General features: G+C 41.1%; 8 protein-coding genes across 12 annotated transcripts; 1 reads left to right on the forward strand and 7 right to left on the reverse strand.

Moving 5' to 3' along the window:
• Nucleotides 1–14,473: 14,473 nt before the first annotated feature.
• Nucleotides 14,474–26,279, reverse strand: exoc3l2a (exocyst complex component 3-like 2a). The gene is made up of 13 exons (XM_034607396.1): nt 26,064–26,279; nt 22,952–23,512; nt 21,832–22,049; nt 20,612–21,362; nt 20,402–20,516; nt 20,208–20,318; nt 20,016–20,116; nt 19,309–19,419; nt 19,060–19,195; nt 18,213–18,335; nt 17,947–18,102; nt 16,841–16,962; nt 14,474–15,332 (listed from the first exon to the last, which is right to left on the reverse strand). The coding sequence occupies exons 2-13, from the start codon at nt 23,485–23,487 to the stop codon at nt 15,017–15,019; spliced, it is 2,796 nt and encodes a 931-aa protein (XP_034463287.1). The 5' UTR covers nt 23,488–23,512; nt 26,064–26,279; the 3' UTR covers nt 14,474–15,016.
• Nucleotides 26,280–29,812: 3,533 nt separating this feature from the next.
• ppp1r14aa (protein phosphatase 1, regulatory (inhibitor) subunit 14Aa) lies at nt 29,813–37,423 on the reverse strand. Its single transcript, XM_034607399.1, has 4 exons — nt 37,061–37,423; nt 34,230–34,310; nt 33,904–33,936; nt 29,813–31,059 (listed from the first exon to the last, which is right to left on the reverse strand). The coding sequence occupies exons 1-4, from the start codon at nt 37,262–37,264 to the stop codon at nt 30,883–30,885; spliced, it is 495 nt and encodes a 164-aa protein (XP_034463290.1). The 5' UTR covers nt 37,265–37,423; the 3' UTR covers nt 29,813–30,882.
• Nucleotides 37,424–40,406: 2,983 nt separating this feature from the next.
• Nucleotides 40,407–45,186, reverse strand: dlb (deltaB). The gene is made up of 7 exons (XM_034607398.1): nt 44,937–45,186; nt 44,611–44,850; nt 44,404–44,461; nt 44,029–44,286; nt 42,512–42,873; nt 41,928–42,144; nt 40,407–41,533 (listed from the first exon to the last, which is right to left on the reverse strand). Exons 1-7 carry the CDS (start codon nt 44,985–44,987, stop codon nt 40,818–40,820), a joined length of 1,902 nt encoding a protein of 633 aa, XP_034463289.1. The 5' UTR covers nt 44,988–45,186; the 3' UTR covers nt 40,407–40,817.
• Nucleotides 45,187–60,070: 14,884 nt separating this feature from the next.
• zgc:153990 (uncharacterized protein LOC768125 homolog) lies at nt 60,071–63,814 on the reverse strand. Of its 3 annotated transcripts, none has more exons than XM_034607402.1 (5): nt 63,502–63,814; nt 62,614–62,835; nt 61,950–62,379; nt 61,640–61,695; nt 60,071–61,540 (listed from the first exon to the last, which is right to left on the reverse strand). In XM_034607402.1, the coding sequence occupies exons 2-5, from the start codon at nt 62,747–62,749 to the stop codon at nt 61,098–61,100; spliced, it is 1,065 nt and encodes a 354-aa protein (XP_034463293.1). In that variant the 5' UTR covers nt 62,750–62,835; nt 63,502–63,814; the 3' UTR covers nt 60,071–61,097. The 3 variants fall into 3 exon arrangements, with proteins under 3 accessions (XP_034463293.1, XP_034463291.1, XP_034463292.1); XM_034607400.1 differs by having other exon boundaries at nt 61,640–61,693; nt 61,942–62,379; XM_034607401.1 differs by lacking the exon at nt 63,502–63,814 and adding an exon at nt 63,405–63,499 and having other exon boundaries at nt 61,640–61,693; nt 61,942–62,379.
• Nucleotides 63,815–65,511: 1,697 nt separating this feature from the next.
• capns1a (calpain, small subunit 1 a) lies at nt 65,512–70,259 on the reverse strand. Its single transcript, XM_034607403.1, has 11 exons — nt 70,115–70,259; nt 69,164–69,220; nt 69,036–69,072; nt 68,848–68,940; nt 68,618–68,675; nt 68,393–68,457; nt 67,490–67,558; nt 66,871–66,949; nt 66,338–66,454; nt 66,139–66,197; nt 65,512–66,003 (listed from the first exon to the last, which is right to left on the reverse strand). Exons 2-11 carry the CDS (start codon nt 69,208–69,210, stop codon nt 65,977–65,979), a joined length of 651 nt encoding a protein of 216 aa, XP_034463294.1. The 5' UTR covers nt 69,211–69,220; nt 70,115–70,259; the 3' UTR covers nt 65,512–65,976.
• Nucleotides 70,260–79,047: 8,788 nt separating this feature from the next.
• nova1 (NOVA alternative splicing regulator 1) lies at nt 79,048–103,523 on the reverse strand. 2 transcript variants are annotated; one of them, XM_034607413.1, is made up of 4 exons: nt 102,895–103,523; nt 95,528–95,671; nt 87,422–87,588; nt 79,048–87,057 (listed from the first exon to the last, which is right to left on the reverse strand). In XM_034607413.1, the coding sequence occupies exons 1-4, from the start codon at nt 103,064–103,066 to the stop codon at nt 86,038–86,040; spliced, it is 1,503 nt and encodes a 500-aa protein (XP_034463304.1). In that variant the 5' UTR covers nt 103,067–103,523; the 3' UTR covers nt 79,048–86,037. The 2 variants fall into 2 exon arrangements, with proteins under 2 accessions (XP_034463304.1, XP_034463305.1); XM_034607414.1 differs by lacking the exon at nt 102,895–103,523 and adding an exon at nt 98,319–98,782.
• A 3,672-nt stretch (nt 103,524–107,195) lies between these two features.
• kptn (kaptin (actin binding protein)) lies at nt 107,196–116,919 on the reverse strand. Its single transcript, XM_034607415.1, has 12 exons — nt 116,474–116,919; nt 114,673–114,755; nt 114,488–114,572; nt 114,345–114,399; nt 113,085–113,163; nt 112,669–112,742; nt 111,476–111,582; nt 109,115–109,219; nt 108,966–109,029; nt 108,725–108,860; nt 108,186–108,350; nt 107,196–107,677 (listed from the first exon to the last, which is right to left on the reverse strand). Exons 1-12 carry the CDS (start codon nt 116,661–116,663, stop codon nt 107,513–107,515), a joined length of 1,308 nt encoding a protein of 435 aa, XP_034463306.1. The 5' UTR covers nt 116,664–116,919; the 3' UTR covers nt 107,196–107,512.
• Nucleotides 116,920–127,286: 10,367 nt separating this feature from the next.
• On the forward strand, nt 127,287–129,815 carry crx (cone-rod homeobox). 2 transcript variants are annotated; one of them, XM_034607416.1, is made up of 3 exons: nt 127,287–127,736; nt 128,768–128,928; nt 129,158–129,815. In XM_034607416.1, exons 1-3 carry the CDS (start codon nt 127,640–127,642, stop codon nt 129,788–129,790), a joined length of 891 nt encoding a protein of 296 aa, XP_034463307.1. In that variant the 5' UTR covers nt 127,287–127,639; the 3' UTR covers nt 129,791–129,815. The 2 variants fall into 2 exon arrangements, with proteins under 2 accessions (XP_034463307.1, XP_034463308.1); XM_034607417.1 differs by having other exon boundaries at nt 128,777–128,928.
• The last annotated feature ends 4,139 nt before the right edge of the window (nt 129,816–133,954 follow it).

Raw genomic sequence — 133,954 nt, forward strand, 5'->3', positions numbered from 1 at the left:
AGTCGCCAACGTGCTGATCATAGTGGGAAATGTTGGGTGTCTTTATAAATTCTAAGGTCTCGACCTTAATATGTTATGATTTGGTGCTTAAAATTAAACTGAATTGAATACATTGTTATTCATTCGTTTTTTGCCATGTATTTTGTGAAGCTCTTTGTAGCCTTGTTTAGATAAGTGCTATACAAATAAAATTATTATTATTATTAATTATGTTGCATTTGCCCAGTTTTATTTCAGTTTCGTTTTCTTTCTTGTGTTACTACATATTGCAAAACAGAAAAGTGTTAACAATCACAGGGTAACCAAAATATTTTACATAAGAAAAAGAGAGCACTGGGCTGTTGGGGCGAAGCATCAGCGTCCAGATGGATGATCGGATCACGGTGGATCAACGCCCCAGTTTCCCAATATTACTGTTTTATTTTGGAAACCAAATCTTCATACTTCCGGTCTTATCCGTCTGTCCCCATGTCACTTGACGCAGTTGAGATGCGCCACATCAGAGATGTGCTGACATGTCCAACACAACACAGCCCACTGCCGGTGTTAGCAGCGCAGGTTTGTGCGTAAATTATAATAAACTCTCCAAAGATGGCCGAAGTACAGAGTTTCACCGTCCACGTCTCTGATTCATCCCAGTGTTTTCTGCCTTTATATGATCCGGTGCTCCCGGTGGATGGTGAGGCACTGCTCTGCACAGAGAGGAGTGTAGTCTGCACTGTGGGTGCCAAGGTGAAGCTAATTATTTAAAAAGACAGAGGTGTCCAATACAGAGTATCTCTGTAATTCAATCTCCTGGAACATGACTTAAACCGTGAGAAAATGTTGAAATTAGTATAAGATGTAAGATATTATTGGAACTTTATCAGTTTAGAGCAAACATTGCTAACCCAGCCTTCATCCTCTATGAGCTTTATACCCATCCTCTTCTCAACACACGGAAAACTGCATGTAGCCAATCCCCTCTTTTTCAACCTCTGACATTATGATATTTCCGTTGACCCATTTGTTTCCACTCTGTCCAAGTATTTCTGCCTGTGTGGACTCACAATGGCCAATCTTGACTTCAAGGGGGTCAGGTCTGGGATCTGGCAGAGAGAAGAGAAATGGACATATCATCACCTCAGGGTGCTGCTGTGATAGGTAATGGGTGGTTGGTTCTGAATTTGCAAAATCGTATTACCTCCACTAAGGAAGAGGTGTGATTTTCCATGGCAATTTCTTAGTTTGTCTGATCTCCATGAAATTTTGTGGAGGGGTGCTATATGATCCAAGAAGAACCCATTCAAGTTTGCAGTGGATCTCCAGTTAAACTGGCAGATCCAGGAATTGTTGTTCTTTAGCGGATATGGACTCTCCAAACACCCTTACTGTGTAAACTCCATCTTGGGGTCTTCTAATGTGATGATCAGAGGCTGAAGGTGTACACCTGATAATACCCCAACAACTGGCAATCTGTCTAAGTTGCTGTCAGACAAATTCTCCTTTAGGCTCCATCTAACAGTTAAAAAGGATTTTTCTCTCTCCACAGTCTTCAAAGTGTTCGCTCGTTGTGGGAACTGTGGGGTTGTAAGGTATGTTGTGATTTGGTGCTATACAAATATAATTGAATTGACAAACTAGTCAGTCTTGTTTACAGTACACGGAGGCCTTCTGTTGATGCTCATGGACCTTAAATACTTCTTGGTCTTCCTTTATGTGTTCTACACGTTCACTCCCCTCACATTCCCAAGAATCCCTACTCTCTCATTTCCACTGCTCCTCTAATAAGTACTGTGATCTTCTGCTCAGTCTGTCTGACAGATCCCTTCACACCCTCCTCCAGACTTCCTTTAGTTTAGGAGGCAGTAACACCACCTTGTCTGATTAGATGGTGTAGTCCAGCTCCAACTGGTGCTTTCTGTCATCACCAACAGTCCACATGAGCAGGAGTGTGCCAATGATAGCCTCAGATAAGGTGATAATGCTAGCTTGCTGATGTTGAGCTGGTATAATGTTTACCAGGTTAGTTTTGCGTGTTAAGAATTTCAAGCTGAGGCTGGTGAGAATGCCATTAGTTTTGCAGCATTGGAAAAAATTACAATTTGTCCTACTGATGGTGCTAGAGGACAAGAAAAGTTAAAGGATCTACAGCGTTGTAGATTTGACGAAAAGAATGTAGGATCTGCTTATTTCATACAATTATCAGGTGGCAGCAGTGAATGCCTAAAATCATGCACACACGTCGCTGGGGTCAGACGTGCTGGTTTGAGTTTTTCCTGAAACTGCTGATATCTTCACACACGCAGCCTCTGGAGTTTTTACTCAGAATGATGAGAAGAACCAAAAACCTCCAGTGAGCAGCAGCTCTGTGTTGATGAGGGAGGTCAGAGGAGAATCGTCAGACTGGTTGGAGCTCACAGAAAAGCTTCGGTAACTCAGAAAAAAACCCTCTTCAAAAACAATGGTGAGATGAAAATCATTGAAATGGATGATCTACAACAGCAGAGACCACGTCAGGTTCCTCTCCTGTCAGCCAAGAAGAGCAATATGAGGCTGCAGTGACACATACTCACCAACAGGGACAGATCCAATCCACGGACCCAACTTGTCTTGTGTCAACAGATCATATCACTCAGTCATGGCTTATACACACATTGTTGCTGACTATGTGCATCCCACAGTTTGTCATCTTCTAATGGCTTCTTCAGGCAGGTTAATGCTCCATGTCACAAAGCAAACTGGTTCCATGAACATGACAGTGACCTTCAGTGACACCCTCAGTCACCGGATGTGAATCCAGTAGAACCTTGGAATGTAATAGAACAGAAGACTGGCAGCATGAATATGCAGCTGAAAAATCTGCAGAAATGATGAGATGTAGTGATAATATGATGTAACCTTTCCCAATAACAGACCACCATTTAGGTTCAGACCAAAATATTTCAACAATGAATCCCTGTTGGTTGCAATGAGATGACTCATTTTGACTTTCACTGTATTTTATCACAGAGCTGTGACTGAATAATAGAAAATAAGGAAAATGAAAAGTGTCAACTTAGTTATCATAAACCTATTTGGTCTTGACAGTCATCAGTTATCCGTCATTGTGCATCCAACTGAGCTGAAATTATTGTTGGTGGAAACATCTCAAGTAAAAAAAAGAGTAGCCCAGCTTATCAACAAGGCCAAAACTGAGCTGCTTTTTTATTTATTTAAGATTACCAAAGTTGTTGCAATCCATACAGTCTGTGTACACAAGCTGTTGATATATTTCAATTGCACCTGTAGACAAACCAGGGGAACACCAAGGTCAGCAGGGTTCATCCTCTGGGGGATCAAATCTCACGACAAACTAGAATGGCACTCAGTACAGTCCACACCACTGCCGAGGCCCAACAGTCCCCTTAGATTTACTCAAGCTGCACCAAATTGTACACACTTATAGATATCAGTTCCCTAAAATATCTGATTTTCATCATCATGATCCATGAATTATTCTCTGAGAAAACTGTGGGAAATAAACCTGGATCCGCCCCCTGATCCAGATCAGCACAAAAATGTAACGGGTTCTTCCCTGACCCATACCACAATTTACCACCGAGTTTTGTGGTAATCTTTTCAGTTGCTTTGTGTAGCCTGGCTCACAATCAAACATACAAAACAACCAACAAACAAACAGAGAGGGGTGACAACATAACCTCCTTGGTGAAGGTAACAATTCAGTAAATGTTGAGATAAGTGTCCATCTGGACACTGTCATCCCTAAAGAAAGGAGCTAAAAATCATGGTTCTTCATCACAGTGATGCAAAACTTCCTGACAATACAGTATTTCCATCAATATTCTCGCTCATTCATTTGTAGCGTTCCATACAAAGTCCTGGAACAGCCTCCACTTCTACTGTTGAACCACACACTCCTCTGCCCGACTCAACAGCCATGTGAAAAGACATGTCCAGACCTCTGATGTGGAAATTCAGAGCTATCAATTGATCCATTATAAGGGCAATAATATTTCATCAGCTGACCACTAGAAGAGTAGTCAAGGAATATAATTCTTTAAATTATTGATTTAACATTTGCCTGCCTAAACACTATAAAACCACTGTTTGCCTCTGGGGTTATTACTTGAAAGAAAATGTGACACAAATAAGAGCTGGAGTTGAGACCATTGAAAAAAATCTCTTAAACTTCCCATTAAGTCTGAGCACTTTGGAAGTGTGCATTCATAACAGATGACTTCCTGTTAGTGCAGCTTTGGTGTGAATAGATTTGGAAACACTTCATATGTGGCTGAAAGATTCATCATATAACCTAGTTTGCTGTAGAAGTGCTCAGCATCTGAGTGCATGTGCAAGTAGGAAGCCCTCAGATTTATAAATGATGAACACAAATAACTGGGGCAGAATTTACAAGTTATCACAACAACTGAACTATACACGTATTTCACATTTAATTAATTTAATCACATTCTATTTTTATTAATATTTTTATTTGTCACATTTCAACACATTCCTTGGCCTTCTGTAAAGGACTATTATGTTTGAAAGATGCTGTGTACATTTTAAAGTTGCCCTGCCTATTCACTTGAGCGTGTTTACAAGTGGGGTCATGTAATACTTCACAAAAACCACTAGATGGAAGCAATCTGCAACTAATGTCACTGACCATGAGCCGTCTGAACGGCTGAGAGTAAATATACATGCAAATATCTTCAATTCAATTTTATTTTTATAATCACAACATACATTATCCCAAGGCATGTTCACCAGTGTTGTTTCTGTGCTGTGATGGATTCTAAATCCTGACTTAAAGTATTAAACCCTGATCTGTGCAAATAATCACATAACTGGTTAGCAACAGCTTTTTCAAGGATTTGATAGGGGCCTATAATTAGCTAAAACATCTGGGTAAGCTTTTTATGCAGATGTTTAATTACTGCAAGCCTGTGGTACATACATAGCCTAGCTCTTACTGGAGATATATTTATCTGATTTAATACGAAACCGTTAATTAACAGTAAAACTTCGTTAAAAAGTCTAGTTGGAAAAGGACCTAATAGACAAGTTGATGAAGATACATATAAACAGACAGTGTAGTCTTGCTACGTTGTTATGCTATAGCTCCGCAGGCCTCTAGGTTTCACCACTGAGCTTTCGGGGTGTGTTTCAGTCATGCAGGTGCCACGATGCCCTCAGCTGATATTTGTGATGCACACCAGTCAGCGTTAACGACCTGATGTGTAACACAAACAGGAGAAAGCACATAGTGCTCATGCAGTAAACTGAAGAACGTGAAAAAAGATGAGTGGGTTCAAGTGTCAAAGGTGTGAGGGGGCAGGTTTGCAGAGCACCGTCAGCAGGAGGCCAGGGAGGATGTGGAGTCAAACTTGGATTCTCGAGGGGGGTTCACTGAAGGGTGACAGAGGCTGCTGAGGCCTAAGGTCATTTTCAAAACACATTTTTGTTGGTGATCGCTTTTATATCATTTAAACTCATTGGGGCTGCAAGAAGAATGTTAATATTGTTACAGTCAGATAGATAACCCCCTTTATTCCTTTCTGGTCATATGAGGATGGGAAAAAAAGACAAGGCTTTGATCCCAGTCTCCCCCATCCCCCCTGCCGAAGTGTCCTTAGACAAGATCCTGAACCCCAAATTGCCCCTGACGGCTGTGAGGCTAGTGTGTGATTGATGTGTGACAGAGAAAGTGCTGCACATACATATACTGTATGAATGTGTGTGTGAATGGGGGAATGAAAAAATGAGAATGAGAAGAACCTGTACTGTAAAGCGCTTTCAGTGGTAATCAGGACTAGAAAAGTGCTGTATAAATACTGAAATTTGTTATGAACATTAAGGAGTAGACTGAAACTATTGTAAAAATAAATATTGCATCAGAAATAGCAGAATGGCAGAAATATAATTATTTTAATGTCTCCTAGCAAATCCTAGTTTTTCTCACACTAACACAATCAGCTACTTCTGAGAGAGTGATGAAAAACCCTGTGATGTCCATGTTTTAATTCCCCATTGTAACCCATGATTAGCACTATCTTTCTCCCATCCTTTCTACAATCTGATTTAATGGAACGCAAGAAGTCAGTGAGGATCAGAGCTCCTTTCCATTCCCCTCTAAGAATTTCAGTCCAATGCTCTTAAGAGCCAAAAGTGAAAAATAATCATTGATGAAAGTGAAGAATGAGACACATGAGTGGATTTAGTGTTTTCTGTCCCTTAATGTGATCATAGACTTGCACAGTGATGTTGAGATAACAAAAACCAAATGCATTTATATATATATATATATATACATTAGTATGTTTCTCTACAAATATTTCCATCTGTAGTGAAAGGTGTATATTATGCACATATTCTCAGTATTTTTATTTAATTTGATTCTTTCTTTATTTTATTCTATCTGATTCTGTAACAAGTGAATTTCCCCGATGTGGGATCAATAATGTTTCTTATTTTATCTTTTTTCATTTGAATCAAAAATGTATTTTAAATATAGAGTTTATAAAGAGATGAGGTGATTGTATTTGTGTGCAGTTTAAAATGCATCCATGATGATAATGATAATTGGTATTTGGGAAATTTAGCACAATAGACAGGTTGCCCTGCAGGTCAGCATAACCTCCAAACAATGTGGACCGGCAATCAAATCCAATGAAGTGAATCTCTGGCTCCCTGTGGATTCTGGTGCAAGGGTCACACTTGTGTTTAGCCTTTCTCTCACCTCCCTCAGAGATCAGCTAAGTGCTCTTTTGGTGTCTAATGTTGTGAGTTTACTCTAAATCCTAGACCAGATTTGGGTTTCCTGCAACACCTCTTCCTGATGGGGTACAGAACACAACCTGCTTACGTAAAGAGGCCGATGGGAGAAGGCACGGGGAGCCAAAGGTGAGACCCTGTAGCCATATTTCACAAGAGGAACCATTGTTCAGCTGCAGACTTATTCCTTGCCATGCAGAGTAGTTTCCTCTCTCGCAAATGGCCTGGGCCAGTAAATTTGTTGTTCACAGTAGGGAACAGACAGCTTACTGGCAGGTAGGAGAGCTCATGACTATAAAGAAAGCGGGAAAAAAAGATTCATGAACACCGGAAATGCTTTTGGTCAAACAGTGCATCTCCTTTGTTCAGTGGCAGAAACACAGACACACACAAATATGTTGACATCAAGGAACAATTTCAAGTGTAGGACGAGACACTGCAAGGGATTTCACCAAATACATACAATTTTTATTTCACTTCACTTTGTCTGTGTCTTTTTCACATTTTCTAAAAGTTAGTTTTTTTCTCATAGTCTGAGACAGAAATCTACACTTCAGTGTCTTTCACATGCACCAAATTTAGCAGTTTTATTCAAATCTACATTCTGAAGGTTATTAAAGAGGGGTTTGTTCATATATCGTTACTACAAACATGGCAAAATGTCATTTTCTTTAATGCTGTTGACAGTATCCAAAATCTGTAAAAACATTTGGCTCTAATCCATCCAAAAAAGAAACAATCATTTTTAGAAGCTTCATACAATTTCCAGATAGTTCTCTATGTAAATTATTGCATTTACAGCAGATAATGCCACATTTACAAATTTAAAAGAAAATCTTGTAAAAGAAAAATTTGTGTCTTGATGTCAACTGAAGGTATTTCATTGTGATATGCGTTGGTTAAAAAATTTAGCATTCTACAGAAAGTAGCATTTCGCCCAAAGACAAGTAACTGATTGCTGTAATGATTGATTGATTCATGAATTTATTCCTAAAAACGTCCTAATAGATTTGTGCAAACGGCACAAGACGGATGATTTAAAGTTTTAGTTTTTGACACCTGATGGCATGACCATGCTCAGGTATATCAAAACAGCAGCTCCTGCATCGTCCTCCTCAGGAGCTGCACTGAGCATGGTTGTGTTTGGAGTTAGAACAACAGAAATCCCTCCCAGTGAGTAAAGGTGAGGCCTCTAGGACAGACCGTGGACTTCCCTCACAAACACTCAGCCTCTGAGGATGTCCGTTTGTCCACCCTGTTTTCCATGAAAAGATCTGACAGCACAGTCACCAACTGTCATCCCCACTCTCTTCTTTCTGTTGCCTCCCATCTATTTTTAGCCACTTGTTTTTGTCAAGTTATTGTGGGACTTGCAGCGACTCTATGAGAACACATGACACTCCACTGGGGCTCATCTACAGTGTTTGAATCTGCTGCTCATTTTGATTAAAATATTATAATTGAATAACACTAAAATTCAAATAGTAAATTAAAAGTGGCTGTATATCATATCAGCCATGCAAACAACTCTGAGAGGCAGCACTGATAAAGTCAACATGACAGTGTTAAGATTCGGATGCCTGAGCGGGTACAGTTTGGCAGGTTAACTACTTAGTGGTGCAAAGTAACTACGTACATTTCATTTAAGTACTGTACTTATGTACAATATTGAGAATTATTTTTACTCAAGTTATTCTATTTACTTTATATCTCTTCTCTATCTTTTTACCCCACTCGATTTATTTGAAAGCTTTAGTCACTTTAACACAACCAAATTTCTAATTTTAAATACAGGTAATTACATTTTCATGTATTGTTTTAGATTCAACCAACCAGCAGTAAATAAAAAAAATACCTGATTCAAATGTTAAAGTGATACAAACATTAGTGCATCAATAATTATTATCAGATAATAATGTACATTAATATATTAAACATTAGTTGAACATACATTATAGCAAAAGGAGCCATTCTGAATAATGAGTACTTTTACTTTTGGTACTTAAATTTTATTTTGTGATCATAACCTGTACTTTTCCTATTTTCCTATCGCAAGACTTTGTGATGGAGCCTTCTGCTCCAGCTCTGTAAACTGTGTGTATTTCCTGAGGATCTTCTCTTTCTGAGGAAACATGCACTGAAGTGTGCGTCTGTTTTGGACACAAAATGATATTATCATCACAGTTTTCAATATAATTCACCAAAAGGTATCCACTTGCTGTTGATACAAAATTTAACAGTGTCAGTTCTGTCAGGCTTCATGTCAGAGGATCAGCAGAGTCAGCAGCCTTCATCTACACAGACTGATGACACGACTGTGCACATACCATTGATTGACGAAGACCAACCATCACAGCCCTCAACATGACGTGAGCATGGCTAATGAGGCAAACTGATGGTTTTCTAAGAGCGTCATGGTCTGGAGGTTTTCCATCTTGTTTACTGCTGTATCACTGTTTGATTGTCACTGACGCTGAGTGTCCTGCTGTAATAAGGCCAGGTCTGAGAGGCCAGGGGATGTCCTCACATAAATACAGACATTCAGGAGCAACAAAGTCACCCCCTCTGTTTTTCTCACTATTATATAGATGTCAAAATAGTTTAAACAAAGGAAAACAAATAACTCTGCAGGTTGGGATGTTTACAGTGTAAGTGGCATCAGGCCAGCACAGACCTGAGCAAAAATATTTATATCAGTGCATCCACCCACAACTGTTATCACAAATCAAATACATCAGAATTTAGAGGAATATAACCTGACGCGTGCGCATGTTTTGTTGGCCCATTTTAAGACAGAGAAATGATTCAAGATATTGTCAAAGTTTATTTTAGATTGCAGTCCCCTGTTTAAACAAAGGTGAACTTCCTCTGCTCCGTCTGTGGCCAAGGCCTGAGAACGCTGATTTAATGTCACGGCTGATAACAAACAGGGTGGCGTGTCTGCTCCATCTGACCCGGAGTGTGAGCGGGCACCAGCAGGCAGGGCCGTGCACCTCCCTCATCGCTAAATAAAGATGCACTCGATGGATATGCTGGGATAACATAAATCAGGATATCCCATCAGGAGTGACAAAGAGCGCCATTGTTTTGGTTCAAGTGGGCAGCCATCCTGACAGACAGCGTACACTGGACATGGGAGAGGACAGGAGGTTCTCCCTGTTCACTCTTGCCCTGATCGGTCATGTCAGAACAGGCCGTTTATGTGTGTCTACGCAATGTGTTGACTGTCAGGACCACACCTCAACTAAACCCGGACAAAGTGTGAGAGGCCAAGCTGCCAGCTCACCGACCGACACATAGTTTGACAAAGTGATGATTTCCACTGAATCAAGGTTAGGCTTCTAATGACATTTTCCACCATGACTGTACATGATCCAGTAACTAGGCTATATCACCTTAGATGTCCCCTCAACTCACACTGATGTTGCCAGAACAGGATGCACCTTTTAAATAGAACGAGCCGCAAACCTACAGTGCAGTCTTACATTCCCCTTTGTTAGAGCCATTTGTAAAATAGTTGTAAATGTATTTTTTGACATGTTTGATGTGCTAAAGATAAATAGTTCCATAACTAAATTGCAGCTTATGCAGTCAACGCTGGCTTCTGATTGGTTGAATGCTATATAATATGATGCTTGTACTTTTATATAATTTTGTTGTAGCTACAGAGCTTGATACCCTTACTGTACTTACTATGCTTGTGTATTTTGAAATGAAGTACCTGGACTACAAAGTTTTCTTGAAGTACACGTTAGCGATTTGCTTGGACTAGTGGACATTCTCAAGAAATAGACAGAGCCACACTAACACCCGTGATGATTTAAAATCTTCCTGTCATCCAATGTTTTTTTTATCCTTTTTTTTACTGTTTTGATTTAGTCCTTCTTGTGTTGCATGTATTTGCTGATTGTGAACGTCTCCTGTTCTCAGGTCTCTCTTCTTAAATTGAAATCAAACTGCCCGATTAAATGATGATTAAATAAATGTGAGAGAAGAAGCCTCTGTTGCATAATTTGAGCACATTTGGATCATTTATTTTTTTCCTCAAGAGTCTATTTTTATATATGTACAAATCGTCATTACCTACTGAATAAAGTAAGTGATGAGAGTTCATTGTAACTGTGTGAAGGAGAATGACTGTAAAGAAGTATGAATAAAAGTATAGTGAGTAATCCTTTAAAAGTGTATTTTGACAGTTTGGAGTTCGCTTCTTGACTAGACTTATATGAGAGGATTGACGCCAGCGTCAAAACTGTGACTTGAATATTTGTTTAATTTGTACAAGTTGACAAGTTGTGGTTTGACGTGGGAGTTACCTGTGTAGGAAAACCTTTTTTTTCCCCACACACTTCCTGACAAACACACAGTGAAGGCAAAATTCTTCAGGAAGTCGCTGGGCTAGACCAAGAAATATTTTCAGCACATACCTCCCTCTTAGACTACAGGTTTTCATTGTTGCATGACTTTTTGTTTACACATTAAATAGTTAGGCCGTAATAAGGTAATAAGGTTCTAGTAGGAAGAGGATTGTCTCACCTTTGACCTGAGTCGGGATGTTTCCTCCTGTTTACCAGTCTTCATGGTAAGATGAATTTTTAATTTCTGCAGCTTCAGGTAACTTCACAGGTACAGAAATGATCAATGCTCTCACGTGATCTCATCTGCATGACAGCAAATAAGTGCCAAGTGTTTGCTGCTTGTTACCAGTTTCACACCTTTCCATGTATTTCAGTTCAGAGCCACTTGCACCAAAGCTGCACCTTGTAGATACTAAAGCCTCTCCACTTCTTTGTGAGTGGTTTATGAGAATGTGCTACATTTTCAGTGGAAGTTGTGTCCACACTACTGCCATGGAATGAATGAGGGTAAAGGGCGGGAGCCATTTTGAAAACTCACCTGGTGGTGCATTCGAGGATGCTGCGACATCCAAGCATTTAGCATAGAATATTCTACGTTCCAAATTTTGGGCCGGAATAAAAGAGGTACTTGGAACATGCACAGGGATAGTTGTTTAAAGCCGTGTAAACCATGGTAGCCCAGGTTTTATTGACTTTTATGTATTGTCATTAATGCGTCCACCTTTGCTTTAAAGCTGGTGGAGCAGATCTGCCGAGACTAAACAAAACCAAGCACTTAAACCTGGTGTGTAAGAAATGCCACTCTTAGCTACCACATAATGTCTTAATTGAGTACTTTTAAATATTCGACATTCTGTATGACGAGCAAACACCCCAAAGAGAGAGCAACCATGAAAAGTGCATGACAGTGTGAACAAAGACAGGGCTCGGCTTGCTTCCGAAAACAAACAGCGAATACAACCAGCTGGATTTTCCATTGCAGAGCTGTGTTAATGAGAGGAAGCAGGGGAGTGCTTCCCAGGGATTGCATTGTGATACTGTGGACGTTCCACCTTCAGCAGCTTGATCGAGGGAAACCTCCAGGAGTTTGGCCATGGTTCCTACTTGCACTCCTCAGTCAGAGATGGTAATCCCCGCCTGGGAATACCTGGAAAACAGCCATGCAGCAGCCGCCTCCAGCCTGCTATATGAGAGGATGTCTGACAATCCTCTCCATGTACATATGACTCAGAAGCCACACGGCCAAACTTAACATTTACTCAATGCCAACTACACTTATTGGTCTTCCTGTTCTGTCCCACAAATTCGTGGAACGTACTGTATTAAAAATAAAAACAAGAGCGCGGTGCACTCCCAGGTCAAAGATATCTGAGGGCTATTGTTGGTACCAGGTAAACAGATGAAGAAATACTGAAGAGGGTTTCTTTTCTTTTTTACACATATATGTTTCCTTCCCTTGTTGTGGCAAGAGTGCATGCTGATCGTTTTTAGCCATAAATCAGTAACGTCAAAAACAGGAAAGCTCTGCAGGACGGAACATGACAGACAGCTCATCTCTGACTAACTGACCATCATGACTTTCAAATAATCTGGAGAAAAAATGAGACACAAATAGTCCACATACACACATCTGCAATATAATCTCTTATATACACAATTTACTCTCACTAAAAAAATAAGCATGACTACCCATGCAAAAATGAATCAATATGTACAGTATCTACTAAAGTTTTAGTCTTTTTTGTCAAGAAGATAAAACCACAGTTAAAGTAGTTAATGTGGTCATATAACTAAGATTTTGATAGAATAGAAAATAATAGAAGAGAATATCCTATCATTTCATAAAAATGTTCAGATCCTTAATATTGTCCAACTGTCTATTCTATTTTCATTATAATGCATGTGGGAGCACAGTGGTGCATGGATGGAGGGATGGGTAAGATGGATGGATTGATAGGATGGATAAATGGATGGACGGATGGATGGATGAATGTCCAAATTGTACATTTTCATCATCAATTGAAAAAAAATTGAAAATGAAAGTATAAATATGAGAGAAAAATACATTAGTTGTTCCCCTCCACTCCAAACTGTGTTACTTTGACTTCATGTGACTGTGCAGAGCGATGTATGTGCCAGAGACAGAAAGTTTATCTGGGTTCACCTTAAATGTCGGTGGATGTACTGGCAGGATTTATGACTCCGTCCCCAACTTGGTCGCCTTCATTGATCCAAATAGAAACTTGTGCAAGTTCGAGTTTCACCAAGCACAGACTTTTGTGTTCAGTAGATTCCTGAAAATAATCAATATTTGCCCAGGCAGTGAGTGAGTGATGTGTGATAGAGAAAGTGCTGCAAGTAGATGCCTTGTATGAATGTGTGCGTGATTGGCAAAAAGAACCATGTACTGTAGAGCACTTTGAGTGGTCATCCAGACCAGAAAACCACCATATAATTACAAACCATTTACCATTCATAGATTCTGGATTTTTAAATAAAGAAGAAGAAGAAATTATAACTCTAAAGACATTGTGTTACCATGTCCATATGGTGATTTTTTTGTGATACAAGAAATATCTCAAGTGAAATAATCACTCAACTCCATGGCTGGTCCAACCGCCAGTGGAAAATTCCCAGTAGGTGACAACGAACCTCTTGAGTTATTTTGACATTTCAAAGCGACCAGCAGGTCATATAGTTTCCGATATAGACCCACAGACTCAGTGTGTACAGTGGCCCCAGCGGAGGCTGGCGGATTTTGTTTTGAGAAGCCCACGAGCAGCTCGGACTTGAAAAAGCTCAGTGGCTGCTGCACCTTCACTCTGAGCAGCAGAGCGGAAGTCCCCTCCTAGTGCATAACGTAAACTTGGCTCCAATAAAAGCATCCGTTGGCACCTCAGTGGACAACAGGAAATCTTTGTTTATCGAAAAACATCCCGTTGTTGACCTCGGGGTGCGTGACCCCTCTGGAGTGCCATGTAGTAGCCATGGTGGAGCCCGATATTTCAGGATCTCAAGTTTACTGAACAAAGCTTCCGTATCCTTAAGATAAACAACAAAGGCATAAAGTATGTGTGTGTATATATACTGACAGCATCAGTCCTGCGTCAGACCCTCTGGCCCATGTCTGTTTGGTATGTATTGTTTAACATAGCTCCAGACTTATTGTCGGACATGCCCACGTTCAAGGACAAAACACCTAAAGTTAGAACTACAATAAAACAAATCCATTCTGAGACCTGACAGAGCTTTGACAAGATGCAGACAAACACGTTTCCTTTTTCTTTTTCAGATGAAACTCAGTATACAGTATTAACACAGTATTAACAGTCCCAATAATAGAGCTGCTGAGTCTGTTTAATCCACCCAGTCAATGGGTTTTTATTATGGTTCCAGCAACAGATCCATTTCATTCACAGTGACAGTTCGACACATATACATTTCCATGCACTATTTCCTCACATACATATGTACTATATACCAGAGAATGGGTATATATGTTTGAGTAAATACACGTTAAATAGCAAACATCCTACATCATATTGCATTGCATCTGCTAGCAGTTGTTTCTGCAGTAGTTTGCAGGAATGAAAGGCGAAGTGGAGAGGTTACATTTTGAGGTTATTTTATGTCACTTATTTTATTTCTGTATTTGTTTGGATCAAAATGAAACAACTGCAAATGATAATGAGCTATAACGTTTCACTATTCCATTAAAAATGCACAAGTGTCAGTAAGTAAGTGAGCGTGTACAGTACAGGCAGTACCTGAGGTCAAGTTTCTTAAATGGCTGTTAACAATATTTGGTACAGTTTTTGGTCAAGGTGCATGCACATCTCATCATCTCATCAGAATCGTCACAGCCCATCTGTGACTGCTCTCCTAACACAACACACCAACAGCTAGTCTTCTCTGTGAAGCTTATTTGTGTCTTCCACATTCTCGGAGGGTTGAGGTGCTGCGTTCCTCACACTTATCCTGCGGTTTCGCCTCAGACGGTGCTCAGAGAACCAGTTGGAGACGGTCATGGCGAGCCGGAGGAGACCCAAGCTGATGCAGTGCACCTCTGAGGTGATGGGGATGTCAGAGAAGAGGGCGTGGTCACGGCACATGAGGGCACTCCTGCACTCAAAGTCTTTGACGATGTTGAGGATCTCCTGGCGCTCCGCCTGCCGCATCATCCCCCGTACGTTCAACAGGGTGGAGACGTGCTTCTTCCTGTGCAGAGGAAGGATATGAGGAGGAGGAGGGGAAGGGAGGTAGACGAGTGTTAATGAAATCTCAGTCTGTTAGCTGTCATCAAATGATTATGAGAAACAGTCACATCTGTCTGAGTCATAGCATCTGTTCCTGGAACTGAATATTTGGTGTCCCTTTCCAAATCAGAACCATTTATAAAAAGTTGTAACGACATTCAAGGTCCAGTGTTTCGGGATATCTGTCAGCAGATGGGATGATAACATTGATAGTAATGTTTTCAATTGTTTCATGTACTGAAACTAAGAATCGTGCTAGGATCCACAGGGGAAGGATATCATAGGAAAAAAAAAATCTCAGCCAGCTCTTATTTGTGGCTTATAACTAATATACAAAGCATTAATAAATGACTCATAAGGCATTGATAAACCCATTATTTATAATATATTTACTCTATATAAAAGGTGGCTTCTTAGCTAGTCGCACAAAAGGAGTTTGTTTTTTGTTTTTTGAGGCATAAATTGAGAAGTCTGCCTGCCTGTCTGTCTGCCTGTCTGCCTGTTTTCCTGTCTGCCTGTCTGCCTGTCTGCCTGTCTGTCAGTCTGTATTTCTTGACAGCAGCTCATAGTTGATTTCCTTTCCGAAGTGTTTCTCTAGCAAACTGACAGACAGAGATTCCTCCATTTATTTCACAATGTAAACTGCACTTCCTGTTATCATAGTAACCGTATTTGAGACGCAACCCTAAAGGTCACACTCCAGCTTGACGGACACGGCCCTGGGTTAGATGACTGAATACGGAGGAAAGAGTGGAAGGAGGTTGGAAGGACTGACATGCATTCCCAGGTGTAGTCACAGTCTATGAATGGACTGTGCTGGAGTTAAATGAAGCACCCAGAAACCTCAAGGAAGAGCGGCAGCCTCTGATCTCCTAAAATACCAGCAGGGGATGCCATAAAGTAAACAAAAGGGATGAGTCAAGCGGTGAGTTAGCATGTCTCCATGTCTGCACTACTGTGTTTTGCTCTTCTCTTCCACACCTCTCTCTCTTTGATTCACGCGTTTTTACAAGTGTGGCACCAGTCTGTCTCCTGCAGGGTGGCAGGAACAGGAAGTACTCGGCAGCAGCTTCCTGTCTGCTCCGCAGAGGGCTATGCGTCACACACGGCCGTAGGTTGCCAACCGTCACCTGAGTCTTAATCTGTGCACAAACAGCCCCCGCTCCCCCATCCTCCCCGAGGCCTCTCAGCCTCATCCATTCTCAAAACAGACCCTCGCTCCTCTCCGAAAATAGCAAAGTTAATGTAGATATGTTTCCGTGCTCCTTTTCCTTGTTTTGATCCATTGTGACACACACACAAAAAAACATCCACAGTTTTACAGTTTCTCTGGTTTGGCTACGAGCCAACAACAGCAATCTGAATGTGTAGCCGTAAGCATAAAAGAGTATATGACCTTTTGGGGTTCAGAGACACTTCCTGGTTGCAACAGAAACATTCCAACACTGCTAATTTATTTAAGAGCCTAACCGTATATCTGGAAACTCTTTCACCAGGACAGCCACCTCCATCTGGATGGAGGGAGTGTCCTCCAGGAGAATGATGTCAGCCAGGTGGCAGATGATGCTGTCCAACCAAGATGAGCTTGAATCCTGAAGCAGAGAGAAGACAAACAAACTTAGGTTAAAAAAAAGTGAAAGAGTTTATTACCATTTTTTGAAATGATGGAATTGATATTTTCACTTGACTTCCTTTTGGAAATTTGCCTGACTAAATGTAAAGTTCACTGCACTTGTTATTTGTTATCCCTGTTTATCCAGATGGCTTCTTCTGCCAATTATAAATCTGTTTTGAAGAGGAGGAAACACGGATTAATACCTCCGAAGGTGAGAGGCCAAACATTTAGGTGATATCCTGAGAGAATAACAAAACTCCACCTCTGTTTTTCCAGGTCCTCTTTTTCCGTCAAACACTCAGGAAAAAGAAAGCAGAATTCTTTGACTTGGCATTCACTAAAAATAACGTCTATTTCGGACAGCCATTAAAAAAACTAAACTACCCCCAACGCCAAGTTCCCAGTTTCCACAGATACTTCATCTCACTCCTCCGCGAAAAAGGCCATCAAGGCCATCCCTGAGCCGCATCAAAGCCGGCCAGCTGACAGGAACAGGAAGTTCCTCCTGAGCACAGCGGCTTCCTGTTGTCAGCCGAGGTGACGGACACTTGTTTGAACTCACACACACAAAGGGGGCAAATGCCACACTGACAGGCCAAGTTGTTTTATACCTTCCCCCCTCCCCCCCCTGGCAAGTGCTAACGTAAGCCTGGTACATCCATCTCCATCTCAATGACGGCAGCCATTTTTTAGAGCTCACTCCTGTATCAACACTGTCTGAATTATTCCTGACCTAGGAAGTTTGAGGGTCAGGCTCCATTTACAGCCACCCCACTCTGCATTCGCCTTCGCCAGCTCTGTTCACTGTTTTGAACAATCAGCATTTTGGAATCACTTATCATAGGTGGGGTCCCCGAAAAGGAATCATTTTTTATGTTGTGGATGCAGAGCAAGTCAGGTTTATGGCATCACCTGATTCAGTTATAATAAATATAATGTTTCGTGTGAGGACCAGACTCACCAGATCTTTAAAGAGTCCTTTCAGCTGTTTGGCCTCATCTTGCAGACGGAAAGCCATCCTCTTCCTCATCTTGGAGGATGTGCAGATTACCCGTCCACGCATGATGGCTCGGACATACTCTACCAGGACCCGCCGGTGCACCTCACCCACCAGCGTCTGTCAGTCAATCATAACATTAGTCCCTCACTGGCTACATATGACCTTCAAGCAAATACTGCATTTATGTCTACATGTTAAACTTCATCATGTGATCACACAGGTGTTACCTGATATGGTGGAGAGTCCATCCGTCTGAATTTCTTAAAGTGTTGTTTAATGCTGGCTTCAATGGCTTCAAATGCCTCTGTGTTATTCAGCCATTTTCTCTTCATCAGTTTGTCAAAGAAAGGCTGCAACGACAGACCAAGATCTGATTAGTTAGATTAAAGTACATATAATGAAGTACTCTACTCGAGTGCAATTTTGAGGTACTTGTGCTTACATGTATTGTTCCAGCACTATACACTTGTGCCCCACTACATTTTCAGGGGAAAATATTATACTTTTTACTGCACTAAATTTACTGCAGATACTAGTTATTTGTCAAACTTAAGTTTTGCATATAAAACATATGACTTTCTGGTAAAATATGGTGACATTTTCCGATAAATATTATGTTAGCAGTTTCAAGCTGCAATTTAGTTTTTAATCGTTCAATTTTATAAATTAAATATCAAATATGCATCAATAAAACACGAACATCATCCATCTGTACAATTTCTCTATATTTCTCTATACTCTTTTTTGTATCACTTATAATGAATTATATTTAGCTACACACTGTGGAATTGCTACTTTTACTTGAGTAAAAGATTCGTAGATTTCTTCACTTGCCCTGATATAGAGTAACAAAGGCTGACATACTCATTTATTAATATGAAAATATATCTCACTATGCAAATACACAACTGAATAAAATGTTAGGGGACCACTGAGCAGTCTGCTGTCTGCTAGTCTAACACGCATCGGTACAGGAAAAGGTGACAATAGAAATTATCTGCACAGTCATGGGGGTCTAGTTAAAGGGAAACAAGCTTTACGGACTGAGATGAGACTTGATCATGTCTTACTGACCCTGATGTGCTCAAACAGTCGATCAGTCAGCACCCTCACTGACTGGTTGATGATCCTGTCCAGAGACGAGTTGGCTCTCTGCGCTGACTCCTCGCCGCCCTGTGGGTCACACTGCCTGCAGCGCTCCACAAATGATCTGGAGAACATAAAGGAGGTATGAAGCAGTGGGTTCAGCTACTGTGGTGCTCCCCGCACCAAAGAATAAAATTACATCTATTGAAAAATATTTTTTTATAATTGTTTGTCTACCTGAGAGGAGGGCAGCAGTTGACTAGAGCTATGGTCCTGGAAACATATCCGTCCCCTCGGTCTCCAAATTCCGCCTGAGTGTCATGAAACATCTCCACCTTCCTGTGGAAACTAACACAAGCAGGTTGTATGAAAATGTTAACACAAAACAATAATTATCCTGTCCTTTAAATACACTGTGGCAATCAAGATATCCTCAGGCTATATACAAAAATTCAAGCTCAATCAATTCAATTCAATTTTATCTGTATAGCGCCACAAATCAAGGCACTTTATATAATTAGGTCTGATAATATTGCAGAAAGGAACCATATATAAAGTTAAAAGTAACGGCCCCATTACATAACCTTGTGGAACTCCATGACTAACTTTTGTATGTCATAGACGTGAACACATTGTAATCCTCAAGTATGACTTAAACCAGCCTAGTGCTGGTCCTTGTATCCCTGCATGTTGTTCTCCGTTACAAAATCTTGTGATCTATAGTATAAAAAAAATGAAGTTCTGTGTTGACAAAATAGAGAATACTATTCCATTATCATTATTACTCTACTATATACCTGGTGAAGTTTATTTAGTTTTTGCCATCTGAAAATCATGCAAGTTAAATCATGTTTGCTACTTTCACAAAGTTGAGTTATAACTTAACTCTCAGTCTTTGGTTGAATGTTTCTCTGATTTGATACTTTTTGTTCGCATGTACTCACTTGTAGAGGAAGTCAGCCAATCCAGTCAGACTACAGCGAGCCACTCTTGCCCCAAGAAACTGGTTCACAGATGTGGATCTGTCCAAATCCACTTTTAGCCTCTGAAATTGATAAGAAAGCAGTGTCTTAGAAAAATTATTAAAATCATTCCAAGATTTCTTTTCACAGCAAAAATGGCATATGACGATGTACCTGGATGACAGAGCGTGCAAGGTGTGACTGATACTCCTCTATGTGCAGAGTCTGGGCCCATCGCCGCTCCTCTTCATCCAGAACCTGAATAAGCTCTGTTGTCACCTTGTCCTGAAAATCACAGCAAGAAAATTAAAACCTCTCAGTTGCTCAGATTTTCCAAGAAACAGAGAAGCAAAACCAAGATGTCATACCCTGACAATACTGATACAGTCCTGCTCCAGTCTGTCCACTGTGTCTTGGGGCAGAATTGCTTCCAGAGGGCTGTAGTTGATAGGTGTGGTTGTGCCAATGGTTCCTAAGACATCCCTGGTGGAAAGCGGTGAAATATTACTTAGTACTTCAGCTTTCTGGCTATTATTTCATGGGAGCACCCAGGTTCACTGACTAATTAGGTACCCTACCTGTTGTAGATGTTGTAGAACCAGTCCAGCAGGGAGTAGACATCTGTTATCTGCAGCGGCCCACTGGTGATAGTGCGAAGACGTTTGGCCACAGCTCGATGGTAGCTCTCCAAGTACACCTGGAAGGCAGAAAACTCCTCTGGGTAGATGGACACTGCATTCCTCCTCGCTGCATCAAGGTCATCCACCATTCTGCTCCTCAGACGCTCCAGGTACGAGGCCAGTTGTCCTGCCTGCGTATCCACCTGATGCGGCAGGCTCCAGTCTGCAGCCTCCGCCACAGCCTGTCTCCACTTCATCTTCAATCGCCGGGGACGCTGGCTGGTGTGGATCTGAGGGGTGTCTTGCTCAGGCTTTGTCTCCCCTCTTAGAGCCCACGTAGCATCCGCATGCTCCTCCTGTTGAATCACCAGCACCACAAGCCCAAGGTTTGGACCAGCGCTGGGCTGGCGGAGGGACTCCCGCACTACGTCCCACATTTCCCTCTGCAGGGCCTCATACAGGAGCTCCACGTCTTTCACCTTCCGCCGGCTCGAGTCCAGCGTTGCGTTGGAGCTGAGGGAGTCATCGATGGATGAGGATGAGAAGGGGATCATGCTGAGGGGATTGCTGGGACATAGCGTGGGAGTAAGGGTGGGAGTAGATGGGGTCGGCAGAAGAGACAGCAGCTCACACTCTCGCTCCAACTCCTGCATGTGTGTGTCGGCCAGTAGAAGGTCCCTGTGGTTGACCAACTGTAGGATCTCCAGCACTGTGGAGACCAAGAAGAGGAAAATAAATCTGTTTATTTGCAATCTTCAGAAAATGCAGGATTAACCAAACATCCCAACTGTGTTCATTCATCATTATTAAGTAGCTGCGCGTGTGCCTGACTGACAAATTGGGTTATTTGTTGCTCATTCTGCACACTGTTCTATTCAGAGAGAGGCTCCCTGTGGAGTCCGTGAACAGTAGCCTGGTTGAACATCTATCTAGAGGAACCTGGAATAGGAGGAAGTGTGCTCATTTCCTGATTTCACAGTCTGCTGGTGATTGAACCCAGTGACTCTGGGATCTGGGGACCTCTCAAACTCATCAGAGAGTTTACTCGGATTGTCAAGTACAACTTAGACTAAACCAGGTAGAGAAAAGTTTCTCAAATATGAGGGAAGCTACTCATAAAAAATGATTCTCTGAGGTCTTAATATGTATGTAGACGTATGTGATCAGGGTTTTATTACCTGAGAGGGGCTCTCTGGTTTTAACCACCGGCTCCTCCTCCATCGTTTCCTCCTCGTCCTCTTGGGAGGCCTTGTCTGACATGGATTCCCTCTTCAGCTTGCCCAAATTGACCATCCTGAGGAAGGAGGGCCGCCTGGAAGCCTCCGCCTCGATGTCTGTGCTCAGGTCCCCACAGGGCAGGCTCTCTCTGCGCTCCTCCTTACGTCGACCTGTGAAGCTGCACAACATCCACAGCAGCAGCAAAGAACGTGAATGACTGTGGCTGCAAGGGCTTGAATATGACTCACATTGATTGTATGCAGTACAGTACACAGCATGAATGGTATTAAGGAGACTTGGGGTTTGTATTGTAGTGTGCGTGCCCAGTAGCAGCTACAATCACACATCAGCCCTGACTGCCTCTGTTAAAAATAGCTCAATTCAGTAAGCAAGTACACATGTCACTGGAAAACAAAGGAGGTTCCGTAGATCAGCAGGTTGTTATGGCACATTGCATAACTCCACATAAAATAAACACACTATATGCAGTGCTATTACTGACAAGCAAAGGTAACGTGATTTGCCATTTTTCTGTGTCATCTCCAGGATTCAGAGACTAATCTCTCTGAGAACTCAGCTGTTCAAAAGGCCTTGACTCTGATTTGTCACAGTTTTTTTTCTAGGGAATCCTTTGAATTAATTTGACCCCTGTTAATGTTATGGAATGTTATTTGCTTTTAATACCTGAAAATGTGTTTTGAATAAAGAAGATATCAATGTTATCTTTAATACAAACTCAATCCAAATTTAGTTTTGCTTAATTTATGGAGGGCTTGTTGCATCCATCAAATGGTGCCACTCTCCTTTTAATAAAAACACACTGAATCCTTTCTCTTTTAAATCTAAAAAATCATGTGGTTCATTGGGTTTACACATCATGTGATGTATATTTATACGGTAGGGGTAAACATTATACACTACATTAACCAAAGATATCTTACTTTAAAAAAACTCCCCTTTCCTTCTTGTACTCCACAATACCTGAAGCATTTCAACAAAACCTTTTACTCTTCATATTAGAAATCCAAATAGAGATTCAATTAGATTCATTTAGTCTCCTTCCTCCCCACCCCTGCTTACCGGAGTAGGGTCATAATTCCCTCTGAGCCTCTGCGCAGCCCTTTCTTTTTCTCCCTCTCTGGCGGGAGTGTATTCGAGTCTCCAGGGCTGTAGTGTGGGTAGTTGTTCCCCCACACGTTGCGTCCCGATATGCGGAGCCCCTTCCCCAGTTTTCCAAGGGTTTTGAGGGGTGACACTCCACAGATCCGCTCCAGGGTCCCCCTGAGAGGTTTCCCTTTCGGGTTCCCTGCCCCGTGCCTCTCTGAGTTCAACTCATTCTCCTCCTCTTCTCCATCACGGGAGGTCCTGAGCTGGTGGTTTCCCGTGACCTTCCCCATGATAAGACCCATGTCACCTCCATTCCTCGCATCCTCATCCAGGTCCACGTCCTCAAAGGGGTTCAGGTTTTTGTTCAGATCCTTCAGGTCATTCAGATCCTTCAGATCATTGAGTTCCCTGAGGTCTAAGTCCAGCCGAGGCAGAATCAGTTCACCGTTCACTCTGGGGAACTCGTGGCAGCTCTTGGACCTTCCCGGGAGCTTCTTCAGAATGGGCATGGTTGCAAATTAGATTCTTGAAAAACTGAAAGACAGGAACAATGTGTGAGTCTCAGAATGGCAGAAAGGATTATGCTTTATGTAGCACAATCATTTATTATGAATGAGTCTCCCAGAACAGATCAAACAAGTGAAAATGTGATTGTCTCATTAACTTTAATATGATTTAGTGTATTTGAAATTTCTACATATTTGACACTATCTGGTGCTTCATTTCTAATTGGGATAAAACATGACTTGTAGCAGTCTACTTCAATATTGATAGTTATTCAATATTGAGAAGTAATAACAAGGATATTTATATTCTATTGTCTTGAGAAAACACTAAGTTTTGTGACTGAAAAATCAAATCATGAAACGTGGGAAACTGTGTGTCAGTCACCAGACAGTTTATATAAGCAGAATCAAAAACATCCTTTCACATGCTGGTTATGTGATGCTCTTCAATAAGCAAATAGGAAATATGTATTCATAATATTGCTGCATCTACGTGTGCGGCACTGCGGCCTTACATAAATATAACAGCACTCATCAACAAACACTCATGTGGACCTGGTCAGGAAAGGTTGACCTGCAGCTTGTTGAGACTAACCAACATATGATTGACAGGAGTGTATACAGTATAGGATTCACTGTGATGGGACTATTTTAGACAGTTTTCTGATTTATCTCTTTTATTTATCATTCAGACCTTTTGCTTAAATGTAATAAAGATCTGGTCCCTTGGTTGAAATGTATTGATTTTATTTTCTGCTGCGAGTTTAGAGAATCAGTCTAATATAAAACTAAATCATGTCTTTTCTGTCATATTGAGTTTCTCTTTTTGTCAGAACACTGTACTGATTTCTGTTTTTAGTCAAAAAGGATAATTGGTCATGTTGTTATTAAGTTGAAGACACAATGTAAAAGAGGTTGGTATGTTGGTTTATTTACTGGAGGCTGTCAAACCAGCCTGTTGTTTTTAGTGCACAGTAATGAAATAAAACTGAATTACATCAAAATTATATTGTTATTGACCTGTAACATTGGGTTTACAGTGTCACATCAGGTGGGGCTGATACAGGAGGTGGAGCCCTTGTTCTGTGTAATTCTTAAAGTTCAGGCTTCAGCAAAGTTACGCAAATTAATTCGATATTTTCAAAAGTGAGTCATATTATAAAATTCCATCTTTGTGTCACTATCCTTCCTATTCAGCTCAGCAAGGAAACTCTGTCTGTGGAAACATAATATTTTATGGGATTTTTTTATTAAAAAACACTGTAACCTAGGGAGATAACCAGAATATTTGGATAACTCAGGGGCTGAAGCCGCATAAGCTTTAACTGCAACTGCAAACTTTGAATGTTTCTTTTTCTCTCTTGTATCCAATGACATCTAATTTGGAAGAAATCTTTTCACACTGTTTCAGCGTACAGAAGGGTGATGTTAGTATTGTTTTAACAAACTCCAACATTGCTGTTTGACACTTTTTTCCCCCAAAGCAGAAGCATTAAAATAAGCCATCAGTATATGGTTTGTATTTATATAGCTTTTCTAGTTTTGATGACCACTCAAAGCACTATACAGTACAGTCGTGTCATTCACCCAAACACACATTAATACAGTTCATCTAAATGCGGCACTTTATCACACATCACTCACACACTGCCAGCAAAGCTGCATATTTGGGGTTCAGTGTCTTGCCCAAGGACACTTCGGCACTCACCATGGAGGAGCCAGGGATCAAACCAGCGACACTCTGATTAGTGGACGCTCTATCTCCTGAACCACAGCCCCTGTGTCTCAAACACTTTCCACTGTTGTTATCACACAATCTCTGTCCAAGTTGCTCACCTCTCAGCACTTCAGTTATACACGTACACCTGGAAACTCTATTATGAAATCAATATCATCTGTAGACATTTTTTCTTGTGAACATAAAGTTACAATTATCGGATCTCAAGCTGACTTCTATGCTGAAATCATGGCTGTAATTAATGTCTTTGGGTCATAAAGAGAACATAAACTCTATCGAGATCCATTTGGTCAGCTTTTGTGCAATTTGCTCTGGTATCATGCATGTTTAATTTTATTTTTTAATGTCTGAACATAGTCTTCAAACATCGTATGTGATGCTGAAACAATTTCATAACCTACCTATTCCTCTACCTATCTACTGTTTATTGGCCTCTCCCAGAGGTGGGGGCCAGGCAAACACTTGTAAAGAGGTTTAAAGCCTCGAAAGGAAAACTGTCTTGTGAAAACAAAAGGTGAAATGAAGACCTCAGATATTAATAAAGGATTTTGATGGATATGCAATAGTTGTATCTGTTCTGCTGTGAACTTAAGTCTAGATTAGAGCCTCCGTCACTACAATATCACAAAAGGCAGAGAGAGTCATCACACAAGACAATCAGGTTTTTTATACATTCCATACCAGAGTAAGTGCCAGTTTCCAACCTTCAGTATGTCAACAACACAAAAGGATGAGCAGCTATCATTGATTAGGCAACAACTAGTAAAACCTCAACAGAGAAACACAACAATATGGACACTGATAGGAATCAGGTCTGTGAGTACAGAGGATGAGGACCTACCTGGTATGATGGCTTTGCAGTGTTTTAGTACAATCTCATCCTGGAGTGTGTGGCTGTGCGTGCTGCCAGGCTGTGAAGTGTGTGGATGTGTGTGTGCGACTGACAAGTGTGAGAGCGTGTCTGAAAGTACTCGGTGGCTCAAGAGAGCAATGTGGCTGCCTGTGGTTTCCTGACGGGCCCTATTGTGGTGGAAGGTGATATGTTTTCCTGAGGAAAGGCCCGTCCCGTCCTTTCGCCCCCCTCCTAAGCCAAAGACCCTCTGTCCCCACCCCTACACCCGCACCCCAGGGACCTTTCTAATTACAGTAATTACATTAACTGTACAGCGGAGGAAGATAGAGTTGGACAGAGCATTCCTCTGCAGTGCTTTATGATTTTTAGCTCTACACACTTGTGTGTTTGCGTGCATGTGATCTTGTACGTGTGTGTGCGTGCCCTGACTGATTTCTAGTATATTGAAGCACAGAATGAGGATGATTCAGCGTCAACGGCCTTGAGTCCAAATTCCATTCATACACCATCTGCAGAGTATTCTTCCTCAGAGGAAGACCTTAAGTGGACAGATCTGAACTGAAGTGAGAATCAACACTCTGCCGCTGCCACATTGTCTTTGGTCAAATGCAGCTTCAAGGTCACTGCAGCCACGGCACGGCTCTAATGTCACACAAAGACCAGAGCTGTAAGATGAAACAGTTGAAGGATATATGCTGTATGTGTGTGTGTGTGTGTGTGTGCGTGCGTGCGTGCGTGCGTGCGTGCGTGCGTGCGTGTGTTTGCATGTGTGTGTGTGTGTGTGTGTGTGTGAGTGTGTGCGTGCGTGCGTGCGTGTGTGTGTGAGTGTGTGTGTGCGTGCGTGCGTGTGTGTGTGTGTGTGCGTGCGTGCGTGCGTGCGTGTGTGTGTGTGTGTGTGTGTGTGTGTGTGTGTGTGTGTGCGTGTGTGTGTGCGTGTGTGTGAGTGTATGCGTGTGTGTGAGTGTGTGTGTGTGTGTGTGTTGCACTTAAAAAAGTAACCAAGCAAAGCAACATGTCAACAAGGTGGGACACCTCAAATGTTCTGTGCTCATTGTGGCTCCCTACTGCCACACAGTGTACACTTTGGGGTAGGACAGGATATAAAGTCTAGTACAGACATGACCTCATTGGACAGTTACCAATGAATGAATCGGTTAACTCATTAAATATCTATGCATCATGTGCTGTGTGTCTCATTCAGTCATCAAGCTTCTGTAAACTCACCGGCCCTCAGTTCCACCCCTTGAATATCACGTCCTATTTCCCTATGGTTCTTAACCTGCATTTTTATACATGTGTGCTGAGAACAATGTTGGACTTAAATGTGTCAAACTTATAGTAACACAATATTTTTTTCTTTCTAACGTTTAAAATAAGTTCAATTTATTACATTTTTTTTTTTATCTTTAGATTTAGCTGCAGATGGTTTTAAGGGTAAGAAAAACAGAAACATGTATGTGGTTAAATGGTCTGTATTTCTATGGTGCTTATAGATCGCTCTTTACACCACAAGTCACATTCACCCATACAGTGCTACTACAGGTGCATCTCAATAAATTAGAATATCATGGAAAAGTTCATTTATTTCGATAACTCAATTCAAAAAGTGAAACTCATTATATAGATTCATTACACACAGAGTGAAATATTTCAAGCGTTTATTTCTTTTAATTTTGATGATTATGGCTTACAGCTAATGAAAACCCAAAATTCAGTATCTCAGAAAATTTGAATATTACATAAGACCAATAAAACGAACGATTTTTAATACAGAAATGTCAGCCTACTGAAAGTATGTTCATATATATATGCAATCAATGCTTGGTCGGAGCTCCTTTTGCATGAATTACTGCATCAATGCGGCGTGGCATGGAGGCGATCAGCCTGTGGCACTGCTGAGGTGTTATGGAAGCCCAGGTTACTTTGATAGCGGCCTTCAGCTCGTCTGCATTGTTGGGTCTGGTGTCTCTCATCTTCCTCTTGACAATACCCCATAGATTCTCTATGGGGTTCAGGTCAGGCGATTTTGCTGGCCAATCAAGCATGGTGATACCATGGCCATTAAACCAGGTATTGGTACTTTTGGCAGTGTGGGCAGGTGCCAAGTCCTGCTGGAAAATGAAATCAGCATCTCCATAAATCTTGTCAGCGGAGGGAAGCATGAAGTGCTCTAAAATGTCCTGGTAGACGGCTGCGTTGACTTTGGACTTGATAAAACACAGTGGACCAACACCAGCAGAAGACATGGCTCCCCAAATCATCACTGACTGGAAACTTCACACTGGACTTCAAGCAACTTGGATTCTGTGCCCCTCCACTCTTCCTCCAGACTCTGGGACCTTGATTTCCAAATGAAATGCAAAATTTACTTTCATCTGAAAAGAGGACTTTGGACCACTGAGCAACAGTCCAGTCCTATTTCTCCTTAGCCCAGGTAAGACGCTTCTGACGTTGTCTCTGGTTCGGGAGTGGCTTGACACGAGGAGTGGCTTGACACGAGGAATGTGACAGTTGTAGCCCATGTCCTGGATACGTCTGTGCGTGGTGGCTCTTGATGCACTGACTCCAGCCTCCGTCCACTCCTTGTGAATCTCCCCCAAATTCTTGAATGGCCGTTGCTTCACAATCCTCTCAAGGCTGCGGTTATCCCTGTTGCTTGAGCACCTTTTTCTACCACACTTTTGCCTTCCACTCAACTTTCTATGAATATGCTTGGATACAGCACTCTGTGAACAGCCAGTGTCTTTAGCAATGACCTTTTGTGGCTTACCCTCCTTGTGGAGGGTGTCAGTGACTGTCTTCTGGACAACTGTCAAGTCAGCAGTCTTCCCCATGATTGTGTATCCTACTGAAGCAGCCTTAGAGACCATTTAAAGGCTCAGGAAACCTTTGCAGGTGTTTTGAGTTAATTAGCTGATTAGAGTGGGACATCGTGAGTCTACAATATTGAACTTTTTCACAATATTCAAATTTTCTGAGATACAGAATTTTGGGTTTTCATTAGCTGTAAGCCAGAATCATCAAAATTAAAAGAAATAAATGCTTGAAATATTTCACTCTGTGTGTAATGAATCTATATAATATATGGGTTTCACTTTTTGAATTGAATTATCGAAATAAACAAACTTTTCCATAATATTCTAATTTATTGATATGCACCTGTATATGCTGCGACTTTCTATCACACACCATTCATTCAGGAGCTATTTCAGGTTCGGTAACTTGCCCAAGGACACTTCAGAAAGCAGACTGGAGCAGCCAGGGATCAAACCGCCAACCTTCTGGTTAGTGGACAACCCGCTCTATCTCCTGAGTCACAGCAGCCCTTATATTTAATTCACATATTAAGATTTCATGGGACCTCCACAGATGAGTATCACTTTAAATATTTACCATTCACTGTATAAGTATATACGAACAAGGTCCCATATATTTATACCGTCAACAAGAATGTAAATGTATATATATATATATATATATATATACGTTCTTCGAGTATGCTTGAGTATAGAGAGGAATAATGTGCGAAACAAATGTATGTATGTCATTAGTCTTGAGGAGGAATTATACAGCTGTACTTACTAAACTGGTATTTCTGGTATATAGTCTGCCAAACTGGTATATAGTCTGCCAAACTGGTATATAGTCTGCCAAACTGGTATATAGTCTGCCAAACTGTGACAACCCACAAATATTATTCACAGAAGTAGAATACAGCAAGAAAAAAAACACACCCATAGTGAAAGAAATGGTTTAATTAGAAACTCAAAGCTCTTTACAGAATCAAAGTTAAGTGAAAAACTGAAAATGAAGTAATAACTCCAGTCAATTGAATGACAGTAAAGTATCATTAAAAACTACAGTGTAAACAGGATTACTGCCAGTGTTACATTTTACTGTAAAGTAGATGTATAAGTAGAATCCATGTCTCTTTCCTGTAACACGACAATAAATAACTTTTATAATTTAACATAAGTCATATATGCATCTAATTGAGCTGTGTTAAAGTTGTGTAACGTGTGTTCAGTGGAAGGTGGAACATACTGTTAGTGTGCCACAGTGCAGCTCAGTGTTACATTGTTACATACAGTGATATAAAATGATGCGTGATGTTAAATATGTATCAGGAGGTTATGTGAAAAAGAAGAGCTGTACATTCTCTTTTTCGATCCCTCGTCCCTTCATCTACTCTCAGTCGAGTAAACGTGTGAGTCGCATGTTTCAGTGCTGGAAATAAATCCTGGTCTTCAGGGAAATACTGTCAGAGGAGAGATGTATGATGTGAATAATTGATATTTTTCTTCCTGTATGATTACTGACTTATTATCCACACATGGGAAATGTGCAATCTGTTTTTTAAATAAATGCTTAAAGGAATTGTTACATCTGCTTTCTTACCAAGACTTTAATGAAAAGGTTGATACTGCTCGAATATCTGTTCATTAAATATAAGGCTGCAGTTAGCTTAGCATAAGGACTGACGAGAGGTCTGGAGAGAGGAAAGAAAACTGCAGCTCCAAGTTCACTAATTGTTCAATCCTCACAACAATGAAGAGTAAGAACTGCCACCTGTGGGTTTACTAGATGTATGGGCCAGACTATTGCTTGGCTGAGAGCGGGAACATCCTGGATTTGTGTTATCAATGAGAGGATGCTAGAAGACCAGTGAGTACATTACTTGCATGCACAATAACAAAACGGGGATCTGCACGTAAACACAATGGGACATAGTGCTGCTAATCTCCTCAGGGGACCTTTATTGGTGGTATTGATCTTCTCATCTGTGTGTGTTTTGGTCGGGGTCTTGTCAGAGGGTCTGGTTTTGGCCTCGAGTTTGGTGGTAGTCTTGCTGTGAGTTGTTGAAGTGGTAGGGCTCGTGGCGGTAGTGGCTGTGACAGATGACCGGATGCTCGATGCCTTCGCTCTGCAGCTCGTCCTGCTTCTGAACGCCCTCCAGCTTTCCCACCAGCTCCTGGATGAAAGTCTGCAGAAGATCACAAGTGTCACAGGGAGCAGAGGCAACAGCTTTCCAATAAGCCTATTCAGCAGATACTCTGTGTATAACTACGATTCATGTTGAGTAAATAAGATAAACACTGAGTGTGTCCTACAATTGTGATATAGTCCTTTATAACCATGAACGCTCACACTAGTTTATTTTGAGTCGATCTCCGTCCTGCTGAAACTCGCTAAAAATAGTCCCCACAAAGCTTAACTATTTACTCCTGCATGGGCAATTGTTTGCTAAAATCCAAATGTATTAGTATAGCCCACATTCACAAATCACAATTTGGCTCATAGGGCTTAAAAATCTGTACTAGTTGCCACATCCCCTGTGCTTAGCACCTGACTAAAGTGAGGAAAAACTGCCAAAAAATAATAAACACAGAAACCTCAGGACAGACAGATGCCTCGTGGAGCAGAGCACGTCAACAAAAAAACGATAAATACAACATTCATGAGAAAAAACTGTGTCTAACATAAATGTTGTATTGAGTTGTATTAATGTTTAAAATATCTATACAGAAGAAAATGTCTGACAGAAATGAAGGAAGAGGCCGAGCCTGGCTTATTTAGGAAATTATTTTTAACAGTTTTGGCCAATGATGCCTTTTTTCTCTCTTTCTTCTCTTTCACCACCAGTCTCAATTCAACACATCTACAGATTATCCTCTGGAGTTTAGCTTCAATTTAAATATATTCTTTAACTTCAACTAAGACAGTTCAGTTTGTACTTACTAAACGTTACTGAATAAACAACTGGCAAAGGCTTTCATAAACATGATACAATACTGTAGATTGACGGTTTCTGCAATATGCATGTTAGATGTGGACATGCTCCAACGCATCTATGGCTTTTATAACATATGTATGAATGGAGAATTTTGACCATTAAACACAAGGTAAATTTCTATAGAAATGAAGAAGCTGTGTTTTTTTTTAAAAAAAGCATGTTGTTGCAGAGGAGGCACATGGACATTTTCCGAGGAGGTATTTCAGTTTCGTGCTAATACTTTATATGGAAACATCTGGAAGCATCTGTATCACTGGCCACTGACTGTAAGCCCTGTGTCACTCTTGTCTGTTTACATCACTAATTAAACCACGATTAAATGTCTAAAGCAACATTCATAGAGCCGTTATCAGAGCAGTTACAATGTGGAAGTAATGTTAAGTTATTTTCCACCCTGTTTTTTTGAAGGACTTTGAGTGATATTATGTCCATAGATGGAAGAAGGCCTAGGAGAGCAGCTGGCTCCCAGGAGGGGGCCCTAGGGCCCAGTAGAGGAAGTTCCCACTCTATTTTGTGTTGTGATCTAACTGTTGTAAATGCTCATAATTCCTTATGAACACAGTCAAAATAAAGTCACAGTGTATCAGTGTATGTATACACCACACAACACTTTCTAAACATCCCCTTTGGTTCACATCTATTAGTGCTGACTGTGTTTCATGGTGAGATTTTTTTGCTTGATAAAAAATGCAGCATGCAGATGAGGTGTGTTATGTCAACAGTATGAGAAGAAATGGCCAAAACAATCAGCCAAATACTGACAAATATTTGTTCCGCCCTGGAATCGCTTGCTTTTGTTTTCCTTCGAGAGACATTCATCTGGGGTAATAAAGTTAAGCGTTGTCTTGGCTGTGGCCGTTCATGTTGACACTAATTTATCGTCTGTTCATGTCTTTAGGAGCAAACTTAAGTCACATGATGTAGATTTCTCTCAAAGGACAAGCTCAGAGTTGAACAAGTCTGTCTTAGAAAAATTCTCATATTCCCATATGAACACTGAAACAAGTTTTATTGTCTGTAATATTAATGTATCCATTTTCTAATGGCCTTCCAATGTAAGTAAAGGGAGACATTTGCCTTCAGCCAGAGAGACTTTACACTATTTTCTATTTTAAGCCAAACCAAGATATTTTCCTAAACCTAACCAAGTAGTAGTTTTGTTGCCTAAAGTGTGACTGAAAACTGTGGCCAGAAATTCCTGAAGTCAAACTTTTCTCACCAACAACCCACAGTCCTCACGCTGCAAAAGTACAATTCAAAGTTTATCTGAAGTGAAAATAAGGCTACAGTTATTTGATGCTCAGCACAGAAACTGTTAAGATGCCAACTTAGGTTGATTAACTCTGTTTCCTGACGCCTCATTTACTTCTGATAAACTCTGGAATAAACTTTGAAACAGAACAAACAGTTTCAGTGTTTATATAGAAAGAGTGGGTTACATTACTTTGGAATCTAGTCAGCTACTGAAAACTACTTATATGGCAGTTAAAACTATTAAAACTGCACTTCTTGTGCTGCATGTGTCTGAAGCTGAAGTGACGGGCGGAGGCCATTTTTGAGGTGACAGCTCAACTGACTATCTGTTCTTTTTCCCTGCCACAGGGTGGAGCACTTGTCAACAAAACCCCATGTTACAGGCACATTTCTCATTAATAAACATCAGTGGTTCTCATGAAAAAAATGCACTTGCCATAAAGCTAACCAACATATGATACATTAATAAGCCTTGACAAATTAAATTGATCTGGGCTGATTATAGTAACTTATTATTGAAATTATTATGTAATTATGATGTAATCTATTGCTACCCAAACCTGCATACCTGTGTGTGAGTGCTGTTTTACAACAGACTTCAGAATGTGCACCCATACTTTAATGATGCACCTTATCAGAGTGTCTGAGATAGCAGCCTCCCTGCTAACCTAACCCTAACCCTGTGTGATGAGGAGTCAGGTGCTGCAGCTTCAGCTTCCCCCTCTGTGTGTGTATACTATACATGCAGGTAAACATTTGTGTCTTGGCTTGGAAACGTACCTCTGTGTTGTTACTGCACTTTTGAAGAAGCTCCTGTTCAAAAAAAGGAGACGAAAGAAATCAGCAACACAAATACATATTTATCTATCAATATTCTACAATAAAACACATATTGTCACTTCAGCAGTAAGTGCCGTATAAAATAACACTTTCAAACATGATTGAGTGACTCTCTGAACAAAAATTGGTGCTGAAACCTGAAAAACCCCAATGCTAGATCTCTGTGACTGAAGACTTAACATTTAACAATGTTGGATCATTGAGAAGATCTTCCATCACACAATCAGCACCGTCTCATACTTTTTGAATGACCTGGTTCATTTTACCTGTAACTTTTTCACTCTGTCCTCGACGTTCGGCAGATCGATCAACTCGTCAATGTTTACCTCCTCTGGTATGTCACCCTCCTGAATTAAACACAAGATCAACACACACGTCAGCATAAAAGAAGGATGCTCTGAACACACATTTCCCCACTGCCACTTGAGTCTTTAAAAATTCCTCATGAAGTTTCCCCATTTATTCCCACATATTCAAGAACGTGACTATTGCGGCATGTTATACTTTTACTAACTGAAATATTTAAACCCACAGGAGCTGCATCGACACATGAAATGGAAAATTATAGATGTTAAATGTATCATATAGGTTTCAAGTATATTTCAGCATATTTCAATATTATTTAAGCAAATATTCAAGTTGGAGTTGTGGGTAATGAAGGTGCCAGGTCCTGTAACAATAGAATTGTTGTTACTAGTTCATGTCATAAGTCCTACGAGACAAATTGTGATTAGTGAATATGGGCTATACAAATAAAATGTGATTGATTGATTGATGTTGGGGGACCGTTTTGTGTGGTACACAGACCAAGAGTGATGAGAGCTAGTCAGAGCTGAATTTACTGTGAAGACTGACAGAGTTAAATAAAGTCACAAGTAAAGTGAAACAAGACAAGTGCTTACATCGCCCATGAAACAGGTCTTGACAGGGAGGCATGTGTGATATACATAAAAAGAATATCACTGGTTCTGCTGCCCTCATGTGTCTGAGACTCTGAGAAGGTTAGTGCAGCTTTATAAGTCATTCAGATCCCCAGAGATCACAAAGTCACACAAATCCTGTGAATATCCGGAAACTTAGAGATGCTTGACAAGATGAATAAATAACTAAATAAAAGCACAAAGAGAAACTAAGCATGTGTCTCATGCTGAACCTGTGTAAGCAGGTTAGAAAAGTACTTCCTCATACATTTACCAAAAATAATGTCCTCTTTGGTTTCAGCCTGCCCCCTCTTCATGTCAATCATTTGTGTTGTTAGGCTCTGGGGGCTGAATAGCAACAATGTTGACGCAGTACAGTAACAGGGGCCTGCTATGTGTGGACAAACAGCCATTGTCCCAGCTGAGTGAAGGGACAGTCTCACCCAGCCTTCCACACCACTGCACTGCTCTGCCTGTGGAATCAGGCATTGGCCCATAAGATTGTAACTGAAAAAATTATCATTCAATCAATCAAATTTAGTTTGTATTGCCCATATTCACAAATCACAATTTGCCTCATAGGGTTTAACAAGGTGCACAATCCTCAGCCCGTAACCCACTAGAGAGAGGACAAAACTACAAAACACCCTTCTACCAGGGGAACAACGCAGAGAGCTCAGAGAGCCACATGTGAGGGATCCCTCTCCCAGGACGGACAGAATGTGCGTGGAGCAGAGCACATCGACAAAATACCAGCATTTACCAAATTCATGAGAAATGAGGTATTCATACAAGAGAAAATGTCCGACAGAGATGAGGGGAGTCATGTAAGACAGAGCAGTAATGGGTGGGACTTTTTAGTTTCACAACATGACTCTTGTATGGCACACAGTAGAGTCCCTGAAGGCCCAACAGTCCCCTTATGACACCACATTGAAATTCACCAGATCCTGATTTTTATTTAGATCAGCAACAAATTGCACACACTCATAACTATCCAGTTTAATGGAATATTGAAAAACTTTGTATCTTGCAATGTTAAAAAAAGGGATAAAAAAAATGTCTGGATCTGCCCCCCGATGAGGATTCACACTGAAAGTTGAATGGGTTCATGTTAGGCCCACAACCAATCCATCCACTATTCGTGGAAAATAGTCCATTTGATTTTGTGTAATCTTGACAGACAGGGGTAAAAGCCTAACCTCCTTCACAGAGGTAATAATTATGCAAGTCTGAGTCATTATTTTATGTACTTGTGTACAACAAAAACGACAGATTAATAAAACAATGAGGAATATATTCTAAATAGACCATTAGCTTCTTCATATAAAATAAATGTTTTGAGTAAGAGGTCGATGTGAATAAATCACTGGCTGATGAAAGTTGTTTAGTCCTTATTTCTCACAGAGCTGCCTTATTCCTTAGTCCAAAAAGGAACTCTTCTCCCCCATGTCTCCCCCCTGAGAGATCCCACTCCCCCAGCAGCTGCCTCAGCAGCCACATGCACAGTGTCCACCTCCTCCAGGGACATATACATGCTGCTCTCATCCGCCATAACCTTCTCCTTGTCCCTTTTCCTCATCATTCACACTCGTCTCAGTTCCACACTGTCCATGTAAGGCAGAAACCCCCAAAGACAGACACATGGACCCAGAGAAGAAGGGGACAGCTGTGGAGTGCACCATCCCAGGCCTTGTAAGGAGAAGCACCTCTGCTCTGCGGTAAACACCTCATATATCACAGGAGGCCTCAGCTTCAACACTGTCATCTCACTGTGGCACAAACAACTTTCAATTCACTGTCTTTTCTCATGAATTTTGTAAATGTTATTTTGTTGATGTGCTCTGCTCCTCCTGGGAGAGGGATCCCTCACATGTGGCTCTCGGAGCTCTCTGCGTTGTTCCCCTGGTAGAAGGGTGTTTTGTAGTTTGTCCTCTCTCTAGTGGGTTAAGGGCTGAGGATTGTGCACCTTGTTAAACCCTATGAGGCAAAATATGATTTGTGAATATGGGCTACACAAACAATATTTGATTGATTGAATTATCCTTTTTTCAGTGACAGTCTTATGGGCCACCTCCTGCCTGACTCTTTGAACCTATTCTGATGACTGTTATTTGCTGATTAGATGATACTACACCAGCAGCCTCAGCAGCCCCCTCCTGCCCGCGGACACGCACCTGACCCGCGTACAGCCGATCCAGGCTCTCGTCGATCCACTTCTCCAGGTCCAGCCGCCTCTGTAGCTCCTTCCTGTTGTACTTCACCGTGACCCGTGCGTGTCTCTTCGGGATATTACACCTCTGGTCCTGGTGCGACTCCGGGTCCGATGGCGATACTTCGTCACCCGTCAAAGGCGTCGTGCCGGTCCGGTCCTCTGCCATGTCTGCTGGGGACTGGTCTGACTGGTTCCTCGTGTCTTTCAGTCAGGAGGGGAGAGAACTGGGAGGCGACGACAGCTCAGACAGGCTGACTGACTACTGCTGCTGCTGTTTGTTCACAGAGCATCACCACAAATACTGAGGAACTATTTATACATCAGATCACATTATCTCCATAAATCATGTAACAAATTTAAATATAATAATATCATTATTATAATTAGTAGTATTAGTAGTAGTAGTACTATTCTTGTTGTTAGTATTATTATTATTATTATTATTATTATTATTATTAGTAGTAGTAGTAGTAGTAGTATTACTATTATTAACTGTTGTTGCTATCATAAAAATATTACATCTACAAATATTTCTCTCTTATTCGTTATAATAACCAGTCTGACAGCTGAAATATAATGGTTACACGACTATTTTCACCCCTTATTTCTAACTCATCTGTAAACCTAAAGTTTATTCAACCACAACAATTATTATTATTATCATTATTATTATTATTATTATTATTATTATTATTATTATTGCTGTTACTAGTATTATGTGTTGCTATCATTGATATCATCATTATATTTATAGGCTAAATATCACTCTTATTATTTTCATTGTAACAACCATTCTGACAGAACTGTTAAACAACTATTCTTGGTCTTCCCTTCTCTCTCTCCACTCTTTTCCATCCACCCCTCCTCTCTTCTCCATTTTTCTCAGCTCACCCCACCGGTGGAGGCAGATGGCCGCCAACATTGAGTCTGGTGTCTGGAGGTTTCTTAAACATTCCTCTCCGCAGTCACCAAAGAGGGAACTTTTGTGTTTCTCTATAATATTCTAAGGTCTCGACCTTCGACCTGACTGTGTAAAGTACTTTGAGATACACAAATAAAATTGAATTGAACAGAAATTGTGTCTCTGGTGCTCTGTTGTGGGACTATCTATTCTCTATCATTTTGTCAACCTAACTATGTAAAGTGCCTTGAGATAATGTATGTTGTGATTTGGCACTATGCTAACAAATTCCAATGCCATGTACATTATGTGCAGCCTATATCTGACACCACAACTTTCCATCTTCATGTGAGCACTGGCAGACTGTAAGGGAAATGTAACATTTTGACCACAATATGATCATGTTAATTTCCCCTTTGATTGATCATGATTGAATCTCATACAATGTAACCTTGATCATGCTGTATCCTGTACAACTGAATGAATCTTGGCCTGATTGCTTTAACTAAGGCATTGTTGCCTTGATGTCATCAGAAGATCCTGACCTTTGACTTTGTAACAAACCCAACCAGAGTGGGAGGGATGAGCCAAATGTATAAAGACAAAGAACTGTTTCCCATCGGGGTGCATATTACAAACTAACCTTTGTCGTATGCACCATGCTCTGAGCATTAAAGTGTGACAATACTGTAAGAGAATTGTGTCTCGTTCCTCGTTGTTAAGGTGGGATTGCAGAAATTGCCACGACACAGACTCTGACAGCTTTTAAATAATAAGCGTCCCTATTTCTAACTCATCTGTAAACCAGAGGAAAGAAAGAAACAAGAGAAGTCAGTGTCAGGGCAGGAAATCACAGCAGATTATGTGGGTGTGTCAGCTCAGTGCTCAGCTGCATCAGATCAGTTGATAATGTGACCGAACCTAAACTGTTTGTGAGACAGAACATCAACACATGCCAACAGCACCCAGTGACCTCAGCACCAAGTACACAACTTGACTTCCTGAGAAACCTTTAAGTCACAGTTGGAAGAGGGTTTGTATCTCCTCCTGAGAAATGCTTTTAGTAGAAGAACTAGGATATACAACTTTTTACTTTGGTCAGTTATTATTGTCGGCAGATAAATGTTTTTTATTATTTCCAGCTTTACTCCAGATTTCTAATTCATCTCAACAGGAAGTTTCCTGACATCACTAAGATTAGGGATTCTCAAAGTGGGGACTGGTGACCACTGAGGATCCCTGAGGGGTTCCAGGGGGTCCCTGACTCATAGGGAAATTAGTTTATTATTTTCACTATAATTTCATCCATAAGTAACATATTGAGAGAATGCATGACGGTTGTGGTCCTGCATTTCATACACTACCTGAAATAAAAAACATAACATCTTGCTGAGATCTAGTTTGTTTGAGTATGAGGGGTCCTTGAAGCACGAAAGTTTGAAAACACCTGACTTAAATATTTGTACTTATATATGTTGTTGATGATGATGATAGATGTTTATGCACAGAGCTGTTCATGCCCCTTGAGTGTTCGGTTCGATTTATATATCCTAGTGCTTTTCTAGTCTTGATGACCACTCAAAGTACATCACAGTACAGTTTTGCCATTCACTCATCACACACACATATATACGTTGCATATGTGCAGCACTGTCTCTATGACACATTGTCACACACTTCAGATTTGGATTCAGGATTCAGTATCTTTCGCAAGGACACTTTGGCACATGGAATGAGGGAGACTGGGATCGAGCAGCCAACTTCTGGTTAGAGGACAACCCGCTCTACCTCCTGAGCCACAGCTGCCCCAAACAAATAAATTCAGTATTGACTCCCAAGATAAAAGGATGAGTTCATGGTGAAGAAATGTTCTTTTCGTTTTCCTTCATCAATGACTCCATCATGTGGAACAGAAACTTAAATCCAGAATCACTTCAAAGCGAATCTTTTATTCCACATCACAACCACCACACAATGAAATTAAATAATGTGAATGAAAACATGGAACATAACACAAACTTTGGCATGAAATCAAAATGGCACATGAAAGAGCAATGTGATCAGTAGTATATATAAGCTATATATATTTAAATTAAAGTAATGGCTGTCTCTTGTGTGGTAAATCACATTTTCCTTTATATCCCTGCTCTGAATATCTTTGGGATATTTCACACCAGCCTGCACAGCTCATAGAACAGTTGACGTACAACAACATCAAGCATCGGTATTCATTCAGCATCATATAAATATATATCTCTACATCTGTGACAATCAAAGTGAAGTGATAAACGCAAGGTTTCAAATAAATAAATAATATAAAGAATAAAAAATGATGGTACGCACAATAAGGAAAAAATGGGGGATTGAAAGGAAGATTGAAAAGTGAAACAAAACATTCCCTGTTTAAAAAACAACAACAATTAAACAAAGTGAACATATTAAAGACAATAACCCATTAAAACATATTTTTTGGGCAGGTTTTCCAAAGGTGTGACTTCCTGTATTTGGTTTGTGTTGTAGGTCCTATGAAAAGTGGGTTACGTTATTTGTCTCTTTGGGTCTTAAACATGGAAGAGCTTTGCCCTGTATAGTTTTATAATCTTTGTAAAACATACATATCAGAATAGTTCATTTGTCAATATTTTGCCTCTTCTTACATTTTTAACGGTATATTATCTCCAGCATGAGCAGAGCAGTATTCAGCTAATGAATCACGCTCACGTCATGTGCTCATGCTCACGGTGCACAAAGAGAGAGAGGCGTAACAAGTGCTAATTTTCTCCTTCCCCTGTTTCCACGTCCATGTTCACTCTCTGCTTTATCTCAGGCCTGCTCCAGAGCCCAGGCCGGCCTCGTCCCTCCACATGAAGTCCGGACGCTCACCTCTGGCCATGCTGCTCTCCACGGGGCTGTGCCTGTACCCAGATCTGCCGTCTGGGCAGAGGGAGAGGCTGAGGCGAGCTGTGCTGTTACTTATCTTAAACATGCCGTTTGGTCCCAGGAAGGCCTCTCTCTCGCTTCCTCCCACATTGTTGACCGTCTCCAGGTCATTGTAAACTGCACTGTCGTTCAGCTGCTTCCTCCCTTGCAGTCTCCTCCTCCTCCTCAAGAAGATAATGCCTGCCACCAGAACCAGCACCAGAACAGCCAGAATGCAGGAGATGGTGAGGGTGGCGGAGGATGGCTGGGAGGCTTGGCGCAAAGCTGGCTTGAAACTGGGCTGAAGCGTGAACTCACAACTTGGACCCATGAAGCCCTTAGGACACTGGCATACTGGTCCCGTGAAGTGGGTAAAGCAAGTGCCACCATTCTGGCATGGACGGGCGCCACAGGCGTCTGAGCGTACACTGCAGTTCTTGCCGGTGTACCCCAGGGTGCAGGAGCAGGTGTAGTCGTTCACACCATCTTGGCAGGTTCCGGCATTCTGACAGGGGCTTGAGGCGCAATCGTCGATGTTGATCTGGCAGTTGGCCCCGGTGAAGGCTGCCTGACAGCGGCACAAGATGCTCTGACCAAGATCCAGACAATCGCCTCCTGCAGAAGAGAGAAATACTGAGGTCAGCATCCAAGCGTTCAAAGACAATGTATCCAACCATGTATAATTGTGTACGTGACAAATAAATCATATCTTATCTTATCTTAAACGGTTATGTGCAATCTATTCACTGTACATATTCTGACACATAATATATTTCTTTACACTGTATATACCGGTTTAATTACAATTTTATTTTTTCTATATATTCCTGTATATTTCTATTTCTTTATATTCCTTCACCCAAGTACTGCATGCTACTTATGTGATGTCTTTCTGCTGCTGTAACATTGCAATCTTAATCTTATTTTATATTGAGCCAAAAGAAAACGGCTGTTTTGCTGTTAGGCCACAAGGGGTCGCCAGACAGGGGCCTCTCCTCTCCCCACTCACCATTCAGACAGGGCCTGTTGCTGCAGCGGTCCAGCTTCTTCTCACAGTTGGAGCCGGTGTAGCTGGGGGGGCAGCGGCAGGTGTAGCCTCCGGTCATCGCCTCCACACAGGTGCCACCGTTGAAGCAGGGACCATCTGCACACGTCATGGCGATGATCTCACAGTTCTTACCATAGAAGCCCTGAGGGCAGGTGCATGAGTAGTCATTCTCCAGGTCCTGAGGAGGGAATGGAAGAAAAACCTACATGTTAATGAGGAAATATATACAATTTTAACTGTCTTAAGTTTTTTATACTGTGAGGTTAGATCGCAACTGCTCCGTTTGTGTTGAGTTGTGAGAGAAGGAGAGAGTTTTGCTCTGTGTTGCCCAGCTGAGGTCTACCATAACTACTGGGATGTAAGTCAGTCACACTGCCTGCTGTAACCCTTAGCATTGTTGTTTTGGCATGAATCACTTTTGAAGTTTAGTTATCTTTGTATCTGTTCTTGTGCTTCTGAATGGAATCAGTTAACTTTATCTTATCTTGTCCTAATGGACTCCTCTCATTCTTTTTTTGTATAAGTGAACCTTATCGTTTACTTACATTGCAGCTGCCTCCGTTCTTGCAGGGGTTGCTGTCACACTCATTGGTTTCCAGCTCGCAGTTGGTGCCTCCGAAGCCAGGCCTGCATGTGCAGGTGTAGCTGCCCTGTCCTGTGTTGGTGCAGGTGGCACCATTGGCACAGGGCTTGTGGTTGGTGCAGTAGTTGAGGTCCTGGTCACAGAAGAGGCCCCCCCAGCCCTCCTGACAGTTGCACTGCCACGGCTGGTTGCACGTCCCGTGGAGGCAGCCTGGATAGCGGACGCATTCAGTGCAGGAGGGGCCCTGCCAGCCCATGCGACACGTACAGCCCCCTGGGGCCTCGCAGTAGCCGTGCTTCTCATTGCAGTCCGCCGAGCAGATGGCTGTAGAGGAGAGGGAGGGTGTGTGATTACAATGGGCACGCCTTCTCATACAAACACACTACTGGCCCCCCTGTCTGACCCCACTCCTGTTCCAGACTTCACTGTTGGTTAAGTATTAAGCCAAGCAGCTGGTAGGCACACTGCCGGAGAAAAATGCTTTCTTTTATCTCCTTCCCGTTACACACACACGCACACACAAAGACACCCAGATCACCTTGAAAAATGAATGTGTATATCTGATGGGGCCACAGTTCTTTCTCTCATTGTAATAGAGAACAAAAGACAGATGGGACACTGAAGAGTCTCTTTTTTAAGAATAAAACACAACACTACAGGATATTACTCAGGGAGAGGAATGACTCTATATACTTTGAAAACATCCCTGCTCAAAGTGTCAGTGTAGCACCTCAAATACCAGATAGTATCTGAGCAGTAAGATAAACACACACACACTTTTTATCCTCATGCTTTGACAAATCCATAGTCTGATTTATGAATTCATGGGACGAGGAAACATTGGGATTGTCCATTTGTGTTAATATTTTGTGATCTGACTTGTTGTCTTCATTATCTTAAGGCTCTCAATTCCTTTATGTGGAAGTTTATGTCATTTTAAGAAAATGTTTTATCTACACTGTTTTTATACTGACTATAGAGAGCTGTCACGGTTCTTAGAAGGATACCTGTTATTTTACTCTATTCATCCTTCTTAGTGTTGCTTATCATATTCTATCATATTCACACTGTGTATATTTATTTACCTGATTATGTCTAACTGTAGTGCTGAGCTGTTGTTTTTTCCCAGTAGTAACGCTGTTTTAAAGGGTGTGATGTAAACAAAGTTAATTATTCTATTTAAAGTATCTATAACACAGGTTTACTAAATCAATGCAATTAACAGTTTGTGAAGATTAAAAAATAAAGTTAAATTATAAAAAATATTTTAAAGAATTAAGAGGTAGGCTTTTAAATTATATTGTGGATGTTTAAATTATATTGTAGATGTCCAAATCTACTTGTATGTGTGTGGATGAATCTAGTGTTTTACAGGGGAGGATACATTTCTAACTTGCTCCCTCCACAGGTCAGGCCAGTCAGTGGACCACTAGTACAGGATCTGAGTGCCTTGCTCGAGGGAACTCCAAAAGCACTTACGCTCAGAGCAGTAGTTTCCCTTCCAGCCCTCCAGGCAGATGCGGTTGCCCTCCTCGTCGCAGGTGTAGTGACCCAGCGTGTCGTCCCTCGGTCTGCAGTAGTCTGCGCAGCCGTCTCCGAAGTAGTACTCATCGCAGAAAACGTGGTAAGAGTAGCGCAACTCGCTCTGCTCGCCGAAGTGCACGTCCTGGGACCAGTCCTCCCCGATGGCCAGTCTCCTCTTGGTCGCCAGGCGGCTCACGAGATTGTTTTGGTTGTCTGTGGGGAAAAGAACGTTTTTTAAAAAGTTGCATCTTGCAAATAAGCCCGTGCGTAATAGGGTAACTATATTAAACACGGTCCAACTACGAGAGTAGGGACAACAGCACCACCTACCCGTGTATTCAGTGGGGGATTCTGCGTTCCAAGCTTCAATGATCAACGAAAATGTTCCCTGGAACCGAAAGAAATAACCATTTATCCAACATGAATCAATTCAGCAGTAGATAAACGATGGTTTGCATAGACGGTCTTTAAAAACAGCAGTAAGCCATTTTAAATAAAAACACTTTTAGACATGCGTAACAAAGATGTTCCATTTACCGGCCACTTGAAGTGGAAAGGCACCCGGATGGGTGCGCTGCTGGAGATGGAGGTGTGGTCGGCCCTGATAACGTTGGTGTGTCCGGTGCCAAAGGTGCAAGGCGGCTCTGCGGAGATCACATCCTCCGGGTGTTTTAGGCAAATTCTGAAAAATATATGGCAGTCCCTGTGTCTCCTGCAGATGCGCTGCGCCGTGTTGAATGAATGGATCTTCAACTCAAACACACCAGAGGAACATACCTGCAGTGACAGAGAGATGATGTCAGACACGTGTACTGACAGACATAGTGAGAAGGTTATTTTAGCAGAAACAGAAAACAACTTACTGTGTGCACTAAGGCCAGAGCCAGGAGGTATCTGATGTGTAGATGTGCCATTTCTTGCTCCCTGTTTAAGTGAATGTCCGCATTCGTTGTGTGCAATGGTATTCCCAAAAGTTGCAGAGGAAAACACTTCAGAGTAGAGGACAAATCCCCCCAAAAAGAAAAAAGTTTAAACACTGGGCTATATGATCCTCTTGATGTCCCTTAAATCCTCCTGCTTCTTCAATTCCTCCGTCCTATTGCTGGCACTACACTTGTTTTGGTCCTGGTGCGTAAAGGCGCACAGTGGATTTATACCCAGCGATGCTGCGCGTCACGGACAAAGAGGTGGAGCCGGGGCAGACCTCAGGGGAGCAGCCTGGCACAGGAGGCCCGTCTGGGGATTTAGGCAACCTACAGTACATCTGGACACAGTTAGGAATATGCATTAGAAGCTGGCGTAGGGCAAATATGTGGAGAATTAGATGAATTTTAATTAACTATGGGCCTGGTGTGGGGGATGGACCTGCGTCACTCAGGCTCGATCTAAACTTATATGGTCAACAAAGTGTCCAGGTTTTAGTGAAGTCAGATTGAAGAACGTTTTTAATAGTAGCCCGATCCTGTGGTTGGAGTGAGATTCTACCACAATAAAGATGAAAACTTTTCATCCAAGAGATAATAACATTATTCAAACATCGGGGTGAACTTAATGAGCATGTCACAGCGTTTATGAAGCCCTCCTGCATTTCATCAAACAATAATTTCCATCACAATTTTCGCAGCTATTTAGATCATTGTTTAGAAAGTGTTTTTCACTTTGGGTCTTTCCTACACTCTAAACAAAGATCAGAAGGAAGCAGGGAAGAATGGCACATCGCCTTCCTTTCTTTACATCCAACATTATAATTGCTCGGACGCGTGTGAGGTGGTGGAGAGTTGGAAGGTCCACATTGTGCGTCTATAGCGAATACTGATAGTAGGGCCTCTTCTGTTGTCCTCTTGCGTCTGAAGAAGGGGGGGCAAGAAAGTGTGTGTCTGTGTGTCTGTGTGTGTGTGTTTGTGTGAGTGTGGGTTGAGGGGGTTGCGGGCTTTGGACTATCATGTTGCTTTTGTCTGGACCTCATAGGAACAGCTGTATGGTAATCAACGGCACATGGTCGACCCTGTGGGGCTCCAACCCCAGCTATTGTCTCCGCAAAGCGTCTATACACCCCCCCCCCCCCCCCCCCCCCCCCCCATAAGCACGCGCGCACACACACTCAACCATAACTCCTTATTGATTTAGGAAGGAGTGCGGTCGGCTGTCGGTTCCAGCACCTGTCGCCTGCAGCAGGGGTGATGTGGTTCAGAGTAAACACACCTAAACTGTTATTTAGACAGAAGAGCTGATCCAACCACCACGACTCATATCTGGACTAATATAAGACGCTGTGTCCTATAATTGAACAGAACAATAAGCCACTTCACAATTCATGTTATATGAGTTTTTAAGAGTCCTATAATACATAACTGATTACATTGATTTGTCTGTATATGATGACGGTCACCTAAAGGTTTGGTTTAACCACTTTTACAACCCAACACATGCTGCCTGACGACATGGATGTGAGTTTGATCCAGATTTTCTGAATCCAGAGGACTCCTCGAGTGAACGAAAACATGCGACACATCAGAATTGTCAAGATCGCCACAGTTTATTTATAGCAACTGCTATTTATTCATCTCACACACAACAGGCATGTGTGGTGTGTGATTATGTGCATATATATGGATGTGATGGCAGCAGGGTGGAGGATGGGAGGTGGGGCCTATTGATATTAAAATGAGGTAGAGGGACGCGTGCCTGCAGTGGCCCCCTGTATATCCTGACACGCTTCCCTGCACGACAACGTGGACAAAGGAGGGAGGAAACACACAGTTGTATGTAAACTAAGCAAAGTGTTGTCAGAGAAGACTCACAGTTCTGTCGGTTATTAATGGTCAATAATCGTGTATGTCAAACCTTAGAAGTCCTGAGCAGTTTCTACAAGTGGAACCAAATACTTCCAATGAGGAGGTCCAGACAAAATGAGAATACATGTTTTTTAGTTTGGCCATATAATTGGCTTGCAATTCCTCCAAATCAACCACACAAGAATGAAATATGTGATCCATGATTCCATATATTTACTCATAGATTAGAGTATGATTATCAGTTTACAGTAAAGTAATATCCAACCCTAATGTTGATTTGTTGTTTTATGGCATGGAAACTACTCTGCTATTGTTTATTTTAGTCAAATCAAACATGCTTTTAATATTCCCTTGACTTTGAAATGTAATATCCTCCTCTTAATATAACAAAATAATATATAGACAGGACACATGACACAATGGTGAAAATAGGCCTCTGGATAAGTGGGTACAAGCACCAACTATATGACTGCAAATAATCCTCCATCTTCCCAAATTATAAACTGATAATTTAAAATTTTGAAAATTCTTAGCAGAATATTTACTTACACAAGGGTTTTTTAAATTATCTATTTAATTATTATAACCTACATCAGAATTTTGAGTACACCTATTTGGTTTCGTGGACTGCTTAACAGGAATGGTCAGTAAGATTGTGTTAAAGTCAAAGTTTGGTTATAGAATTGGTGATGTGGTGGATATAAATCATGATGAATGTTGTATATGAGGAAAGTGTTGTGATTAGAGTGGACAGATTATATCATTGGGCTGAGAATGATATGAATGAACTATCAACTGAACCAGATCCCCATATCTGGTTTGTCTTCGAATGTGTGGGGGATAAAAACTAAACAGAAATTCAATTTCCGGTCTTTGTTTGCACATCAAATCATGTCTACATGTCAAAGAGCATTTTAAAACTTGTAAATATATGAATTGTAGTTGCGTGTGTTTGTGTGTAAATCTTTCTATACATCTCCTGTCACACACATAGCCCATACATCATCATCCCCCTCTATTCCATCAGGAGAGGTGCACCCAAATGTACGTCCTGCCTCCATCTACACCTGCTACCTGCTGCATCTCTCTGTGAAGGAGGGTGTGTGTGTGTGTGCCTTTGTGTCAGGGGAGCAGATGGACAGTGCACCCTCACTGGTCATCATCTGTATTAACTTGCAGGAGTGTGACATGAGCGTGCCACGGGGCATGGGAACCGAAAAGGAGTCATGTCATCCCCCTCAGACCTCCCATTAGCCTGAGTGGCCGGCATCTGCCTCATCTCCAGCCCACAGCAGCTTGAGGATCCTTCTTCTCCCCAAGGACATTTGGAAACAGAGAGGTGGTGGGGGTGCAAATCTGACCCAAGCAGGCCCTCGAGGGAGATGTTTGGGCTGTTGTGGCCACTTCTGAAGCCCAGCCTGCTGTCTGACTGTGGGACAATGGGAGATGTGGAATGGGTGTGTGGTGGGTTGTGATCTTCTGTTCGTGTGTGTGTGTGTATATATGCAGCCTCAAATTTATGCATGTCATTTGCTTGATTAGTTGATCTCATTAATATGCTGGATGCAGAAACACTGTCGGGTACCAAACAATGCACCGGCCCTGCACCTCCCCACTGAGCAGATTTACAGAAGTGAAAGGAGGCACGAGGAGTCTGGAGTCGCATTCAAGCAAATCACCGGCTAATTATAATACAGACAGAAATACTGTCTTATGACTTTTCTTTACTGTCCCTGGTCACAGGTCACAAAATCAGTGTTTTGAAACCTTTTAGGCCGTTTACCTCTCGTTTCCTCGGGCCATCTGTGCTGACTTCGGCAATTTACTGTTCCTTTATCCCTCCTCCAGACATTAGAGACAGTCGGCTTATACAGGAAGATATATTGTACTTTCCTTTGACGACCCATATGTCCCAGTATTTTAACCATTTAAGGCCTGTTAATCTTTTTTTCACTCAATATGTGCCTTTACACAATGAAATATTTATAGTTCATATTCATCAAATTCATATTCTACCAAACACTGAAGTCTCCTTCTTTCCCCATTGCCACAACACACATAGACCCTTTAGCCTACTACTTACAATTAGACATCTAGAGATTGACCGAGCTGTCAGTTGATTTGACAAATGACCAAGATGCTTTTCAGAGAAGAAAATATATAATTAGATAAGACCATGTAGAAACATAAATAGTGGGGTGAGTGTTAGAGGCCACATACTACACTTAAAAAAATATGATCAAAGATCTTTTACTGACACTGACTAGCAGGTTTCATTCATTGTGTCATCAGCCTCATCAGAACAAGATAATGCAATAATCGCAAAGTTGTGGAAATAATCGTGGAAAGTCAAAATGCATTTATTAAAACGGTAAATGGTCTGCATTTATAGAGTTTTTCTAGTCTTGATGACCACTAGGGTTGCAAAGGGGCGGAACATTTCCGGAAACTGTCCGGAAACTTTCCATGGGAAGTTAAGCTCGGGAATTTGGGAAATTTTGACACTTTTTTTGCAAATGTTAGCTTATAACAGGGAACCTAAATGTAGTTGAAAACAAGACTAGGCAAGCCTAGCTCAGCTGGAACCTGGATGCAGCTAGTTGGGAACATTGTCTGCCAGAAACGTAAACCTATGACTTTCTGTTGTTTTTTAACGTCTTTGTCATTACCTAGCATATTGATTACTTGTTACACTGAAGCCATGTTCATTTTAATACCAAGTTTATTTGTATACAGTAGGCTAACTTTTTACAGCAGTGAGAGTAGGATGTATGTATGTCCACACAAAAGTACACCATCACCTCGATTACTCGCGGCTGTTGGGGTCCATCAAAAAAGCGCGAGTTGGGCTACTTATCAAAAATAAAAGTAATTACCGCAAATTAAAGGCTGAGCAATAAAAACGTCATTCAAAACTCTATTTTAAAGATTTATGGAATGCAGCCAACGCTGTGTTTCTTTGAAAAGAATGTAGCTAGCTATTGTAAACCAAATTGACAGAATTAATGGATTGTTTTATTTTTCTCTCAACCCGACATGATCAAATGTGTCAAATGAAAGTCCGAAGTCCTCTTGTCCGAGAAAGCACGCAGTATCCATTATTGATTGACAACGCAAACAGGTGACTGTATTTATAGTCCACAGGAACAAAATTGTCTTGCTGGCAAGTGGCTAACGTTAGCAATTCTAGATCTTGCAGCATGATCTTGGTTAAAACAACCAAGATCATGGTTGATCATGGTCGATGACGTCATCAGCATCGCTTTCTCCTCCGCTGAGCCACAGGAGACATTTAACACCTGTGAACTACCTCCCATTAACTGACGTTTATGTGTAAAACTACTTCCCCTTTGCACTTTACATTCATTTCCTCTAAAGTAAAAATATATTCAGAAACCACCAATACTCATCTCCAACATACTGTCACATAGAGGAAACTGCTGAGGTCAGATTTTCATATTTAAGTCCATCGTTCCTGCAGGTTTTGATAAGTTTTCACTGACTGGGTTCTATCCTGAGATCCACATAGAGACGGTAGAGTTCTACTCACAAATGGATTAAGTCAAAAATGTCATTTTTAAAATTTGTATTAGAAATGTTTGCATGCATGTCTGCTTATGACAAAACAAAATGTTTATATTTATGTCTGTATATGACAAGGTAAATACAGTTAGTATAAATTACCCCAAAGTTTCCAGTTTATTCCCATTAATTCCCGTATATTCCCGTTAATGACCACTCTAAGCTCTTGACGGTTTAATGTCTTGTCTCAACAAAGAAAATCTACGCAACAGTTTGCGTTGATCTTTTTTGAGTCATAGCAACTTATTAAGAAATTACCTTCAACCAACAACCAACATTGAGTTAGGTCAATTAGCTTTTCCTCTGCAATGAAAGGTATTTTTAATTTCTACTTACTTAAGAATTGTTACAATAAACACAAACTTTAAAGTTGAATACTGCTTCAAATTAAGTTGTTCCAACTACTTTTTCCACATTATTGATCTTTTTTTCTTAATTTTAATAATTTTAAGAAAAAAACTAGTTTTTAAGTTGACAACCATTTAAAAATTCTATTTTCTCCAATTAGATTTTCTTCAGCAGTTTTTACTTTTTAACAGTTTTTCTTCTTTTAGCTTTGAAGAAATCAATTAATTCACGACAAAATTGTTTTGCAATTAATTGTTTTTATTTTGACCTGCAGTTATGTACAATCAAATTATATTTGTATAGCCCATATTCACAAATCACAATTTGTCTCCTAAGGCTTTAACAAGGTGTAAATGTAAAATTCAACTCAACACATCAAAATAGTGTTTTGAGATTTGGCACTTTGGCACTGGTTTCAGTCCATCGAGATCCGGGAACAGTTTCTGAGACACAAAGAATATAGATTAAGTTCCTTTGGTTCCCTCAACCGCGATGGTTGCTGTCTTGTGGTGAGATTCAGGGGTTAACTGCTGATCATCGATGATGGCATATTTCATCACATGCCTACCAAGGCTTGCCTCAAACTCTTCGGTGTACTGGAAAGCAAATGAAAAGATACGTTAGCTTGTTCAAGATAATGAACTAGATGATTACTGCAGACTTTTTACACTGTCACTCTTACTGAATTCAGTTGATCAATAGAGACATTATTTATTCTATTTTAACCCTTTTACAAACACACATACCCAATAATTAAAATGGCCTAAATAGATTGCATCAATAAAAATGAGAAAAAATATTCTATCATTGTAAGATAACAGATGCTTTTTTTCTTTTTCTTTTATCACCAAATTTAAACGGCATGTTATATGACCAAATAGGCCCACTTAAAGTGGGCCTATTGGTGGTGGTGAAGTGTTGGAGTCCACAAAACACTTTTGGAGTCTCAGGGGTAAACAGTGTTGCAGCCAAATCTGATACAATTGAAGTGTAGAAAATGTTCAAACGTGATAAAACAGAAAAAAAACATAACATGCCTCCATACTGCTCGTGAGGTGTCATCCAAGCTCCAAACCCCGACATTCATATTCAACTCGAAACGGCATAATTTACACCATGTTTTAGACTAAAAGTCCCCAACCGGAAGACGCGATGCTAGCGGATATAGTGATCCTAACGCGCACCCCATACGTTCCCTTGGACAAGAGCTTGTGTGCAGTTTGTGTGCAGTGTGTGTGCGTGTGAACGTGAACGCGGCTCCAGAGGAGGATATCACAGGACACTTAGGCTAACAACATGGTGTAAATGATGCCGTTTCAGGTCGTATATGAATGTCAGGGCTTGCGGATACTTGGATGACACCACAGGAGCAGTACGGAGGCATTTTATGTTTTTTTCCTGATGTTTTTCTAACATCTGAAAAATGAATCACCATTTACTTCAATTGTATTTGATTTGGCTCCAACACTGTTTACCACTGAAACAAAAATGTTTAGTGGACTCAATCACTTCACCCATCCCTCCATCAGCAAAGTGGTAAGTAGATGATGACTGAATTTTCATTTTTCTGTGAACTATCCTCTTAAAAAAATGGACTTCAACCCAAGTTGTAATAGACTTGAAATATACCTTTAATAGTATAACTTGTTTAAGTAACTTCAGACTGATTTCCATTAAAATATTTAACCAATGGCTGCCTGAAGATATCGGAAAATCAATCAAAAATGTAGTAAAAAGGCTAACAAACAACCAATATCACTGTTTTAAATTCAAAATACATAGACTTATATTACAAACAAACCTACTTGAGTTATATCAACTAATGCAGGGCATCACTCCATAAAGTCTTTGATTGCATGAGCCTCATATATGATTTCTTGCCTACAAAGAGAGAATGTTGTGGCCATTTTCTTGGCAACGATTTGGGATTTTCCCCTTTTTGTCTCTTCACAAGAGGTTCGCTCTCTTTTTGTCCAACGTTATCAATCCAATACAATTAATACAAATGCCTAAATACATAGCTTTTTTAAAATGTACTTGTAAATGAAATGAAACTTGCCTTGAATGTTCTCATCTTATTTTTTCAGCCTGCATGTCCTCTGACACAGTCTCAACTGTTTGAATCCGTCCAGGCATGTATACTAGCACCTGTATCGCCCGAATAATGTCCTAGGAGTTCATGCTCAATCCGGGGCTGCTCTGGCTTTGAGTGCTAGCTTGATCTGCCACGATGCTATTAGCTTTCTCCTTCAAAGCGCTTTTATCTTTAGGTGTTGGCATTTCTTCTTCTCTCTTTTGGCTCCTGGTGTTTCTTCTCCCACGCATTTATCCTTTTCACTGATAAATGTTGAGTTTTCTAGTTATTCTGTGGGTAAATTGTGATTTTATGAAGTTAATACAACTTAAATTTCCTTTCAAATCAATTAATGCAGAAATTTGATCTGGAATTACAAACAATATTAAGTTGATGTAATTATCAACAATATTTTTTTCATCATAACTCAACAAAATAATGTTTGCAACTTAGAGAGTTTATTTAAATCAATAAATTTGAATTTTTGTTTTGCAGCCATGCATTTAATTTAGTGGTGCTAACAGGTCCCCAGAATCACGTTTTAGACAGTGCATCTGTGTGCAGTACTTTTTCTACCACACATCACCTACACACTGCAAGCACAGCTGCCAGGTGCAATTTGGTGTTCAGTGACACGTCGGCACGCATAATGGAGGAGCCAGGGATCGAACCAGCGACATTTTGATCCGCTCATTCTCCTGAACCACAGCCACCTGCTACAGGGATAACGTTAAAGTTTTTTTCTCTCCACTAACTCTATCATTAAGTAGCTTCATTACATCTATACAATATGCCTACTCACATGTTCTACCATTACTGACAATAACTCTTCCATTACAATTGTCATTGCTGCTCCCTTCATCTCTAACAGACATTTTCTTAAATACTTTAAACATTGACACACTTTTCCATTATCTTAAAAACTGTTTCTTCTAATCAATGTTGTAAATATTGTAATGTTGTTGATGTGTTCAGTTACACGTGGCATCTACTGCACGTCTGGGCGTCCTGGGAGAGGGATCCCTCACATGTGGCTCTCTCTGAGGTTTCTACCTTTTTTTTCCATGTTTAAGTTTTTTTTGGGGGGTAGTTTTTCTCAAGCTTGTTGAGGGTTAAGGGCAGAGGATGCACAATTTTAAGCCCCATTAGATAAATGATTTTCGATTATGGACTTTACAAATTGGACTATATAAAATTGGATTTTAACTGGTTGATTGATTTGATATATACATTAGCCCATTTGTGCCACATATTACTAAATATATATTAACTAGGGTTATCAACTCTTAACCCCATGATCAATATTCAACTGCAGCAAAAAATATCAGCTACTACCATTTACATTAAATCAGAGCCACTTCTGTTCTGTGCAGGATTGAGGGTCTCTTACTGGATCCATAATGATGTCTGCAGTGTTACTTTCTTAGTTTAGAGATCTGCCAGCCAAATAGCTGATAAGGCCCTCTGGAGGTAATAGATACAGTACTGTTACTGTTGAACCACCTGAATGCTGCAATTTGAGTACATGACATCTACTACTGTAGAATGGCACTCAGTAGAACTCATACCTCCGCCATGGCCCAACAGTCCCCCTAAATTCAATCAAGATATCCGTTCTCTAAATGTGCCTGATTGAAAGTCATCAAGATCCATTAAATATTCCCTGGGAAAAAGATAAAATGTTGAATGATGCCCTTGCAATATTTAAGAAAAAAAAAAATGGATCTGCCCCAGATCTGGATCCACACCATAATTTACTGGGTTCTACCCTGATCCATACGGCATCCCTCCACCAAGATTCATGCTCTGGGCAGTTCTTTTTGTGCAATGATGCTTAGAAACCAACAATAGGGGTGAAAACCTGACCTTGGTTGAGATAATAACATCATAATTGGTGTGTGATGAGCACTCAAAGTGCTTTACAGTACGGTTGTTTTTGCCATTCACACACACATTCATACTGTGCATCTGCAGGCAGCACTTTTTCTATGTGAACGGCACAGCTGTCAGGGCCAATTTGGGGATCAGTACCTTGCCCATGGACACTTCGGCATGTGGAATGGGGAAGACATTAAACTTCCTACCTTCTGGTTAGAGGGTGACCCGCTTTACCTCCTGAGCCACAGTAGGCAATGTGAGGCATGATGTGTGGCATATTTGATTTCTTAACCAAGTCTGTACCGATAGAAGCCCTGTTTCTAATATACAATGTTAAACTTCCTAGGAACAATGAAAAATGGTGTGACAGGGGAAAGGGTTTCAGCAACCATAACAATCCTTTAGAAGAGCACGAGTCTCTGGTTGTAGTTAACAACCAACTGAAGTGTTTTCTACCTTTAGCTATAAAATACACAATGTGTAAAATGCAGTTTAATGTGTGATGATGTGTTTTCATGGTTTCTTTGTGTATCTCCACAGACCCAGTCAATAAGGTACCATAGATACACAGGGATCACAAACAGACTCTGCACTGGTTGTTTACGGGCTGGTGGATTAATAAATATTTTGTATAAGGATACAAAAAAATCTGATCATTGCCTTATACATATGGAACAAATTAAATCTGTCACTAAGTCATTTATGCAAATCCCCATAAATGCTCCCTAAAACAACACATATGATGAAGTAAATCTAACTGTTTGGATTAGCAGCAGATGTGTAATTACTCTTTTTGTTGGGGCACAAATGTGGCCGTGACAATAATTTAATCTCATCCAAGCAGCGAGACAGATCTGCCGTCCTTCAGTCCAACCTTTCCTCTGCCAGCCCCGACTCCTGCAGCAGCTTCAGTGGCAGATGGGAGATGAAAGAGGGAGCTGGGAGGAACGAGGGAATGAGAACAGGTGGGGGTTAAAACTGAAGAAAAGGAAAGGGCACAGGGGTCAACTGGGGCAATAGAAAGGGGGAGGAACCCTACATATAGATTTGCACTGGGACAGATCGATGGATAGATTTTTTCCACGTTTTTATTGTCGTTTTCAATCCGTGTCTCTTTTTGCCAGATGTCAACCTACTACTGTGACAAGTGGACATTTTCTATAGGTTGAGTTTTGGAGAAAGATGAAAAATCTAGAAAAATAAAACAATTGTTTGTAGAAATATTTTGTTAAGTCAAGTGGGGCTGTTAACTGTAACAGTATCTAGTCAAACATGTAATCTATTTGAATACAACTCATTTTATTGTAGTGTATTTTGAATCCTGAACATTTGCTATTTTTTTGGATCCAAACAAACGTGGAATAGTACAAACAAATGCAGTCTGTTAAGGCATTTATTAAGTGAATTAAATCAGTTACACTTTTAGCGTAAATATTCACTTTCTAAGTACAATAGACAAAGTCGTATTTTATTCCAAAGAGATGGAAGAGAGTAAGAAGTGAGTAGAATACAGTTTTATAGGCATTCAAAGTGAATAATGGTCTTTCAGAAAGGCTTAAGTCTCAGGTTTAAGGGCTCCATAAAGAACCAAAGGTAAAAAGACTGGCACACAATGCGAATACAGCTGCCTATTCAGGACCCCAGCCCCCCCAGCCAGACACTAATGCTGCCCCCTGCCTTCCAGCTATGGAGGAAGCCCCAGCAGACTGTTGAACTCCTGCTGCATCCCGCCCCTGCACCCCTCCCTGCTGCAGCATGCCAGACCTGCCCCAGCAGCTGTTTAACCAACTGAGGCTGCAGAGCAGAGGGGGCTGCGGCAGAACAATGCAGTTTGAGTTAACTCTCCCTCTTTCTGTGTGTGTGTGTGTGTGTGTGTACTTGGACCAGTATATAATTAAGAATGCAGTCTACAGATCAGTAACCCCTACATCCTTAGACGCATTGTAACATTAAAAGATGGAGCGGGATGTTTTAAAATTTCAAAGATTTGTGATAGAGATCTGAATGAATACTGTACCTACTGTAATAGTACATTTAACTGCTGAATTCACACAAAATCTGTGAAAATGTGAAATTTGAATAAATATGTTCTGCCTTTTTAATGTTCTAATGTTTGAATGAGCAGTACCCCTGGATGTATGCATTACTAATAAACTGTATTTTGATATAGTTGGGGAATGTAGTTTTTTCCAAGCCGAGGGTCAGGTTACTATCATTACTAAAATGTTAGTAATGATCTTGCAGTTTAAAAACCTGAAATATAAGACTGAATGCGATCATAACTGTTACACCCCACGATTATGTGGGGCTATGAGGCGAATAACATGTAAGATCACTGACACAAATCAACAACAGAAAGCCTTTAAAACAGCCCAAACCATGGGATTTATTACCATCAAACAACACAACACACAATGTTAAACTCCTAGGCTTAGCACCAGCAGTCCCCACACTGGAAGCCTCTCTCTGGATCCTGACACAGGAGCTTTTTAAGAACCTCAATCCACTGGCCAGGTGCCCTTCATTGATGACTGATCGGTTTAATCAGGGTGGAGCTAGAGGAGAGACAAGAGAAAACAGGGACACAGAACAGGAACACAAACAGCCGCAACACCCCCACCCTCAAAACAATGAATAAATTGTTTCATCAAAATTCACTAACTAATGACTGTATTCTATTTATTCATTGCAATGCATTTAACAATTACTGAGGCTGATGTTAACAAGTCAGGTTGATAAACAACAGAAACCGTCTCAGCTGCTGAAGAGAGGTGGCACAAACAGTTCACAATACAGAAGGGCCAACTAATTACTGCTGCTGGATTAAAAATGAGCAGCAGGCACACGAGTAGTGTGTGCCTGCTGCTCATTGTGGATTCCACTAGCACTTGACACAAAATGGCTACCACCATGAGGTGTACAAATGTTACTTCATGTACCTTAAACAACATTTACACAGGTGACTAACACAAAAGTGGAGTGCAACAGCCACATACCAAAAGGGGCACAAGTAGACCACCTAGAAAGTTGCTGCCATTCACAAACAGAACACAAAGACCCAACAAGGGTGAGCTGCCACTACCACAAGCCAAAATGGACACCCAGTGGTCCTCAACCACATCCACACTTACTGTCACAGATAATGTAAACCAGCAACATACACAGACTTGACAAACTAGGAGGTCAAACCCACCACACTAAGATCCAAAGATCTGTGGAGTGATTACACCCAGACGAACAGGTCAGACCAATTCTGCATGGCTGCAATTCAACACAACAGTTACACACAAGTGACCAAACCAAAGTGGACTGCAACTACCACAACACCAAAAGGATCCAGGTTGCCAACAAACACTATGCAACCAAGAAGTGATTCAACAAATGCAGAGAGCAGTTACCACAACACAAATGGTCACATACACAAGATACTGGAATCAGATGCATTAATCACAGCTCCACAACACAGTGACCACACAAACGGAGTCATCTCACAAGAGATCACAACCCAGGTGCTGTGCTGAGGGGTCTCAAACCCCATCTGCCTAATGAGATGGCTAACTAGCCTAGCTAGTCTTCAGTGGCTCCCCAGGAGGCTTCTTTAAACGTTTAACTCAGTAAGTGGGTAACAGACCCAAGACAAAGTCCCCTGCCACACCCTGAGAACGTACCCACACCCAGGTATACCACTAAAAATAAGAAAGGAAAGATAATAAAGTGGCAAGGCCCAATGGCTAAATACATGTTAGGATGCGCTCAAACACCCAGCACCCAGTCAAAAGTATTTGCACATTGCAAAAACAAGTGATCTAGAGAGACGACCCCTTTACTAAAACAAAAGGTCATTAGAGACAAATATACACACGCATTTACATGTCATTTCATGTCATGGATGTTCTATCCAGGACGAGCCCCAATTTGTTACGCCCCACGATTATGTGGGGCTATGAGGCGAACAACATGTAAGATCACTGACACGAATCAACAACATCAAGCCTTTAAAAGAGCCCAAACCATGGGATTTATTAACATTAAACAACACAGTACATACAATGTGTAAAATCCCATGCTGCAGCCCAGCAGCACCAGCAGTCCCCACACTGGAAGCCTCTTTTCTGATCCTGAAACAGGAGCTTTTAAAGAACCTCAATCCACTGGCCAGGTGCCCCTCATTGATGACTGATCGGTTTAATCGGGGTGGAGCTAGAGGAGAGACAAGAGAAAACAGGAACACATACAGCCGCAACAATAACAACATAACAGACCTCACTTGTCCTCCTCATTGGAGGCTTCCATCATCAGCAGTTTTTGGATGATGTGGAATCATAGGACAAATGTTATTCAACAAAGTGTTGTATAGTACACCCATTATTTTAACTGATGAGGCTGCCAGGAGCACGTCTGCATCTTCACTGACCTTCACCAATCACACTCAATAACTCAAACCGACTCTGGTGAATAAAGACATACTAACACATTACTGCAAATTGACTCTTGTGATCACTGGTTTTATCCGTGACCCATTTATCGTAATATAAACAGTTTCAGTTATAAAGCTGAGAAAGCTAATGATAAAAACATCCCATCAGTTTTAATATTACAAATTATTTTCAAATCTTTTAGAAGAAATTAAGCTCTTAGTTCAGACATGACAAGGGGATGATTCATGCCACTTAATGACTAAACACCACAATCGAAAAATGTTTTTGATTGTTTATCGCATTACACTACATCACATTGAGGAAACACTAGAGACACACTGGGACAATTTCTGTATTTTGTTTGCTAGTTCTCAGGCAGACTGTGCAGCAGAGCCCCCTACTGCACATTTTATGTACCTGCAGAAGTGGCTGAACTCCAACTAACAACATCAGTAGTTGTTTCAGTTAAGGATGGTTAATGAAGCTGTGATATCGCATGTCCTCACCTCATGAAGGACAATACCTTTAGGACAAATCTGGTGTTTATATTTTTCGGTCTGTCAGCAGATCCCAAAAGAAGACCAAAGCCAATGTATTGCCTCTCAACTTTCAGACCTCCCTAACCTTTCCTGTGGCTCTCAGCCCCAAGACTGTTAGCTCAATGTTTAAAACTGGATCACAAATATTATAAAGTCTTAATTGAAATGTCCTGTAATTTCCTTAATCAGCTGGAAAACGCTTCTGAAAGGATACTACACACTTGTTGGGGTCTATTTTCAGCAGCGGATTTATACACACTTGGTGCTGCAGTGAATATTTACAGCAGCAGGACATGGTACGAGAGATCAACTAAAACTACAATGCTCATGTTCATCATTGTGAAGGAACATGTCACCCAGGGCAAAAGTGTGGCTCATCAATGTGTTTTAATAGTTTCTGGACAACAATGAATAGGACTAAAGGGCACAGAGGACACAGCACACAGACAATACTTTGGTTTACTAGTTTTTGGTCTTTCGATGGTATTTGATGACAATGAAAACACATTGAATAGCATTTGATTTTTCCTTTGAGGTCCAGCTGTATTTTTTATACACTTTATTAAGGTTCCTCTCATGGGTTTATTTAAACAACCAGTCTGTGAAGCAATTCATATTTTTTTTAATTTCCAATGTACCATCTTCAGTTGAGCTTGACATTTTTTTGATCAACCATTCAAGGGCATTTGTATTGATGACGTGATATCTGAATTATGTCGGAATTCTGGTCTGTTTAAATGCAGTAGTTTATTCCATGTTTTAAAAGAAATTATTGAAACTTTCATATTCAAGTGTTCATGTTTGTAATGTAAAAAACCTAAATCAGACAGTCAAAGTATTCAGTTACAGGTATTTTCCAACTATTTAACACACCTTGTTTAGCCTTTCGAGAAATGGACCATATAATGGTCAAGTGCAGAAATCCACTTACCATTACAGTACATGTGATTATCTCCAGACACTGATGCAAGAGAAAGCTACAACTTATACAAGGACACACACGTGGATTTAACTGACTTTTTAAAATTAGATTCATCCTTTGAATCTCAACATTAAAACAATGTAAAGGCTTTAAAAGTGGTGTAAGCTTAATAAAAAATGTTTTACAATGCAAGTGGAAGGAGTTTCACTTTCAGTAGCAAAAAAAAAAAAATCCTCCACACGATCTTTCTTTATAACGAACACTATATCCTTTTCATGTAACCACGGAGATGCCATCAATGCAGTTCGATGAATTCCGTTTTAAAATATAGCCAAGGAAAATCTGTTGAGGATTATCAAAAATTACAGTAACCAGCAATGGAGTCCAGAGGAACTTAAAAAAAAATCCTGTGCCTGAAGGCCATGTATGAAGTCAGTGATACAACTTTACAACTCTGACGCTTTATTGCTATAATGCTGGCCGTCCGTTCAGTTTGTCATGCATGAGCGCAATGGCTCCACCTGTGAAGTCTCTGAGAACCTGCACCGTCTCCCGCTGGAGCTGCAGCGACTCCCGCACAAACTCCTGCTGAGTCTCCGCCAGCTGCTGCACCGACTCAGACAGGAGTTCCAGGGAGCGTGAAACCGTCTCCAGCAGGATGTTGGTGGCGTGTTGCTCTTGAAGGCTCAGCGATGCACTATGCAGGATGCTGTCCCTCATGTTCTGTGAGGGCTGACCTGGCAGCGAAGGCGTGGCTGTTGAGGTTGAAGGTCCAGAGGGCGTCTGAGGTCGTCCTTGTTTCTGGATGCCGTTGTTTACTAGATGGTCCTCTGTTGGTTTTGATGCCTGAGTGGAAGGAGGTGCGTCATCCCTTTGGTCATCGTCTGAGTCTGCAAATGCAGCTTCAGCGTCTTGAGTGACAGAAAAAGGGCTCATCAGTAATTTGTCATTTGTAAAACATGTTATGAAAATTCACTAACTTCATATGTATCCAAAACTTGACATCTCACCTTCCGTGGCAGGTACTTCATACTGCACATCGAAGGAAGGTTGTGATGAGTCTCCTACAACATTCAAAGCATTCAAATAAAACAACCTCAATGCATTTCTCCTCAATAAGCAATTAAAACAGTTAAAATTAATAGTTATTCTAAATCTGTCACCCACAACATGTACTTTCAAAAGAAAGGTGAAAAATTCTTTGTTATTAAGTAGACATATCAAACTTCAGTGGTATTTAACCTTTTGACAAAATTATCCATTTAGGTTGAACTATTCCTTTAAGCACCCATGAATTGATCTTCTTTGCTACCTGACTGTGCAAGTCCACCAATGGAGTAAGAGGTTGGTGGAGGCATAGATGACATGTCCAACGCGCCGTTAGGAGAATTCTGCATTCCCATCATATCCTCCTCTTCCATTTCTTCCTCCTCATCTGGCACATCGTCATCATCTCCCAGAGGGCCGAAGTCACCCATGTTATGGTCTTCCTCGCCCATCTCCAGGATCTGAAGCACTATTTTCTCTGTCTGGTTAAGGTCTCGGGAAAGACGTGAGTTGAGGCCCCTATTGGGCACTGTCCCTGACCGCATGGCAGCCACTTTCCGCTTGGTGTCACACTTGAGGTCCGACCATTTCTTGATGACCTCAATGACTTCACGTTGACACTCTCCAATCTCATTGACACGTGCGGTAATTTCTGCCCATGTGTGCTTCTTCACATCTGTTGGTACACCACGGTTGAATTTGCCTTTGGAGGGAAAAGATCAAAATCAAAAATCAAATAGACCCTATAAGTGCTTGCTTTTGAATGTCATTAGGTCAATGGTTGGGCCAATTTCAACATTTTATCATTCAGAACGTCACTGTAACTTTCAGTATACAGTTGTGTGCCAAACTATTTTATATTCAGACAAAAAACCTTGAGGCACCATCTCTACTTTTAGAAGATGAATGAAATCATTGGGCAGCTAACGACACATACCCACAACAACCATTCGATGCTTCCTCACTTCATCCAACAGTATGTGGACTTCGCTGAATGAGAACCGGGCTTTTCTCTTCTTGAAGCGAGTGACACTGTCTTGGTTGAAGAATAATGATGATGATGAAGAAGACATCCTCCACACACACAGTCAGCAGCTGCTTTGTAGTCTCCTCTGAGCTCTGCTGTAACTCCTCCAGCTGCGTGTCAGGGCTCAGGAGTCTGATTAACAGCACAGTTAAAAGAAAGAAGACATTTTCAATAAATTAAACTATGCAGTTGATCTTTGGGACTGAGAAGCTGGGGTGAGTATCTTTAATGCTGTGAAACACTCGATCAGCCTCAGCACCTGAGCAATAACTGTGTGACAGTCAAAGTGGGTGATTAACTAAATATTAATAAAATCAATATTATCAATAGTTTATTTGTAAGGTCGTTACTTGTACATGCCCCAGGGTTCTCCTACAGTTCAGCAGATACATAGTGCAGGTTTAGTGTGAACATTACACTGTTAGCACTGGCACTGATGAGTGAATGAACAATGGACGATGCTATAGTTATTACTACACATTCGATAGCCTGATAGCTAGCTACATCTGGAGAGCATTCGTACTTATACTGAATTGATGCATTTACCAGCGTTGTCCTGGTTATTTTAGCATGAAGCGGCCATTTAAATCTTCTCATATACAGCAACATACGTGTATTACGCGGTGTTAAATGTAACTGGACATTTCAGCTAACAGAGGGTTAGCTCTCCCTGCAGCAGGACGCTAGCTAACGCTACATACCAGTCAGAAATGGCTAATGAAGCGGCTAGTCCACGTAACCTCGCTGGAAAAGGGTGTGCGGTGATGGCAAAGATGTCTAACGAGATGGTGAACATACCACAGGACAGAGAAGTTGGGATTTGGTCCAAAAACGTGAAGATTAACTTCCTTATCGCCGGGATAGCTACCGTCAAGCTAACCAGCGTGAAGCTAACGCTAAGCAAAATATGTCCGGTTAGCTTTAGTAAGGTAGCATGTTTTACTTGAGTGCGTAGCTCAAATATTGCCGACTAACATAACATGAATGTGACACCAGCTACTACATGACGTTTAATTATTGGTTTGACGTGTAACTTATACATCAATGACCACGATGATCGAGTCATTTCACTAATTAAGTTGCCGTGTTTGTCTTAGATTTATCACTGTAATATGTGGTTTTATTTTGAAGGAGCAACTCTAACTTCCGGTACAGTCGGCTGACTTTACCAAAACACACACAAACACAGATATGAGTGTTGGTATTTATCACTATACAGCATTAGCAGTTTGTACGCTGGTGCTGTACAAGTTATGCAGATTCTGATTTTATTTCAGGTTTCTCAGAGCAGGGCACCATCACATTATTTTAGCTGTTTTTCTTTCTAATCAAGGTTTACTACTAGTGCACAAGTAGTCTGACTCTAGTTCTCTAGATAAGTATATATAGATTACAAAGGGAGAATGTGATTTGGTTGTTTTGAAACATCATAACATACAAGTTGTAAGTTGTAATTCAAAAATAGCCACAGAAGCACATTTAAGTTACCATTTATTTCAAATATGGCACATATATGTATTTTACCAAACATTTTCAGTAACAGTTAAATGACCACGGCTTGGTTTAAAAAAAACTTTTGCAATCCTCTTTTCAATTGGCTGCATGCATTAGTGGCATACACATCTGTTATATATGATAAATTCACACAGTGCTGGCACTATCTGGCGCAGGCACAGTAAACAGTGAGAAGTGATAATGTGATCAGGAAGTGAAGACAAACAGAATGCTATTGCAAAGTTGCACTGCTAGAATCAATATTAAAAAGCTAAATATCAGCCTGCCCAACTACAACATTGTCCCTCATTATTATTAGAAAGAAGATATAGATGTGGGTAAACTGAAATATATATTAGCGTACTGCCTCTAATATTAGGTGACTTTAAAGAACATTTGGGATTTTAGATATAACTTCTTTGTTAAGATTGTCTACTGGCTGTAGAAAGCATCAGTATCACTGTCCACTATGCATTTATTATACCAATGTAACTGATGCACAATAAACATGTGTACAAATAATCAAACCAAGATCTGCCTGTGACAGGCTGTGGTGCAAACAAACCATAACCCATCACCTTCTTCACTTAATTTAAATTAGCAGACTCGAAGGTTTTAGTGAACTATCTCTCATTCAGTAGTATTGGGCCTGGTTTCACAGAGACTTAATAATGAGGTTTAACAAAAAGTAAGACAGACAATTTATATATAATTTTACATGGCTGTCTCTCAACTATTCTAGTCAGGGTGGATGGACCACAGGGACTTTCACAGAGACTGGTCAAAAGCAACACAGCCATGTAAAACTATACATGAAGCAACTGTTAGTACAGCTTCTACAGAACTCTACCTCCGGCAAAATACCTGAAAACACCTGTGGGTGAGCAGAGCCTTTAAACTTAAAGGGCACATTCTTCGAATGTTTAAATCAACAATCTCTGTAAAGACCTGCACACGGTCATAGCTTGTTCCATTTGGTGAGGAAACTGGTTTGTCCACAGGTGGAGGTGGGGTGGAGCTTTTGTAAGGCCAATAATTTCCATAAATTTTGCATGAATGCTACAAATATTCAAACTGTCCTGCCCCAACAGGCGCTAACAGTAGATAGACGGAGATATCCATCATGTAGTTTACATACACCCACAGTCATGAGTCAATGAAGAAAAATAGGTGATAGCTACTTGATCTACAAAACATGGCCGACCAAGCTTGCAGCTACATACCCTAAAAAGGAATCATTCACCTGAGGTAACCTCGAGTGTGCCTTGTGGAAGATTTTTGAAAGTGATGAGTGTCGTAGCTTTTCCTGTATTTCAGCAGCTGACACAGCGTTGACAGAGGATGTGAATGTTCCTTAACCCATCTTTGTAAAACCAGCCCCAGCTACATTAGAATGAGAGATTCCTGCTTTCACATTAGATTTTCAAATTTTGTTGGTTATTAGGCTGATTTTGACTTGTGGGAAGAGGCAAATCTAAAGGCTGAACAAAAACCAATTCAACATACTACCATATTTTAATTGAATTATATTGGCTTCAAACTCGTCCTGAGTATTCAGCTAGGGGTACCTTTGTAAGTGCAGGTTTGTACCTTTTTCTGGCAAGTACTACAGAACAAAGAGTCCCCCAACACTCATTGCATTAATATTCCAAACAAGCACGCACAGGGGATTTTCTGATTATCACAGGAAGTATGGAGTAAGGATAGTTGATAAAGTATTGTATTGTGTAGAGAAATAAAGTGGTTCCGTATAACAAGCAGGAGAGACGTCGTCTGGACTCAAGAGTACATGGTCAACTGAAGCCACTGAAAAGACACAAGAGCAGAGAAGATGACTATTTGAAAACAGCTACTTATTCCAAAAAACAGAGCCACTGCTTTTAGAAAATCTGAATTCCAGTTAAAACCCACTAATGTTGAAAATATCTGAGATGACTTTACCTCCTGGACATTGACTTTGATAGTCCCATTGTTATCTTTATCCAGGGTTTTGAAGGAACCTGAAACAGAACAGATATTAAGCCTACTATACCTTCAGGTCATGAGATTAAATCCCAGGTCAGTCATTGTTATCACAGAGATAAAGCTGACTTACTAATAAAGAGATCAATTGATTTTAGGACTGGTCTTTGAAACTTACGGCACATTGCATCCAGCCTCACAAGGCAGCCAATGTAGTTATCAAAATCCATGTTGCCATTTTCATCGCTGTATCTGCGAATTATCATCTTGAACAGCTGGTCATTGAGGGGGAAACCTGATAAAGAGATGAACAGATGAAAGCACAGTCATTTTAATATTAAATAGGAATTTAAGTTATATGTACATGGGCTCCATGCTCCCCATGCTGCACTCATTCATACAAATATATTCAAACAACTGGATAATATTCAAAACATTAACCCTTTATACAGCCACTCAAACCCATTTGACTGCTCATGTCTGTCAAGGTGTTTACATTTATATAACTATGTGATGAGAAAAAACACACACATTTGATAGAATAAAGTAGTTTTCTGGCTCATGAAACTACTTAAATCCAATATATTCTTTGTTGAAAACATGCACCGACTAATAGTTAATAAAATCCTAACTGCGTTTTAAGTTAGTTCGGACCCATCTTTACAGTAGTTGGGCAAAAATTAGAAGATCAGTTAAAAAAAAAAGGCTCACCTGCAGCTCGGAAAGCATCGGGCAGCTCATCTTCACCAATGACACCAGATCCATCTGTGTCGTAAGTCTTATACACTCCCTAAATAAGAACAATATAAGAATTTAAAACATCATTGGCATCTGAAACATTTCCTTTTAAGCTGCGTTACTGCCTAGAAAGACTACAAGTAGAAAAAGATAAACTAACAGTTACTTTCCAACAAAGCAAATAGCTGCCAATATGGTTGTAGCAACTGAATAATCAAAAAGCATTTAAGTAAAAATTATAATAAATTCATCATCTAATTCAATTTCAATAACATTTGAGTCATATCACTGACAGAATATGTTTGACAGGAAATAAAATGTCCTGCAATGTAGCCAGTTTAATGTGTGGCCATCAGTTAACATAGTAACAGATTCAAGTTAACATAAAACATGGCAGTTCATTTTAATAAGGACAAAAATGGGATGCTAATCCAAGTTATTTTTAACCAGAATCAACAGCTGATATGTATACACTTCACTGCAGCTTCATCTGTGTTCACTGTTACACAAGACAATTGACCACAGGAATGTCACTGAGCAACTGCTGTGTAAACCCCCCCCCCCAAAAATAAATTCAAAATGGTCTACTTGCCTGCCATTTCTTTATGTTGTTCCAGAGGTGTTTGAACTCATGAAAGCCGAGTCTCCCTGTGCTGTCACTCTGAAGAAGCATTAAGGACAACACAACAGTCTTCCTTCTTTCCTCCAGCTTTGATCAGCTACTGCATTACACGTGGGCATGCTGTATTTGCCCAAGGAGTATTTTTATATGCCTTCCTCGTGACATTCCCTCCCTCACAGCAGGGAATCTATGTCAAACTTTTCATCTAACATGTTCCTACACTACATGACAGGGATCACATAACACCCATTTAGTTTCACACAGTTTTCAATATACTATTCATGTTTGTTACTATTGAAAAATGTAAAGACTTTACTTCAAGCTTACAATACAGAGCTATGAAGCCCCGGTTTCCAAAAACATGATGTCAGAGCTCTTTTATAGCACGGCCCCTTGCTTTTAGTGCAGTACGCCAGAGGAGATCTACTCATTTAACCCGCACACATTTCAAGGTCATTAAACCTGACTATACCGGCACAACAGGCAAAAATGAACGCAGGCTTAGCCCAACTTTTAAAATCTGTCAGTTACTTCCCTCAACATTTCAATGTATGTTCTCAGCCTTAATGAGCTGTGGGGTGTGATGGAATGTGGTGAGTCAACACAGCTCTTTTTCCCCCCAACCAAATGCTGATGTATTTGTTCTGTGTATTTAATAATAACTTCACTTTTATAGCACTTTTCTAAGCATGGTTACAAAGTGCTTCACATAATACATGGCAAAAAAACAAAAATCAATAAATTGTATTCAATTTAATTTTAAGCACCATATAACGTATTATGATCGGCTTTCTACTCTGCGGTCAACTGTCAGCAATTTACTGTCGACCATACAACTCAACAAATAAAACCTACTTATGATAGAAAGGATACATCCATGACTGCCACCATGCTCCTGCAAGACTCAATGCTGAAACCATCTGTCTTCAGATCTCCATCTGAAATATGATAATATACACATACAATGAGATCATATAATGCGGCAGATACGTAAATCATTTAAGGACTGAATCACAACAGAGAAAGGCAGACTACACAGAAGTATAAGAACTACACACAGGGCTGGTTAAGAGAAATGCAAATGCAAACGTGTCTTACGCTTTCCAATGATTTTATTCAGGATGTCCTTGAGCTCAGTGGGGCTCACTTCCATGTCCTGTATGACAAATATTATTATAACAGTTAGGACTTCAGAAAGCTGTACAGACACCCAACTGCATTTTTTTTTTTAATAATTCAAATTACAGATCTTCTTGTGTTAATTTAATGGAGTAAAGGGTGTGGTTACTGCAGAGTACAGCAGAAATCCAAAGTACAGGTAGACTCACATCTCCAGCGAGCTGCTGGAAGACCTTGCGGAACTGTTTCTCCTCATCATTCTCATGCTGCTCTGCATATGCAAGTGGTCTACGTGGAGGAGGCTGGGGGACAGAGACATTGGCAAATAGAAATTAAAACTGTTCATCTACAGTACAGTGTTGGGCAGATAGAGCTGGTAATGTAATGTGTCACTCACAGGCTCAGAAGGCACAAACTGGGCTGGGTCGATGTTGCTAAAAAGACAGGACGAAGACAAGTGAGATGAAAAGTCAAAACACAAGCCACAACTCTTGGTTTGAGCTGGTACTTCGGGCAGATTCTTACCTCACAACATCAATGACGCCTTTGAAGAGTGCTTTGGCCCAAAACATCTTCTACCAACTGTGAAAGTGCAACATAAGTCAGAAGAAATTATTTACACCACAAATTCAGATTCTTGAACATGCTCCATAAAACCCCAGGCAACATTAGAATCTACTTCTATAAAGGAACAGCTAACAGTAAGAGTTTAAAAGCAGGAGTAAATGGCTTATAACATATGAATAGAACACGGGCAACGCAAAACAAACATGAATGTCAACCTCCACAAACAGGAACTGGATTCAACGTCATTGATTAGTATGTAGCTATCATGCTAATGCTATGTTAGCAGCTTTAGTGTTTGTCTAGCTAGCTACAGCCGCACCGGTTGAGCTTGTTATAGATCAAGCAATGACATGCCTTGTTTTTGTGGTTTGAATTACACAGTCCCATTAGAGGCGGAAGCACACCCACTAGCCCCTCTCACATTGTTTCCTGTTATGGAAACATTTAAAGTACAACAAAGACTGGAGATAAATGACACTTGAAGGTTGTGTCAGTGTGTTATCGGCTGTTCCGATAACATATTAGAAGTTTTAAATACCAAGTAGTTCGTAAAAAATGTCCTACTTTAACGTCACTGCCAAGTTTGGGTGAGCTCGCAACGAGCTCTACACCCGACAGAGCTAACGATGCAGTTGTAACGACACATTGTGTTGTGGTGTTGTTACTAAAAACAGCTGCTTAATGTCATTAAACACAGTGGAACAGTGGCGCTTCAAGCTAGCACGGAGTGGCGTTAGCTTGTAGCTTTGAGCTCATAACTAACTTCAGCGTTAGCTAAGCTAACATCGAGCTAACGGACATGGCTAGGTGCGATATCTGTCAAAGTGCGCAAGACTCAGAATAAGCGTGATGAGCAGATATCTAATCCCACAGGCGAGGCTCGTCTTTACATCTGACATTTATATTTACCGTGAGGCGACAGCAGCCAGGGAAGTAGTGGGAGGATTCGGGCTGAACAAGTTCTACTAAACTACAGAGAGAGAACAGGAGGCTCCGTCAACAGCGACACACCCCGAGACGGACGCTGCGCACAGGAAGTGAGGAGCCGGAGAGGAGCTCACCTCTTCATATACAGTCTATATCTTTATATACAGTCTGTATCTTCATATACAGTCTATATCTTTATATACAGTCTGTATCTTCATATACAGTCTATATCTTCATATACAATCTATAACTTCATATACAGTCTGTATCTTTATATACAATCTATAACTTCATATACAGTCTATATCTTCATATACAATCTATAACTTCATATACAGTCTGTATCTTTATATACAGTCTATATCTTTATATACAGTCTGTATCTTCATATACAGTCTGTATCTTCATATACAATCTATAACTTCATATACAGTCTATATCTTTATATACAGTCTATATCTTTATATACAATCTATAACTTCATATACAGTCTGTATCTTTATATACAGTCTGTATCTTCATATACAGTCTGTATCGTCATATACAATCTATAACTTCATATACAGTCTATATCTTTATATACAGTCTATATCTTTATATACAGTCTGTATCTTTATATACAGTCTGTATCTTCATATACAATCTATAACTTCATATACAGTCTATATCTTTATATACAGTCTGTATCTTCATATACAATCTATAACTTCATATACAATCTATAACTTCATATACAGTCTATATCTTTATATACAGTCTATATCTTTATATACAGTCTGTATCTTTATATACAGTATATCTTTATATACAGTCTGTATCTTTATAGACAATCTATAACTTCATATACAGTCTATATCTTTATATACACTATATATCTTTATATGCAGTCTGTATCTTTATGTACAGTCTATATCTTTATATACAGTATATATCTTTACATACAGTATATATCTTTATATGCAGTCTGTATCTTTATATACAGTATATATCTTTATATACAGTCTGTATCTTTATATACAGTCTATATCTTCATATACAGTATATATCTTTATATGCAGTCTGTATCTTTATATACAGTCTATATCTTTAAATACAGTCTGTATCGTTATATACACTCTATATCTTTGTGAAAATGGGAGGGATGAAAACAATAGGGAAAAACACTAGAGAACAAACAGTTATATCAAGGCTAAGAATAGGACACACAGGACTAAATAAAACAATGCACTTAATAGGGAAACATCCATCAGGACAATGTGAATGGGGTTTAGGGGAAGAAACTGTGGAGCATGTCATCTGTCACTGCCAGAAATATAACACACAGAGAGGAAAACTACAAAAGGAGCTGAGGAAGTGTGGGGTGGAAGAGTTAAACCTGAACATTTTGCCTAATATTGGAGAAGACAAATATAAAGTATTGTTTGAGTTTTTAAAAGAAACTGGTTTAATAAAGAGGATCTAAGTTTAAGTTAGGGTTGTTTTGATTTTTTTTAAAATTTATGTATTTCTGCAGACCAAACACTCTGACCCACACTCCAGCATAGTAGGTGGCGGTAATGCACCTTTAACGTTAGGTGCCACCCGCCATTAAACAACAAAAAGAAGAAGAAGAAGAAGAAGTATAGCTTTATATACAGTCTATATCTTTATATACAGTCTGCATCACCTCTCAGGACTGTGTGGGTGCGACTGGTGCTTCACTCGTGCAAACGCTGCTGTTCGCCACACAGATCATGGTCAAATACCTTCATATGTGTGGACCAACATTTATTAGCAGAGACCATAGACTGCATATAAAGAGGCAGTAACCCCGCTGTTTTCATGTCTGTACATTCACGTGCTCCTCGGAAGATCCCTGTGTCTTCTGAATGTGGAGACAAAAACATGGATGTGCTGTATTTATGTTTGGAGCATTGAACCCCGTGTTTATACATAGCAACGAAGAGCAGAGAACAGTGGCCATCAGGTGTGACTGACATATTTAAATATTTACATCATTTAAACGTATGCAGGCTTATTATAAAAACGTGGTTGTAGGCTAAAAGGTGATGTTAAGTGCTTTTGAGTTAGGGTCAGTTTGCAACTATCAACAGTGTAACATATTATACCAGTTTGGAAAAATGTTTTTCCGATTATTGCGACACCATTGAATGCATCATCAATTGATTTTGCTCAGCGTGTGTGAACTGGTGCAAAGCGTGTTCCTGCCACCATGTGGTTTGGAGTGCCATCGACTTTGCTACAGTAGTTAGCTGCAGTAGATAGCCTTATACGGTTATCCAGTATTTACTACAAAAAGATTTTATTATGTTTCTCTCCTCTCGGTCCTCTGAGTGTACCGAGCCAAAAACATATTTACTTACATACTGTTTACAGAGGCTCTAAGTGAACATAGCAGTCCTCAGTATGAACATATGGCTGCAGTATATATGAAGACATTTGTTCTGTGCTGTGATAACCGTCATCTGGGCACAAAGTTGGCCGTCTACAGTCAGTTATAAAATAGTCTAAAGGGAAATTATTACCAGGGATCAGAGAGAAACAGCATTTCAATCCCAGCTACGTCATACTGTACAAATGGCACAATTGACAATAAAGTTGACTTTGACTTAGCAAATATAGATTCATATATACATGTCTATGTGAAATGTATGGTCTATGTCTACTGCAGGTGTACGACAGAGAGTGAGTGCTCTGGTCAGGGGGGTCATTATCTCACCCAGCAAACCATCACTGAATGCTGATATAGCACAATCACTCTGATCTGCATTTAAACCGAGACCCTCAGGGACCCACTTCAAGAACCCAGGTGGGTCCTATAGTTTGACAACCACTGTATTGAACGACTAAGGCCCCACTAGAGCGACAGCAGAGCCTTGCATCCAGGCATGTGGCTATTTCCTCCCATAAACCATTCAATTTCACTCTGCTGTATCCATAAATGAAAAATCTCTTTAGAGAAGCATATTTTATGGCAGTTAAACAATTTCACAGAGAAACTGGAGCACTGTTAAGAAGCCTAACAATCCCTCAGAAGATTTGCCAGTGGACTTGGGGCATGTTTAAAATTGATAGCACAGCACACTGAATAATTAAACACAGTTTAATGAGAAGGGAGAGAAATTTGTGTTGTCATTTATTTTGACAAAATCCTATTCTCTGATAATTGGATCTCATAAGTACCATTACCCCAGACTCAGACGTGAGTGTGCCAAACTGACATGAGAAGTGTTTTTTTTCTTGTTGTTGTTAGTGATCAGGACTATGTGGAATAATATCAAGACCAAGTGCTTTTGTTTTTAGAAGTAGAGACGAGCCTGATGTATTCACAGATACGACTGCCAAGTCATAGGGTCTGAGGTGCAGACCGTGTTCCCTATGTCTGTCCTGTCATTTCCAGTTATCTCTCTCAAATACCTCATTAATAAAGAGAGAGAAAATAAAAACAAGCAATACATTTTCATAAAAAGTTTTCATTCACTTTACAGGAAGATAAATCAGGGCACAGTTGATTAATTGCAACCTTTACAGGATGATGTATCAGAGACCAAACCTTGTAAGCTGTTTTCTATTTTTAAGCTTTTACAGAACATGTTACTAAAATTACTGATTTGGCATGAAAATGTGTGAGTGGGAATCATCTGAATACTGGCACAGGGATCAAATGTTGGCTCTCATCACCTGCCTCTCCTGCCACAGCTCTGCACAGGCCACAGAACAGCGCCTCCCTCAGGTTGATCCGGCTCAATATGGGAGGGAACACGGGTTGAAAAGATTAGAATTATAAACAGCTTATTTACCACACTTTTACCACAGCCATTCACAGCTAATAGAAGACGATCTTTGAACATGCAGTGTTTCAATTAATTTGATAGTGATATATGTGTAGCGTCAGTGCTGAATAAATCCAGCAGGTGGAGACAGAGAGCATTTGACCGAGCTGAGATGGAGCAAACAGAAGCATCCTCTGTGTTCACCGTGCAAATAACTGAGGTCCAAGCCAAATAGATAAATGTAAACATGTCCACAATAATATAAATATGATTATATTATTATTAGTTTGGCTGCCGTTAATCTCTCTGTCTGCACTGTTACATTTATTCTGAGGTGTAGGCGTGTCTATTTGATAAATAATAATATAAATATATGATCCACAAACTGTCATTTTGAATAAGACAAGGATTCTAATCGATGATTGTTTCTAAATAAATCAATTCTCATGAGGTTATAAATACACCCAGGTCTGGAACAATTTGGTAAACATTACTGAGCAGCAAGTCCATGAATAGGTCTTTTGAATCCGATACATTTTTCTAACATTTAAATTGATGGAAAAAATTTGCCAGGTAAAATGAACCACTGTCTATTTCCAATGACTTTGTCCAGATCTATGACAGTAGCTGGTAAAGACGTGTAGTTATCCAGGGTAGTGTTCTGAATCTCAGATACTGACAATGGAATCTCTTGTTTCTTGACTTTAAGGAACTGGCTGAGCTCGTCTCAGTGCTGCTCTGTTTTTATCATAGCTACATCTCCTCTTAATCCCCGGTGGCCTGCACTATCATGGTTGCCTTGACAGTGCCGACACTTCCCCTGCTCTCTCCTCAACAGAAAAAGTCTCAGTACTACTATCCTGAACTCTCACCTCACACAGAAATGGGATTCATAAAATGCAACAGCAACAAATTATGTCATGGCTGCTGATGCTGTCATTTGCATTTCTGTTTGAAAACACCTCGGTAGAATCACATAGAACATGTGAGCATTTTCTCAGGGAAGCTACAGCTTTCACAGTGATCTTGATTCAGATTTAGATATTTTTTCTCCTTCTCTACAATTTTCTTAGTTTACTGACATATAATCTGCAAAACCATGGGCTTGATTGTCACAACTGCTGTTTGCCAGGTTACAAAATTATATATACAGTACTGTCAGACATGGCATCACAGACACCTGCTTGGATTCTGTGAATGTACCTTTGTTCCAGCAAACCAACAAAATTCCCCAATATCAGTGGTTAACTGTCCTGAGCATTACACTAAGGGATGTCTTATTATCACCCCATAGCATACTGCATATACTGCATTTATACTGTTGAATGCACTTATTGTAAGTCTGCTAAATTATATGTTATGTAATGTAATACTGCATATGAAAAATATGATTTTAACAGTAAGACTAAATGCATCAGTAACCTGCTATTTAAGATGCACTAATATATGATGTGCACTGCAGAAACAGTGATATCTGTCCTTCAGGTCCCACTCCAGCTAAAATTACTCCATCCATGAAATAGAGGTATCCATGGTTACATCAGGAGCCATGTTAAAGGGTGCCTCAGTTTATCTCTGTTCTCTGGCAGTCCCCACCTTTTTCCTCATTCATCATTTGAAAGAAATCACGGTGCCACCTCAAGGTATCCAACAGCTATGATTTGGTTTTGCAAATGAGATTTGCAGTGAATAATTTTAATAATATTGATGAAGATAGACTGGCTATTAAATATCTCTGAATTATGAATGCAAACCGTATTACATCTGCAGATACCTGCTCGACTTGGAGGGAGTGAAACACAGAGCTCGTGTCGAGGCTGCAGGTTGAAATATTGTATAGCAGCATCCCCAATACGACATATTTGCAGTCTTCAGAACAACCTGTTACCTTGACAACGCAATTTTATCATTCAAGCCCATTGCTACCTTCTCTCACAACAGGAATCGAATGTGTCTTAAATGTATACTACTGCAGGGTTCTACACCTCAATTCAAGGTTGAAATGAGACATGTGATGGGCTGAGAACATTTTCAATTATGATTTCATTCAGATGCGTGACAATTGACTATGTAAGATGCTTTCTTGCCTTTACTTTTAGGAATGTGCTTTTGGTCTGTAGTGCTAAACAAAATGCATATTGGATTATTAGGGCAAGTGAAAGGAACGTTTTTTTAGATTATAAAGACAGAAAATGATCATGCATTTCATACAGAGATATGTTTAGCATTCCAAATGCTTTTGTTATAGCATGGCATTAGGGGGATACATTGTAAAGGATTACATAGAAGAGTTAATTAATTCAAATTGGAAACAAGTAATTCCCCAAATACCAGTGACCTCAGGGTGGTTGCTATTTCCAGTGACTTACTTATGCAGGTATATGCTTAATTATTGGGGCATATTTGCAAGTTAGTCATTCTGATCATTGTTATTCAAGCTATGTGCGAGCTTTCCACAAGGCAAGCCCATCTGCTCACTGAATTCCACAAGCATCCATGGTATTCAATTGTTTTTCCAATGGTATCTAAATCAAATTAGCAATAAACTTTTATCTCTGGGCTCTGGAAACTAACTCAGAGCAGAGGGAGGGAAGCATTCAGATATGACTGAATGCTACAGAATAAAAACAGGGTGTTATCTAGAATTTTATAAATACGGAGATCGTGGGATCCTTTTGTTTTTCATTTGAAAGCATCAGTTCCCGACATGCCCTGATGTCTAAATGTTCTCCTCCACGAACCCTCTTCACACTTCAAAACTGCCAGAAATAACAGTCTTGTTATAGAAGCTACTGAATACCTTCATTCTTATCTCTTCCTCTTGGTCCACATAGATCGAATTAAACATACGGAGCCCCAAAAATACAGGGACAAGCCTGTAAGACTCCACCAGAACTAGTTGTTTCAACTGCAGCATATACACTGCATTACAGGTGGCTCTCATACAGCTACAGTTCTGTATATGTGATGTCACTTTCGTTGCTTGTGTAGTTGAGCTCAGAAGATTAGGAATGTATTTCCTGGATAATGAACAAGGTCAATCAATGTAGGAGGGATGGCTGTGTGCCCGGCGGCTCATGTAAGTCATTACACAAACGTCATGTCAGTCTGACATGTTCAGGAACTTTGATTTGTACCCACTGACTTCAAATTATTTTTTATTTCTCTATTATGTGCAAACTTAGCTGTAATTCTATAAGGGAGGGATTGTGCTCAGAGCGTATAACGTTTACACAGCTTTTTCATTGGATACATGTAGCAGTGCACAGATCAGGGAGTGTCATGCTGGTTTAAAATGTATCTGTCAGATTAATATGTTGGACCCACACTGGCTTGCACTGTATATCGACGTTCTGTAATTTTATCCACTTCTGATGTATTTCCCATCTGACCACATAATTAACTCCCAAATGAAATTTGCTTTCTTCATCTTGTTGCTGTGCTTTGAATGGTATAGTGCATCACTCTGCCATATGGAGCTTTAAACAGTGAAAGGTTTTCACTACCCTGCAGGACATCATAGGGTTGAATGTGCATTAATGGTCTAAATGCTCACTCGGAGGAAAATGCTAGGGAAAACAATAATTATGTTTTTTTAGCCGTGCTACGAGCTCGACTGTGTAGATTGCAATGTCAGTCTGTTAGCTGATCCACAGCTTTGGCTGAAACTAAAAAATGTGAGCAACCAAATTGATTTCCATTAAGTTTAGTGGAAATATTCATGATCCAGAGAGACTGAATCAGTCTAATCTTTCTTTACTTTTCAACCTGTGCCACCAGCAGGTCAAGGTTAACCACCATCCATTGAAACATCTATTGGATGGATTGGCATTAAACATGCATGGTTCCCAGACAATGACATTGGCGAGTCCCTGATGTGCTGACCAGTGTTCTCCTCAGTAAAGTTTCACAACTATTGGATGGATGAGCATGACGTTTGGCACAGGTGTGTATATCCCTCTCATTTTACATCTGGTGTCATCATCAGGAGAAATGTCATTTTGTCCAGAACTTTGGTTCATCACCAAACACATGTGTAACTAATGATATTCACATCACCCTGAACTGGATTTAGTGTATTTTAGCATACTAGCACCCTTAAACAACATGGTGAAGGTAGAGAACATTGGACATTGTGATACCAAGCTGATGTTAACTTTAAGATTAGGGTACACTGCTAAATGTGCAGGTAGTCTTCATGAATATTGCTTATTAGCTAATTCACAAATGTTAGTATGTACACACTCGAACCTATAATGGTCATTGTGAGCATAACACACACACATGATTCCAAGGTTATTACATTGATTTACATTGATTTCCTGGAGACTTACTCTAACCATAACCATAGTTACCACCTGCTTAACCATAACCCTTAAACTAAACCTAAAATGGCCCAGATTTAGGTCCCAGCAACATAATAAGATGTATGGTAATAAGTAGACCACACACACACACAGGTGTTTGCAGTTACATGACTTCGCTAGATCTCCTCTGCGGGTGTGTGTATGTGTGTAGACGTTGTGTTTGCTGGGGTGAAACAACACCTTTATCATCCTTATTAGTTTGCTCAGGTAACTCCTTGCATCGCTGCAGCCCTTTAATCAGCTCACTGCTAACCTGATCTGTGCTCGGCATTTAAGCCTCAAATAGTGGAGCGGCCTCAGCCTGTAAAACCCTATAATTCTTCAGTTTACTTTGTCTATGTTCAAACTGTGATCACAGATGAGACAAAAGTTCGTAGCTATCCCTCACATGCTTTATGAAATGAAACAAAATGTTCATGTTTGCAGATGGGCTGTGGCCAATGTCACAGCTGCTCTGGTGCAACTAAACAAGCTTTTTAATCTGAACAACATAATGAGCTATGCAGTATCACCCTGCTATCGGTGCACAAGTGCAACCACCAAATAAAAGCAGGCATGGATTTTCACTGCTTTTCACCACTTCACTACTACACCTAAATTGGATTCCTCATTATATGGGGATTATGTGCATGTAAACAGAGAAGTGATTCCCATTTAATATGTTCTTAGATTAAACCCTCCAGAAATCAATCTGGTCATAAACATGTTGGTTGTAACCCTATAAACTCTTGAGTATAGAGAGATGAGGTGGAGAATAAAAGCAACAGAAGGCAAGTGATGTTAAAATGAACATTTATAATGACTCTTTGTTGCCGTCGCAAAAATAATCTTTAAAAAACAATTCAATTATTAACACTGAAATGCTGACTTCACTGGTAGTCCACGAGTCATAAAACACAACTCACTGAATTTCTTTTACAAACACAGTACTACAGTTACATTAAATAGTCATTACCGTTAAATCTATTAATGAATAATGTTCAAATAAACGAATAATAAAAACAATGACACTTTTAAAATCCTCTCATTCCCTCTCGCCATAGTAGCTGCTGTCTTTTTATCAACAGTGTATCATTTAGAAAATATACTGCTTCTGAGATGTTTCTCTGACAAAAGCAGAAAACAGACTGGCAGCATAACAATAATAGTACATGAGCTCAAACGTCGTACAATTAGGGTGATGTCTTTCAAGGGGAGTGGAGACAGGACGTAACCATTCCTGTGATCTAACATTTACTTATGTAGGCTGGTAGCCTTTTGGCTCAGTATGGAATTATTTGGCACTCTTGCTGACAAATATTTGCCATTTAAAAGCTTTCACTTTTTCTAAAATGGCACAAGAAGGCATTTTCCTCTCATTTCTGAACATATTCAGAGGATGTTTTCATTTTAAAAGACATATAAATGCTGTCCTAGAAAGCCCTTTTTAGTAGTTAACACTGTGGACTTTCACAGATTCCCCTATAACAAACGAACCACTGTCATTAATATCCAAGAGAGATGTACCCAATCAACAAAACATCACTTTGCTTAGGTCGGAATATATGATCTTATGCTGTCAGTCCATTTTTTTCTGAGATGGAAAGAACAGAGGTTAAACGAAGTAAAATCGATCCTAAAGAAAATCGACAATGACATGAAAATGTTTGCAAGGTACTGGCATGCTTTCTTCAGTTTACACTTGAGCAAGCGTTCAGCCCTGCACAATTGTCCAGATAACGAAAAGAACAGCCTCACAGACTTTGACAGTAAAAGTGGTGTAAAATCCAACACATACATGAGTTTTCTGGGATGGAGAAGGTCAACTTTATGTTCATGGGAGGTTCAGAGGGTCAAAGACAAAAACGGCCTCATGTCTGGTTGGCAAGAATCCTGTATTTTCTCAGACGAAAGGGCTCAGAAATACCTTAATCCATTTCAACAGTGGACACGGTAGCGGGTGCTCATTGTAATGAAACACAAATTGTGATATCGTGTAGGCTGAGATTGTGACGCTCAGGTAGAAGAGGTTTTAAGAGAGGAGCAAGCAGCCTTATAGCCAGTTTGTAGCGGTTAAAACCAGTCGTAGCCTTCCTGTGAAAGGGCTCCGTGGGGGTCCGAGGTGGTGGTGGTGGATGAACGTCCGGAATACATTTGGAGTGGAAATAAAAACAAACGTGACAACTTTTGGAATGATGTTGTAGTTCGTTTGGCATTCAGGTGTGAAGCAGTAAATGCAACAACAGGGCTTTGTAACATAAAGTAATGGGACAGAAATATCATTCACGTCACTAGGCTTTTCCAAGTCTAGTAGGTTTCCTCTGTGGTTTTCATTATGTTGAGGTGGCAGAGGCAATCTTCATTTTGCTGGTGCCAATTATGTTTCTCAGATCTGACAGTGTATATCAGCCAGATGTCCAGCCTGCATCCCGCAGTACATCCACCCCAGTGCTTCCATCCCACCTTACTGGAGAAATGAAAACCACCTTAAATAAAACAAATTTAAGTAAAAAAAACAAAGTAAAAAGGACAAAAGCATACACATCCCCCATGGTTTCACCTGTTGGTTAAAAATACAGCACTCAGTGATTGACACAAACCTCTGCTGAAGGGAATGTGAAGGAGAAGCCTTCAAGTGGGGGAACAGGTGTAACTTTTCTATTTTGTCTGAGACTCCAGCCCTTTCCATCATTCATGAGACCCAACGGGATCAGGGAATAAATAAATTAAAGTAACATTAGTGTAACAGCAAATAATGGCAGGATAAATCAAAAAAAAAGATCAACTGTTGAAAGACAACATGGTTTGCTTCATTTCACAGCCAATATGACCACTGATCAGTAAAGTGCATTTATGCAACACCAAACAAACAAGATAATGTTGACAGCGAATCGGAAGTTGTGTTAAAACATATCTGGTTCATGACTATGGCCGTGTGAGGCCTACCTGACTATAGCTGAAATCTGTTATTGACATAGATATTAACTCTACATGTATTTGACATTCCTGCCCTGAATTTACATTGAAGACCAATAACATTTGACAGAAATAAAATTAAAAAGTGTAAATGGGTACATTCATAGATTAGATCTGGGCTTTCAAGCTGTGACATAAAAAAAAAATCTACAAATATCATGGGACAGGTTATATGAGGTTCAACCTGTTAGTAAAACAAACGCATGTCTGGTATCTTTAAAAAAAACTAAATAAAAAACACAAGGAGCCAATGCACTGAATAACATTTTCACGTTTGCTTGTCTCACATTTGTAATACTCCCCACTGTACCTAAAATTGAAAATATCTTCTCTGATGATGTAGAGAGATGAACTCGATGAACCGATGAGAATTTGATCTGAGATGTGTGTGTGTCTGTGTGTGTGTGTGTGTTTCTGTGTCTTTTTTTTTTCGGGCCAACATGACAATAATGAGCTCCCTCCCAACTCACAACATTAAAAAAAAAACCAACTTTTTTTTTTTTTTTTAACATGAGGCGAGAAAAACTTAAGTGCTTTACATTTGACTTCATGCAGTGTTATGTCTCTGAATGTTGCGAGAACACCTCGCAAATTTTTGTAATTTTTTTCCTCCATAATTTACTTTGATACCATGCAATAGAAGACGTGCAAAAAGATAACACCTAACTCCACAAACACATTTTTGATTGTTAATGTTATGTTATGAATGCTTATAACATGTTATGCTTAGTCCATGCTGGCCTATAGAGACATTTGTGAGAAAACAGCAGTACTTAAGCCACAGGTCAAACAAACACACAAGGGATGCATGGAGTGTAAAACAACATGGATCCATAAAAATCACAATCTTTAACTCTTAGTCTATGTACCTATGGGATAAAACAATGCACAAAAAGTTCTTTGTCCTTTGTTTTCTTAAGTAATGTATTTGATTATCTTTTCTTAACTTAAAAGACAGTGTTTGATTGGCACTTGATCAGCACTTCTAAACAAGTTATTGATATCTAACATTTGATCGCACATCTACAATTTCAGAAGCTGCAGAGGTCTAGTTTGGCACAGGTTGTACTATGGAGTCTATTATTACTTTTACTATCTTACCAATACTGTATAGTATTCTATACACCTCGTTTTATGCTCCAGCCTTGTGGAGCATGTTTCTAAACAGACCAGACATTTTTTTCAACTAAAATATTTTTGTATAGTTTACTTATCAAATAGCAGCATTTTCATAACTTACAAAAAGTACATGTAAACCTATTCATTCAAAATCTTAGTAATTTCAAAGGTTCATACAACAGACATAAAACACAAAACAGGACAACATGCTACTATATTGCTTCCAATATTCTTTACATTTTCTTACTGTCAAACTAAATCATCAATGACAGAAATATGGACACCACCGGCTGATGATGAGTCATCATAATGCACAAACAAATCGCGAAGCTAATCTTAATCAGGCTTAGTTGGCACTCTCATCATCCACACAAATATAACATAGTTCACATTGTATCGACAACGCTGGACTGCATTTGGACTACAAACTAGAATAGCTACAATAAAGTACATATAGATCATATGACATGACATATTGTATTCCACAGAAATGAATTCTAGTCATTTTCAGATAAGAGGATATGCATAAAGGATGTCATTGTTTCGGCTTGAGGTCACAAACGAGTTCCCACCTTACACTCGCTATCTTATGCATTCTGTTCGTTCTATGCTTTGTTTAGAGGCTGAGGCTTGAGCTCAGTTTGTTCAGCCAACATATGAATATTTATTCAACCAAGATTTGCCTTCTTCTGGAAAAAAACAACACTTTCTCTTTCCTTAAAAGGCCATAGTTCACAGTCTGAACCTTTCTAAACCCTACTTGTTCTTCTTATAGAGGGAATTTGATACTTTGAGCTAATGTTGCTGGTTGGTTTGGTGGGTGTCACAGTTTTGGAGGCAGGTGTTTTCTGTGCATTTTAGCCTTGTGAACTCCTGCGGCCTGGGAAAATATTTTCATACCCTTATGACCTGTAGTGCATAACTCCCACCAGCAGCACACCCGACACACCACCCATGAGAAGACAAGACAGGAGGAAGGAGAAAGAGGGGGAGAGCACAGCGTAGGAAGAAGCACAGACAGGGATTAGGACACAGGAGGAATTTTCAGAACGGCGAGAAACGGCAACATGCAGGGGAATAAAATGTCGAGAGAAAGAGGAAAGCTAATGAGGCGCAGAGAGAAATAGTATTTGGCACAACGTATTGATCAGTATTGATCAGGCAAGCAGTCCAGTTGCATTGATAAAACACCCCCTTGTTTTGTGCTTGTATCCTATTATATGCTTAAAATCTTGGGCAGTAAAAGGTTATCTTACGCTAAGATTTCACTAGTGGCCACATTGTAGTTATGGATGACTGTGAAGCCTTTTAGACATGTAGTGAAAGGAACGATTTCAGTTAGGAAGAAAGGCTTACTGTTGCAATTGGCACGCACAATGTTCGGACACAAAGAGTTGTTTCAAACACTTGCAAATCCATTTACTTTCAAACAAGAATTGTGATAATGAAAAAAGACAAGGCTATTCATTAAATTTCCCCAAAAATGGGAGTGGTTCTGATTTTCTTGGAAACTACTCAGCACCAACCCTCACAGCCGTGTACTCAGGAAGCTGATCATAGAGCTTGGGTTGATGAGGAGAATTGAAAGATGTCTCGATACAGTGTTGGAAGTGGACGCAATAGGGCTGGAGAATAACAGTGCAAGAAAATGTGGTTGGGGGATAATTTGTGGTTCTCTGACCAGAAAAATGTCCGCTAATTTAAATGCAGTGCATTAGTACTAGTAAACAAAAACATCACAAGACGCTGGAGTGAGAATGCTCTTGTGGTGATATCCCTTTTGTCAGTATTGGTACGTCTTGTGTATGTGACACAGATGTGCACATTAAAATATACTCACATCCCATGCAGGGACAGACACGCTTTACATTGTGTTTGTAATGTCTCACAGTGCAGTCTTCAGAGACCCAGTGTACTCAGGATGAACACCATGGATAGCAGCACAGAAGGAAGCCAAGGTAATCTTTGCGTGCTTGTAAATGCTCTAGATAATTTGCCTCCCTGCATTAGACAAACAATTGCCCATAACAGACAATGATGCCAAAACATTTTGCTATGTTTTAATATGTGCGCCACATGAAGTTAGTGAGCGATAACATGTTTCGGGAACGATAACAGGCATGAACTACAGAGTTGTAGTTTTTTTATGTCTTGATGCAAATTGGGAAGGATGGCTCAAAGAAAAAATGAGCCCAAACCTTCTTTTCAAGTGTCAGTCTACTTCCCTTTCATTAGTTTACGTCTTTTGACTATTTGGTACCCTTAATGTAAAGGCAATCGCTTCTTTGTTCACAGATATTGGTTCATACAGCTTTTCTTCACAACATGCTTTTGTAGTGCTTTGTTCCCTTTGTGAACTAAACTGGTTAGACACTGCATCAAGGTAGACTGAGCTTTAAGTTATTCCTCTTGGGTTACAAATGTGCGACTGAGGCAAAAACACTGTCAGGTAAAATCTAGAGAATTTTTGGAAAAAAGAAGACCTGCATTGGGAGTTTAGATGGAGACTGGATTGCTTTCCATCATGAAACGCTGAAATCAGTTATTTTAGGGGAGAGGCTGGGTCAGATCTAATGGGCTACTAATGGCTGGATGATACATCAGCTTATTTGTCTAATCAAGTAACGAGATTGGTCGCCAGAGAGATTTCATGTTTAAGGAGATATGAACCTAATCCTATAGCACCAAGAAAGGGTTAAACAACAAACATATTTCTGTGTTTGTAGCTGTGGCTGAATATGCAAATATGTTTCAGTGTTTGTGCATTTGTGGGAGCATTATCTATGTAAGTTCATGTAAAATATATTTATACATTCCTGTGTGTCTCCTCTATCCTCTCACATTGATTATTTAACCCCTGAACTATTCTTGCAGACAGCAACAGTGAAGTTCAGCCTGGGTTTGAGTTATACATTTCTTTCACTGCAACACAATGTTTGATCCCTGTAAATAAAAAATAGCATCAGGCTAATATTGTTTTTACATTCAGATCAACCTGCATTCGCAGGTTTAAATAATCTATTTGTGTTTGAATGAGACCATGTCAATAAATAAAGGATGAAAATATAAAATACCCAAATTTAGAAACGTCAATCATGATATGAGCCAAAATTCAACTTATGTGAAAGTAGACATGAATATACTCAGATTGCTTCCCCATAGATTGAGATGACCTCAGGTGCATGTCATAAAACCTGTCGCCTGTTAACAATGCCTTCTGCATTGTATACAAAGAGCAAGGTTTGTAGAACAGCTCTATTAGCTGGAACTTCATCTGACCCGCTCAACTCGCCGGGAGCTGAGGTTTGCAACTGAAATTAAAACCAACAAAACCAAACAAAAAATGGAAAATAAAACAGCTATGAGGTTTTGGAGAAGTGTGAAACCCTGCGGCTTCACCCTTGAATCTGCAGCTTGGCAGTGGACCAGTTCAGCTTACTCTGATCACCATCATCAAAAGGACTCGAGACAAACTTTTAAAAAACATCAGGACGTCAGTCCTTAAAACACATTCACATATCACACACACTTATCTTGGTTGTCTCCCCCACCTCCTCCTTTGTGATTCTCTCATTTGTTACTGAAATATTGAACAGATATTTGGACATTTCTTTTTTCTATTCATCGTGGCCCTCTCAATTCCCTTCTATCTCTGTCTTCATCCTTTCCTTCTTTCCTCTTCTTTTTCCTTTTAGCCCACCTTTTGTGGGTTGGTAGCACGCACACCCTGCTCGTACGTGATCCTCTGGCTGATCAGATACTGCGCTGCTTGTGTAGCGGCTGGCGACCCTGTTATGGTAACTTTACGGTTCCGAGTACCAGGAATGAACTCTCCCTTTTTGGAGATCTGGATTCGGGCTCCTGTTAGCTCCTGGTACTCGACCAGCGTTTTCCCTCCTTTCCCCAAAATGGCACCAACCAGATTTTCAGGAACAGCAATCTCAACCACGTCCTTGGCCCCATCTCCCAGCTTCTCTGCTGCCAGTAGAGAGGAGGCCATCAGCGGGGATGAAGCATTTAGGTAACCATTGGAAGCCCCTGTAGCAGCTGCTAGAGAACCCAGGGAGAACCCACCAAGGCCTGCAGCAGGGTGGCCAGCACTGCCTGAGGCATCGCTGGCATAGGAGGCCAGCAGGTTAGCTGCAGCAGCAGCAGCTGGGTTAGCGCTAGCTGCTACTGCAGCAAGAACCCCAGAGGCAGCTGCAGGGTTGAGGCCAAGGCCAAGGGTGTTAGTGTTGTAGCCATAGCTGGCCAATGTATTGAGGGCTGAGGTGATGGCCAACAGGTCATTGCCAGAGAAGCTAGACATGGCGGTGGGGAAGGCACCCATTCCCGTCAAGCCGGCCTGACCCAGAAGGCTGGAGGCAGTGGCAGCAGCTGCGGCCGCGTTGGGCATGACCTCAGCCGTGTTGGCGTAGGGGGATCCAGTGGGGTTGGAGTTGGCCACTGGACCCGAGACGTTAGAATAGCTGATGTTGAGACAGCTGCTGCTCTGAGGGTCCTCCTGGATCTTCTGCACTATGATCTCCACAGCCTTGCGGTTCTGTTCAGGCTCCCCACTGATGGTTACCACTCGCTCCTGGAGGTTGATGCCCTCTGGCTTCTGGGAGAGTTGCACCCAAGCCCCTGACTGCTCCATCACAGCTTTCACTGTGGCTCCACCCTTGCCAATGATCAGCCCAGCCGTGCTATTGGGCACGATCAATTTGGCCTGTGGAGAAATAGAAAGATTGAGGTAGCAATAAAATGTAATAAGAGACAGATTTAACGGCAATAAATGGCCAACAGAGAAAGTGATATCTTACACTGAGTCAGAGTACTATACCAGCCCCCGCTTTACTCAGCGGTTTGTTAATCCCAGGGGTTTAGGCTGCAGCTGCCACACAGCTCTGTCTAGCTATGAAAGATCGTAGGTAAAAATAACCACATACCCTCACATTTTCCTGACCCTACCAGACTCTGGGTCATGGCCCAGAGAACAAATAAGACTAATAAACAAGGTCTCCTGGAAGTGACCTGTTCCTACCACACAGTGACCACACACCCTCAGACCCACTGGCTGTACAGTATCTCACCTGTTTGACGCGGTCAGGGTTGACGGTGGTCTGTGGCTGCAGTATGCTGACAGGTTCGGGTTTCTGGGCGCTCTGGGGCATCTCACGGACTTTCTCCGCAATGAAGTTGTGAACACCATTGAGAGCTTCGACTGTACCCTGTATCAGACAGACACGTTCTGTTGTTCCTGTGATGACAGAGCAGGAAGAGGACAAACATAAGTCTGTTACATCGGTTACTATAATGCTTTCTGAGTGCGTACTTGACGAGCAGATTTGAAGGACTTGCTCAGGCTGGACCGGAATCTATTTATATTAAGATGTCTTGGCAATGAAAAATGTTCACATTTCACAAAGAGGAACCAATTACTAAGCCTTTCCTCGCTACTTCCATTTACACAATCAACAGAGAAACATCCCAAAAAATAACCATGCTTAGTTAGGGAGCCATGGGGTTGGGGTGGTTGGGAAGGGGGTGCAGCGAAGGGGCAGCTCATTCCTCTTCAATGATGTAACTCTTTCAGTGCTGTAATGCTGAGCCTTGCCCAGCAGCTCTAACAGACCAAACACACACACTTGTTCCTCCTCTAGGCTTCTCTCTACACCCACATTGACAATCCAACTGGCATTCCGTTACCATGGTAAAGGGGCTGAGTTTTGGAAACAGGTGATGCAACAGCGAGTCTTTTATACTTCCTCACAAGATATTTAAAACGCTCCCCCTTTAGTATCAACCTTCCGGCCTCGCTCTCTTTAACATTTGACCGTTCTTTGGCTGATTTTCTCAGATGACTTAAGAATGACATAAATCTGTATGATTTAGTGAGAGTAAAGAGTCGCATCTTCCACATTGATCGGGTATATTTGCAAATGGCAAAAGCAAGCTAATGAGGTGAACACTTGTCGGAGCAGTGCTGCTCTACTGCATCGCTCAAATTTTCATCTGTAATTCAGTAGAATCTCAAAGGCACACATCTGTTCTCTGGGCATTTATCAGGAAATCACTCAGGAAATGAATTAATTAATTCAAAGAAATCAGTCAAAGTCAGACTGGATTGGCTTCATACCATTGGCATGTCTAATAATGGATTTAAACAATCAATAGGTCAGTTTAAGCCTATCAGGAGAAGCAGTAGAAAACTGTAATTGGGTAAAATGGGGGAACGGGCATCTGACCTGAAACTGACCTTATTTTCTTAGTTACCCTGAATATTCTATAATAGCCATATGGTACTACATGTTGCACTATAACTTTAAATAACACTGCTTGAGACAGTAGTCCTGCACATGTTACCACATTTCTGACTGTCAACTTGGGAGATCAAAATATATCCAAATTAATTCCTACTGAAAAATACACAAACTGGCTATACATGAAGTAGAGCTTCAGGGAGAAGCACAGTTGGCTCCTTTGTGTGTTACTGTGCTTCACCTGCCTTCCATTCTTAACTTTGACAAAGTGATTACCTGTTGTGGATTTGTAAGCACATTATATCATTATGACATTATTTCCAAAGTGATAATGCAATTAAGTATTTTAATCACATGCATGGACATTTCAATGAACTAGTTACAGTGGATATTTAGAAAGTCCCATATTAGTCTGTTGCAATTGTTATAAATGAATCAGACATTTAAAACAGTGGTTGTTGTTTCCTTTTACTCTCATTTTCAATGATTTATGTTAATGTGAAGTGTGCTCTTGTGTATGCAGCCATGGATACAAACAATACACACAGAATATAAAGTATGAGAAAGTTAGAACCAAGATGTGGTCACAGTGATGTCTGACTTATTGGAAATTTACTTGGATCAACCTCTTTGCTTGCTCTACCCAGATGTAACAAACGTGGCCATACTGAGTGACACAACATGTCCTTAGAAGGCATATTGCCCTGGAAAATCTATGATATATCTTACATCATGATGAGGATATCCATTTACTTTGGTTGGCACAGAAACCTCAAGTTAAACATCTCTGAAGCATTTAGACTGGTCTTCACACAGTGACAGTACAGCTCCCAGGTCAGAGGGAGAGTTTGATGCGTGTACCATGTACCATGATGAATGACTACAACCTTTGTCAGTGGCATGAAACCGTGAAAAGGACAAACTATGTAAATTTCAAGTTTTATTCTCCACCCTTTTCACTTCCTGAATTGCTTGCATCAGCTTTTGCCTTCTGTCTTTCTTTGAGGATGATGAATTGCACAATAAAAGCTCTGGGCTTTGAGTTGCACGTCCGCTTGTTGGCAGGTAGGGGAGAGAAATGTGTCACTACCCCAGAGAGCACACATCTCAGCCTTCAGCTTTCTCCCAAGAGACCAATGAATCCCAGGTCTTCTATCTTGATCCTGAAGTAAGAGAGTTTCAACACAACTCCAGTTGCTTGAGCTTTCCTGCGATTTCAATCTGGCTCTGGGTTGTTCTCATTATTCAGACACATAATGTATCACTGTCATCACATCAGCAGATTTTTAAAGTAATTGTTCACACTACTAATCGAGCTGGAATGTTTTTGTTGGAATTCCCACCACTGAATATATTAATGGCGTCACAGTGATGTCATGTGGCACTTTACCAAAATGTAAACACAGATTTTAAATCCTGGGATCTTTTGTAACATGCCATTTTTATCCACTAAATCAGATAGTCAATTGGAAAACTTTTACATCAGATCACATTCTGACCAGTAGTTCCAAACAATATGTGCTGTATTTAAAAAAAACTAAGATTCTTACAACAGAGCAATAAGCCATTAAACTAAAGACTGATTTGTTTCATATACCTGATTCTAATAAGCTTTAAGACAGACAAATGAACAGTAAATTGTAAATGGGGGAAGAAACATAATACTATGGGACTCTTTAGAATACTAGATAGCATCAAGAGGATTTGGGATGCTGTAATGGAGGATCTGTGTTACATTAAAATACATCAGGGATTTTACTACTAGAAGGAGTACAGACACAAAGTGCAGAGTTTCAGGCTCGGATAGATCAGAGCTAAACGGCTGCAGCTGTTTGTAATCTTTGGTCATTTCATGGGTTTTAAAGGTTAAGGCTGGTCATGGTCTGTATTCTTCCTTAAGGTCAAAAAATATCATGTCAAGACAAAAACCAACAAAGCATTGGTCAACAGCTCGACACCTCAGTGCCTTGTCTGTTTGTGGCTCTCAGCCCCATGCCCACTGGTTTCTACTAAAGACTTACAGTACATCTCCAAACACAGGTCACAAATACATGCAGTAGTTTCACTTTTAATATAAAACAGGTGACTACTGTTGTTTTTAAGCATATATGACTCGAACAGCAGGAAATACAGCGTTTGTTGGGGACTAATTTTAGCAATGGATTAATACACTTTTGGTACGGAGTACTTACAGCAGCAGGGCGGTGTTGGTGATCTCAATGAGGGAATGACTCAGAAATAAATTACAGTGCCCATTTTTTTGGAAATGAGGGAACATGTCACCCAGTGAAACAGTGTGGCTCACTGTTAGTGGCTCACTGTTTTTAATGGAGCCCTATGGAACAATTAAGAGATATCTGACCCTAAATACACTGACAGTAGATTTGAGTTGAGTTTATTCATTGTTGGTTTTGTTCTTTTCATTCGTTGAAATTTGAAAAGGGCAGACTATCACCAAACTTAACTCCTTTAACAAATAGGGCCACCAAAAGGAGTATAGTATAGTGAATGTCAGAAATACACAATTTGCAGAGTAAATGAGCGAGCTTGTTGAGTGTGGTTATGATGGACACTGTATACCGTAATGCAACATGCAACATAAATGGAGGAGCTGCACAAAACTAATAACATGTACACAAGCTGTGGAGGGTGGTGTGATGGCTCCAGGGACATTTTGCCAAACAAAGAAACAGATTGAAAAAACTGTTTTACTCGCAAAATTCTGAAATGTGGCAATGACTGCATATCTTGTATTGGTTGCTATTAGTACAAAATGATAAAGTCATTTTGTGATGGAAGTGATGGAATCCTGACACCCGGGTAAATGGGGCAATTTGCCAGACAGCGAGGTGAGAGACCACCTTAGTGCGCTCGTACATGGCGCAGTGGGGATTTGAAGAAAAGGAAAACCTTCTACTGGCAATGGGAAAGGAGTTAATCGTTAACAAATTTTGGTGTAAAAGAGGTATAACATTGGAGACCCTAGCCTTGTTTCCTCAAACTGTTCCACAACCTTAACTGCCTGTATACTATTGTAACCATGACGACAAAGGTTATCTAATTGTAGGGAAGTACCTATTATCACCTAAACCATAATCTTTTCCAAAACCGAACCAAAGCATCACGTCTAGTAAGCTTTGATATTATAATAAAATCATGACGAAGAAGGTCAAGTACACTCTGCATATTTGTTATTTTAACAATGAAGAAGAAGGTTGGATACCTAGGAGCGATAGTTCAAGAGATGCTGCAACAGGTCGCACAGGAGGATAGGGTCAAATCACCTATATGATGTTTCCGGTCTGTTAGGTTGGACACTAGCGGGCAGTGGGAACTCAGTAGTTGTCTGCCTTTTCTCTGAGCTCTGAAAAATGTGTTTCAAATTCAAAATGGTCCTATCTATTTAAAAAAATAATATTTTAATCTCTAAGATTGCTGAAGATGAATTTAGGAGTTCATTAATAGAAGAATCAAATCACTTTGTTTGCATATAGCTAACAATTTAATGTACATTATTGTTTCCTGAGTTGTAGTCTCTAAAGGTGGCTAGCATAGTTGTTACAGTCAGCAGAGACAGTATGGGGAGTTCTTGATTTTTTAAAGAGCTATTCTGGAAATTTAGTATTGCACTTTCATAATAATGGGGGAGTTGAGAGACAGACTTAAATTGGATGGCAACTTTTGAAGCATTGGCTCCAGCTCCCCCCGGAATCCTCAGAGAATAGGCGGCGTATGGATGGATGGATAGATGGAACTTTTGAAGTAGCTTGGGCCAAGGTATTTCAGTCCTCTCAGTGGAGTCAAAAACACCGGATAGCATCTTGTAGACCCTTCCTGCTAAATGCCAACATCCTGTTAACACCACACCTCCAGTTTTGTAACACAGGCTTTTTGTTAATAATTTAGAGTGACCAAGCCCAGCCGATATATAAAAGTGATGTCATCATGGTTATTTTGCCAGACTTTTGAAAGCTCGCTCTGGAGCCACTGAAGAGATTACTCAACTGTTCACAAGTAATCCTCATGACAAACTTTTAGTATAACATTGATGGAGTGCCCATTTAATTAACTCATATTTCCCAATCCAAAAAATGTCAGCAGCTGTTTTGATGTTGTGCTTTCAGATGCTCTGATGTGTTCTGACACTATGGTTGTGTCTTAAAGCAGAGATATGTTGGAATACTGCAGTATAACAATTTACACTGTCACCAGGAAGAGCTGTTGTTCACTGGAGAAACAAAAGGCTGCAGTTTCCATTTGTTTGAAATCCCCAACCATGACATCACCCTAGACAGAGGTGATACTGTCCTATATGGATCATGAATGAGTGACTGTACACCACATATGGAACATGTTGGAAAACAACAGTTCCTGTGCTGCAGTTTCATTGTGTGCTCTTTTAAAAAAAAAAAGGAACTACCTCAGCTTACTCTGAGGAATAATGTGTTTTAAAGCATGAGGTCACATATTGGGACTGATATTTTAATGATCTGATAATGGAAAACATACTCTCTGTGTTTCTGTGACATCATAACACCCTCATCTGTTCGTGCTCTACAAAGTAACTCAATACACGCACTTGGCCGGAGGCCAGCTGCACAAAACAAAGGGTTTGAAGTTTTGTTTCTAAGTTTATGTTCAAATCGCGGACTCCCACGGCTCGCTCCCTCTCAGCTGCATAAATATGAGGATGTGTGTAAGTAGGTGTTAGTGGGTGTGTGTATGAGCTGAATGCACATTGTGAGTGGGTGAATGCATAGCATGCTGCATTTACAGAGGCTCAAGTCATTCAGCCAATACTCGCATCAGATGGGTTCACACTAAATAATGAAGATTAAAAAGTCGGCACCCATGGATTAGGAGGAAAGCATGCAAACAACTTTTTAAGAGAACAGTGATGTAATCGTATCTGGCCTGAACTCTCCCAACTACCAGGAACCAAATCAGAGAGAAATAGTGAGTGGGGAGGAGGAAAGAGGAAACTTGGCGTGTGTTGGAGCAGCTTGAGTACAGCTGGGAGAGGGGTCATGTCCATAGAGAGGGATTGAAAGAGGCTATTTCTAGGCCTGCCCCCCTGTCCCCTCGCTCACATACAATCATGCATCATACACAGACTTCACTATCTCTGCTCATCCATCTCAGTCCGCCACATCAGGGCCCAAGTGCACAGTTCCAATCAAGACCTTCGAATTCACGGTTTCATGTCTTACACTGACGGATGGAAGACGTGAGGTGGGTGGGAGTCTCAGACTGAGCCATCAAAGAGAGGATTGCAGAAGAAAATGGCTGCATCGGTTGTTGTCCCTTGATTTCTCTAGTGTGTGATTGTGCTGTGGTTGGAGTGTGCTCAGGTTGCCGCAGGATGAGAGATGGGGGTATGAACTGTGTGTAACGGTATTAGCATGCTACGTTAGCCTAAATCTAACCTGCTTCACCACTGAAGGAGGGTAAAACATTTGTGACTGATAAACATGTTAATCATTCTCAGAACAGCAGTTTTATAAAGGTCTACCCTCTTCTGATTTCTCAGGAAGTAGCACTCATCTACTGTGAAGTTTACAGTAGCAGTCGTTTCATTTTACTTGTGTGGGCCAGAACAACCATCCAATCAAATCCTTGCCAGCACCCTCTCCCTGAACTCCTCTTCTCACTCATCACCATAATGAGTAGGGGGATGGGCAAAGCAGGTGGTGGCCTATGAACGCATCTGCAATCCAAAGAGAGAAGTAAAGATACCCGTCCCTGCTTTCATTTGTTCTGATGCCAGTGAAGTAGTCATATTCCCTCCCTCAAACGTAGCGGGCCTAGCATGTGGAGAATTTCGATCAAAGCCCTCTGAACAGGCGTCATTTCATCGCGACTAGAGGAAACATGGTGGGGGAAAAAAGTATGGGGAAAAAAATTGAAAATCCTTCTCTTCCTCTCCCCCAGCGTTCAGTAACTCCGTAACACCACGGTTCTGTATGTCTAATATATCACCTGTAACTCCCAACTGGACAGGTCAATATCAAACATGACATGCTGTTTGTCTGTCTGTAGTGCGACATGTTGCCTTCTACATTAGAGTAAACCAGGGACTCTTTTTCAGCTATAACCACAGAGGAGGTGTCCAATAATCACTGTAGCCATTATGATGGAAAACAAAGTCATGGCAATCAGGCAGACAGTAAAAAGTATACTACTACTACTACAGAGGGATTATTTTCTGGCATGTGCTATCACAAAAAACATCTGGACCTAATAAGCAGCGGAACGCTCAGCACCTGTTATTTTTCACCGGGCTGAAGAATCCACTGAGGCATGAAGGACAAACACCCAGACTCCTCTACAACTCAGGCATTTGTGTTTGGAGGATAAGATGGCTCAGCTTTGACCTCCATGTGATAGGGGTCACCAAGCCGCTAGAGCATCCTTCTCCTGTTGACATTTTTGAGTGAGACTCTCCCGGATGATTAATGCTACCGATGTACGCTACATGTCTTCTGCATGACACAATTTGCACTTGATTTTGATGGGGATAAAATGGCAGCACTGCACAATTCTTCCGACTTTACTCGAGAAAAGCGAGCCATTTCTTGTTTTGCAACTACATGGTACCATGAGCACTGCAAAAAGAGCAACCCTGCACTGAAGGGTGCAACCTGCTAGAGAGGCCATTTAATTGAAATTGAATATGCCTGCAGACTTGAATGCAGCATCTAACAGCAGTAACATCGGCATGCATGTTTAGTCCTTCAAGGACACAAGGATAATCACGTTCAAAGTGTTCATGATTGGTGTGTTGTTAAAATGTAATGCAGCTATTTGTGGAAAGCCAAATGAAGAGCTCTCTCACACCAAACCATCACTCCTTCAGCTGGGTGATGAGTCAAACTCTTCCTCTCATATATTTATAGATTGATAGATTGGTTTTAACTAATGACTGTTCATTCTTACCTGGGTAGAAGTCTTTGGATTTGGACAGCTTAATGGTGGCACCCGTCTCTTTCTGCAGTTGTACGATGGTCTGGCCGCCCTTGCCAATTATAGAGCCGGCTGCATAGCTGGGGATCAGCACCTTCAGGAAGTACTCGCCCTCCTCTGGGGGGGAGACACACAAAGTGGCAAAGGGTCACATAATGTAAAGTAGCTCAGTACAGCATTACATACACCATACTGGTACCCAGCCCCCAACACCCTGAACAAGCAAAAACTCACAATGGGAGCACACAGCTTTGACATATATATGATATAGGGGGAAATGCATTAACATTATGATGTGTCTGAATTCTTCTGGCTAAGGGAGGGCATCTGGAAGAAGATTTTACCCTTTGAATTCTTTATAGTTTTCAGCACATTCACATTTTATTGGAGATTGGTGGCATGTTCTGTGTTCTGTCCCAGATTTCTTATGGAGTAAATGATGACCTCCTTTCCAGTTTGCAGAGGTCTAATTTTAACTGTTTTCAAGGAGTTTTAGCAACCTCTGGCTAAATACATAGCCAAGTCCAGTGTTACTTATCACTGTTCACACATGAATAAAAGGAATGTAGAATTAACACTTCAGTCTGAATGTAAAATCTATCCTGTTTTTCCTGGAAGACAAAGTTACAAACAGAGGACTATATGCAAACACATGAAGTCATTATCCATGCAGTTTATTAAAGCCAATCCAAAATGATCCTTCTTAATTAACAGACGTAAGAAGAACATATGGGAACCAATCCCACAGATTTGTTCATAGGGTATACTGCCAAGATGGTCTAAATCTCCTCCATTTTGGAAGGGGGCTTCTGTAGCTTACAGTGGCTCGTAGAATTCAAACTGATGTGATTGACAGCACATCAGTTTGAAGAATTTGCAGCTTTCATGCTTCACCCTTTCAATAGGGAAAGTTCCTTTTCCCAACAGTTTCTAATTAAGAATTAATCAGCACCAAAGTGGGAGAAGTGTCTGTCCAGGAAAACCCTGAACACACTAAGTGCACTAATCTAGTAAAACGCAATCAACCACCTATTGAGCTTAGACCCAAATATAATCAAAGAACCTGCCAACAAGACATCAAAAATATTACATTTATGGATGTTAAGCGTCCGTGACTCCCCTGTGCATTCATATATCATATCGATGACGTCATGGTAAACACTTGGTACAGGTGCTTACTAACTACACTAACGCACGGATACAAATAATCTCCTCTGCATGCTGATTTCGATGCAATGACGTCATGTTCAATTCTTTTCAGCTGCCTCAAGGGTGACGCCACTGAAGCGGGCAGAGATGCAAAAAGGAACTGTCCACCTTTGGATGACGAGATTTCTCGTGCATTTCCAAGTGATAAATCCCTCCGATTTCTGATCGTGGGCCACAAGGTCTGTCACCATGTCGCTGCCTCCTGTGGGTTGTGGAGGGTGTCGAATGTAAGGGCTTGACCGGCATGGTGGGGAGGAAAGATGGATGGATGGAGGTGTACCACCCTGCATTCAAACAGACCTGTTGCCTCTATAATGCACTCATTAGATTCAGATGTGAATTAACATGGCACTGTGACATAAGGAATTTCACAGCCTACAAGTTAGCTCCTCTCCTTATTGCATTAATATGCTCCTCATGTTCCATTCAGACACAGGCTTGTTTTCGTGCACATCACCCATAACCAATGGTTCTGACAATTATTGAGACAATGACATAATTGTTAATAGAATCCCCTTTTCATTTTGATTAATTAGCCATGGTTGTGGAGAAAATCCCAAATCCCAGACCTTATTATATCCACATTTACGTGACAGCACAAAATTTACTCCCCCATTGAAAGCTTGTATATACTGTACGTCAGGTGCTGGTCGATTTTTCTGTGATCGTCCTAACAATAGAAATGCGAGATAAACCTTAACATGGACATCACATAAGCAGCTCTATTCATCTCCGGCCATTGTTCGATCTTTACATTTTCATACTATATTGCAGTCAGCTCTCTGTTTTTCTCAAAACGAATAACAATAAAATGACCTTGGTGAAAAAATAAAGATCATGCATGACTGACATGGTCGCCATAAAGCTTTTGAGCCCTCCCTCCTATCACAAGATATCTGATGCCGTAGCCACACAAAGAATTTAATTTGAATGATACTGATTGCAAACATCCAAAGACCTGTTGTTGACAGACAAGCCCAAACCCACTGCGTAACTTTCTGCTCATCTTCAACGAGAGTAAAGCCACCAGGGGAGGAAGCCACTAAGAATCCCTCCATTACCCTCACAGCCACGTTTGCTGTCATTACTCAATAATTAATTCCGTCCTAGTGTCTGAGATCACAGTAACAGGTTTTAATGGCGTCATGTGGTAGAGTAAACATGGCAATCTGTTGCTGCAGTCCGCCAGGGAACGGGAGCAGTGGGGCACGTTGGGAAGCTGAGCCAGTGGGGTGTTAGTTCAAACCCCTGCTTCCAATACTGGAAGGATGGCTCGGAGGAGAGACACAGACGCTGAGCCAAATGTGTTTAGTTAAGTCACTCAAGGGGGGTGGGTCAGGAGGAAATGCCTTGTGACCGTCCTCCCTCCTCCTTACTACCCGTCCAAGTATCCATTCTGCATGTCAATGGACTAACCTGCTGCTGACAGACAGCAAGGACGGTGGTACAAAAATGACCAATAATGGACAAATGAGCTTGCGGTGTATGAAACCGCATGTAGTCTAGCATGATGGATAAATTCAACAAGTCAGACAAAAGAGAGTTCGAGGCTTACCCATTCTGAGATCTGCTGCTTCTCAAGTCCTCTGTCAGATCGCCATCAATGCCGGGACACAATCTCTAAAGGGGATCTTAACATTAGCCTAGGCATAGGTGCAATGGTCGTGTTGAGGAATGCGGCCGGTCGACCTTTTTCACCGAGGTTTAATTCATCAGTGGGTGCAGAAAAAGAGATTTCACCGCAGCATCCGAGCCATGCCTGCAGCTGGCCAGAGCCTCAATTGTCTGAGAAAATGCTAATGCAGGCTCTCAGTGTTTTCAGTGAAAGACGGCACGCATTGTTCAAGCCTGCATCGGTTTGAAGGGGGGGGTCTTCCCTGCCGCATCACCCTTTTCACTGCTCTCATCCATATTCATCGAGTGGCCTGTCCGTCTGCAGCAGCACGCAGGACTGACACCTCGCTCGGCCAATGGGTGGCCTCCTCCCTCCAGCACGTCATGTCCCCACCTCCCGAAGCCGGTCCCAAAAAAATTGAATTTTCTCCTCTACTCCGCCTCTTTTGACGCAGCACTATAAAGTATGGCAGTCCATTCACTCGCTTTTTTTAGCGAAAAGTGACAAAGGTGAAGTGGCTGAGTGAGCGGGCTTCAGCATTGAATGGGGACGCATGTAGAGTGACCTTCAACAGTGGCTGAAGAGGTGTATGGATAACATAAGCAGATGATGAAGGAGGTGGAGGAGGAGTGATCTGAGGCAGCGTGCCTTACGCCACCCACCCTCCTTTCCTCTTTTCCCCCACCCCCAATCCCTTAGACGGCCATGTTTGAGAGGGCGGAGGGGCTCATCAACCATTGCAAATGGCAGTGCCGCAGAATGGTGGAGGGGGGGTGATGAAGCCAATCACTACGCCTATAAATCTTACGCGGAGAGGTATCTTAAGTGTGTAAAAACTGCAATGTGCATGTGTGTTACTGTCTGTGCATGGACACGGGGGTGGGGGTTCAACTTCATTTAACAGTGCCTTCCAGGGAACCTGTAAAAAAGGAACTCCTTTTTTTCCTGGCTGCTTACTGCTTTCATCCACAAATCAAACCCTAACACTGTGGCCCGTTTTGTTTGGTAGCGAATGCCTTCCAGAAAATTCTACCGGTCTCATTCACTGAGAGATGCTCCGGAATATAGACACAGCCTCCCTGTAGACTCCACTCCCTCTCACGGTCTATCCATCTCTCCTTTTCTCTCCATTCTTCTCATTCTCTCTTTCACTGCCACCTGGCAAATTCACAGTCCGCTCACGTCACATCACTCTGCAAGGGCACCTGTGTCCTTCCCACCAAAAAAAAAAAAAAAAAAAGAAATACAGCTCACATTCCTGTGCCAACCTTTCCATTAGCTACATTACGAGATCATACCTAATCCCTCAGCTACACAACCTTTTGGAAGGTGCATGCTTGCCAGCAACATGGGCTCAGAGTATGGGTAATTAGACAGAGAAATGAATGAAAGATGCTCACTCTGAGGCGAGAGGGGCAATGCTGATAAAAGAAGAGTAATTTCCCTCATTCAGTGTCCACAGCTCTTAATGCATAATGAGGGGCTCGGCTCTGAAAGAGCATGCACTTTCTTCTCTTTGTTGTAGCTGCCAGTCATGTTAATGATCAGTTTGGTAGGAATAACGTGATCAATATCAGTCGTAGTCAAGGGGTTGGTGATTACAGGGACAGCTAAGGATTATCAGGCTCTCTACCACTGCTAGCAGACAGGCTGTGGGTCTGCACCGTTACATATAATACATGAAGATCACATAAAATGGGAGGTGATGATAACACACATTACATAAAGCCTTGGATGACGAGATATATATAAAACATCTGTTTGGTGTAGGCGTCATTACAAATGATCTAAATGTGCATTTCATGTGAACATTAACAGGGCGTCTCTGTTCCTGAGCTCCGTCTGTGGAACAAAGAGTCACCCTTTTAGATACTTATCATGTGAGCAGTGGATTGGCTGCATTTTCACCTCTATAAATCACATTTTGGTGAGCTACTGCATATGATAACACTTTTCGAGAAGTCTAAGCTAATTTGTACAATTGAAATGTCAATAATGCCTTAAATATGTTTGCAGAGCAATGTAGAGCTCCAAGACTATCATCACGTGATACATGTAACCATGCGTTTAACCACTCAGGTCAAGCAATTTAATGTACATGGGAAAATCACACCTTTTTTACGCAATACTCAAGGTTAATAACCTGTGCTTCTCAAACCAGTTACCATGGACTTGGAAGTGTGTGTGTCACTATAAGATTTTAAAGGGAAATAAGACAGCAGTTCTATTCATTTTTGGCCCTGTCAGGTCAGCATTACAAATCATAACAAATTCATATACTGAAGCCTTACAAAACTAAATATGCTTTAATATGTCCAGTTCAATCAATTCCTGACACTTCCTGACACATATTCAAGATGATTGTGGTGACAAAACGTATATTATATATTATACACTGCACCTCATTATTATTTGCAATATGAATGTGCCTGAATATGAAGAAATAAGCCTCTTTGAAGTTATTTATTAGTTGAAATATTTATTTTCATTGGCACAATGAATCTCCTGATTATAAAAGTCTGGCAGTCAGAGATGCAGCGATGTCTTCAAAGAGGATGGAGTCAGGCTGGTAAAATGATGTGTGATAACATTATAGAAATGACAGCACTAAAAAGTGTGTGTGAATTATGACTTTTTTGTATCTTCTGTTGCGATTTTCCAAATGCAATTTCACACTATGTAGCCATTCATATCACCCTGATATTGGATGGGAAGAACACCAATGCGACTTTCCTGTTCGAAAGTGGTTTTCGGAGCACTAACGGTGGACATATGGAGGCTGGATCCGCTCTAAAATACTGTCTGCTGGCACAAGGGTCTTTATGTGTCCTGCTGAAATAACAATTCTGAGGTGCAGTGAGGTGTGGCAAAGATGCACTTGTGCTTTTCGAAACAGGATATAATGGTGCTGTCACAGAATGGCAGCGTGTGTGTGTGTGGGGGGGCACAGAGACAAATTTCTGCAACATATGGTGAAGAAACTGGTTTGTCTCTGTGGACGTCTAATTAACATTAAGTTGTTGGATAAGTGGTCCCTGTGAGCTGTGCACGCCATAACAGTCACAAGCTGAAATAAGACTTAACAGTACTGGCATATTGAATCAGCCGTCATCCTCACCGACATCTTACCGATGACTAATAAAGCAAGTGTGCACACACCTCATTGTTTCTATATTTGCCACCATCATTTCTCCTCCACAAAATGAAACCAGACGCAATTTGCTAAAATGGTGCTGCAGTGTTTCTGTAGTTTCCTCCTTCCACACCCACCAAGTAGTTCTCACTATTCCCTGATATTCCATTTAATTTTCCCATCTGTTAATATCAATTAATTTAAATGATTGTTTTCATTTTTCATGCAGGGAGGGATGAAACCAACTGCTCCCCCCCCCCCCCAAGAAAAATCCTAATTTGACACCAGCTACACCGCCCAGCTCTGCATGTGGAGCTCCAGCATGTTTTTAATTAGAATCATTTCAGAATCATAATTTTTTCCTGTGTAGTGTGCTACAGTGGAGGCTTTCTAAAAGCTGGTGAGTCAAACATCAGGACGGGGGTAACAAAAATACAAAACAGATGCAGAGATTTGGCTCATCTCACAACCTATAAATAACCTGTGTTTGATAGGGATCTTGGCTTCAAGTGCTGCAGCGTGTGTACCCTGCTAGTTGTTCAGGGTTGTGTGAGTTTCACCTGTTGGTTTTCTTCCTCAAACTGTACTTCAAATGCACATTTAGCTCCTGACATTGTTAATTTACCAGCTCTAAATCAGCATATTTTCAACCCTGAAGCAGAAGGAATGTCCCTAAAGTCTCCCACATAACTCACAGTAAATCTACTAAAATCATGCATACATCTCATCTCAAAAGACCACAGGGGCCCCTGCTGTTACTTGTCAGTGTTTACAAATCAACACTGAGGCCAGTTCCCTTTTTGATTGAAGAGCCACTGTCCTCTGGGCTATTAATGTATCATAAAGCCAAGGTTTACTATTTCAGTGGGAGATGCATTTGTACGGGGAGTGGATCCCACTCCCAAGGATCCAGGATTCACAGAGGAGTTGCAGGGCAAGATGTTTGACTTGACTACCAGTGTGGCCTCTGCACAAGACAGTATCGGGGGATCCCTGTGTGTATGAGGACAGCCACAGAACTCATGGACTGAGGGTGAGTGTAAACACCTCTCTTTTGTGATATGAAAGTCTCTACATACAAATCACACTGAATCAAAGTGTTCCCAGCAGAGCTCCAGATGTGGAGCAGGCAGGTGATCGGGTTCATGTGGAAAGCTGACCTGAGCTGAGGAGTTCACAGGCTCAGTCGGACTGTCTGCTCTCCCTGCTGGGGGATGGAGCTGAGTATGAAGTCACAAACACAAGTCAGGCTTTCAAAGTGCACAGGTGCTGCAGGATACTGCGGCCCAGATCTGCTTCTATAAACTGTGAGTGGCTCCTTTGCATGCAGCTACGTGTAAAGGCTTCTACAGCAACACACTGGCTGCTGTGTACGTCTCTTACCTCCGGTGTTGGTCCGCTTGGTGCAGCCGGCCTCCTCCGCCGGAGTTTCCAGCGGTCGTTTGCGGGAGTCCGGGTTATCGGGCTCCATGAGGGGCTGCTGGAGGCTGTGGAGGTCGGCGTAAATCCCGTTATGGTCCACGGCTGCTCCGCCGCCACCGGCCATCATCATCATCTTTTCCCCTTTTGGAGCTGGAGAGAAATTTGCGCTATTCCCCCCTTTTTTTTTTTCTAACACACACACACGCGCACACGCACACACCCTGATAACGCACAGCGCGGTATGAACGCCAAGTTTTGGGGTCTGGAGACGCAGAGAAAAGGCTCAAAATGTTGGCCACCAGTGGGATCGGGGGGTCTCCTCTCCCCGCTGCCCCGCTGCTCCTCCAGCGCGTCCCTTACCGAGCTAAATATAAAAATCCCATTGAGTGAAATGCGCTCATTTCAAACGCGTCGCTCCAGCAGCGTGCTCCTTATTGTTGACGCGCAGAAATGACACCAGCCAACAACCCCGCGCCTTGACATAAAGCTGCACAACAGACTGACAACAGACGAGAGCCTGGAACAAGTGCAACAGCTTCACGGGGCTGGAGGGAGTGAGTGAGCGAGGAGCGGGAGAAACACCTCTCTTTCTTTCTGAATGTTTCTGTGTCAAGTCCTCTCAGTGTGATAAGTGCAGCTGTTGTTATTGTTGCCTTTGTAATGCAACACGGACCCGATGAGAAAGAGAGGACCACAGTGCCACTGACCGGCCAACACACGCGCCCCCCACTCAAACATCCCCGCCGTGGATTCAATTCACTGCCAAAGTACAAATACCTGAAACCTTCTATAGTTGACCTCAACGGTTCTGACGCCACTTTTTGTTTGTTTTCACATCAGAGCAACTCAGGTTAAATGACTTCAATTCAGTTCAAGTCCATTTTATTTGTTTAGTCAGGTACAGACCTTACAATATTATTATGGCGAACACTTTGGTGACTGTGGAGAGTAAAAAAAAAAAAACATCTGCCTTGACCAGTAGGGGTGAGAGGTAAAAGGGGAGAAAAGTTAGATAGATATTTTTTTATTAACTTTAGTACTTTAATAGTGATACTTAGAAGGGGTGGGGGGTGGGGGGGCTGTGGGCCCTTTATGATTATGTAATAGGGTCTATGAATAGGGTCTGTAAATATCACGTTTGGTCTCAAGTCTTAAAATCTACATCATCAAAACTCACCGACTCGTGTTAAAAGACAAGATAGTCAATTTAATAGTTTAATATCATTGTGAATTTACGACTGTTTGACAGACAAAACACAATATCTGAACATGTTGACCTGGGCTTCAGAACACAGACTTTCTGTTGACATTGACAGAGCAAATGGAGAACACAGGAGAGAAGTCATTGCCCATTTCAGTGATCCAAAAGTAATTGGACACTTGGCAAATGAATGTTTCTATGGAACCCGAGTATCCTCAGAGTATTTCATGCATTTCATGCAGGAGCTCGCTAGTGTTTCCAAGCTTCCTGAGACATCAGAGCTGTCATTTATATGTTTGAGAAGTGAAGAGGTGAAAATAATAATGAGACTCAAAGAAGAAAACAATTCTGTGCCCACATTGAGACAAATGCATCCAATGTCATTCCATCTGACAACATTTTATCACTCAGCAGGACATTGATCAATAGCAACCAGATCTTTGCAGGATGAAGAGGTGGAAAATCCTCAACTGGCAGAGTCATCAGTCACCTGATCTGATCCGATTGAGCTGCAGTCCACCTGCTGAGGAGCAGACTGAAGACAGGGAGACCCCACAACAAGCGAGAGCACATAGTAACTGACTGAAAAAGGATTTTACATTAAATATTAAAAACATTACAACCCCTAAACTTGGGCACAATGTGTTAAAAGGGCCACAACAGTTCTTTCAAATAGTGACTACAGCTGTCATCTAAAACTTAAAAAAGGAGTGAAAACGGCCGTGGCTTGCTTTGTGCCATCACCTCTGAGTGGTCAGTGTCAAATTTAATGACTGTTTGAGGAACGTTGAGAAGTCTGTGTGGAGGAGGCTCAGTGAGAACCTCCAGGTGAACCAGGGAGAGGGGATTGGCACAGCTGAGAGTATAGTTGGCCACCAACTCTCCCTGGATTAAAAAGGCAGCAGGGGAGCTGACACAGGGGGAGAGAGAGACACATGAGTAGGAACACAGAAAGACACACATGAGTGAAGCTCATGAAACAGAGACTGAACTGAGCTGAGCTGAAAAGCTAGACGCCAGCTGAAATAGCTGGCAAGTTTAGTTTTTGTGAGTTTATGTTTGTTCACGTGATTTAGTAAAGTACGCTGAAAAGCAACACGTTTGTCTCTGGCTGTGAGTGGGAGACCTCGGTGGCATCGGACATTGCCACAGTCTGTTGTTTTCATTTATTATTGTTTTAGGGACTTCCACAACCTGCAGAGAGAGGTGAATGTCACCTACAGCTTTTCAACCACTTGGAGGACTGAGGAGAAGACACAGCCAAAACAGAGCGAGGCTGCTGAGAAAGACGAGCAACTCAAGAACGAGGAGCTGATCAGCTGTGTCAGAATCATCCTCTGAAGCCTGACACCTGCAGCATTTGAAGGTGCACTGACTCGATGCATTGACACAGCTGAAAGAACTTCCTGTGGAAACAGAGGAGCGTGTGAGAGAAGTTGTGGATGTCGTCTTTGAGACAAACCTCTGCAGGACTCTATGCCAACATCTGCCGCTGCCTCTCATCAACACGTAATGAGCCTTTGATGACAGGCTACTTTTATATTTTTCTTAGCATCCTACTTATGTTAGCATGTTCTGACCTCGATTTGCTCAAGTTATTAGTTCATTTTGAGTTTCCAAAGGAACTCAAATTAGCACACACTGATCACCGTTGAGAAGAATCAGTGATCAGACCTGTGTGATTTACTGATCAACTGAAGAGGCAGCTGGAAGAGGCCAAACCTCAACGTTGCTTTTCAGCACTATAAGGCTCATTGGGGAACACTTCAAATCACATATATTGAATAAATATTATGCACAGCTGCATCCGGAGACTCCTAAACAACCAGGATGTAGTGTCTGTGTGTGCTCCTCCAAATCATCTACCAGCATCTGGAGAGGGCCACGGCCAAGGAAGTCCTGAACTCATACTTTGAACAAATGGATGCTCTTTCCAAGCAGGAGAAAACATCACGCAGGATTTCTCTCCTGCTGAGAAAAACAGTGGACTTGAGGAAGAGAGCATCCTCAGGACCAACCAACTGCAGAGCTCCTCAGACTGAGGGTGCAACCTGAACACACTTATCTGAACAGTGGCGGCTTGGAAGACGCCACGAGCTCTTCGGAACAGCAGAGAAGCTCCTCTGTCCTCCACGTTTTTTGTCAGGTCCTTGTTAGACTTGACATTCGACTGCAACAGTGACTGTTGGGGGAAGATGGGCCTTTTGCTCCTCAAACCAGAACCCTGTCAGCAGATAAGATAGTTTAAAGGCTGCAAGACATCATTGAAACAGCTGTTTACATTAATGTCGAACATCTGGCTCTTCCTCGCTTAGGTGATCAGCCCCTTGCCTCATGAGGTGTCTCCATTGATTAAACTGCAGAGTATGGTACCTCCTCAACAGGCTAGTGTGCGGACTCAGTCCAAACCACACCTCTGCCATCCCTCCGGTTTGACTCCAGACTAACCCAACCCCTTTTTTTCACTTGTGAACCCAACATCTAAGGAACACCTTGAAGGAATTTGGTACAAATGTTAACCTGGACTGGATTTCAGATTGGATTTCAAAATATATATATATATATATATATTAAAAAAAAGATGGAAATGACAAGAAACACAGATGGTAAAGATCATTTGCAAATGCACATCCCCTAAACCTTTTTGGGAGAAGTTTGGACGGGAATGGAGGATGGGTTTTGAAGGAGTAGCCGGACACGATAACAAATACACAAACCACTCTCCAATTATAGTAGTAGGAAGGATAGGATACTAATGTAAACCTTCTCAAATTAAAGCTGAGACTTACTTTAATGAAGTAAGCATTATTTTTATTTTAGTGTTCCTGTGTGGACTGTAATTGTTCACTGTGTAGGTGTTAAGTGTTAACCTGTTCACTTCTTACAAGGGCAGTATTATTTGTTTCTGGATGTTTTTAGTAACTCGTGTCACTATGCAACACTACATGGCTCCAGTCTAAGTGTGACATTATCCAACTTCACTGGCATCTGTGTGGACAGTCTGGAATTAAATAATAAATCTATAAAATATTAGTACACAAGATAAATACCCAACAAAAAGTTTATGGATCCAAATGTGTCCTTTATTACCAGCAAATTACTGTACACTATCTACAGCACATCTGTCTATTATATCATTACATACAGTTACAGTGAACTCTATTCATTTGATTTGAATTCTTCTTGAATCCACTATGAAACCGATAAGCAGACTTTCACCATTTTGAAAGGTGTTTGTGATTTGGTTCTCCGAGTGTCTGTCCTCACAGCTAAGTTTAACTCTTCACACACGCACACACATGGCTGACAATACAAGGCACATACTTCAGTCTGAACCACTAAGGCTATACACATGACACATGGAAATAACTGCTCTGCTTATTCTGATGGTGTGTGAGCCGCACACTCTTCGTTCTTAGCTGGATCATCGCTCTCCTCGATGTCTGGAGCTTGGGCTGACTCCAGCTCAGAGCCAGCTGTCAGTGCCGACACCCTCTGGCTGAGCCGCTCCAGGACCAAATCAGCAGTGCAGGCGAGACTATGCTGAAGAGACAGAGAGAAGTCCAATTACACAACTTATAATGATATATATAGTAGGTGGTGGAGATTTGAGGAGGTCTGTTGGTTTTGAATACAGAGGGTGACAGAGCTGAGATCTTTATACTGTAGTTCAATAGGAGATTGTGGTGACTTCTTTTTCTTTGGAGGTTGTTGGTCAAGTTTAGCAGCTCATTGATACAGAATGATGCAAAAAGATGCATCAGACTAGGGCTTAAAATCCTCATTGTAACAGATAACAGAAAATGAGAATGTATTGTTTTTGTCAATCACAGGCCATCTCAGAGCGTAAATGATTTAACAACCAATTCAATCAATTCTGCTGGTGACCAGTAGGAGTCAGCAATTTTTCTATAATTGCTTCAGTTCACCTCTTCAGTAGAAACAACATATTTTCTCCAGTCTACATGTTTGTGTTTACAATGGAAGCAGATGACCTATCTGCTATACTGCTGCTCTTCAGCATCATGGATCTCTGCTTTCTGCTACACACCTGTAAGATATGCAGCCCCTTTAGTGTGAGGACAGCCAGCTCTTTCAGACCGTCCCCGGTCAAGTCTAAGTAGATGATGGACAGCAAAGGACTCTTGAAGCTCCGCCGCCACAGCAGCTGAAACTGTCTGCTCCCCACCGGATGGAATTTGTAGCACAGAAGTTCCTGCAGGGCCGACAGGTGGATAACACCATCATCATTAACACCTCACCACGTCAACCGGCAATGAAGGGCTGACGTTCCATCATTTTTAATTCCTCTGGATTTCCCTTTGCATTCGTGATCTTACTTCAGTGGTGAGGCTGGCTATAATCTATATAGTTTCTATTGTCAACAAATCCCATGAAAAGACCGAAACAACCAACAAGTATTAATCCTCTGAGCCACAGAGACAGAGAGAAAGCACTGAGAGAGAGATGGACTAACACATTCTGTTTTGGTCTTTTCATGACTTTTAATGAGATTAAAAAACAGAATATCACCACTTTAATCCTTTAAAGTAATATTAATGAAGTCCATTAGTACAGAGACCCTCTGACCTGTCCGTATGTTCCCAACAGCACCTCCTTCTGCCCGTCAAAATCCAGGTCAATGACTAGAGCGCAGACCACTGCGTCCCACTGGTCACTTTCTGAGAGACATGTGGAGCGAGATAAACCAAACTCCTGGACATCTCTAAAAGAACATAGACCCACGAGTAAAACACCAAATTCAAGTTAAACTGCACAAAAGAAAGCGAGTATTACACTGAAACCTTTACAAGTCTTATCTGCTTCTGACCTGTAGACAACTGCCATCTCAATGGTACTGGTTACCAGAAGGTTGTAGCCCTCCATTTCCACACCTGAAGAAGAAATAACAACAGTGGTGAGGATTACTGCAGATTCAAACTAGAGGCAGAGGCTAACTACAGCAGAGCAGTGACATACTTGTCTCTCCGCTGGTGTGGCTGGGCTCAGTTGGGCATCTCAGAGGAAACAGCAGCACTGTAGAGATCGGACTGTCAAACTGGACCCGCCAGCTCTGCAAAACCTCTGTTGGAAAAACACACAATATGATTTAAAACCATCGAAGGAATAGTCCGAGGGTATATTCATGATTTCTGCCACTTTTAGTTAAATGTACAAATAATAAATAACCAAGATGGAGACAATGACAGCAGTCATAAATAATCATTACAGCTTCCTTCAGACAAACATTTAGGACCAGTTTTCATGCTCAGACTTAATAACATGAAAATATGATCTTTGCTGTCAACATTTATTTCTCTAGTGTCACTACAGTTTAAAGTGACACACTGCTGTTGACTGTGTATGAAAAATTCATACAGCACAGATACAACATTGTAAATATAATTCTTCCCATAGTTGATTAGTGCACAGATGTGGTCCAACTGTGCACTGAATGAAATGAATGCAGTTCTGTGCCAAACATGAATCCTTAACACAATATTACATGTACTGTAACTAAGATTTTACCTCTTCACTTTTAAAGGCCACGAGGCACCCACACACACGATTAAACTCTAATCTAAAACTATTCTCTATGCACTTTATAGTGCACTAAATGTACTGTTCCCCATTTTACTGTACGGATGTGTGAAATGTATGCACTATATACCTCCAAAAATCCCACCGTGGAATGAATCTAGCCTTGTCCATGGCTTGTACTTTCTACTAGTGACCACAAAGTTTTATTGAGCCTGTGTCTGAAATCTACTCCTTCATTCACTCATTCCGTAATCTCTATATAATTAGTTCTTTACTTTCGAGTAAGCAGTTTATTGAGATTTTGGACACTTATTAATCACTGTCATTAATCACTGTCATGCTGCATTCACGTTATATCTCTCACAAGCAACTGAGGGGGGAAAAACATTCACGACAGAAACCGAGTCCCAGATATCAAGAGTTACTGACACTGATCATCTCTCTCATAAGAACTACACACATGTCAACAAACTGGTGTCTCAAAAAAATAACAGCACAACTGATCCAGCTTATTTTACAGGAGCTATACACTGTTTGTTTAGTGTTTGTATCTACTTTCACTTGGTAATAAACTGCTATTCATATGTAACACAACAAAAGAAGCCGTTTAGCTGCAGCAACAACAAGGTTATTAGCATCAGGGCTAACTGCCTTGAAATAATGTGTGAATATTCACAAGTCAGAATATGGTAGATTCCTGTTCCTCTCATTCTGCTGACATTACATGAACACAGCATCATTTTGCATCATCAGGACAGGTGCATTGCACTGTGGGATTGTTTAGAGAAAATATATGGCATGGACACTACTGTTTCTGTTGCATTGTGCAAAGTTTTGAGAACACTATACAGTGCACGTGAAATAGTCAGCAGTAAAATCTGTGCATGATTCAGTAAACAGGGAGTGAGCTATTATATCAATAATGGGTCTTCTTCACTGGAGATATGCTGACATGTCATAGCAAGAACAGCAGTGTGAAATAAAACTGGTTGCTGGTATTGTGCAAGCAGAGTTAGTGTATGGCTGACTGGGACATTTGCAAACACAGAGCCACCATTGATGTTATCATTGATTTTCCTTCTATGACAAGTGCAAATATCTGCTGTGAAAACAGGTCTGTAGTGACTGAGTGAAGAACAGGGAAACCTCTTGTTATTGTGACCTTGAAGATCATTTCAAGATGGCTACTCCCACTGCTAAAAAGCCTAAATTATAATTGCTGTTGTGTATTTGTGGCAGTTCTTTTTAAAAGTAAAACCAGACACAAACAGTGAATGGCTCTTTTTAAGTCAGCTGAATTGACTGTATTAGTTTTAATATTGGATTTAATTTGCAACAGAGTGATGGAGGCTTTGCAGTCACAGGTTCATTGTTACTTCTGAGCGTGGAAGATTTTGTAGCTGTCAGACATGACTGAAATGATAACTACATGGCTGATATGTCTTTTTCGGATTTGACTGTAACCATGGTGATAGCGATGAAACGTGTGTGTGTGTGTGTGTGTGTGTGTGTGTGTGTGTGTGTGTGTGTGTGTGTGTGTGTGTGTGTGTGTGTGTGTGTGTGTGTGTGTGTGTGTACAGATGTTGTTTGTTGCAGCGGTTAGTGCAGGACTAATGACACCTTTATCATCCTAATGAGTCGTGTGACCTCACAGGATTCCCAAGATACGTGAACTCTTCACACATTCAACGTGAGCAGAACTCTAATCGGTCACGAAGTGATTGCAAACATACTGCACTTTCCATACGCCATAATTACTTCAACACAGTCAATTCTCTACTCTGTGAGTTTGTGCCTCACCTGGCCCAGTCTGATTCACCATAGCCAGTCCAACGCAGCCGTTCTGACAGCCGAACGCTGAGATTCTCCTGTTGCCAGCTACACTCAACATGTCCAACCACAGCACACTGCAGAGAGGGAGGAGAAACCCAACAGGAGGGTTAGGATGAATCATATATACACTGAACTGTATGTAGGACTGATAACTGGCAATGTGCTGCTGCTACAATGAAACATTTACATATTATATACTTTCTTTACTGTTATGAAAAGTGTGTTAACAAGGTTCTACACATTTTAACTTCACTGACAACAGGCAATTAACATCAACAGAATGTGTAGCATCATGTAACACTGGTCAATCATAAACAGATAGTATGGTCAGGTACTATTTCTAATTAGAACAATAGTGATGGGGATGTCCTTGTATTTTCAGGCAGTTCCAGAACAGTATATGTGTATGGTCACGGACTAACCACAGTTTCTCCAGCATTTGTTGGTGTAGTTGTTTTTTTAAGATAAAAACTGCCAGAATCTCATTTTGGCTTTCCAGTCAAATTCCAATCCCCTTGCGGCATCTTGAGTAAATGTATTCCCAGTTATCATAACACACCATTGTATTCAGCTGCAGTTCCCATTGTCCCTTAATATGAAAGGTGCAATCAGATGTGTCCAGCATGTACTTTTCCTACATGGGAGATGTATATTTTTTTTATAAAATAAGCTTTGACATTGGTTGGTACTCTTCTAATAATGTCCCACTACACATCTTATTCAACGAGATATTTGTCATGGTATTAATGACACAGTTTAATACGAAATAGAAAATCTTTTCATTTTCAACCATTTCTTGTTAAAACAACATATGACTTTCTTTTTGTGTCACACATATGCACGTCACTATATGTTCAAATAGTTGGATATGTTATAGATAAAAGATCTGTTCAATATCTTTAAAGAGCTAATTAATTGTGTAACATGATTTATCGTGTAACTGTAGAAAATCATACAGTATAGCACTGTAGGTAATAAACAGCCTTACCAGTGCCTATAGTGTTGGCTACCAGACCACAGACAAATGTTGTGAGTCAGATTAAAACACAGAAAACAGAGAGACTTACAAGTTCCTGATGTTCTCAGTCACTCAAACCCTCACCACACACAACCAACCAAACAGCCACATGCACAGCTAACACACGTGCACACAGACTAACTTGCTGGGCAGTTGTTGTAGTTCAGGGAAGAGTCTCTCCACTGGCTGCTCTTCAAACTGGTGGAGGGAGGCGTTCTGATGGAGACAAAAGTGTCAGGCTGAATGATGCTCTGATATTTACATCATGAATCAGAGTTGACCCCTACTATTCTTAATTTATAAGATATGATTCAAAGGCTTTACACAGACACAAATGACACAAAACTAATGTTCGGTTTTTTTGAAATTTACAGAAAAAAAAGGACCATTTGATTTTAAATAAATGTAATTAAAGGACAAAAATGTGTTACGATAAAATAAACAATTAGAATTAGAATAAAATACATAAAATGGCGAAATTTTAATAAATATCTTGAACAAAATCTCATCACAGACACACACACACAAACAAAGGGAGACAGAAGTCTGTGGGCTGACCTCCTTGTACAGGTGGATCCTCTGGTCATGGCCACTGAGCAGAAACACCGTCTCGCTGCTGCCATCGTCACACTGCACTCTGACAGAGAGAGAGAGGTTGCTGACATTTATCATGCAGACAGATACTGTCTGAAAACAGCTGCCAGACGGGAACCCACTGATAACACTAATATTAATTCATGAATACTTGCAAACAGTCTCATTAAAATGTCACCATTTATGAGCCATTCATGCAAAACTATTTGCTCAGGAGCAGAGAGGTTCATATAGGATGAGACAGTGATGGCAGTGGAGACACAAGTAATAACCGGAGTAACTATTATGGTACATTAGTATGGAAATCTCATATCACGTCATGTTAAAGAGAGTGAAAAAATCCTAAATCCGCCCCCTGATCCGGATCCTCACCAAAAGTGAATGGGTTCTTCCCTGAGCCAGTCTACATCCTTCCACTAAGTCTTGCAGAAATCCGTATAGTTGTTTATGTGTAATCTTGCTTACAAAGAAATATACGAACCAACAAACAAACGGATGAGGTGAAAACATAACCTCTTATGAGGAGGTTACAAATTCTAGAAACAGATCCACAGCTGTATATTAACTGAGATAAGATAAACGTATTGATACTCACAGGGAATCTGATGAACTAGTGTATGAGAAATTAAAATGTTATCAAGTACTATAGTAATATGTTATATATATATTATTATAGGACTCAAGCCAGGGTTGACATTTAACTTGCTGAGTAGCTGGAATAGTAATGAAGCTGCTCTTGATTCTCTTAAATCTTTTATAATTAATTAATTTCACACAGTGATGTTAAGAACTGCAGATAGTAGAGATGTGTTAAAGAAAACAAGGCTTTACAATTTACTTATGTATTTAGGTATGTATGTTTATTTTTCCATAATTGAGTCGCTGCATATTTAATTGTAGATTCTACTTATCATTGACACTACTACAAACTTTCTATGAGATATAACTCTCTCTATATAGGGAGTTCAAGTTATAACCATAGTGAACACTAACTGGACTGTAAGCATTAATTATATTTCCAGTTGGACAGATGAATTAAATCTATCTGCTGGTTTGTAATGGTGTCACTCTTCTGTGTTGTACTTTCACTGTCCAGTCCTGTAGAAACCTCCATCTTTCTGGGACTGAAAAGCCAGGGCTCACCACAAAGTTAGCTATGAGATGCTTCTGTATTTCGCACTAATGTTGTGTATTGTCTCACAGTGTGTCACAGCTTTAACTTACTCTGTGTGGTACAGCTGGAAGGGCGTGAACTGCAGCTCCAGATTCAGACAACTTTCTGTTCAGAGAGGCACACCAACAATCAGCAAGGGACACATCTGTGAGAGTGATGAGGGCCGTACACATCTGGACACTGCTTCACTCACGTGCAATGGAATCCAGGTTGAACTCTGAGCCGGGCTCATAGTCACAGTAGATATTCAGGAACGGAGTGGCCTTGTCCCCAGAGTCCTGCAGGAGATCAGTCATAGGTCACAACACTGCTGTCGTTGTAGAAAGAGTTTACGACAGTTACACTATACACATGCTGGGTTTATTAACATGGAAATACCTTTATAAACGTGATGCCCACCACCAGGCCTCTGTTGGGTGGAGACTTAGTGAAGGCGTCAATTGATACAATTTCTGCATCAACTAGAAAAAGAAGGCAGGATGAAATGTTTGACAAAATTACTTACAATAACTGCATCGCTACAAGAAAAGGTCATTCCATGTCATACCATCACTCTTTTAGGCTGCTCCATGTTGATAACCTTTTTCATGCTGATTTGGTCTTATGATAAAAACCCATGGAAACAAAATTTCATTTGTCTGGGATCCTAATCAAGGGTCCGACCAAGTTTGAACTCTCTGACTTTGACTTGTCATATCTCCTTACTTATAGGCCACAGAAGATGGTTATCACGTCATTTGTAAGCTCTGTTCCAGCTCCATATTCCATAACTCAAGATAATGCTATCCCTAATATAAAAATAAGAGTATTATGAGTTATAAAAGGTTAGTTTATAAAGTCATGGAGACATCCTGAAAGTTAGTTGTTTGGTTTTTGAGTTGTTGCTGAGATATATCGTCACTCATCTGAAGTGGCATCACATTACTAATCCTTTACAATGTTGTTGAACTGCAGTTAGCGATCAGTGCAGGGTCAGACACATGCAAAGTATTAATAACTATGTTGATGGGCTCCCAGGTCACTGGATATTGTCCTCAAAGAAATTCAACATGGTGGAATCATATTTTTTTTTCTAAATGTTAATTCAATTTATTGCAAACTACACTGCCAGAGTTTGAATGTTGAGGGGATAAAGAACCTCTAAGAAGCAGTGGCCTTTCTTCATTTGTGCTTCTTCAGAGTCTTTGATGCAGTAGCTGTGTCTTTGCTCAGCTTTGTTTGTCCTGTCACAGCTTCAACTTCCACCTGGTGCATCACTAGTTCATCAGGGAGGCATGAGAATATGAATGATGGAGATGATCCATGAGGAAGCAGAAAGTGACTTTGCCACCATCAACTGTTACGTTGTGGCTGTACATATTAACAGCTGGTGGCTGGGGTGTGTTGAGGAGACTATGCCCAGCACTGGACAACTGAGACTCAACTTTCTGCGTCATTGTGGAAAATCTCCATCCTAAACACTCCCATTCTGCCCTGATGTCCCAGTGGCAGTGAAACCTGTGACAGGACAAACATACACAATGTTGAGTAAAGACACAAATACTGCATCCAAGACTCTGAAGGAGCAGAAATGAAGAATGGCCTCAGTATTTGAGAGGTTCATTATCACCTGAACAATCAGTCATATAAGTGTAGTTTTTCAGTGACCTGGGAGCCATGAACAAAGCAGTACACTGGTATTTCGTATGTGTCTGACCAGATCACTAACTGCAGTTCAACAACATGGCAAAAAATGATAGTGATGATGATACTTCAAATAAGTCATGATGATTTGACATGGAATGACCTGAAAGTCCAATTAGCAAATTATATATAAGTATAAAAGTATATAATTATACTTCAGACAACAGGAGCTATGTGTCTATCAATCTATCTATCTATCTATCTATCTATCTAAACTGCTTCAGTCAAAGTGATGATAACAGTGTACAGGTTAACTCTGATTATTTAAAGCAGGAACAACAATTTCACTGTAATTAACAAATTTCCCTACCACAACCTGAAAAGACTAAAGAGGAAAAGTAGCATCGAATGGGAATATTCAAGTGAAATACAAGTACTTCAGATTAGCACTTAAATATAGTAGTGTAGGAGTAACTGTATTGTATATGAACATGTTATGTAGTATTGTTCATCAACAGGCATTATCCTATTGAATACGACGTGTGTGTGTGTGTACCTGGTATGTATGTGAACTGCACCTCTTTGGCCACAGGTCTGCCTTTGAGCTGCAGCTCCTGGTATCTGAAACACACCACCTTCCCTTTGAGTGTGGCCGTCAGCAGCTGCTGCTCCCCGGCCTGACACAGCCCGTAGATGTTGCTCTGCGACGGGAAGCGGCTGAAACTGTCCTCCACGAAGGGGAACATCTCCCGGAGCCTCCTGCGGGTGGAGGTCAGCTCACTGGTTTGAGCAGAAGGGACGAGAAGAGTCTAAAGTTGTCATGCTGGTTTAGAGGCTCCTCTGCTTTCTGGCTGTGGTCACTGCAGCGTCAAGCTAGCGAAAACGAGAAAAAAGAAGTGTGGGTGATTCATTTCAAAACACAGCGTCTCCACTCGGTTTACTCAGTGTTCTAATGGCTTAATCTGCGATCTTGATTCTTTTATTTTGAAGACAAACTTCGTTATTTTCGTTTTGTGGCTATAAAAAAAAACTTGACATCAGAAGGAGGGAGCAAAACATCCGGGTTTGAGTGGAGCTGCGTTCACGGCCATCGGATACATTTTCATCGGTGACTCCAAACGATTCAACGAAGTAGAAAATACGGTTTTCCATGACAAGAAGTTGCCTAAGATTTAAAAATGCATCTCCTATATCATCCTAAAATGTTCTTTCGTTTTTTAAAATCTTATCATGTTTTGTAAATCACCAAAAAGAGTGTAAATAACAATAATATAATCATTTGCACGGCTGATATCTTAATTATTTCACTATGAGTTAGCTCCTTTATCCATTTTAAGCAAATAACCTTGTGACTGTGGCAAAGTGATTTCATTTTGAGGTCACTAACTTTATGACTTATCTTCAATGTAAAATACAGAGTCACCAATGCTCTAGAAGGCGGCGCACGGGTTCTTTTCTTCATGTTGTAAATTGATGACGTATTTGACACATCACATGCACACTGCTACCATCTAGCGGTCATTGTTTTTATTTCAATACTTATGTGATTCTTCCGTCAATGAGTTGTTGCTTTGAATCTTTCCTGTTCGCCTCGGTCTCTGCTCCACTAACTCTCTTCTGTTGTGCATTTCAATCACAGTCATGACTCAAACAGATAATTCTACAAAACCACATCTCTCCATGTGTTTTGATTTATTAGAATGATGTACAGCTCAATAAATAACATGCACTATTGCACTATCTTGTTAGATTCATTATAAACTCATATTCCACGGGCATATAACTCCTATCGTAAAAATGTGTGTTTTCTTTAGGGCTGGCAAACATTTATACAACTTCAATGTATCCTGTCATAACACGACATGTCCAGCAGGTGTCAATAGAAACTCACTCATCAAGCTCTACTAACCACAGAACAGTGGGATGTCACTCTCCTGCAGGACAGCTTCACTCCTCAGGAGTACAGTTATGCAAAAACATATATATATATATATATTTTTGTTTACTTTTAAGCTTATAACTACTAATAGCTAAATTATAACCACAGTGTCCTTGATAAAAGTCAAACTATTATTTCTCCTTTCAATGTCTCTCTCCATCTTTTTCTTTTTGTATCAACCTGTTTTTAGTAGTAAAAAAACATAATGTCTTAGAAGCTTTTAAGAAACATTATGTTTGATTGTTTCCACACAGGACCCTCACATCCTCATCTTCACATAACACCTCACAATTCATGTAACAAACAGGACTGGCAACCATGGAGAGAAACACCTGAAGGATCATTTGAAATGTAGGTGCAAACTGAACTTTATTCCACTGGATCCATCACTAACCTTTAACAGAAATAGATATTTGTGACACCAAATAAACCAAAGAGCTCATGACAACACTCAGAGAGCAGGCCTGGCTCTCTGACAAATCAGTCATTAATAAATGACTATTTGAAGAATATGGAATTTGATTGTTGTCTATCTTTAAACTTCACCAATACAAAGCAAAGAGACAGGTTATATCTATGTAAAAGGACATATACTTGATCGTAATATGGTTTTATTATATCCATTTTCATAATATATTCTGTATATTTTGCAGCAGCATTAGTAAGCTGCAGTAATAGATCACTGTCTGATTACTTACTGTGAATGATCAACAACAACTAATATCAGAGCTGTTTAGCAGAAACTAAACTTATTAACTCATTTAGTAAATGGACATTAGTATAGAGAGATGCAGGTTTTTGCTTCGGAGGCCCAGACACTGACCACACTGAACTCAACTGAACGTTACAGTTTAATGTCACATTCACTAACATACGGATAAGGGGGGGGTTCCTATAGTGGGTAACGTAATGTCTGAACCCTGTCCATACATTATACATTTTATACCTGTTACTATTGGAGTAGATGGATAATGTAAAGAGTTCTTCAGGATCAGGTAAGATTACTGTATACGATTTTTAACTCCTAACTAAATCCTTGTATCACTATCAAAACAAATCTTTTCATATTTAGGTTCAATGAAGAGCAACCATATTTACAGTATAATACACATTACAAAGTCAACAGCTGAATATAACCCTATATCTGTTTGAATTTTATAGGAAAAGTGCATCATGATTATAATAAGTTCATATATATAGCACCTTTGAAACAGGGTTGACAAAATGCTTTGACAGACAGAGCAGACACAGGATGAGAATAAGAAGACTGCATCACATAAAAGCAGTAAATACAAACAAAAGAATAGCAACAATAAAAAGAAGAAGATGTCATTACACAAAAGCAAATATCTACAAAATAAAAATATAAAAGATAAAAAAGGCCATATTTAATATTACTGGCTCATAGTATATTTAATATGAGGCAGGTTAAATTTGAGTTTTTGCACCTTCACATCAGAAGTGAAAGGACGACATGGCAGAAGGATGTCATCACCAGCAGAAGAATAACAACTGACACTTGATTATTGTGTTGTAACTTCAACTTAAAAATGTTGTTTCACAAAACTTTCGCCAAAAAGTTCAACCAAAAAAAGTGTGACAATCATCAAACTTAAAACCAAACATGCTCCGTGGCGATTTTGACCCTAAAACAGCAGCAGATATTAATACTGCAGGAATATTAACCTCATCTCCGATCACTGTTGTTGTGTGGGCATCCCACAGTGTGTGTTAGGATGTCCAGCATGTATTACTGTGGTGAAGCTGAAGGAGGTGAGGCCCTGAGACCTGCCACTGCCGCTGCTGCTGCCGCTGCTGCTGCTGCCGCTGCTGCTGCTGCATGTTGGGACAGTTAAGAGGCCGCACTGTGCTACACCCCCACTTCTCCTACTAATACCATCTGCTAATCCATCTGCAGGATTACTGTCCACTGTAATCACTCATCCTCCACACTGACACACCTCACCTCACTCTGCAACTCCTGACTCACTGCACGCTCACACACACACACACACACACACACACACACACACAAATGTATCTTGCATAAGAAGTTTATTGTGGCTGTAGTTTTTTTATAGAGTGTAACATCAGTTTCGCCATCACTGTGCAGTTATTAGTTATTACCTTTGTTGAGACGTAACCCTCACTAAAATAAAGTTTAAACAAATGAATGGGTGGTTATTACATTTACTAAAGGAGTTTTCTTTTAAGTTGCCATCAACTTAATTTTCCTTTTTTTTAAATGCTACATAACATTTCTCCTCCACCACACCTCAGAGAGAAATGTTTTCAGTGACCAACATGATGAGCTTATTGATGACACCTCGTTTCCTTGTAGTTGTGACCCGTTATGAAAAAGCAGCATCTGGTTCGGGACCTGGCTGTAAATGGCTGTTCACACCAGCTCAAACATGAATAAAATACATCCTCAGTCTGATAATGTGATGTGAAGTTTTATTGTATATCACAGGTGCTCATTTACTGCAAAACCAGTACTTTTATATCTGATACTTTTTTTAAAGTCGCACCTATTTACATTCTCAGGATTTGCTGATTCAGGATTTCGCTCAGGTGACTCATCTGAACAGTTCCACAGCTGGACGTTGCTGTTCTAAGAAGAGACATCCACACACTGTCTCAGCTGAGGGGGACTGACTGTTTAAAATGTTTTACAGTTTTTTTCGATTGCATAAACACTAAAATCAAAAGTATTACACAATTATCAAAACCTTACACTCAAGGAGCAAAACATCGGCCCAGATTTGCACCACTGTAAGCACAATGTCAGCTTCACACTTTTTGCAAAACAATACACACAGTGATTTGCAAAACACTAAACACACTTGTATACATTAGACACAGAAGGATATCATGATGTCACTTCCTTGCAATTCCAAAGCACTGACTGTCAAATTCCCCCCCCCCCCCCCCCCCCCCCCCCCCATGAGCCAATTGGTTCAACACAGCCATCAGGTGCGCAAACACATGATTGCTTAATTGTAGACACACCAATCAGGTTTAAGCACTATACAAATGCAGCAGGTGAGTTCACCTGTCTTCAACCAAAATGGAAGGAGTCAGAAGAAGAAGAAGAGTGAGGGTGAGAGGGGGAATCCACGGAGGAGGAGGAGGAAGAGAAGGAGGAAGAGGAAGAGGCGGAGGCCGTGCAAGGGGTAGAGGCCGAGGTGGAGGTGGAGGTAGAGGAAGAGGAAGAGGAAGAGGAAGAGGAAGAGGAAGAGGAAGATCTGAAGCAGGAGGAGAACGTGCTCAAAGAAGAAGAGGACCAAATTTATCAAATGAAATTCGCGCAACACTAGTTGACCATGTCGTGAACCACGGATTGAGGCTGAGGGAGGCTGGACTAAGAGTTCATATTTTAGCAGATATACAGTGAAATCTGTCATTGTAACCTGTACTGGATACAGAATCTTCTGTTGGTCTGATATTTGCTGAGCTTACAGTGTTATGCACACTACTGTAGTAGCATGAAAACTGGGACATGTTTTGTTGTGATTCTCCATGTTGACATGTTGACTGATTTGGGAATATGGAGAGAAATAAATTATAATTTCATCAGTCTGCAGCATTGGTCTTGTGTAGTGTTTGGTGAATTTATTATATATTTGCACTTTCTCTGTGTACTTCACTTACAGTACTCTAATCACTGAGAAGTAGAATTGCTAAAAGTGTTTTAGGTTAGCAACAGCAGTGTGTAACTGGTTCAAACAGAATGAAGTCATATGAAACGTGTGTGTTTCATCTGGTAACAAAATATGGTTTTGATAAATTAGTGTATAGTTTTTACAAGAGTGTTTCATTTTGCAAAGGATCTGAGGTGTTCTGCTAATTTGGTGTGTGGTTGTGCTAATTGTGTGTAGTGTTTTGAAAAACCGGGCCCTGTTTTAAAAATCATGCTTACAGTTTTTTTCGATTGCATAAACACTAAAATCAAAAGTATTACACAATTATCAAAACCTTACACTCAAGGAGCAAAACATCGGCCCAGATTTGCACCACTATAAGCACAATGTCAGCTTCACACTTTTTGCGTAACAATACACACAGTGATTTGCAAAACACTAAACACACTTGTATACATTAGACACAGAAGTATATCAAGATGTCACTTCCTTGCAATTCCAAAGCACTGACTGTCAAATTACCCCCCCTATGAGCCAATTGGTTCAACACAGCCATCAGGTGCGCAAACACATGATTGCTTAATTGTAGATACATCAATCAGGTTTAAGCACTATAAAAATGCAGCAGGTGAGTTCACCTGTCTTCAACCAAAATGGAAGGAGTCAGAAGAAGAAGAAGAGTGAGGGTGAGAGGGGGAATCCACGGAGGAGGAGGAGGAAGAGAAGGAGGAAGAGGAAGAGGTGGAGGCCGTGCCAGAGGTAGAGGCCGAGCTGGAGGTAGAGGAAGAGGAAGAGGAAGAGGAAGACCTGAAGCAGGAGGAGAACGTGCTCAAAGAAGAAGAGGACCAAATTTATCAAATGAAATTCGCGCAACACTAGTTGACGATGTCGTGAACCACGGATTGAGGCTGAGGGAGGCTGGACTAAGAGTTCAGATCTTAGCAGATATACAGTGAAATCTGTCATTGTAACCTGTACTGGATACAGAATCTTCTGTTGGTCTGATATTTGCTGAGCTTACAGTGTTATGCACACTACTGTAGTAGCATGAAAACTGGGACATGTTTTGTTGTGATTCTCCATGTTGACAAGTTGACTGATTTGGGAATATGGAGAGAAATAAATTATAATTTCATCAGTCTGCAGCATTGGTCTTGTGTAGTGTTTGGTGAATTTATTGTATATTTGCACTTTCTCTGTGTACTTCACTTACAGTACTCTAATCACTGAGAAGTAGAATTGCTAAAAGTGTTTTAGGTTAGCAACAGCAGTGTGTAACTGGTTCAAACAGAATGAAGTCATATGAAACGTGTGTGTTTCATCTGGTAACAAAATATGGTTTTGATAAATTAGTGTATAGTTTTTACAAGAGTGTTTCATTTTGCAAAGGATCTGAGGTGTTCTGCTAATTGGGTGTGTGGTTGTGCTAATTGTGTGTAGTGTTTTGAAACACCGGGCCCTGTTTTAAAAATCGTGCTTAAGCAATCGAGAAAAACTGTAATACATGGACTCGTGTTTTGATTTGTGTCTTTTCTTCCTTGTTTTTACTGTAAAGCACTTTGTAACTGTGTTCTGAGAGGTGCTCTATAAACAACATTCTTATTTGTATCATTATGTTATCGGTATGGCTGCCCTGACCATGTTTTACAATACAGTCTTTAGTAACAGTATGATGTGGACAGACTCCTCTGCACGAACTAAAACTACCAGTAGCATTGTAGAGGTGTGTTCACCTGCTAAATATCACTGAGACAAATGAAGAAAAAAACCACCTGCTCCCTTCATGCTGCTGTTATATAACGGAAACTAACTTTATTTTATACATTTTGTAACAAACTTTTAAAAGTAGATAGAACAAATACAAGATATTTCTCCCTCCTCTTGGTGGTTAGGCTCAGGTTGTGGTAAGGGAAAGTAACTTGTTCAATGGCTAACATGCATTGGTCAAAACTCAAAGTCTCATTGGGAAAAATCTTCACACATTCAGTGAAACAGACGTCTGTGTGAAGGTTTATTTTTCATTGCTTTTACACAAAATGTATCTAGTGACATTTTCTAATATCAATGAACTCTTTTCGTGATAATAATGGCGGATCCTGTATCGTGTTGGCATCTGATAATGGTGGTGGACCACGATCGAGGTGGCAGCTGATGGTGGACCCTGATGGCGGCAGTGGACAATGACTGTGGACTATAGTGGCATCCGATCTTGATGGTGGATCATGATCGTGGTGGCTGCTGACCATGGACTATGATTGCAGCAGGACTGCTCGACCATTACTGACAATAACCCATTAAGTCATTGACCTTCAGTTATGCTTTAAAATGTTTATTCTAATCAATGCTGCAAATACCCTTATCTTGCTGATGTTCTCCTTTACACTTGACATCTATATCACTTGTGTCCGTCCTGGGAGAGGGATCCCTCACATGTGGCTCTCTCTGAGGTTTCCTCGTCTTTTTACCCTGTTAAAAGGGTTTTTTTGTAGTTTTTCCTTACTCTTGCTGAGGGTTAAGGGCAGAGGATGTCACACCTTGTTAAAGCCCTATGAGACAAATTGTGATTTGTGAATATGGGCTATACAAATAAAATTTGATCGATCGATTTTCTCTTTCACACTCCACCAACTGCAGAACACTTTATATCTGCAGCACGTTTTTCAAATGATAACACGTTGTTTTCCAAACGGTAAAAGACACATTCTAAGTGATGGTAAATTTCATGCATTTCTGCAGAAACCATATTGAAAAATATGTGAAATCTTTGCAGAATATTTACAATACAATAAAACAATAATCATTCCAAAGCTGATTGCAACTTCAGCTGATGCACGTTGGTCTTGCAGACTGTAAGAAGAGTTTTGACAAAGTGGCCTAAGAAACGTTGCAAATTGGGGAATATGTGTACAAAGAGCTCCAGCTCCCACACTGTTCTTTCTCTTCTGACCTAAACCTATTCAAATTACTGTAAAGCTGAGACTCGGCACTTTCATTTAGTGTCCAATATTTTATCACAATTTCAGCTCATAACCTAAATAACTGTCCAAGTACTTACATTCTATGCATCCTAACTTGACAGATTTGTTTATTACCAATATTTCATTCTTTTTAATTGTAAAGAAAATTAGCACACACAAATTCTGCATTTTAAAAAAGACATTGGAGACAGTGATGCTTGGTTTAGCTCAGCATAGAGAGCAGAAGTAAAGGGAAATAGCTCTGTTCTAATGTGACAAAGATCCATCCACCAGCACCTGTAAACCCCAAACACCCACACTTTATATCCTGTTGGTTTGATATAAAATCCAAAGTCAAAAATCAAGTTTGTGGTTCTGATGAGTTGTGGAGCAAGTTCCCACCCTGGAGATATGAGTCTCCAAATCTTCATGGGTGTATTTTATCCAGTCTTTGATTATTGCTATCAGTTTTGACATATGTAGCTGAGAGGACATCAGTGGAATAGTATCACATGTTTTCTCCAGTGCAGGTGAAGAACCGGTGTGGGAGCCTTATCTCTCAAAGTCACACAACCACCAGCTAAACATGTTTACAGGTTGATCTGCACCTTCCGCCCTCACACAGCCACATTCATCGACTCGGGACATACCAAGGTCATACTGGGCTTTATGATGACTCAGCAATCTGAAGGTGCCAACTCGGTCTCATCTTGTAGCAGTGTCTCCGTCTGCAGACGGTCTCATAAATGAATATGGTTGCCTTGCCAGTGTGTGTGTGTGTGTGTCTGTGTGTTTGTGTGTGTGCGTGTGTCCAGTGTGACAGTATCAACCTAACTGGACTGGAAGGGGGTTGCTGGGGTGGTTAGTGTCGGTCTGTGCTGAGCTGCTGGTGGCACCTGGTTTGCACAGAGGGGATTAAGACTGTGTGTGTTTGTGTATGTGTGTGTACACGTGTGTGTGTGTGTGTGTGAGTGAGTGATTGGGGTTGACAGCAGCCTCTGTACTGCTGGCCGGCCTGCAGATTTAGCCGACCTGTTTTAGACACTGTAATCTGGATTAACTGCAGCAGTGTGTCAGTGGGGAGGAGGAACGGAACCTCCCCCACCCGCTGCCCCTTCACCTGCTTCCCCCCCCTCCCCTCCTGCTCCCATCCCCTCCCTCTGTCTACCTGCCTCCCCCCTCTCTCTTCCTCCCCCTCTGTCCACCTGATGTCCATACGTGTTCTCCTCCTTGAGTCCACATCCTCCTGGCCTCCAGGTCAGCCTACAGTGTGTTGAACACAAACTGTTCCATCTTAAAATAAAACGCCTGCTTGCATCATTCTGATTGCGTCTGAGGACAGATTTAGGGGGAAGGGCAGTCGGGCAGGGATTATATCAGCTCAGTCCTCTTCCCTACTTCCCTATTTACTGATGCAGCTGCGGGACGAGCTGTTCCACTGTTGGATGAAGACTGGATCCCCATCGTCAAAATCAAGTTGACATTGTTTGCATAACATTTATCACCTTTATTTATTAGATTAAATATTTCACCAAAAAAGGATACCTCTTGTGCATGATTTTGTCTCAAATAACAATCTACATTTTTAAAATGTTATCACACACTACTACTACTTGAATATTATAGCAATAATTGAATATAGCAGATTGTCTGTAAAATAATAGTCAATAATACTTGTCAAAAAGTGAAGAAAACCCATTTTGAGACAACCAAAAGCATGTTGAAATATCTAATGAGTTAGAAAAGGTTCGTCAAAAGTTTTCAGAGCATAATTTAAGAATATGCACAATATTGCATATAGACATTTACAGAGTTCTCTCTTGGTCACATCACATTCCCGTGGTGTAGTCCAGGAGTCGTATGTTCTCCATGTGTAAATGTGCAGCTCCTGTCTCCATGCTCTCCATCAATCCTCTGTCCACGTTCCTTCCATCTTAGATTCGTCCTGTCGCCGCATTCTCTTTCTTCTGCCTCCTCGTCTTTCTGTTTCCCAGTCTTCACACCAACTCGTCCAATTCCCACTTTGTGAGGCGGTTGTCCTCTCCAGCCTCCTTTCCTGCAGCACCACTGAACGGATTGCTCTGTCTTTCCTCCCTTTATCTGGAGATAAGATACTTACTTTTCAGATAAAGCATATTACGATAAATCAAATGAGCTTTGGCGGTTTTGTGCATCTGGGTGTGTGTGTGTGTGTGTGTGTGTGTGTGTGTGTGTGTGTGTGTGTGTGTGTGTGTGTGTGTGTGTGTGTGATTGCAGCATGTGTATATGCAGCTGTTTTGCAGATAAATGTAATCTGTTAATTATGTGTGAATGAATGTATGACAGCAGATGTGCAGCAGGTAGAATGGAACAAGGGGAGAAGGAGAGCGGGATGAGAACTGAAAGGAAAGTGACAATTTCAAAAACATCAAGAATAAAAATTCTTGATGTTTCTTCATTGAAATATTAAAAAACACTTGTTCTGTTGAATGTTTATAACACTGGTATTAAAAATGGCAGGTAAACAAATTCAACATCCAAAACTAATTTAGTCTTGAATGATATATGTAGACTGTACTTTTAAATAACTTTATGTGAACAAATGCATTATTTGTATTTAATGATTAATATTTAAATATGATTTATTTTAGCATTGTATCTACTGTTAATCCAAATGTTTAAACTTCCCACTCAGAAATTATCAATTACAACGTGGGGGAAAAAAACAGTTTGTGACAAGCCTGTTGCTTTTCCCCCCCCCCCTGGGTGCGTGTGCGCGGGCGCGTGTGGTGGGAGGGGTTTAGTGGAGCCACTTGTTTCCTCTAATTAGCAGCGTGTGCCGGTGAAGAAAGTCAGTAGAGAGAGCTCCCCAAGGCGCACAGGCATCCGGGGGCCACTTCACCTGTGTGAGGACTCCTGCGTGAAGACGAGAGGCTGGGAGCCGGACGAGCTGCAGACCTGAAGCTCAGTGCGCTCTGCACTGTCTGCTGCTGCTGCGAAACACTGACACGAGCTGAAACCGCGAGTTCAGAAAGAAAAGACAAAAGTGTTTAACTTTTTCTCCCGCCGACCCGCTCCGGTGTGCACCGCTCCTCTGTGACGCAGCGACTCTCTGGCACTGCTGAGCTCGGAGCGGCCCTCGGCTGCTGCGTTGCGTGTCCGACCTACAAGTCAGCGCCGGGACTTAAGAGCCCGCTGGAAGGATGATGTCCTACATAAAGCAACCCCATTACACCATGAACGGGTTAAACCTGCCTGGTCAAGGAATGGATGTGCTTCACACGACCGTCGCTTATCCATGTAAGTATATACCAGGATATCTAATCGATGGATCGATCATATATTTTCTTGTACTTATACTTTCGGCACTTTCGTGTATTTTCGGACGCATTTGTCTCTTTCCGTGTATTGTAACGAATAAAGTCCGCTGCAGCCAAACGAAAAGTAAATTAGAATATGAACAATTACATTCATAAAGGTTGGTGTAATGATTGTGTTTGTTGTATAATAATGATTAGATGGTCAAATATCGCCTATGTTAAAATCACGTCTGTTGCGTTGATGTGAGATAAAGAAAACAGTATTTCAGAGTATTATTTCATTATTGGTTTCCTTATGATTTGATGAAAAGTTGTTCATTTCCATATGATTTATTAATAACTGTGGGAGATGTCGTTTATCAGTAAAAAAGGGCAGACAGGCACATACGCAGATTGTTGGTTCAGACAAGAAGCAGATGCATTCAACCTATTGAAACGCAGATAATCTGCCCCCCCTCTGGTGTTCAGCCTCAGGAAATACATATTTGTTTATGTCTTTTATGTGTTTATCATTTCCCAACAGTTAACAGGTCCCACTTTGACACATGACACATTAAGGTTCACAGTAGATGGAGACACTTGATACGCTAAATGCCTAATGCAGGTGACTAAATTGAATAATTGCTCACCATACTAGTTCTGAAACAAACACACCAAGGCAGAGTGTAGACATATGAAACTGTACAAACCTTTGTAAAACGAATAAAATGTAACTGTATCCCCCTTCTCTGGGTAAACTGTGACTCTTTAAAGAAACATTGACTGTTATGATGATTTATTATCATGAGCAAATATATTCTCATCCCCTTCTTAGTCCCAAACAGCAATTCAGGATTACAAACAGTATAGGTATCCATCAGTATAGTGTGTCGTCCTTACAAAGCTGAGAAACAACACAACTCATCCAAATGAGCACTTTTCAAACTGCCTTTGAGTTGTGCTCATACTTCACATCCTCTCTCCATCACCACCAGTATAATAACCCTCTTTCTCCCCTCTCTGTGTCACTTGGGTTCGCAGCCACTCCCCGGAAGCAGCGCAGGGAGCGCACCACCTTCACCCGGACACAGCTGGACATCCTGGAGGCGCTGTTCTCCAAGACCCGCTACCCAGACATCTTCATGAGGGAGGAGGTGGCCCTCAAGATCAACCTGCCGGAGTCACGTGTGCAGGTACAGGAGAAGTAGGCTACAGCCATGATGGTATTGATGGCATCATGATACTTTTCAGTGTTTGTGGATCACGGCCATAAAGAAGTTTGACGGTAATAAGCTGCAGACTGAGGCTGCACAGTAACTTGTGGTGCATCACTTCAGATATATGAGTCACACTTGTCATTTCTCTCCTCTGTACCTCACTCATAACGTGCTGACATGTGTATCGCCGTCTTTGCATCTCCAGGTTTGGTTTAAAAACCGCCGTGCCAAGTGCCGCCAGCAGCAGCAGCAGAGCAGTGGCCAGTCCAAGCCGCGCCCTCCCAAGAAGAAGGCCTCTCCAGTGCAGGAGCCCGACGCCCCTGGTCCTGTCCCCAACCAGTCTAGCTCCTACAGCCCCTCCTCTGGCCAGTCAGGGCCCAGCCTGGCACCCAGCACTGGAAACGCAGCTGTGTCCATCTGGAGCCCGGCCATGTCACCCCTGCCTGACCCCCTGGCTTCTTCCTCAGCCCAGTGCATGCAGCGGCCCTCACCTTACCCCATGAGCTATGGCCAGCCATCGGCTTACACCCAAGGCTACGCCAGCACCACCTCCTACTTCACTGGCTTGGACTGCAGTGCCTACCTGTCCCCCATGCACTCGCAGCTGTCGGGCACCGGGGGCGCTCTCAGCCCCATCACCGTGCCCTCAATGGGGGGCTCCTTAAGCCAGTCCCCGGCCTCTCTGTCCTCACAGGGCTACAGCACAGCCTCCTCCCTGGGCTTCACCTCTGTTGACTGCCTGGACTACAAGGACCAGCAGGCCTGGAAACTGGGCTTCACCACAATGGACTGTCTGGACCACAAAGACCAAAACTCCTGGAAGTTCCAGGTGCTCTAGAAAGCGAGGGGGAACTTGTAAAGGTGTGTCAGTGAGTTCTGTTTGAGATAGTTTGAGGCATGTTCTGCCCGAGGACTTGTTATCCTTGATTCTCAGTTTCTTGTTTGTAAGGTTTTGTTTGATTTTCTAAAGTTGATCTCTGTAGAGATGCATTTCATGATGAGAGGACAGTGACTGTCACTAACGCAGCCTGACTGCAAACCGTCTCCTCTTCATGTTCCGATAACCAAGACAACAAAAGCCTTGAAAGCGTTTTCAGGAGAAGACGAGCGGAGACACCGATCCATCTCTCCCCGTGTGACATGACTGTGAAACTCAGCGACATGAACTCTACACTTGTTCGTTTTGTTTTAAACCTACGTTATATTTAGTGAACGATACTTTAACATGAAGGGGCTCTCGAGTCCTTTAGGTCACTTCCTCTTTCAGGGTCAATTTATTTTAAGCTACTTATTATTATGTTATCCTACCCTTACATATGTAACCGGTTGCGTTTAGATCTTTTTGACTATTTGTGTTGCGTGTTACAGTGTTAGTTTGCTCATTCTGATCTGTTCAGTGAAAAGTTAGACCTTCTGTTCTAGTTGTGTGACATATTAAAGTAATTCAGTCCATGTCTGTGCCGTGATGATCATTGAGACTCTGTGCTTTGAAATGAGTGATAGTTTGGTTATTGATGCTGGTGCAGGAGACAGTGGTGAGGGGGGTGCAGAGCGAGGGGTGGAGAGTGGCTGTGTCCGTGTTGTCAGCTCGTCATGTTCGTCATACGGCCTGCATGTCTTGGTTATTTTAGTTGTTCTGATTCTGGGACTGTCTCAATCCTCTTAGCCTCCCTTCAGCAATGCCCTAAGTGAATTAGTTAGGATTATTGCCCTCGCTCCCTCTGTCTCTCACCCATCTCCCCCACCTTAGCCACTCCTCCTCCCCCTCACCTTTTCCAGGCTCTCCCCTCACTTTTTTCCCCTCTCCATCTTTTCTATCTTTGTCCACTTGTCCTCCCTCTGCAGTATCTCTTCTTTCTACCTCTACCTGCTTTCTCTCCTCAGGACTCCTCCTTCATATCCCACTCACCCTCTGCTCCCCAAAAAGAACACGTTCCAAACATGTAGGTCGTCGAACAACAGTGAAGTTTATTAAAGCCTTTTCACTACAGTTGTTTTTCATGAACTGTTCCATTTCTCACACGTGTCCATCAGCTCAGTGGTTCCCCGTCTTTCAACCCCTGCTCCCCCCCCCCCAGCACCACCACCACCAATCTCCCCAAACTCCTCTGACAACTTGGTAATCCTAACATGACCTGATTACTGTCATGCAAACTTAACCATCACATCAACCGTGTGAAAATATTTTGATTGAAGCGTGTTTGTGTTGAAGGAGCAGAGGCACACAGAGGATGTATCATCAGTTACTTAACAAATGCTGCTTTTCCAACACAACAGAGACATTTGACCACACTCTCATGATTTCATGACATTTTCTTTATCATGTTTCAAAGCTGAACAGAATTGTTTTTCCTTTGAGCTCAGTCATAAAATTTTAAATACATTTTGATTATTATCCAATAAATTTAAGTGATGTAAATGTTTCTTAAAAGCTAAATGAATATAAAAGAGTAAATAATGACTATACTGTTCTACTGATACTTGAGAAGAGAACAAATATTTGTTGCCATGTAAATCATATCTGATCTGCGTGCTCACATGTTTTTAGCATAACTTGAGATCTGTTGCACAAAGTGCAGTAACCGGGTGGCCAGAGACATTTCAAAGCATTTCCCTGCACTCAACACTGACCTAATCCCACTCTGTGCGGGTTTAATCCCTCCGCCCTCCCTCCCCGTGGTGTGATTGGTTAATCCCTGCGTCTGTGCACCCTGGTTGGTTAACCCCTCTTGGAGGGTGCAATGCACTTGTAATCTTCCCCCTCAGCACTGAGAGTTTCAGACAGACATTTGTGCTGTAATCCCAGGGAGCAGCAGATGTGATGGGGGATGGACAGCACGGAGCAGACCTTGAGGAAGGTGAACGCAGGAAGAGAAAAACACGGCACGGACTGAGAAACAAACACGCAGGCCCCTGTTTATTTTTTAACTAAAAATCAATGCAATAAAAAAAAGAAATATGTTCAAAAAGCAGAAACTTTGGTTGCTACTGGTTGTCAAAACAGCTTTGATAACAGCTTGATTTTATTTCAAAGCATTGCTGCTCATCATCATGTGGGGCCGGGCAAAGTAGAGTGATTACATCTACCTGGATGGGTCTTTTCCACCTGTAGAGTATATGCGCAGCATATGTAGAAGCTGGGCTGTCTCTCTTGGGGAAGCTCCCACTTCACCAGAGGCCCCCACTTACAGGGTGTTAGGTGCAGCGGTGGTGCACTGAGCCTTTATGGTGGGGGTTAAAGGGGTTTGGAGTGTGAGGCATGTGGTGCTCCTCACTATTACAACCATAACCAGGTAGTTTTTCTTTTAAATGAATACAAAAAATATAAAGAAAGAAAGTTATTAAGATAGTGTAGTGAAGTGCAGTATGTCAAGAGGTGGACACAGGATTGGGCAAAAGTGGCTCAGGAGGTACAGTGGGTCATTCACACACCAGAGGGTCAGTGGTACAAACCCGGCTCCTTGGGCAACTAACTGAACCCCAAACAACTGTACGACACTGTGTGATATCAAAAGTTCTGTAGTATACAGTAACCCTGCATGAATGTGTGAATGACTGGTAGTGTGAAGTGCATAAATACTGTCTATTTTCCACTGGATTCAAACTGAGTGGAAATCATCTACCACAACTTCCTCGGTACATGTACTAATGTTTTCATTCTTTGAACATCATCTCAGAAACATATGGCATAATGCAGTTAAGGCTATTAGCGCCCCATTGACCCTGCTCCATTCTTACTGTGAGCTGGATACTTGACGTGTTCTCAGCAGCAGATATACTGTACGTCCTCCTTTGTGTCTTTTCTCCAACCCGAGGTGGGTGAAGACCTCCCTCAACTTTACCTCTGATAGGCTTGTAGTTATTGGTTGCTTGGGTTGGTTTGGTAAAGGCATGAAGAGTGATGATTTGTTAGGGTAAGTATATAATATAATAAATAAAATATAATAACATGAGGCAGGATATGGTCTCCCCCCAACTTACAGTGCATCCGGAAAGTATTCACAGCGCTTCACTTTTTCCACATTTTGTTATGTTACAGCCTTATTCCAAAATGGATTAAATTCATTTTTTTCCTCAAAATTCTACACACATTAACCCATAATGATATCATGAAAAGGTTTTTTGGGAAATTTTTGCAAATTTATTAAAAATAAAAAACGAAAAAACCACATGTACATAAGTATTCACAGCCTTTGCCATGACACTCAAAATTGAGCTCAGGTGCATCCTGTATCCACTGATCATCCTGGAGATGTTCCTACAACTTGATTGGAGTCCACCTCTGGTAAATTCAGTTGAATGGACAGGATTTGGAAAGGCACACACCTGTCTATATAAGGTCCCACAGTTGACAGTGCATGTCAGAGCACAAACCAAGCCATGAAGTCCAAGGAATTGTCTGTAGACCTCCGAGACAGGATCGTATCGAGGCACAGATCTGGGGAAGGGTACAGAACAATTTCTGTAGCATTGAAGGTCCCAATGAGCACAGTGGCCTCTATCATCCGTAAATGGAAGAAGGTTGGAACCACCAGGACTCTTCCTCGAGCTGCCACCCAGTGAGAGCTGGCCGCCCGGCCAAACTGAGCGATCGGGGGAGAGGGGCCTTAGTCAGGGAGGTGACCAAGAACCCGATGGTCACTCTGACAGAGCTCCAGATTGCACTGTGAAGAGAGGAGAACCTTCCAGAAGGACAACCATCTCTGCAGCACTCCGCCAATCAGGCCTGTATGGTAGAGTGGCCAGACGGAAGCCACTCCTCAGTAAAAGGCTCATGACAGCCCGCCTGGAGTTTGCCAAAAGGCACCTGAAGGACTCTCAGACCATGAGAAACAAAATTCTCTGGTCTGATGAAACAAAGATTGAACTCTTTGGCCTGAATGCCAAGCGTCATGTCTGGAGGAAACCAGGCACTGCTCATCACCTGGCCAATACCATCCCTACAGTGAAGCATGGTGGTGGCAGCATCATGCTGTGGGGGTGTTTTTCAGCGGCAGGAACT

This window comes from Hippoglossus hippoglossus, chromosome 14, assembly GCF_009819705.1.
Source record: "Hippoglossus hippoglossus isolate fHipHip1 chromosome 14, fHipHip1.pri, whole genome shotgun sequence".
Taxonomy (NCBI): domain Eukaryota; kingdom Metazoa; phylum Chordata; class Actinopteri; order Pleuronectiformes; family Pleuronectidae; genus Hippoglossus; species Hippoglossus hippoglossus.

What these genes read in the sequence shown, in the direction of transcription:
- nova1 (XM_034607413.1), bottom strand. Translation starts at nt 103,066, where the DNA reads ATGATGATGATGGCCGGTGGCGGCGGAGCAGCCGTGGACCATAACGGG. An exon ending in CAAGCGGACCAACACCGGAG is followed by an intron (nt 95,672 to 102,894) that starts GTAAGAGACGTA and finishes TCTCCCCCCCAG; the next exon opens with AGGAGGGCGAGTACTTCCTG. An exon ending in ACCCTGACCGCGTCAAACAG is followed by an intron (nt 87,058 to 87,421) that starts GTGAGATACTGT and finishes ATTTCTCCACAG; the next exon opens with GCCAAATTGATCGTGCCCAA.
- dlb (XM_034607398.1), bottom strand. Translation starts at nt 44,987, where the DNA reads ATGGCACATCTACACATCAGATACCTCCTGGCTCTGGCCTTAGTGCAC. An exon ending in CTCTGGCCTTAGTGCACACA is followed by an intron (nt 44,851 to 44,936) that starts GTAAGTTGTTTT and finishes CTGTCACTGCAG; the next exon opens with GTATGTTCCTCTGGTGTGTT. An exon ending in ATCCCCCACTGAATACACGG is followed by an intron (nt 44,287 to 44,403) that starts GTAGGTGGTGCT and finishes TTTTCCCCACAG; the next exon opens with ACAACCAAAACAATCTCGTG.
- zgc:153990 (XM_034607400.1), bottom strand. Translation starts at nt 62,749, where the DNA reads ATGTCTTCTTCATCATCATCATTATTCTTCAACCAAGACAGTGTCACT. An exon ending in GCATCGAATGGTTGTTGTGG is followed by an intron (nt 62,380 to 62,613) that starts GTATGTGTCGTT and finishes TTCCCTCCAAAG; the next exon opens with GCAAATTCAACCGTGGTGTA. An exon ending in TGAAGTACCTGCCACGGAAG is followed by an intron (nt 61,541 to 61,639) that starts GTGAGATGTCAA and finishes CTGTCACTCAAG; the next exon opens with ACGCTGAAGCTGCATTTGCA.
- kptn (XM_034607415.1), bottom strand. Translation starts at nt 116,663, where the DNA reads ATGTTCCCCTTCGTGGAGGACAGTTTCAGCCGCTTCCCGTCGCAGAGC. An exon ending in TGGGCATCACGTTTATAAAG is followed by an intron (nt 114,573 to 114,672) that starts GTATTTCCATGT and finishes GATCTCCTGCAG; the next exon opens with GACTCTGGGGACAAGGCCAC. An exon ending in CCACACCAGCGGAGAGACAA is followed by an intron (nt 109,030 to 109,114) that starts GTATGTCACTGC and finishes TTTCTTCTTCAG; the next exon opens with GTGTGGAAATGGAGGGCTAC.
- exoc3l2a (XM_034607396.1), bottom strand. Translation starts at nt 23,487, where the DNA reads ATGCCCATTCTGAAGAAGCTCCCGGGAAGGTCCAAGAGCTGCCACGAG. An exon ending in AACTGCTGCCCTCCTCTCAG is followed by an intron (nt 19,196 to 19,308) that starts GTAGACAAACAA and finishes TATGTTCTCCAG; the next exon opens with ATCATTTGTGGAGCGCTGCA. An exon ending in AAAGAGTTTCCAGATATACG is followed by an intron (nt 15,333 to 16,840) that starts GTTAGGCTCTTA and finishes TCCTCTGCACAG; the next exon opens with GAAGAAGCACGTCTCCACCC.
- capns1a (XM_034607403.1), bottom strand. Translation starts at nt 69,210, where the DNA reads ATGTTTTGGGCCAAAGCACTCTTCAAAGGCGTCATTGATGTTGTGAG. An exon ending in GCATGGTGGCAGTCATGGAT is followed by an intron (nt 67,559 to 68,392) that starts GTATCCTTTCTA and finishes ATGCTTCTTCAG; the next exon opens with AGTGACAGCACAGGGAGACT. An exon ending in CGATGCTTTCCGAGCTGCAG is followed by an intron (nt 66,455 to 66,870) that starts GTGAGCCTTTTT and finishes TCTCTTTATCAG; the next exon opens with GTTTCCCCCTCAATGACCAG.
- crx (XM_034607416.1), top strand. Translation starts at nt 127,640, where the DNA reads ATGATGTCCTACATAAAGCAACCCCATTACACCATGAACGGGTTAAAC. An exon ending in CACGACCGTCGCTTATCCAT is followed by an intron (nt 127,737 to 128,767) that starts GTAAGTATATAC and finishes CTGTGTCACTTG; the next exon opens with GGTTCGCAGCCACTCCCCGG. An exon ending in TGCCGGAGTCACGTGTGCAG is followed by an intron (nt 128,929 to 129,157) that starts GTACAGGAGAAG and finishes TTGCATCTCCAG; the next exon opens with GTTTGGTTTAAAAACCGCCG.
- ppp1r14aa (XM_034607399.1), bottom strand. Translation starts at nt 37,264, where the DNA reads ATGGCAGAGGACCGGACCGGCACGACGCCTTTGACGGGTGACGAAGTA. An exon ending in ATCGGCTGTACGCGGGTCAG is followed by an intron (nt 34,311 to 37,060) that starts GTGCGTGTCCGC and finishes TGTTTAATTCAG; the next exon opens with GAGGGTGACATACCAGAGGA. An exon ending in AGTGCAGTAACAACACAGAG is followed by an intron (nt 31,060 to 33,903) that starts GTACGTTTCCAA and finishes GATCTTCTGCAG; the next exon opens with ACTTTCATCCAGGAGCTGGT.